Source organism: Pieris rapae, chromosome 14 (genome assembly GCF_905147795.1).
Source record: "Pieris rapae chromosome 14, ilPieRapa1.1, whole genome shotgun sequence".
NCBI classification, from domain to species: domain Eukaryota; kingdom Metazoa; phylum Arthropoda; class Insecta; order Lepidoptera; family Pieridae; genus Pieris; species Pieris rapae.
This window is the reverse complement of record NC_059522.1, coordinates 1,895,635-2,001,594: the sequence shown is the minus strand read 5'-3', so window position 1 is coordinate 2,001,594 and position 105,960 is coordinate 1,895,635. Positions and strand designations below refer to the sequence as shown.

Sequence of the window (105,960 nt, the reverse complement as noted above, 5' to 3'; positions counted from 1 at the left end):
CATAACATATTTCTGTGTCTCTGAGTAAATTAATTGTAACTAAGCTCAGAGTATATTTTTTTAATTACTTAATTTGCAGCACATATAATATAATAGTATTACTTATAATGTAAATTACAATAAGCCGACAAGGAACCAAAATCAAAATTGTGCATTTATATTGGTAAAATAAAACATATATAAGATTAGAAATTGAATCTGGATGATACAACTGTATTTCTTGGAATCACCATGGATTCAAAACTTCAGTGGTCCCCTCATATCAACGGATAGGCGAAGAGACTTAGTTCTGCAGCTTACGCGGTTAAAAAAATTCGCTCACTGACTGATGTCGATACAGCTAGACTTGTTCATTTTAGTTACTTTCACAGCTTAATGAATTATGGCTAATTATAATGGGGTCGCGCTGCTGATGTCGAAGCATGCTGCAGAATTGGGCTATTCGTGCAAAATATAATTTTAGATGCAGTGAATCTTTAAGAGATAAATTCAAGGCAATTATTGTACTTATCTTTCCCTCGCAATATATTTCTGAAAATATTATGTATGTATAAAAAAGTAGTGATAGTTTTACTAGTATAGAACACTCGCACAATTTTAATCCTCGGAACAAATTCAGGCTGCAATTCCCCGTACTAGACTATCTACAGTTAATTTTTAGTTTTTGGGATAAGGAATACTTTTCTGTAATAAAATCCCAGAAGCTCTTTTATCTCCAAATTTTAATAACTTTAAGAAATGTATTAAAGAAAAGCTGTGTAAAAAGGCTTACTATAAATAAAGTTAACGATTATCTAGTTGATAAAAGGGCCTGGGACTAGTGCTAGGCAATCTACCTTTAATTAATTTCCGATATTTGTTTTAAAATAAGTGTTGTTTGATGATTTGCTATTTTTAAAGAGACCGAGCGTTTTTTACGCCGGCTTTTTCTCTCGGCTTACACCCTCTATCTTCTTTATCTACCGATTCAAAATGTATGACGTGGAATAAGTAAGGTATATATTATTTAAAAATCTCTTTGAACATTGGGGCCATAGCTGACATTTAGAAAAAAATACATAAATTTGTTATTAAAATATCACTTTTATAATTAATATGAGCATTTAGTTGATATTGTTCAACGCCGTAGCGCCATCTTTTAAATCTTTAATGAACTTAATAAAATGTCAAAATTCGTGACAAATAACAACTGTATATTATGACATTGACATACGTCCAACATCTCCAAACGAAACTTGAGTCTTGAAATCAGAAATTTATACAGGACAACATTAAACAAGTACTTTAATAAATTTATTAAATTAGTTTTACTATCCAGGTTTTGAGATATTTCAATAATTTATGCTAAAATGGCAGACCGTTTGACTCAATTACAAGACACAATTAATCAGGTAATGGGAGTATAGTGTGTAATACATACATTATTAATGTATTGAGTCTGTTTGGCTTGAGTAAAATCTTAACACTATAAATTATGTTATTACAGCAAGCAGAGTACTTTTGCAACAGTATTGGTGTCTTACAACAGTTCTCCACTCCAAGCAAATTCCCTGGTTTTGACCGTAGCGGTTCACAAACGCCACAGCAACAACAGAGTCAAGAAGACTATGCCGTTCTCTTTGCGACATTGATATCACGTTGTGCTAAAGATATTGACACTCTTATCGAATCACTTCCAAGTGAAGAAAGTTCAACAGAACTTCAGGTTCAAAGTTTGAGGCGTTTGGAGGCTGAGAACAAAGAAGCTGCAGAACAATTAGAAGAGGTAAGTACATTTTTGTTGGTTCTGGTTTACCTTGATAAATTTAAAAACTTTAGTTACTAATCGCCTTTTTTTAGCTCTTACTTATGCTTTAAAATCATTAGCACTCTTACATTTTAGTAAGTTTCAAATCCATTATTTTATTGCAGGTGGTCCGCCAAGGAGAAATATTGTTAGAAAAAATTCAAGGTGCTCTGAGTGACATAGCCCAATGTCAACTGGATATGCAGAATCCAGCACAAATTTTAGAGAAAGACTTGAAACCACAGTTATAGGAGATAAATTATGAAGGGTGGTACTGGTGATAAAAATACCAATTAATGATAAAGGAACTGACACTCAAATTAACAAATACACTTTCTATGTTATATTTTATTATTTTTAAGCATTTATAAATAGTATAAAATGTCTTTATCTATAAGGTTTGTAGGTCTGTTTACAACTAAGCTTATGTAATATTCAGTACCAAGACAAAGAAAAAAATAGAATATAAAGATATTAAAATTAAACTGTTCTCTTTTCCAAAGTTACTGAACTCTCTCAGGTTTAAACATTTTTAAAGAGTTGTTATGTAATATATACAGGGTTAGCTTCTGTTATATGTGTTAGAGTAAAAATTATTTGTATGTGTGGTATGTACCATCATAAAACTGGTATAGTATACAAAAGCATAAGATGGTTATTCGGTATTGTCATTATTAAAGTTAAACAACAACTTGTTTTTTTTACTTATTTAATAAGCAATAGAACTCATTACATAGGTGAGGAAAAATATCACAATTTAATATTTTCTAAATAGATTGATGATTTCTTATAATAAAACAATTCTTAAATATTTAATAGCGCAATAAAAACAGTGGCTTGTGACTAGTTGTATATTATATTCTAAATTTCATTTTTACTATGATAAATTTCATTTTAATATATATGTAAATGAAGGAAATGTAGATACAAAATTAGTATGGTGAAAAATTGTATTTACTACAATAATCAGGAGTTTTTGGGCCTGTACTATTGTATTTAAGTGGTCACTCAAATACCAGAATAGTTTTTAAGCTTGATAATCATGGTAAGCACACAACCCAGACATGCAAGATAAGGCCAACAAGGAACACAAAATGGAAGGTATTACTTAAATGACTAGCTTATATTTAATCTAGCACTGAATTTTTAATTGTAAGAATCCTAACTGAAGAATACATACTGAACTAAATATATTTAATCCATCTTACAAAATTAAGCCCAGTGTAGTCAGATCTAATTATTGCATGACTACACTAAAACATTTTTACCTAACATGAGTTACATAACTCCAGCTTATAAGTTTATGCCTACTTAGCTTTGATGCAATTAACATTAAATACATATAAGTAACAATACTATAAGCCACTTTAAATAATTGAATAAATATATTATTGCATAGTTTGATACAATGCAGCATACTTACCAAATATAGAATTTAAAAATATTACTGGCAAGGTGCAAGCACTGTACACATATGGTATTTGTGCATGTGCATTTTAATATGATGATAAATAAACATGTTTTTTGCATTACTGAAAAAATATGTTAAAATAAAGTTTCATCATAGAAACTAAATTAATAATGCAAACACACATTACCTATTAACACTATAGGAATGATTTAATTTTAGTAGGGATAATATCTCTTTTCTGGGTACAATATTCACTATCCCATTGACATACAGTTTGTTAATTTAAACTATAGTCTATACATTCTGTTTAACAGTCTTTGGAGTATTTGTTTTAGTACTAGAGGACTTATAAGAATCATAACACAATGACTTAAGAAATAAAAATTGTTAACAGTGTATTAAACAAATTTGATAAGTTTAAACTTATTGTAAATATCATTAAATAAATAACTGACTAGAAGGAACTGAATTAGAAATTTTAAACATTACCTAGGCCTACATTCAATATACTTCAACTACTCAAAGGGAACCACAATATGTTTATACTAAGGCTTCAAAAGACACCATTAGAATAATTTTAATGTATGAAAAATATAAAGTATAATATTTACTGTGCCAAAACTCCTAACATTTTTCTTAACTGTGACTCAGCTGGAAGAGCTAAAGCCCATTTACGTAAACCTACTAATAATACTGACGAAAGAACTAATGCAGCTCCACAAACTGAATATTTACTTGGTATTTCATCAAAAAACATAACTTGCCAAAGGAAAGCAAATACAATATCTGCAGATCTTGCAATAGCAACTGGGCCGGCTTGCTCCATTTGCAGAGACATAGTGAGTAGAATTTGTCCTAAATAACTAAATAAAGCTAGGCATACAACTAGAAGTCGTTCTGTACCACAATTTGGCATACACAATGTGCCAAAAACCAAAGAAACAAATAATGTTTGTAATATAGCAATAGCACCAAAATTAGTCATAATAACAGAGAAATGTAAACCTTTAAGTACTCGTAACAAGACATAGGCATTTGCCCCAAATATTGTTGAGACAAATGCTGCAATGGCACCTCGTAAACTATCATAATTTTCATTGCTTTCCACTTTTTCATCACCAAATATAAATGGAGGATGAGTTATAAGTATTACACCAACTAGAGTTAATATTATTGAAATTGTATTCCAAATACCACATGGCTCTTTTAAAAATACTCGAGCAAACAAAGCAACAAACACGGGTACTGAGAAAACTATCACTGAAGCATCCGCCAATGGCATATTCCGAAATGCGTAGAAGCTTAACATTAGTCCTATGGTGCCAACAATAGATCGGAGTATAAGTAATAATCGTTTGCCTTGTGGAAATATTGGTTGTTCAGTGTAAATAACAATGGGCACAGTCGGCAATAAGACACCAATAAAACGAAACATTGCCAGTTGGATTGGATCTATGTTAACTAGGCTTTTCACTATTACCGAACATAATGAAAAGAAAAGCGAAGATAATGTGGCCAGGAGTAAACCAATGTATGGACATCGCTTTATCAAAGGTCGTTTATTCTCGAGTAGGTTTGGCAAGGTTTCATCGCTACCAACTGATAAATCTACAAGATGCTGGAGTTCCAAATGCTCCGGCATAGCTATTTTTCTGAAACAATATAATTTTAGTATTATTAAGTACCACTAATGTACTCGGTTTAAAATTAATCCTACGAAGTACTACAAATGTACCTACGAAGCCGAAAGAAGTTGTCGTTTTAATTTTGAAGGTACTTAATAGGCTTCATATTATCTGAATTGATTCATTACTTATACATATTTCTAATATTGTAGAAATTTTTAAATAATTCACAACACTCCCAAATCCTTTCGACAATAATCACAGTTCACAGATTATATAGTTATATACGGCATGTAAATTGTAATGACGAATAATGATGTCACCACAGACTACGAAGATAACCATAGAAAAGTTTTATTATTACGTTTTTGATCGGTCAATGCTTTGATGGTAACAATTGTTACAATTCTCAATAGTGGTTGATGTTGATTCTTGAAAATTCCGAAATAAAATATAAGTTATGTGTCAGGTTTATTATTTTTATGTTAAGCTATATAATCTGTAATAACAATTTGATCAGTAAAAACCATGACAATATCAAACTATGTATTGAGGATTTAATAATGAATCAGATTTTATATAATACATATTGTACTGAGTAGGTACTAATATTATATTGATATACCCCGTTGTCTAAATAACATCATAAAAATTCCCAGAGCATAAACCAAGAAGTATGTTGTAACTTTTAACTAATGAAAAAATAAAGTATACAAACATATAGTCTTTATTGTATTATCTTATACTATATTTTTTCATAATCAATGATAATATTAAGATTTAATATGTTTATGTACATATTTTGTTTTTAACTAGCTTTTCCCATTGTTTTCTTTTGATGTCTTTGTTTACCATTTTTCGAGTGTAGTTTCCCTACCTTTAACTTGAAACTGGCTTAAAACTATTGCCATAAAAAATTAATGCCATTAATCCAGTCCCCGGGTACCCACTTAAATCTTTAAAAAAGCTGATAATGATCTGTAAGCTAACATATACCAACTTTTTAAAAAACCTCAACCAACTCTTCTATTAAAAATATATTGTATTATAGGTTCTATGGTTCCTGAATGTCACTTGTAAATCCCATTGAACCACGATCCCATTATTTATTCTTCTATGTTAATGATATTTAGAACGCAAGTCGAAAAGATATAATTATTACGTAAGGTATAAAAAGAATAAGACGGATATAGGTCGATAACAGTATACCTATCTTTGTTTCTCTCGCAGGTATCGACTACTAATGCTGTTTTGCTCGTTCAGCTTTTGTCCAATCGCCATTCCCCAACCGTTTCGATTACTTCGAGCATGTGTCTATCCTCTTTGCGAGCGAATACATTTCTAAAGATATTTGTACAAAGTTTATTTCTAATAAAAGTGTAATGTATATTCTTATGTACAATAAATGTATGGTGACAGAGTAGGAATTTATTTGTGTTTTTTGTGAACCTTGAACAATAAGGACAATCCTTAACAATATGGCTGCTACGGAGAAGAAAGTGCAAAAATATAATTTTGATAAAATATGTCGTGCCTGTTTGCAAGTTAAAAAGGATATGAGACCATTATTCGAACAGCTGACGGCGACGATGTTGATGGGGATATCAAAAGTGCAGGTGAGATGACAAATTTAACATTGATAGGCATTTTGGGGCATGTTGTTATCTCTTTCCCACTTACGCAAAGCTCTATCCTACTCGTTCGTACTCCTCGAGTCATCTTTGTTTAGAAATCATGGGATAGCGTCATTTCAAGTTTCTCTTTTGTGCATAATATTCTAGGAATTCGATTGTGAAATATTCATCTGTCCTCTTCTTACTTTCGATTACTCATAAGGGGCGAGTGAGATAAAACATTTTAGTTGTACCTAGATATGTTGAGGTGCAATGATGGGCGTTTTAAAAATAGCAGATTTTTCGATTCCCGGATTACGCTTTCAACACTGTATGATGGAACTTATACCTTATTTTATATATTATAACATAATTGGTTATTATTCTTAGATAGTTATGTACAAGAAATTATGTTTGAATGAATTGCTCTATTATGATAACTTTTTTATTACAAAATAAACGTAGGTTCATAAAAAAACTAAATAGATTCTTTAAAAATATTATTTTATAAATACAGTACATTACATGGTACATGAAATGAGTCCTTAAATTGTGAATGATTAACTTATTACATTAAAAGGTACCAACTGATGATTATTATATAATGAAGTAGGCCAGATTAATTACGTGAAGGGGTTCCATCGAAGGTCCCCCGAGACACCTACATAATCATTATCATCAAATTCACGCGACGTATTTTTAATCCATATTTTCTTTAAGAATAAATAGTCCATCAAATAAATCTTACCTTTCAATATATCGTCGTAAATTTTTTAGCTAACAATATTTCCTCCTAAGTAAATGCTTTTTGAATTGATGAAAACTTACATTTATGGAATTATTAAATATAGATAATAATTATGAAATCAAACTAAAAGCTGAATTTTTTCCCGTATATTCAGTAAGAAAAGAAATGACACAACGGCGAGTTGAGATAAAAAAATACTAAAAAAAATATACAAATCGTAGGTCGCGATCGGCGATGGCTTACCAAAGCAATTGTGTCTTCAATGTGTACATCAGATCTCAAGATGCTACACATTCAAGGAGTTGGTAGAGAAGAATGACGTCATGCTCCGGGAACAGAAGAGGCAAGATGACGAGGAGTTACAAAAGGATCAGGTATTTTAATGACATACGGTGCGAGTACTTTGTCATGTCAGCTTGGTGTTTCTAACTATCCATAATTTTAATACCTATATTCATTCAATATCTGTATTAAGTTCGCAAGATCGCTTCGTTCTTAAACTCGAGTTTAAACAAACGAAACTCGAGAGTTAGATTTCTTAGCACTATTTAGAGTTATGTAGAATAGAGTCAAAATATCATTTATTATTTCAAGTAACACAATATAAATTATGAACATGAATAAAATGCTTCTAAATATACACTTAACGGTACATTACTTGTAGTATTACATTCAAGACATTAGAACTAGTGATAAAGTCTGCATCTCTGTTGAATCCCCAAGTTTTTTTGTGAGATCTTAAAGCAATTATAATTGTAAAAAAACTAACAAACATTTAGCCAATTAGGCTCAGATTAGCAAATTATCCCTAGACCTTATTGGATTATTTGAATCTTATCCGCGGAGTAGTTGTTAGGTAGGTACAATACTGTACTGCCTCCAAAAATAAATATAGTATTGTTCTTGTTAACATACAAGCATGCATGGTATGGTAGGTGGGCTCAATTTCCGCAACTACACTCAAATTTGGTCCGTTTTGCGTAAAGCATGCATATTAATGTCATTATATTATAGTTACAGGCACAGAAATCCCTGTCAATCACATGCTCGGAGACATCACCTTACATACAATTCATCGAAGTGCCTAACTTAAATAATAGTCAAAATATTTTGGACGGATTCTTTGATAACACCGACACAACTGCGGATGTTACACAGGAGATACTGCAGAAAGAGGATTTTGATATAGATAAGGTACATAGTTTTTTTATTATCTTCAGTTTAGGGTTTTGTGGTGAATGGGATGAGTTTTAGTTTGGTTGACGAAGTGTCTGATGAATTAACCTTTTAATTATAAAAATTAATATTAACCACTGTTTTAACTTAAGTTAGCTGGCTTCACTGGGTAAAAACAATTTGATAGATAGGTACACATTAGTAGTTCAACACATAGTTTATTTTAACTTTTTAATAATCGTTAATATAATTTTAAAAGGGTAAAAATGAATAAAGTAAAAAAAAATATTACTAGGCGAGGAATAGAATACATCACATCTATTGAAAAACATATGTCGCAGTAAAATAGTAAAATCAGAGAGTTAATTGAATCTCTAGACAGTTAATTAAAGATTGATATTCAATGAAGTCGCTAAAAATTCGTATTTATGCAATAAGTATATTCATTTTTTATTGTCACTATGTTATTTATGTTACATCAAATATTTATTACATTCTTCCTTACTGTCCTTATTTATTGTTTCTTTGTTATTGAAATATTTACAGCTGCAATCCATCCCAGACCAACCAAAAGAAGATGAAGCCCTTAACTCTGATGAGGAGAACTATCTCCAAATGGTGGTGTTCCAGTCCACCACCACCGCAGCTGGTCGCCACGTGTGCAACCTCTGTCACAAGGAGTTCAAACACGCGAGGTGGCTGAAGCAGCACCTGAAATCACATACTAATTGGATCAAGGCGAACTGCAAGAAACCGCCAATGTGCCCCATTTGTGATAGAACTTTTAAGGTGAATTTTGGTATTAGTAACATAACATATCATTAGTAACATAACATATCATTAGTAACATAACATATCATTAGTAACATAACATATCATTAGTAACATATCATATCATTAGTAACATGGAACTTCATAATGTGGAAATTAAAATAGGAAGAATATATCCCAAGTTTCATTGAGTCACAATTAATATATGTGTCGAAGTAAAGTAGTTAAATCAGAGAGTTAATTGAATCTCTAGACAATTTTACGTTTACGTTTAGGAAACTTGTCAAACGTTTCGTTCAGTCACTTGTCTGCTGGAACTTTAGCGATTAGATAGAATTTCGATAATTAATTAACTGTCTAGAGATTCAATTAACTCTCTGATTTATCTACTTTACTGCCAATGTAAGTAGTAGCTTATTACTTTAGATTCAAACATTACAGGGTCCGGGGATGTTGAAAATGCACATGCGCACACACGAACAGCGCCCACCTAAGCAGCCAACCTGCTCTGTCTGCCAACGGACCTTCCAAACAAAGACATTACTATACAGACACAGACAGACACACTTTGAGCAGAAGACCCATCAGTGTACGGTGTGCGAGAAGCGGTTCTTCAGCGGTTACGCCTTGAGGTCCCACATGGCCCGACATAGGGGGGAAAGGCCATTTATCTGCGCTGTGTGTTCCAAGACGTTTTATAATCCTACTGATTTGAAGGTAAGTCTATGTTTAGCAGTTTGACTCCCGAGGAAAGGACTGAGCAGCAGGGCTCCAAACTTGGTCCCGGTATAATTTATTTATTAGTGGGTATTGTTCACCCAGTCTCTGAATAGCAGATTTTTTGAGTCCCACATACCCCTGCAACTTTTTAGGGCAGGGGGTGCGCAAATGCATTCCCCCAGCGAATATAAAAAAAATAGGGGTCCAAACTTGTTGGATACCGGCAAACATCTTTAACAAATGTCCTTGCCAGCGAAGCGATTTTTAAGTATCACTGGGAGGGTGAGTGACGTGTCGACCGCGTGATTGGTAAATAGGCGAGTCCACACAGAGCGAGCAGCCTCGTGACTCGCGAGGCATTTGCCTCTGTAGAATGATAACCTCGTATGACCAGAGAACTAAACGTTACAGGAAACGAAAATGTCAAAAATCATTTATAGGTATCACAATGTACACTTATGAACATCAAATAAAATACAATAGGCGAGTCCACACAGAGCGAGCAGCCTCGTGACTCGCGAGGCATTTGCCTCTGTAGAATGATAACCTCGTATGACCAGAGAACTAAACGTTACAGGAAACGAAAATGTCAAAAATCATTTATAGGTATCACAATGTACACTTATGAACATCAAATAAAATACAATAGGCGCGTCCACATAGAGCGAGCAGGCTCGTGGCCGCCTCGTAATAAGTTACCTCGCGAGGCTTTTGCCACTGCTCGCTCTGTGTGAACTCGCCTAATCAGTTGACGTTTTTGTCCCGCGCTGCATTACGATGCGCAAACTTTCCCCTCACTCCCTTGTTTAATGCTCAAGAAGTTTTCCGGTATCTGTACAATAGTGGTGTCTGCTTCAAAGAAAAAAAAATCAATGTTTATATACAAAATTTAATCAAAACTGATGCAGTTGTTAAAGTTAATAGAAATCAAAGAAATGATCATAGCTTATAGAAAGATGTCGTTGACAATGTACCACATTTCAATTTAGCAAATTTCTCGTCTTCCTCCTCCCTGACTTTGAAGGCTTCCTCAAATGCCTTCTTCGTACGTTTGGACAAGTAATCCGGGAACACCACTCGAAAACGTATAATCAAATTACCCTTCGCTTTCTGAGGGCATACGGGTATAGGCAAGCCTTCGTCTTCCAATATCTTCTCATACGTCGGTGTTACCACATCAGAGATTTTAACGTGCAAGATTCTGTCATCCAAAGTTCTGATGTCTATCATAAAACCGCACAATGCTTCCTGCAATGATATTGTACGAACCATTAGGAGGTCGCTCAGTCCTGATCTGATAAAGCGCTCGTGAGGTCTATCTTCTGTAATGAAGATGACGTCTGCTGGAATCCTTGTCGGTCCCTGATCGCCTTCCTCCTTAAAACGGACCTCTGTGTTTTGGTAAATCCCTGGTTTTATGGGAATCGATAGGACTTTTTCCCGCAGCTTCAGCTCGGAACACGTCTCGTCTGTGAAAACTAGGCGTTGTATTTTCATCTTCTTCAAGCCGCCTTTGTAGACCTCTTCGAGGGATAAAGCAAGAGGTCGGACTATTGTAGGGTCTTTTTCTTTGTAGCCCTTACCTAGGGGGGAATCAAACATTGGTGGGGGGTCTTCATAGTAGTCTAGAAGGTCTGCGTATGGGTTTGTTGTGCCAAAGAACTCTTCGAATGTCCGTATAGGTTCTCCGTGGTATGAGTAAGGCTGGATGTATTCGTGGGGCCCTGGAATTCCCTTCTTCAGGCCTTCTTCTCCGTACTGGTCGTAAACTGCTCTGTGTTTATGATCTACTAACACCTCGTAAGCTTCGCCGATGAGGGCAAAAATTCGGCGCATGTTCTCGTCATTGTCGTATCTTTCGGGATTGTATTTCAAGGCGAGTCTTCGGTATGCCTTTTTGATCTCCAATTGGCTGCATGATCGCTTCACGCCGAGTATACCATAGTAATCGAATCCCATTTTTTCTTTAAAATTATTAAATCATAAATGATTAGATGTACCTATTTGACGTTGTCATCACAGATGTATATAGATGTCATCTATTGGAAAAATATTTAATGTAAGTACCTAGGTATTTCTTTTTTTACGGTCACTACATAGTAAAAGCGTCGCTGTCATGAATATTAGTATTGCCAGTAAATAAAAATTAACCATTATAACGGGAATAATTTGAAGTCATGCAACTTAATATTTTATTGAAATGTATTAATAAACCAATGTATATCTGCTAGAAAATACATTTCTAGGCTTAAATAAATGATACTCAATCTTAGGAACAACTGATATGATAGGTTTTGTAATTTGTTACCTGTTCTATTAATATATCTTTGCTACGTAAGCAATCAGAACCGTTCGATAATTAAGACTTTGCCATTGTAATTAATAATGCAAGGATTAAACAATTATTGCCATAAATAAAAATAAATAAACACTTTTTTATTAATGTCAGTCTGACAGTAATACTCTCTACGATTTCCAACTTCTCCAGACTATATAGCTCTCTCTTCTCAAGCTAAAGGAGCTAAGCTGCCGTTTGTAATTGATAGTCGACAGTCTTGTGATCTTTGATCTTTGGTTGGCTGAGAAAGAACTTCTTTTTGCAACACATCTCGAATGCCGCTATCGGTCCCCTGTTCGAATTGATGAGAACTCTGATCCGTACATAAGATTATTAAAATTTACAAACATTCATAATCGTCGACTAGAACAATGATCGTCTCTCTTGAAAATAATAATTAATTCAATTAAAATTGACATTGAGGCGTCGCATAAGTCGATTTGATTTGGAAATATTTCCTTCTCCACTTTGTCAATCTAGCAATACCTAGGCCTTCTACTGGGCCGAGATCTTCCTTACAAAAAAGAGTATTGTCTAACTTTTCTCTTATTACAGGTACATTTCCGCCTACACACCGGTGAAAAACCATTAAAGTGTTCAGAATGTAACAAGGCGTTCCGTCGCCATTCAACTTTATGCCAGCACATGAAGAAGCATCGCGGTATAAGGAATCACGTGTGCAATATTTGCAATAAAGCCTTCTATGAAGTGTCGAAGCTTAATGCGCACATGCGCATACACACGGGTAAGTTTATTTTATTTACAAATAATTAACAAAATAAAAAATCTTCTTTTCGTTTGACCGTGTACTGGTTTCCAAAAATTAGATAGGATAGATTAGGTGGTAGAAGTGAAACCTTCAATAACAAAGTTTATGTAATTAATATGTAAATTAGACTTTTTTCACTATTTAAATGTAGGGTTAAACTGTTCTATAAAAATATATATTTTTATGTTTAAATTTAGACTATCAATCTCTAATTTGGTATATAGTTATATATATCACATTTTGTAACCATGGGTTACAACCAAAGTTGCTATTAAATTAAATCCAGAAATTATTTATTTTTGACTTATTCAAGACACTGAACAACAACTGAGATGGTATTTTGGGTGCTGGAACGGAATAATGGTATATCAATAAATTTCTATGAGGAAAATGCAAGGTTACGGAATGAATTTTTTTTTTCAGGGGAAAGACCATTTGAATGTCAATTTTGTGAGCGACGATTTGCCCAACAATCCGCCTTAATATACCACCGTAGGACGCACACGGGCGAAAAGCCTTACAGTTGTAAATTGTGTACTGCGAAGTTTACTACGTCATCCGCGAGAAATAATCACTTGTTGATACATACGGGACATAAAAAGTAAGTTTTACTATTTATTAGTTTAATAAATAAAACTAGTAATTTTCAAGGATTTTTATTAAAAAAAAGTTCTTACCCTAGTCCTTAGCACAGACTAGGGTAAGAACCCAATTCTTGTCTCTGCCTTGTCATTCTGTAAAAATATTAATTATCTACTTATAATAATAATCTAGACTGTCGCACTAATGAAGCAAGTGTTGTCAATATAAAAAAAATTGGTTGTCTGTAGTCGTTTTACGGCTTACGACGTAATTTTATACTTTTATGAATTGAATTATTATCTCCAAATTATCATTATTTTGTCTAATACAAAGGAGTTTTCTAATAATCAACGAATATATTATCGTTAATCCAATACTTAAAATGAAAGAATTATTTACCATTTTTGTAAGTTTGACATGTTTAAGCGATCAAGATTAGTTTGTGACACATACAAATTAGCTTACTAGCTATTATTAAACTTGTTATATAGATTGTTGAGTCGAGGTTGTCGAGACCTCCGTAATGAGGTCACGACAAATCAGCACAAAAATAAGCATAAAAAGTGTGGAACACACAGAACAGAATCTTGAATTACGTAAATCAAACCATTCTTAATCTTTTTTAATTTATTTTGATTTTCTACTATGTATAAAATACAGTATTTTTGATTGTTATATTTACGTCTTAATAAACGGTTATATATTTAAAGCAATATTGGTGTTAAAATATATTAAATTATTATAATAGGATCAGGCGTATCATATATATAATAGCATATCTACATTATCTGTCATTATAAGCGTTATATTTTTAAATTAATTAATCCAACCATGCGAAACTGGACTGGCCGCTAAGACGTGATAAAACCAAAACTCGCCAAAGCCGACGCAACCACAGATAAGCAGTAAAGAATCCATAGAGTAAAGAATTGGCGCGCTTTCTAGTAAAATATCTTTTTGCAGTTAATAAAAGTGCGTAAGAATAATTTGTTGTTGAACTATTCTTAAATATTATTTAAATTGCATTTATTGTTACAGGTTCGTTTGTCCCATCTGTCTCAAAACCTGCAAGTCTCGGACGGAACTTCGATTACACACAAACAAACATGCCGGTGAATTTATTGATTGAATAATGTTATTTTATTTATTTATTACTGTATTACTTATTACTATCTTAAGTGAACAATGCGATCTTAATAGAATATAATCTTTAAAAAGATAAAGAGTGATAGGTATGTGCACTATCAATATTTTCTACTTAATGTAAAAAAAATATATTAAAATACTTAAATTAATAATTAAATTCTTTTCATCGATAAATATTGACTATACCTACACTCCTGGGTCCTGTATTCAAGTCCCGGGGAAACCAAAATTGTTGCATTACAAAGAATTATTAATTTAATATTTTAATTTTATCATACATAGAATCTGGTGCCTTAAAAAAGAATGTGAAAACACAAGAGAGTAAGCAAGAAGAGCCCACCGAAGCAGAGAAGACTGAGGAAAAAGACGAAAAGAAAGAAGAAGAAACAGAGGAGTTGGAAACTCCGTGTCAGAATCAGCAGGTATTTTTACACTAATATATTATATGGGTGTACTAAAATAATGAAATTTAGAGAATTGTTAGTCTATTGCAGTGGTGGGCAAACTTTTTTAATGGCGGGCTTTTTTATAAACAAAAATCAGTTGTCTGTAAAGTCGGCTTACGAGACCACGTCATAAGAAAACACTGATGGAATGGTTTTCAAAAGAAAATTTAAATTTTATTTGTTTGATAGATATTTTGTATGGATATAGTGGAGGTAGGAAATCACAATTGAATCTATCAAGTTACATTTATTTATAATAATAATGAATAAGAGACAGATGTCGAACTCTGCCGAACGCGGAGGCCGATTGTGCCTTTGTTGCTCGTTACGCGTTCTCGCTTGCACTTCAAGCTTAAAATGGAACGCCTCAGAGCGAGGTAACGCCGCATGAGTTATGTTTTTTCGTGCTTGCAGTCTGCTCCGTCGAATTATAAGACGTTGGCTCTCATTAAAAATTCGAACATTTTGAAATTGTAACTGTCAGATGTTTTTTACGCGCCAAAATGCTGACTGACTAGATACTTCCACGGGCAGTACTTTGCCCATGACGAGATTGTAGTGGCTTCCCTGTGGTCGTAGGTTCGATGCTTGGCTGTGCACAAATTGACTTTCTATGTGCGCATTTAACATTCGCTCGAACGGTGAAGGAAAACATCGTGAGGAAACCGATGTCTTATACCCAAAAAGTTGACTGACGTGTGTCAGACACAAGATACTGATTACTTGCCTCATGAAACAGTTGTAGCGCCACTGATTTATTTTTAATTAATTTATATAATATTATTTATTTAAATGTAGGAAATGCAAGTCGTTATACAAACCGAGGGTGGCCAACGGCGCTTTAAGTGCGGCCTATGTGTAAAGAGTTACATGTACTTGCATAGTTTGAAGAAACACTTGCTGAGTCATGTGCAAATGTGTGTCTTCAATCCTGACGGGTCGGAGAAATTGTATGCGTTTCGGGTGAGTTTATATTTTATTGACTCTGTGGTCTTTCCTAAGCCTTAACATAGGTTTGAATATGTTTTATTAGTTATCAAACTCAAACTATCTTTATTCATATAGGTAAACAAGTAATATGATTATGTCAAAAAAAATTAAATTTATTGTATATTTACCATTAACTAAGTACTAGTTCGCAAGTCAAGGCAAGGCGGGCAAGAAGAACTGGCAAAAAACTAACCGCCACTCTTTTTAATCGCTAAGTTTTGAGTTTTATCATAACAATCCAATCAGTATTTACAATTTTTTGACCTACTTAGTAATATTATTGAAAATAAAATTAAAACAAATAAAATATTTAATAATATAAAGTATGAATGTATAATGTGGTAAACTTAAATAAACGAATAAAAATAGGTGCAAGTAATTGAATACCTTTAATTTACGTGAAAATATTTTATTGGCATAGTCTATAAGCATTATGTATGTGTTTCTGTAAAAAAAAAATATTTAACTTTTTTGCAGTATCTAACCGAGATTTCTAGACCCCTTGTTCAAAATTGTTCATCTTAAAAATTTTGTTTATACACAAAAAAGTTATACGTGTTTATGTTTTGTTCGTGCTAATTGTGTTTAATTGAATATCAGCAACAGCAACAAATGGCGCAAGAACAACAGCAGCAACAGCAACAGCAACCGCAGATACAGCAACTGTTGCAAGTGCAGCCGCAGCAGGTACAGCAGCAAGTCGTTCAACAACTCGCCGTCCCGATTCATCAACACATTCAGGTATTTACAAATCACACAAAGCCGTCAAAGTTTAGTGTGCAAATCTCTAAGGTCGAGGGTTCAAATCCTAGTGCGTCAAAAAGTTACAAAAAACAAAGAAAAATTAATGAAAGAAATATGACTGCCTCATGCCCCCATGAAAATTTGCAGTCCCATTTTGGACATTATTTTAAATAAATTAATGAAAAATTAATAAACAAAGCTTTTCGTTATTTACTAATTAGAATTAAAAAACATTTTTATTCAAAGTGAGAACTACTTTAGCATCGATGTTATTTATTATATATATGTACATATAATATAATGTATATATTATATTATATGTCGCTTTATCGTTTCATCGACATTCAAACAATTGTTATATTTTTATCAAAATTAATAATTGATATTATTTAAACATTAAAATTGCATACATCTTGAAGGCTTCATACAATATATTTGTTGCAGAATGTCCAACAGCCTTATCCAGTAATATCGTCCGTCCAATCTCTTCAATTGCAACAAACACACCAACATATCAACACTGTAAGTTTATTAATTTAATATACAGTATATCGCGTTTTTGTATAACGCGGTATTACCCGCATATAACGAGGAGATTTCTTATTGTCTTGTCTGATTTGTAATATCCATATATATGTATATATATATCCATAATAGTTTTGCGTGCCTTGTCACCTATGTTTTTTAATTACGTATTTTTTTATTATAGCAACCCCAGCAGCTTCAGGTACAAACAATACAAATACAACCGCATCAGCAACCCATTCAAATACATGTAAGTTTACTCTGGATTCCCATATTACAAATTAATCTTTATATATATGATTCTTCTGTGAGTGTGTATGTCACTGAACTTCTCTCAAACGACTGGACCGATTTTGATCAAAATTTTTTGTGTGTGTTCAAGGTGATCTGGGAATGGTTTAGATTCACAATTTTGTCCGCTGGACAATGTTTTTTTAATTATTTTTTAATTTATTAGTAGTTGTTGATTTTGGAATGTTTTACATTGGATCCGACAGACGGCGCTACCATCGCACTGTCAAATTTTAAATAATATTCGAATTTTAATTTTAGTCTGTCCCGAAAATTAGCGCTGCGATCAAATTAAAAAAAAAGTTTTGTTATCATTGTGTTATTGTAGACCATGTGCTGGATCGTTAGATATTGTCATAACATTTGAATAATAATTTTCGTCAAAATGGTCCAGAATGTTTTAGCTTATTAAAAAAAGTTTGAAATTTTCAAATTAAAGACGTATAGACAGGACAACGTCCTTATATAATTTGAGATTACGAATCGTTAAGTTGCGAATATTACATCTCGAAATTATTTTGGATTTGTCAATTCGTAATATATACCAACTAGAATTATTAACAAAATTAGTTGCTGTTATAATAATATGATTTTTTTTCTATAAAAGGCGGTTGGAGTGCAACAAGAGCAGTTGCATGTGGCGACATCTTCCTGTCAAACGATGCTACCAAATATATTACAGGTAATTAAAATATAAACTATATAATTAAAAATTTTTCGCAAAATTCCTTAGGCGCAAAACTCAAAGGCTGGATTCGAGTATTTTCTTTTATTCTTTGATCGTTCAGGAAGGTTTTTAGGCAAAATTGTAAAACAAAGAAATATTTAAAAAAATAGGTTTTTATTCCGGAAAAATATACAGTCTTTATGGGGTAGCTTAGCAAAATGTTTCATATTTTTGTATGTAGCTACTAAAAACGTAGGCTAAGTAACAAAAAAATAAGACAAAACCAATAAATAATACGAACAAGTATTTTGCATACGAAGATAGAAAAAAATGCTGGTTTGGTTTGAAAATAGTTATTTTATGTATATTAATTTAAGATATATTTTTCAGTTGCAAAATGGCACGGTAGTATCAGGCTTGTCTGCGCAGGAGTTGAGTGGCGTCGCGCATCGAATTATTTTACAACAACCCCCTCCTCACCCGGCTGTTTACACCATACACCATTAGTGCTAAATAGATTTTATATATTTAAACTACGTTTTATTCATTTCAAGTCACCTAAAGTAAAGGCCCGGATGGGCCGAATACAAAGAATTAAGTCACCATAGATAAAGATGGAAGAGAAGTGTCAAAAAGTCGAAGGTGCTGGCATAATGTTATTGCTATAAAAAAAAAAAAAAGTCGACAGCGTGTTAGTCATAGGCTGATCAACTACTTGCCTATTATATTGATAAATGGTCATGAAACAGGCATCTGATTGATTTATTTTTGATTTCCCAAAACAGTCAATCTAAATAAAGAGCACACTGATACAATTATGGGTTCTGTTTGACAGCTCCTAAGTTTAGCAAATACCCTCAGTATTTATTTATTTACACTTCGTTGCTAAAGAAATACAAATAACACAATATATATAAATTACAAGGGATGCAACGGGCGGCCTTATCGCTACCAAGCCATCTCTTCCAGGCATGATGATGATGGCAGGCATATTTAGATGTATTATTTAGAAGCGCTCTCTCACTCACACCCTCTGGAACATTTGCTATAGTCGACGCATTATGAACTGAGGCTACGGGTCATAATTGACTTACAGGTCTTATGAAAAGATGTAGTGAAGTGCGTAAGAGTTGTAGAAGTGCATAACGATAACGGGATGGAGACGATCGATATACCAAGTGCGCATGGACCCCGGGTGATTAAACTGGTTTGTTTTCCAATAAGGGTGTAAAATTGCTTAATCTATGCTAATCTTATTTTCTATTTTCAGAGGTTAGTGCAATAAAACATCTTTGTAAATATTAAATTATAATTAAAATCATTAATTACTTACAATCATTAAAAAATACAAAAGTCAAAACTAAAATCCTAATCGTCAAATGCTATTAAAAGATATTCGGTAATTAATATTAAGAAGATATATAAACAATTATTTGGGCAAACATTTTCATACGAAATCATAAATTTCCACAATTTTCTCTAAAACATACTATGATATGGCCTTAGTATTTGTTCAAAAACTTTGAGTCTACATGAATTTAAATATAATATTCGCAAAAACAAGATGGCTATATATCTACATTATATCATCAAATTAAACTAAAACTGCAGATAAAGGACTTCTAAATGGAAGATTTAAAAAGGACTTAAAATAAATTATGACATTTATGTCAAAATCCTATTAGTTCTGACATACGGGTCACAAACGCGCTAAAGCACTCTGAATAAGGGACATATAGTCTGTGTGAATGCATTTTAAATGACTTGTAAACACTTGTAAAAAGTAATATTATTCTGGGGTTTTAATAACACAGGACTTTGAAATTCAGAGAAACCAAGTCTTTATAATTAACTTGACTTTATAAAGTCAAACATTAAATCGGAAATGACGGCACTCCCGAAAGTCAGAATAAATATATCTCTCTCATCTACTATATTATAAACAGAGACAGCATCAGTTTCGCACCACCTGGCAGTGAATTGTGGTCCAAGAATTTATAAACTATCAAAGTATGGTACTAGGATGTCCAGCATGTTTTAAATGTAGCTTTTAAATGCATGTCAAATGCTGCCTACAAAGAATTCCATACATTACATACAAAAGCACCAATTTTTTTTCATAACCCATAATTTTTCAATAACAGAGGCTCAGTTGGTGCTACGTTGAACTCAAACTCATACACCATTTTCAAAATTACTAGATTTTGTAGTTACACATTTGACAAATCACATTTATTCGTTAAAAATGTGACACATTAAATCAAATTTTAATAATACATATTATATAACTGGTATTTTAGACTATCTAGGAATTACAGGTGCTAGGTCCCAGATGAAGAAACTCCATATTTTAGCAGATTATGTCATATAAAACCAATGTTAATCGAAACATGCACGAATTTATGCGCAGGAGTTTCTAGCTATTTTGATAAAGTACAAGGTCAAAACGTCCCATTGTCGATCTATAGACTAACACAAACAATTTCAATACGAACCGGCAGTTTCTGAGGTAAAGGAAGAAACAAACACAATTATTAATGTTGTATTTGTATGGTCACCGTTCTTTTAGAATGGGAACAAATCAATGATAAGCCTTTGTTATATAAGACTCAGAAGGACATCAATATTGAAGGAGGAGTTTTATAAAATACTTTGTAATTGCAATTAGTTGATTTTTCTAAAAAAATAAAAAAATCAATTGGAAAAAACCTGGAATTGTATAGAACCCTGCAACTTAATTTCTTTTTCTAGTTATTATACATTATTTGTTTGGAATTTTTATATATTTTGGATACATTACCCATTCCGATAGTATTTTTTTTGGAATCAAGTAATTTGAGTTTGCTAACATCAAATTTGATCTTTTTCATATGGCCGAAGTCTTTTGATGAATCAATTTCTTGTTTGCTAAACCTCTTTGACGTCTTCGTTCTTGATGTAGGCGTTTGTGCGTGTTAATTCCGGGGGCAGTTTGACGTCACGGAAATATCTGTGCTTTTGGGTGTCCTTTGCGGTGATCCTCTTAGCTGGGTCATAAACGAGGAAGCTTTGAAGCAAATCCATGCCTGCCTCATCCAGGTTTTGGACCTAAAAGTTTGATACAATTTAGATGTTGCCAAAACGAGGTCGCTAAACATATCTTTAAAAATTACATTACGTCCAATAGTTATCAAATAATATTATGGTATAAAAAAAATCAATTAAATATTTTTTTATAAAACATGAATGATCTTGCACATGAACACACGTACACAAATTTTTTTTATTACTTGTGAAGTTATATCAGAAGACAGTCGTTAGTATTCGTTTAGAACATTTTTTACAATAATAAGGAAAAAGGAAATAAAAATCAATAAGTAGTATAACAAAAACAAAATATTGAAAACATATCTCTTTGGGGCATGGGACAAAAATATAAATGGCCACTTACATTATTGTGTAGATTGTAAGTAGACCAATTGGGGAATGTGGGCTTATAATCTGGTAGCGATGACACTCCAGGCCAGGTCTCCTCTGTTGGAGTCCGGAGCATTCTGTTAAACAAATTATAATACAATAACAGTGGGAACAGACTACAGACCTAAAGTCTCCCTTCAAGCCGTTGCTATGGAGTTGGATTTTACTATGTGTGCAATTAAGGCATTGTTCACTTAAGGGCCATATTTAATCTAGTTTCGAGAGTCATCAAAAACTTTTCTCTGTAAATAGTTCGAGTTGAGGGCTCAACAAAATTTGATATTATGAGGCGAAGTCTCAGAACAAGGTTTGAAGGGCTTTCTATTTCTTAACATGTTCATATATGCCTTAAAATTTATTAAAAAATCACAAAATTGCCACACATTTGAGTGTTTTTTCTAACAAAAATAAATGCTTATACATTCTATTCCATATATTCTATGGAATACACTCAATGCCAGAGGCCTAGCGAGTATGTTACCACCTATATATATCATAAAATGTGTTTATAACCTGAAGATTCTGAAAAGTTGATCAATCTCTGAGTCTCCTTGGAACAAGGGTTTCTTTGAAGACATCTCAGAGAAGATGCACCCCACAGCCCACATGTCAATAGGACAGGAATATCTGGAATTGCATAATTAATCTCTCTGAGACAATAATAGAAAGTATAATTTTAGTTTAAATTTAAATTAGAAATTACAGTAAAATGTATACTTATAGGTATTAAAATAAATTCATTTTGCTATTAACGGTAATAAAAATATTTTAATAATAATCAAGAAGATATTACCTCTGTGAGCCAAGCAACACCTCAGGGGCTCTGTACCATAGTGTAACAACTTCATGAGTGTATACACGGACTGGTACTCCATAAGCACGGCCCAAACCAAAGTCTGCTACCTGTGATTTAGAAATAAATAAACAGAGTACATATTTAATAGATAACAATTTATAAGCTAAATTAATACCATCTTTTTAAATATCATGAGACACTAAGGTCAAAGCTCCATACATTGCTTATACGGTTTTTAGTTTTTGTTTAAGTTATTGTAAATCAATTGCAGTTTTGCACACTAGGCTTAAGTATTTTTATTCCTAATCGTAGTTGCACTAAAGCAATAAGCAGGTGGCTTGTGCCCTCCTTATTATTTAAGTGTTCACATTATGCTGGTTTAGTATTTTTGTATAATGGCAACATTGTTAGGTAAGCAACTAACTTTAAGCATCAAAATAAAGCAAAACCCATTACAAGGTATACATACTAGTTTGTAAGTACTAAATTAAGCATAATATATACTTTTTGTGTAATCAATACAAAAATATTTACTATATATTGTATTTTGGTATATTCGGTATTGCTGCAACATATAATTTAAAAATTCACAAGAATATATTATCTTACATACCTTAATAATACCTGTCTTGTTAATAAGTAAATTCTGCGGCTTGAGGTCTCTATGTAGAATCCTGCGTTGATGGCAGTATAAAATAGCACTGTTAATCTGATACAGATAACTTTTAACAGTGGCAGGATCCATAAACTGAAACAGTATTCAATTTAAATTATAATATTATTAATTAGCAAGGTGTAACAACTTTGTTGTTTTAGAAAAATAATTATAAAGACCAGACACCCAAACAATCAGAACTTTATAGTTGATTTACGTAATTATAAATAATTACGATGATTCATATGTTGTTTAACATATTTACATGGTATTGGCACCCTGTTGCTATTAGAAACAACAATTTAAAGTACTTGTATCATTTGTACCATTTTAGTTATTGGGACCCAAGGGTCTCAATTATAAAAGTTATTACCTTGCCTGATCCCAAGGAATCCATATATCTCTTCAGATCCATCGACAAAAACTCAAAAATTAAATAAAGTTTATTTTCTTCCATTAGCACATCCTCTAATTTAACAATGTTTGAGTGATTCAATTCCTTCAGCAAAGATATTTCTCTAAAGAAGAAATAAAATTTTATGAAAATATGTCACAGGAGTGGTTCATTGTATTAATAAAACCTTAATTATTAAGTATGTTCAAAATTATAAACAAGCAAATAATTCGAAATCCTCTGAAGAGGTGGAAGAGGCTAAAGTTGCAACATTCATCATTCATGACACCGAGTTCATTAACTCTTGCAGTAACGATTTAACAATAGCCAATAATTTGAGCAAAAAATCTGAGTCTAACTTAATACTGCATAACATTTATAAGTAAAAGATACCATTTATTAACATATACAATTTATCAAAATAAGCTCATTTATAAAGCAAAATAAATTTCCTACCACATTACCTGGCTATAATGGAATAAAGCACTTACCGTATCGCTGTTGAAGGAATGCCTTCATCTTCAGACTCCAATCTGATTTTCTTCATTGCAACATACTCTCCAGTGATTTTGTTTTTACCCTTATACACAACACCGTAAGTCCCTTCCCCAATCTTTTCTATCTTCAAAAAATCTTCCATTTTGTACTGTGGGAGCTTAATTTTGCTACCCTTTTAAAAACTAACTAGTAAAAATTATTTTGCAACGTGCATGCAAAGACCGCAGGCTTTGATGTTTTTTTTAGCAAATGGTAACAATGATAATAGCATCTACGAACGAAATTGGTCAGCTATGGATAAAACAGTACACACTTTGATGAAACGTTTAAAGTAAATAATTAAATAACGTCAAATATTTAAAATTAAAAGTACAAATTCGAGGCAGATGCGTTGTCGTAGGACAAACGTTAAGTTTGAAATTTTTGACATAAACTGTTCACTAATCACTGATCGTATTATACCTAGTTGCCTGGCTAAATATTATAGTATATTATAGTCTGTAGTATACACTGTACGATTCGTATAGTGCATACTACAGACTATAATATACTGACGTCACAGAACATATTAAGTCCAAGGGGAAAGCGGTAGCGCTAGCGGTTGGTTTAGTTATAACGAAAGCCTTCATTAAGCGTTTCTCTCAAAGCTTCCAGCCTACGGGCTTTCCAAGAAATTATGCAACTGGTTCTCCAGCTTTCTGGCTGATCAGAGCTTCAAAGTCGTCATCGACGGAGCATGTGCCGACCTTAAACTCGTGAAAACTGAGGTCCCACATGGCTGTGTCCCCGAATCTGTTTCTTCTCATATCAGTGATATGTTGCAACTGAGAAATATTTATTGCTTTGCAAATTCAAATTCAAATTCAAATTTTATTTATTCATGTAGGTAACAATGTACACTTATGAACGTCAAAAAAAGAAATATTAAATGAATTTAATTTTACATTTACTGCCAGTTCTCAAATCAAGGGCGTAGAACGGAAGAGAAGAACTGGCAATAAACTCTCCGCCACTCTTTTTAATCGCCAAGTTTTTTTATCACCGAAAACACGAATTCAAGTACGACCAGTCACCACAAGTAGCACCCGTTCACGAGTATGACGCATGGCCAGCCATTGGCCCCCTCGCCATATTTTAGGGAGAGAGACAACCCGACACATGGACGCCGCCACAAGCAATGACATTTGAGTGAGCATGACGATCCTTGAAATGTGCACTTGGCTACACAAGAAAATAGTAATAATACTAATTATACTGAAATAATTTGATACCACATGAATCACGGTTTGTTCCCACTTTACATTTAAAAAAAGTCGTAGATGTCGACGATCGCCCCATAGTCTGAAAATGCAGCCGAGAGATTCTGTCGCGTTACCTATTTATACTGAAGCAATTCATATCCAAGCACTATGATCGTTTAAGTATTCATTTATATTATAATAGGCCTTAGCAAGCAGTTTTACTTTAGTGTACGATTTAAATTTATTTATTGACAATATTTGTATCTCACTAGGGATTTTGTTGAAAAAACGTATGCAATTGCCTTGGAAAGAATTACTCGTTTTATGCAGCCTTGTGGTTGGTGCGCTAATTTTGTCTTTATTACGAGTACTATAATTATGGAAGCTACTATTCTTTTTAAAGATATCTATATTTTTCCGCACATACAAAATATTCTCATAAATGTATTGACTTGCCAAAGTTAAAATATTTAATTCCTTAAACTTCGACCCTACATACAGTACTGTTCTCACCTCTGGGCACAAGTTCCCCAGTAACAGCTCCTTCTACTTCACAGTATTCAACGAAGAGTGGTTCGAATCATCGACGACCAAGGGCCTTCATCTATTCTAACCCATTTACCATGGAGTGTTCAGCGGAGTTGTATGTATTAATACCTGCAGCTGACTTTCAATATCGGAATGATGTGGAAGCAGAATACGGAATTCTTAAGCATTTTATAACATTTTATACTATTAAGGCGGAAACTCATTTTGAAAACAGATAGTCCAATCAAACTGTACTATTTTATATGACTACAAAATCATGTGAAACTTTTAATAAACGTTTTAATAATGTATTTCCGCCTTTAAAGTTCATCCGCTACCTATTAGGGAATATTTTATCTCTGTGGTCATCTGTGTCACAACGCACAGATATTATGTGTATGATGAACAATGTACATCAAAGGTGTCAACGTGTCAATCACAATTCACAAATTGAACTTAAGTTTGAAACACCAGACTAAAATAATACCGTCTGGTTCGATATTTTTATTCATTATAATTATTATTGTAAAATAACTTAGTGTTAAGCAAGTGAGAAGTAATAAATAATGCCTGAAATCGAAAAACTATCGCTCGGTATGCACTTTTACATAACCTATATTCAATAACGTACTGCGGTATTCTAGCATATTGATTTTTCAGAAGCGATTTACACATCGGAAAAGAGTGGGAATGACGAAAGTGGCGATGGAACACAAGAGAGTCCATTTAAAACAATTCTGCAGGCAATGCGTCATGCAGGAAAGGAGCCATTTCCGACCATTTACGTGGATTCAAAAGAAGAGGGTAAATTGTTCGACGTAGCGGCGAAATCCCAATTGAAGAAGATTCAAAAGATGTGGGTAAGGGAAAACTATAAAGCTGCTGACAAGGCGAAGGCTGAAGACGAGTCCAATGACAAACGGCAGCAGAACTTAGAAGATGCTAAGAAAGTTGTTATTAAGCAGGATCCTAGCCTTCCTGTTGCAGAATCAGTTAAGTTATTTCAGAGTGAGTATTTAGCATTTTATACTTATTTAAGAAATTTCATACTTAATTTCTTATTTACTAAGATAAATCATAATCTCCTTTAGTTATCTTTTAAATTATGTAAACTCTACTGCACTATTTAATTAGATGTTAAGAATCACATTATTAAGGTATGTTCATACTATGTACTAAGAAAGTCTTTAGTGCATTATGTTAGGATTTGTTTATAAATGATGTAATACTCAGACCTTTTTAGATATTATGTTAACTGTATGCTCTATTCTATTTTTACTACCACAATTGCAATGGGGTTGGATCTTATATTCAATACCTTGATTGTGATTAAACTGAGTGTGTAGGAGTCTCGGGGGACCTTGATTCGAAAACCTCCGTGAGATTTGGAGTAATTTTTGCTGCTTAAGTTGTAGTTTAAAATAAATTAAATATTTAAAAATTTTTTCGAAATTTTGTGCAATATTAGAAATTTGTAAACAATCCGCCATTGTAAACTTTTCTATTTACCTTGAATTTGCTTATTCAGACCCCTAGATAGGGTCTCGGGGGCCTTGATTTGAACACTTCCGTGACATTTGGAGTCATTTATGGTATCTGAGTTGTAATTTACACTAATTAAATATTTAAAAACACTTTTTGATGTTTTGTGCAACAGTACAAATTTGTAAACAATCCGCCATTTTAACTTTCGAACTTTTCTATTGGTTATCCAATTAATACTTTTCTATTGGTTACTAGAGATTTACTAGAGATGTGACATTTTGCATAAAATTAATCGATTGTTTTTAGTATGAAAAATCGATGATAATAAAGAATTGTTTTTTTTTATTCCTACTACAATAAAGCTAATTCTTACTAAAAATCGATGATAATAAAGAATTAATTTTTTATTCCTACAGCTTATAAAGCTAATTTTTACTACAATAAAGTGTTTACTTTATTTTCTAAATTTTATATTCAAAAATCAGAGCACCCCACTATCCACGTGGTCCGGTCTTGTCTGTCGGCTTTTGAACGGCTCCGGCGCGAAGGAAGAGCAGCCCCCACCCGCTACGTGCCAAAGGACAGGCATGAAATGCCTGTTCTTTGGTACAGCGGGTGGGGGCTGCTCTTCCTTCGCGCCGGAGCCGTTCAAAAGCCGAATTATTAATTAGAATTATCAGAGCACCCCACTTTTCACGTGGTCTAGTCTTGTCTGTTGGCTTTTGAACGGCTCCGGCGCGAAGGAAGAGCAGCCCCCACCCGCTACGTGCCAAAGGACAGGCATGAAATGCCTGTTCTTTGGTACAGCGGGTGGGGGCTGCTCTTCCTTCGCGCCGGAGCCGTTCAAAAGCCGAATTATTAATTGGAATTATCAGAGCACCCCACTTTTCACGTGGTCTAGTCTTGTCTGTTGGCTTTTGAACGGCTCCGGCGCGAAGGAAGAGCAGCCCCCACCCGCTACGTGCCAAAGGACAGGCATGAAATGCCTGTTCTTTGGTACAGCGGGTGGGGGCTGCTCTTCCTTCGCGCCGGAGCCGTTCAAAAGCCGAATTGTTATATAGTTCGGCTAGGTTAGGTTGGTATATTAATATTTAATTTAAATAACTGTTCAAAAAACCAATTATTATCTAGTACAATTAAGTTAAGTTAGTATATTAATATTTAATTTAAATAACTGTTCAAAAAATGAATTATTATCTGGTTCAGTTAGGTTAAGTTAGTATATTAATATTTAATTTAAATAATAATGGAAAGTGGAAGATTTTCATCGAATATTTAAATCGCGCTCTAAATTCGACTTTTTAAAAATCGATATTTTTTACATCCCTATTCATTTTTTAAACGCAATCGGCCATTTCGAATTTGGATTTTGCCAGAAGAGTGTGTTAGTGTTACAGTACGGATTAGCCGTTAAAAATCCGCTACTTTTTACATTTCTTTTGTTTTTTTGTGAATGTGCGTTATTTTATTTGCATTTTTTTGAAACTTGGTGAACTATGCTTGGTAAACGACCGGCTTATGTGGATGACTTTGAGGACGATGGGTCCGGTTAATGTTAGGTATATACGTTTTGGTTTTTTTTATTTTTTTATTGAAATAACTGTTTCTGGTGCTTGAAATTGGTTGGGGGTGATAAGTAGACCCTCCACCCTCCCTCTCCCCCCTCTCCCCTCCCCCTCTGACCTCAAAATCGAGGTACTGAATTGTAAATTTTACCCTTGCAATGTTAAATTAAAACAATTTGTTAAGAAGATTTTGTTTCAGTATCTATAAAAATGAAGAAATAAACTTTACCTTAGTGAACTAAATTGTATAAATAAATTATTGATTCAATTAAATGTATCAAATGAAATATCTAAGTTGTTTTATAGTATTATTAATATATAACCTGATTTTTAGCAAAGGATCACAGAGGGAAAAGGATACAAGTATCTGGATGGGTGCACAGGTTAAGGCGTCAGGGAAAATCACTAGCATTTATCACATTGCGTGATGGTACAGGCTACCTACAATGTGTGCTTCATGGTGAACTTTGTCAGACTTATGATGCCCTGGTGTTATCAACCGAATCATCTGTGGTCCTTTATGGGAACTTGGAAGCGGTTCCAGAAGGAAAAACTGTAAGTTACTATTGTCTTATTAGATTTCTATTGAGTTGAACTGTATTTTACCTCTTTCCACTTCTATTAAATAAAATAATTTTTTTAAAGTGTCACATGTTAAGTTTTTTTAAATAAACTCATGGACCAATGATTTTATTTCATGTGTCCAAAGTATTATTGGCATGAGGCTACACATAAAATTAATACTGTTACTATCGCAGGCACCAGGAGGCCATGAATTGACGGTAGACTACTGGGAACTAATTGGTTTGGCCCCACCTGGAGGTGCTGATGCTATACTGAATGAGGAAGCACATCCAGATGTCCAACTCGATAACAGGTTTGTTTAGGTATTCTATTCATTCTTATAGCTAATTCTATTGTTTAGATAACATATCAAAAAATTCACCCCCACACTACTGGCAGTATGATAAAAATAGTTTCTTGTCCTTAGAAACGAGAAACTAAATATACTACCAATTTTAAATTTTTATGTGTAAAGAAACAGAAGTTGCAAGTGTTAAAACCTTTGTTGAGTATGATAAAATAAAAAAAAGAATACCTAGAAAATACAACAATGTTCTTCCATCACTACACATTCATTTTAAGAGTAAAGTGGTTCTGATTTTGTCTTACTTTCTCAAATATGTGTCATGTATCTGTATCTATAAATGTTAAAATGCACCCAGTATTTTATATTATATTTTTTTAATTTAATATTTGTTCAGATGTTAAAGTTTTACACATGTTTCAATATTACGAAATGTATCACACAAATTGTGTTTGTTGCTGAACTATTTCTTACTGTGATGTTAACATGGGTTATGTAACTACTAAATCTCTTAAGAAATTATTAGATAATTACCATAAGTCCTTAGATAGTTTAATGACAAATATACTGTTTAATTTGTGTTTGTGCCAGGAGTTCTTGTCATCAACAAATTAAATCCAAATGAGTTTATTAATATTGGTATTATTAACACATTAACGTCATAACAAAAAAAAATCTAAAATATATAGTAAGAGAGTAGAGGACAAACCTGGCAAGAAACTGCCACTCTTGTTAATGGCCATGTTTTTTTGATAATACGGAAATTTTAAAGAACTGCAACCAATGATAATAGACAATAGACACATAGTGAAGCAAATTGTCATATTAATACATTACATTTGTAAATATATTGGTATTATTTACACATTAACATAAAAAAATCTAAAATATATAGTAAGAGAGTAGAGGACGAACCTGGCAAGAAACTTCCACTCTTAATTGCCATGTTTTTTTGATTATACGAAAATTTTAAAGAACTGCAACCAATCAATGAGATAGTGAAGCAAATTATCATATTAATACATACATTATATATATAATACATTTTTACAATAGTTAATGCTCATATTTATTTTATTCAGGCACATAATGATTCGTGGCGAGAACACGTCGAAAGTACTACGCGCTCGTGCGGCCGTGACGCGAGCTTTCCGCGAACATTTTAACGCCCGCAGCTACACAGAGGTGACTCCTCCCACACTCGTTCAGACTCAGTGTGAGGGTGGCAGTACTCTGTTCAAATTTAGCTATTTCGGGTAAGTTCTTTAGCCGTACTTCGGGTGAGTTCTTTAGCCGTACTTCAGGTAAGTTCTTTAGCCGTACTTCGGGTAAGTTCTTTAGCCGTACTTCGGATAAGTTCTTTAGCCGTACTGCGGGGAAGGTCTTTAGCCGTAGACACTGTTGTTGAAATTATTATGTATGCGAGAGGCGCGCCATATAAACGATTATCTATATTCTATATTATCCCCTGGACTTATGTTTACGTTACAAAATCAGAGAATTACATTCAGTTAGAAAATTTAGAGTAGGTTAGTGCATTGTGTTATGAAGTTATTTATAAGCTTTATAAAATAAAAATATTACTTGCCATCAATATGTAAATATTTTTTTTACAAAAATGCAGTTCGCATCGAAGTTACAACAGGCATTATAAGTGATTACTATTCAAGCTATATATATATGAATTATCTTAATTTTTATTTATAAGATTAAATGTTTTTATTTATACATTCACTCTATATAAATATAAATGAATCGCAAAATATTTGGCTAAAGCAAAATTCTAATTCTAAAGATGTAATTTTGAAAAATTTAATTTCTCTCAACATTATATGGAAAATATATAGGTAAAAAAATTTAGTGTTGGGATTTTATTCTGAAAAAGTGAACAATCTCTATGGGGTAGCATAGAAAAAAAGGTTGGTTAGCTATTTAGTAGCTAAAAAAACAAAATGTTGTTAATGTCAGTGTAAAATAAGTGTTATATTTCAGAGAGCAAGCGTACCTTACACAGAGTTCACAGTTGTATCTCGAGACTTGTCTTGCAACGTTGGGTGATGTGTATTGTATAGCGCAGTCGTACCGCGCCGAACAGTCGCGAACTAGGAGACATCTCGCTGAGTAAGTCACAACTATCTTAATATATATAAATTATGTGTCACGTTGTTTGTCCGCGATGGACATATCAATCAAATTTGCACACCGTGTGAACTTAAAAGATAGGATAGCTTGCTTACATTTCAATTTATACCCGCATTATTATTTTATTGTTTGATACAATTCTGACAGATGTAGCTGTGTTAAAAGTACCAACGTTTCACATAAGCTATCTACATTTCACATAAGTTCTACCGTTTCCGTTTGAATAGTTTACTACTATGTAATATAGCAAAAACCTTAGCCACAGCAACGCTTGGCCGAATCTGCTAGTAGGAATATTTATTTATTTATTATATAAATACATACAATATATCATATAAATATATAACTCGTGAACAGCTGATTTTCACTATTGGATTGTATTTTCCTCTGTCCCAAATTAAAAACAAAATTTAAATAGGTTTATTAACTGTCAAACATTTAATTTTCATCCCGTCGATACGGTAAACTCTGTTCATATTAAAGAATAAATACAGAATAATTGAATAGCTAATTCAACTAGTTATATCCACAATATTCTGATACTGACGTATTTTGGATTAAATTTACATAAAAATATAAAATAAAGTCATTAATGAAAAGGATTGACGTATATATTAGAGGTCAAACATAACAACAAACTTATTTTGTGTAAATTATGGAAAATATATCAAGCTACTTAAATATGCGACAATTTTTATGTGTGTGTTGTATTTGTATTATTTTCATAAAAATCGTAATTAATTTATCAGCTAATCTGCAACACGACATTAAATGTAAGGCGGAACGGAGTTCGCCGGATCAACTAGTAAATTAATAAATCAATCAAAAATTGTACATATTAAGAAATTGTTTTTATTAAATACCCGCTAAATGACATATAAACATTTTAAAAGGCCGACAACGCACTATTATTTAACATCAGATGAGCCTCCCGCCTGTTATATGTACACAGCGCGCTATTTTTAACGAATTTTTAGTATCTATATGTATTTGTTGTTTTTATTATAAGTAGTTGTTGTAGTCAAAAAATGACCAAACGGAAAATCTCCTAGATGTATTAAAATAATTTCCACATATCATGGTCTCAAGCGTGTGCCTGATACAAACAAACATCCACCCACCCAATTACTCACCCACATACACACACACACCCATACAACCTTGCTTGTTGAGTGATATAGTTGTTTTAATTTGTTCCTTTTTTTAGAAACTTAGAAGCCTGTCACCTAATTGTAATCGTAAATAAGTTTAAAAAAATCAAAAATAATTTATTAATGTAGGTAACTTAATGTACACTTATGAACGTCGAAAAAAAAATACATTAAATGCTTCTAATTTTGCATTTACTGCTCAGTATTCAAATCAAGGGCGTAGAACGGAAGAGAAGAACTGGCAATAAACTCTCCGCCACTATTTTTAATCGCCAAGATTTTTCTTTTACACAACGTTTGTATAGAGCTGTAACCATTACACCATATTCCATATGACATCTTGAGTCGTAAAGAATAATAAAATAAATTAAAAACATAGATTCCTCCTATAGAGGAGATAAGAGAGGCTGATAGCAGCAGGAGGCATGGTGAAATAGGAGCACGCACTTACATATCTGTCTAAAGTTTAATTCGGTATTAGAATAGTTTCTAAAGTATAATTGTATTAACAGGTACAGCCACGTAGAAGCGGAGATCCCCTTCATCACGTTTGAGCAATTGCTGGACAGGATCGAGGATCTGGTGGTGGATGTGGTCGATCGGGTGCTGGCTTCGCCCGAAGGGCAGTTGGTTTATGAACTGAACCCAGACTTTAAGGTATTTCGATAACGTTAAAGATGTAGTATATGGCTTAGTGCACCGTGAACCAAAATTTTCTTTGATGAAGGCATCGGAAAGAAATCTTCTGTAATTAGCGTTGAGTATCGAATCTTATTTTTCTTAGACCCAAGAGACTGACAGTTTTAAAAACTATACAAATTATTAAGAAGTGACTGAAGAAGCTATACGTTATTATTAATATTGCTAAGTTTGAGGTTTTAATAATTAAATGAAATATTGATTATTTAAACATGTCAAAACGCTTGTCTAGGCAAGATGGCGTCGGACCAGTGTCAAGATGTACCATCACAGTAAACTCGTAGACATATTTCAAGTATTTTACATGTTAATTCAAGTATAATATAACACAATAATATATGTTTACACACACATATATTTCGATAGAGAACATTCTCCGTCGAAAATTTATTTATAAATATTTCGCGAATAAATTTGCATGCTTCGTGATCGTTGAATAATCTTTGACCGTGTCATGTGACTGCTGTATGAAACTCTATAATATGAATTATGATTTCTTTCATATATATATATATATAAATATCTACACTAATATTATAAAGAGGAAAACTTTGTTTGTTTGATTGTAATGAATAGGCTCATAAACTACTGGACCAATTTTAAAAATTCTTTCACCATTCGAAAGCTACATTATCCACGAGTAATATAGGCTATATTTAATTTTGGACAAAAATAGGGTTCCGTAAGATAATAGGGTTTTTCGGACACAAGGTGTAAAAAATCAACCAAAAAAGTTACTTATTTTGCGTACCCTGCCTAAACTATTCAAGATTGAACCATAAAATGTTCTAAGTAATTGTAGATCTTATAAATATCTACAAAAAAGTCCGCAACACACTATACCTATCTATGTCGAGTGAGGTACAATAACCATAAATGATTTACATGGCAAAACGACGTTTGCCAGGTCAGCTAGTATTTAATAATCACAATAACTATTTTAACCTAATTTTTATATCGTTGAATCAATTAATTACTCTTTCAGAAACCTACACGGCCATTCAAGCGAATGGCGTACACGGAGGCTTTGGAATATCTAAAAGAAAACAATATCACAAAAGACGATGGATCCTTCTATGAGTTCGGCGATGTATGTATACCTGCGTCTGCGCACAATAGTGATAAGCCTTTCAAAATATCATTTAGACCGTTAATTAAGTGGCGGTATTAAGTGGAATATTAGAACACATCCTGTAGTCGATTGAGAATTCTCGTCAAGAACAGGTTTCTTGCATCGGCTATGTATGAAGCGGCGGTGTTTCGATTGCTTTAGTGCGTTGTTTGTGCAATTTTTGAGGGTAAAGGTGTTTTGTTGTATATTATGTCACTTTATTAAGTTAATTATAATTTAACTAAATATTTTCGACGTCCTGGTGAACAGAAAAACTGTGTCCAGTTTATGTTTCCACCATACAAACTTCTACTATTAAGATTATTTATACAATAAATAAATAAATAAATAAAATATTTAGTAAAGATGCTAGACAGTTGATTGAAAATCTAGTAAGGCTGAAATTCTCTTCGAACCCTTTCCAGATTTTTCTAATGTTTTTTTTTTTGATTTTTTTTTTATTATTTTAGGACATACCGGAGATGCCCGAACGTAAAATGACAGATGCAATCGGGGTGCCGATACTTCTATGCAAGTTTCCAGCTGAAATAAAGTCCTTCTATATGCCCCGATGTGAAGATGACAAACGCTTGACTGAGTCTGTGGATGTGCTGATGCCGGGAGTTGGTGAGATTGTCGGTGGTTCTATGAGGATATGGGACTATGAACAATTGATGGAAGGTAAGATTCTGATGTACATTGGGTATATGATGTAAAAAATAAGGGAGAAAACTTCGCAAATGTAACCTTGTGTCTGAAAAAATAAATATTATATATTATTGACAATAGAGCAAAGTGATAATCTACAGTTTATTATCAACAAAAAAGTTTATTACGCATTAAATTGTGTTAATTTCCAGTCGTGCGACTGAAAGAACATATAATAAAATCTATTTATGCTGATTTTGAAAAAGTATAAGATGATTTCCTAAATTTTTGTATAACGCCTGTATTTTATCATATGTATATATATATATATATCATATACATTTAGGGAGGAGTGGCAGAGAGTTTATCGCCAGTTCTTCTCTTCCGTTCTACGCCAATGATTTGAAAACTCACATTTAATGTAAAATTAGAAGTATTTCATATACATTTCTGTTTTTACGTTCATAAGTGTACATTGTGTTACCTATATGAATAAATGATTTTGAATTTGACGTGATGTATTTTAAGTATTAAAAAAAACTAGATTTGAAAGCTACAATGTTCAAGTTTTAATCATCAGCTGTCATCATAATCTACCGATTATTACCTACTGTACCGTTAATGTATTCACGAACAACACAGCCACGCCTAATTTTGATCGTAATTTTGTCCGCAGGTTACAAACGGGAAGGCATCGACCCAACACCATACTACTGGTACACTGACCAACGTAAATTCGGATCGGTACCACACGGTGGGTATGGGCTGGGGCTAGAACGATTCCTGTGCTGGCTGTTAGCCCGGCACCACATCCGCGATGTCTGTCTTTACCCCCGTTTCCTTGAGCGGTGCACGCCCTAAGTATATAACACCATTATTTAAGCTTTTTTCGGCCCCCTCAGTGTTATTGCAATTTACTCAATTTAATAAAAAAGTTATTTTTTTATCTAACATAAGCTCATGATTTTTTAAGTTTTAATTTTAATAGATTAAAAGGTATCTTTGTCATTGATTTACAGTTTTAATTATTCGATTCGAGCTCATTAAATATATTTCTGTGCAGTTTGTGTAAAGCGAAAAAAAAGTAAGTACTGTCCTTGCAAGATTTGTTTCATATTATATAAAAAAAATCAGAACAAAAAACTTTGAAGTTACAGAAATAATAAACGCATTTAATCTTATCTTCAAAATATAATCTTCAATTAGCTAGAGTTTCCATCTGTCATATGGAAAAGATATCAGACAGCATAGTAGTAGAGGCAAATACTTCATAATATACTATATAACTAATATATATGCTTTGAAGTTGGATGATATTTGTTGGAACTGTATGCTGTATTGTGCATTGATTTTTGTATTGAGCATTTAGGAATCTTGCATTTGGCATTTTTTAAGTTACGATGTGTTTAATTATAAACTTAAAAAGGGTAAAATTCAGAGGGTCTAGTCTCTAGAATGTCATAATTCAATAAATTTTAATCATCATATTACCCTTGGTTTTCTCCTCAGTGAGATGTTTCATACATTTATTTATGTCAGACATGTCTTATGTTACAGTTAAAATGATAAAATACTGATTTAAGTTGTACTTATGGTAGTTATTTTTTATCTGTTACGAAATTTTACTTTAACGCCATGCGATACAAATTGTTATACGCATTACAGATAAAATTATTGAAATTGTTGAAAAAAAAAAGTTAAAAAACTAAGTGTTTTGTGTTTATTTATGTACAGCAGGTGTAAAATAAAGGCTTTGTTTATAATATTTGTTTTATTAATATATCCTTAATTGATGAATTATCCAATCCAAAAAAATAGATTAGGGCATTCAACCAAAGTTACGCCCCGGCTTGATTGCCTACGGGTGCAATGCTGCAATCACAAATGTATTTAATTGGATAAAGATTATTGCTGTATGGTTAAAATCGCTTCAAAAATGAGCAATGGTTCGCCATACAGTTCTGATGTGACGCCCAGGCATTTCATTTAATAATTATATATATAAATTTCCCAAGAACTAATGATAAAATTCGAGGTATTCGCTTTAAGAGTACTGAAGATGCGGCAAAATGTCATAGAAGAGAAGGAAGCCATGTAAGAAAAATTGGCCCACTGCTTTTCTCAGTGGTTCCATCGAATGCGACGATGTGTGGAGAGTAACAGAGATTTCTTCATAAAAACAAACTTTCTACATTAAGCCGTTTTTCATTTTCTAAATATTTTTAGTGTTACGTAGGTAATAACCTCCAAAGGTGACTTAGAAAAACGTCTTATTATTAACTTATTAAAATAATTTCGGTAAATTTATACGTCAGTCACGACTCACGTGTCACAAATGATAAAACTGTCTCAGATCAGTCGAACTGATTGTCTTTTAAATAAGAACATATTACTATAATGACTGTTTTTGATCGAAATATAATATATTTACGTAATTTCAGAATCAAAATTAACATTAATTAACTTGACGTTTGTTTACGTGTTTACGTATTGTACGTCATTGGCCTCGCGACGCCATTTTGCCTTTGCCGTTTTGGCGGGATCTTGAATTTGTGAATGTTTCAAAATTTTAAGCCATTACATAATTAAAAAAAAACAGTTTGTGTATTTTATTCACAAATAAATAATTTGAAATGGTTTTTAAAACCTAGTCAAATAGCCTATTATTCAATATTATATCAAATGCAAAATTACTTAACAATTTATTTAATTCAATTTTAAAAATTAGCTTTCAATGAAGTAACGTATTTGACCATGAACTTGTTGTATACAGAGTGTCCTGTTAAGATAGGTTATATAGTAGGGTCTACAATTTACAGGCGGTTTTTCGGTTGCAGTGCAATATTAAAATATGTTCTGCCTCAATAATTGTACTATTGACTATGTTATCTTTTGTTTCGTGTACTTTCATATTGGAAAAAAAATAGATTTAAAAAAAATGTCTATTGCCGAAAACTTGTATAAATGTATAAACAACAAATGTAAAAAAAAGTAAAAACCAATTTGGTCCTGTCATTCGGAAATTATGCGTATGTATTCGGCTTTAATAGTTTTATTGACAACACGTAAAAAATAAAGTAATTTTGCAATTTTTAAAAATTTTTAAAAATGCATTTTTTTAAACAATTTTCTAAAACTTTCTTTCATATAAAATTATACAAGATGCGTTCAAGAGCGATACAGCGATTATAGTGGTCATACAATTTATATAGTACGATTTATGTTTAGCCTCAAAAGAGGCGATTACCACTTCATCACAGTAAAGTTTCTGTCCACCGAGCATTCTCTTGAGGTCAGAAAAAAGAAAAAAGTTGCTAGGTCCGAAAGCAATTCGAAGCAAAAGTCTACTCAAATCATCACTTGCTTCTTTTCTGCGTTGAGAAACGTATCTTAAAATGGAGCCATTTTACCGCGGTTTTTCCTTCATTATTCATTCATTCATCATACACGTGAATGAATCAAATCAAATTAAATCGCTTTAGTAATTCTAGAGATAATTATGAAGTGAGTTACTATTTACTACGTTAATACCTAGTACCTATTACGATTTACGATTATGACAATCGTTACCCTGTATATAAAAAAACAATCGTGCGCACCTTTTGACATTAATTAATTATAATTTTAAAACGAATTGAATATCGTATAATTAAATAATTAAATGTTTATATAAGTTGTGCTTGGTAATTTTCCATTAGTCAGGTTAGTGTTCTAGTGCCCTATAGTCATCAAATTTGCAAGGTAAGTGTCTGAAACCTTTCCCCCTGGTAAAGGACTTGGGAAACATTTCTATACAATTTTGGTTTCGAATAGTTTCTAGAACTGTCTTGGAAGGAATGTGAACTCCATAAGCGAGAGTTTTTAATTCTTAGGGTTTGATAAGGATTTATATTAAGAGTATATATACTTTTTATGATACATCGGTTTTAAGTGGAAAAAAATACTAATTAATATCAGACAATGGCATAAATTGTTATTAATAAATTTTGGTATTCTTTGTCTGATGAAATGTCTGTTACATACAAAATTTACAGATATAGAAACGTCACCAAAATTCTGTAGTTCTAAAAGTTTTAATATTTTTAATAGTTGATCGACGACACACAAAAAAAAATAATCAAAATCAATACAGCCCTTTAGGAGTTTAATTGCGAATACATGCACATTATATTTATACATATATATATATACCAGCTGTTGTTGCTGTATAGATACATAACCAAGATACCAACTGCAGCATCATCTGCCAGTATGATTTGTGAATCTAAAGTCTAAACCAATCCGAACGCCACTCAAACGCAAACAAAAAAAAATCTTTCAAATCGGGCCAGACGCTTTAGAGGAGTTCAGTCACATACACAAGTACAGTAGAATTATATATATAAAGATAAATCATTACAGATGGCGCCAAAACCTCAAGAATTTGCTGGTACTAAGAAGGATGACAGTGGGGTCTGTTCACCTGGTGAAGAGATCGTCATCTCTGGGATGTCTGGTCTCTATCCTGAATGCAATAATGTGAAGGAACTCTCAAATGTACTTTATAATAAGGTAAGAAATATTGATGTTTGAATTTAGAACATCCATAGCGAATGTGGTTACATGCTTTTGTTAATTAAGGCAAGTCCAGTTACGGAATATTTTTCTTTTCTGGTACATTGTGCATACCCTTCTTCTTCCTCAAGTGCCTCTCCATTACTGGAGGTTGGCCGTCAGTTTCCTGAAACGCGTCTCGTCCTGCGCCAGATGCAGCAACTCTTCCGCATTTGCAATACCCATCCATTCCCTGACGTTGCGAAGCCATGACTTCTTCCTTCGACCAACACGCCGTTTTCCCTGGATTTTACCCATTATTATTAGTTGAAGGAGGTGGTAGCGGTAGCCCAGGTACGCAACTTTATCGCATACCCTACCGCGGCGCAACTGCGTTGTAAGGGAGGGCTACGTGGGACTCGATTGTGTATACCCACTAAAACCCCAAGGTGCCAGCAACAATCGCCTTAGGCAGGATGCGATAACAGCAGAGACTTATCCGCATCTTGACGTGCGATAAGGTGGTTTCGTCCGTGTCTCCATGCCCATTGTTGGTTTGTGAAGATACTTGACACAGCAAGTATTCTTTACAGGGCCATTCAGAAATAGCAAGAGGAGATCGGGTCCAGTACATGCAGGGATGGATTACTATCTCTTCTTTAGAACGCATGGACCCCTGGGCCCCGCTTGGGCAAGTTTTAGGTGGCGAGGATTAATTAGTGAATACGTGACCGCGCTTGCGGTTGACACTCTAACAAACTTCCTTCAAAATCCTTCCTACAAAGTACTCTCTTTGCAATGTATCTGTGATATAAAATCTGTAAATTTCTTACATTAGATTAATCCAGTTAACAACAAGGATCTCCGTTGGAAAGTCAATCACCCAGAAGTAACTGACTGCACGGGCAAAGTACGCGGTCTGGAATACTTTGACGCTCAATTCTTCAGGGTGCACTACCGTCTGGCAAACTGCATGGATCCCATGTCCAGGAAGATTTTGGAACAATCATACCAGGCTATTTATGATGCAGGTAATATTTCAATAGAAAGTAACACTACTTTGTGACTCCTAGCGATTTTGACTTCAATAATAAATGTATTAAGATTGCGGCATTGTATTTAGGACTAATTATTATAGGTTGGCTTTCGATCTTACTAGAATTTTTTTTAATATCTTTGCTTGCCGTCATCTCTATTTGGCCTCATGATACGGTCAGTAGCTTTAAAAATATTTTTTTTGACCTACAAGTCTTTAAAGTAAGAGTGTACTTCAACCTCAATGGCCGGTAATCTATCCACTTAAATGGACTCGTTTGTCGCCCTATTCTATAAAAAAAGTTAGTAAAGTAGTTTTGGTGAACAAAATATGTTTGTTTATAAATCGGTGCGTTAAACTGATTTTTATTTTTATAAGGGGGCAAACGGGCAGGAGGCTCATCTGATGTTAGTGATACTAAAACAATACCATGGACACTCTCAATGCCATTACAATTTAATTTAATTTTTACGAAACGATAATTTATTAGTTATCGTTTCGTAAAAATTTTAGTGTTATATTTACTACCGTTATTTAGTACAGTAGTAAAATTGTCGGTTTGTAATATTTAGTCTACTTCATACATATTACGAAATCTACTGACTATAATTATAGAATCTTCTATCTAAAATGAATGACAATTTACGTAAATATAAGTTTTGCAAAAAATAAAAAATAAAAACATATACAAGATAAAACAAACACACAATAAAAAAAAAATACCAAGAATATTGGTACTTAAAGCAGAAAATAGAAAAAAAAATCATCAGCAAAACAACGAATTAGGTTCGAGTAGTTTTTACTTTTACATAAGTTACGAATTAATTTGTGAACTTGTATATTTCGTATGTAAAATTATAGCTGGAGCGAGGCGTTATTCATAAATAAATATTTTTAAATGAGACTCCCCGGTGTTGTTGGGATATCCGTTCTATCAAAGTACGAAATCATGTCTAATACTAATTTTCATAAACAGAACATATTCTTCAATTTCTTTCAATCTTCAGTAGGCTCATACAATAATTATTGCAGGTATAAGCTGTGAATACCTTTCTGGTAAGAAAGTGGGGGTGTACCTTGGAAACTGTTTCTCGGAGACTGAGAAAACTTGTTTTTATGTCAACACTATTAACGGCGGTTTTGGTATCGCAGGGTATGTTTTGCACATTTTTCTTACACTTAACTAATTGTTCATTTCCTGTCGAGCGGATCAATAATTTTGTCCACACTCGAGAGATTCTACAATCCTAATGGCATCAGAATATGTTTCCTCATATTTTATAAATAAATATAAATTTGTGCATGATACACACCTGTATCTTTCCATATCTTATATCCCACTATCAGAGAGTGATAAATGTGTTGACATGAACTGTCAATTATACATTTACCAACACAACAGTATGATAATTCCAAATTCAAATTTTGATTTCGAATTTCGACTACACTGTACAAAGGGATTTATCCTGGCAGAGTAAGATTTTTTACACACCTCATTTCGCTTGACTGCCTTTTTTGCTTCTTGTGTATGGGGTAATTTTAATTAATATTTAATTTTGCAGATGTAGTAAAGCTATGTTTGCGAACCGTATCTCCTATTGGTTGAACTCCAAGGGTCCATCAATGGTTGTGGACCAGGCCTGCTGCAGTTCCTCTGTGGCTCTAGAACTTGCCTACCAAGCAATCAAACGTGGCGATTGTGAGGCCGCTCTTGTAGGAGGTTCAGCTCTATGTCTTCATCCACATTCTTTTATCCATTATGGAAGGTAAGAACATTTAAAATCTATACGTTTTCGTAAGAAATATAAATTGTTATGGTCATTTGTATTAAATGTCTGCATTGTATGTAAATTCGTTTACGGAATTTAAATTTGTGACGATTGTAAATGTATTAATTTTATACTAATGAATTATATGAATTGCAAAACGCTTTTGTCAACGCGTGCAAAAATTAATTTATTCTGATATCGTTTATTTTAATACGATAAACGGAATTCTATTAAAATCTATAGCATTTATAATTTAATAAATCGTTAAGTTAAATAAATATAAACACATTCACGACAACTCATGAACATTCCTAAAAGGCCGCGATGCGAGCTTTTTTCAATTGTGAGTGTTCATTGGCGGCATATCACTTAACATCGGGTGTGCCTACTGCATTTTCTTCCTATTACTTTAAAAAAAAAACAGTAAGTAGTAAAATAATGTGTTTATAAATGGACCCCACATGGATAAAAGTCAACTCCAAGCCATGCCACATTTTTCTATGCGAAGCTGGCTTCAGTATTTAAATATTAAAACCCAGCCCACTAAGAATTCAATACACAGCAAATAAAAATAAAACAAGGTTGTCCTTAACCTTTAAACGATGTTTGTAGAATCATGAGTTTGAGTATGGACGGAAAGACAAGGTCCTTTGATCAGAACGGATGTGGCTGCGCCAAATCTGATGCGATCAACGTGCTCCTCCTACAAAAATCCAAGGATGCTATACGGTAAGAGTTCCATGTCTATTTACATATCGCCGAAATTTTATTTGATTTTGGCATTTATATATTATTTAAAGAACATAAATCAGACATACAATGACGCCTAAGCCTTCAAACTGGCCAGGCATCGCGTGCGATTTTGACAACAGAACCGACCGAATGGTGGTTCATTTACTTGTTGACTGTGAATTTTACCGATCTGGAGCTCGTGACTGGCATTAGGTTATCCTGGGATGTTGCTTGAGCACAGATCGTAGCTGGTAAAATTCTGCGGCAAGATTGTCAAACAGGTCACTAACAAAAATAGCTCGAGAGGTAACGCGGTAACGCCGGGCAGCGCCCCAAATCGTCCCTCTCTCTCTCTCTCTCGATCTTTCTCGCTTGCTTGCTCCTTACTCTCGCTTCTTGGCTATTTCCTTTATGCTTTCGCCCTTTCTCACTCTCTCTCAATCGCTCTTTCGCTTTTCTTCGACAAAAACGCTGCACATCTTCGTGACTAGTACATAAAGTAGACTTATATGTATAAATATAGACACATGACGATAACTATGTATAATGAGACATGTGGAGCTAGTATGTATATAGGCACATTTTCATATTTACAACATCCTGCTGTAAATGAAAATGCTTGACAACAGAAGAATACAAATATTTAAAGACGAAAGTGTACCCTAACAGTCTCTAAACCATTAAAATATTCATAATGTTTTAGATTGCATATTGACGCGTGTGTCAACAATGTTCTCACTTTTTAAATCCATACAATAATTGTCTCTTAGTAACATTAATAATTATGAAACGCGATTATATAAAAATAAAAAAAAATGTTTATTCATTTTAAGACGGTACATTTTCATTCCTAGGTGTAAGATTTGGAAACCCTTTTAAGTAAAAAGTTCCTGTGTCAGGGTTCCCAGCTCATCCATAAACGAACTTAATTACTTAAAATAATTAAATTATTTAACCTTATTTTATTTAACTTTTTTCAATCGCCTTTTGTTTTTCGTTATCAACACGCCTAAGTGCATGAGTAAGTGTGTGAGTGCAAATGTGTGAGCGAGTGAATGAGTAAAGTGTGTAATAAATGTTATCTTAATCAAAGACAATTTTACAGCGTGTACGCAGAACTGGTGCATGTAAAATCCGAATTCATGTCCTTATTGGAGGGAGAAGAAGGACCGAGATATGGTTTCTATCGTAACCCAACAGATGTCGCTAACTTTTTGAAAAAGTTTTACGACGAAGCTAACATTCCGCCTAAGGATATTGAATATGTTGAAGCGTTTGGTTCAGGTATGTAATAATAAAAAATAAAAAAAAAGAATAAAAAAAGATATATTTTATTATTCTTTATTACTTAAGTGTCATATGGAACATGGTGTAATGGTCACAGCTCTATACAAACGTGTATAAAAAAAGAAAAGTACACGCATTAGAACGTATACTTTTCTGGCGTATGGAATAAAAAATAACTAAAATGTAGTAGTGATTAACGATAAATATTAAAATTAATCAAAAGGATTTTATTTAAATAAATAAATTATTAGTAAATAATATAACTGTCGTATATGAAATTGATTTAAAACACCAAAATAATTTTTGTTTATTCACACTGTTTAATTGTTACGAAACACGTGTATGAAAATACATAAAAAAAAAACTAGAATATACATAGACAACTTGTCACAAAAAAAATTATAAAATTTTTCCTGGTCAGAATTTTCCGGAACAGTTAGCTATAAGATTCGTCACCTATTTTTATTCGGAAGCTTAGTAAATTTTGCCTCTTTCTCGATTATGGGGTTATAAATAATATGGGTGGGTTTATATAATATTGCGATTTGACTTTTTTTATAGGTGTGGTGGAAGCTGATGAATGTGAACTTAAAGCGATTGATGAAGTGTTCTGCAGGGATCGATCAAACCCACTACCTATTGGGAGTGTTATGTCCAATATTGGTTATGGTGAAGCTGCTTCTGGGGTATCTTCTATTACTAAGGTCAGTTGTGAAACGTATAAGTAATTTTGGAATTCTTCCTTCAAATACCTTTCAAAATTATTCAGCTACATACAAAATATCATTCTCTCCGTAAATGCGATGCCCTCAAAACAACTAAATCGATTTTGATGAAAGTTAAACTGATCCCCATTTAGGAGTATATTCTGTTCTTCTTTCCCTGGTGTTGTGTAGAGATTTGGGGTCTCTCTTCATCTCTATTGCATTTACCATTGTAAGTATTCTGAAGAGTTGTTCTGCCTGCAGCTGAGTTTCATTATCGACCTTCAAGGCAAAATACAAAATACCTCGACATCCATTCACAGCTGAGCGTTTTCTAAGGCCACGCACCACCACGATGTGGAACCAGCTGCCCACTACAGTATTTCCAAACCAATTTAACTTAGGTCCTTAAAGAACAGAGCGTATCAATTATTAAAAGGCCGGCGATGCACTTGCGAGCCTTCTCGCAATGTGAGTGTCCAGTGGTCCTCCAGCCCGTTTGCCTCCTACTACAATAAAAACCCAACGGGTGTGGCAGTTTGGAGCTCTATGTATCTGTATTATCGAAAACAATTATGCGATAATCAACTACACCAATCGCACAACGAAGTTATGTCATCTACGTATATTTCGGCGTTAACGCCTGAAATAACAAATCCAGATTCCATTAAATTATTGAAGATAATGACGTCAGTAATACTGGTGTCATAGATTAGTTTGTTGGCATCTGCGATTTAATTTTGACATTAGAGTCTACATTTTAAAGGCTTCTGCTTGGTTCGACCGCCCAATCGAACCGAGCGCCGCACCAATCAGTTCATGTATTTATAACTACCAGAATTTGTAATAAACAAGTTTCGTAGCATTTCGGGTACTCGTTCCACGACCGAACCCGAATAGACCACAGAGTCAAACGGCAGTCATAAGAACGAGTGTCAAAGATTACTTTAATATTTATTGTAAGGCTCTAATATTTAAAATTATGATAAATAACTTTTTATAATAATATGACTATGGAGTCATAGTTATTATCGACCATTAAATTGTCGTTAATTATAGGATCTAGCAACATTGAAAACTAGTCATATTAACGGTTTCAAACTAATTTGACTTTGATGTCATTAGATGAATATGACAGTGGCAGCCGACACTAACACCATTGCTGTAACATAAATAATAAAGACTATAAAATTACTACAGACTATCATATGAAATATGAATCTTAAAGATTATTAATATTTTTGTAACAATATATAAATTTGCGCCGATATATACGTCTCAGGTGTTACTGGGTTTCGAAAGAGGTGAATTTGCTGGAAACATTAACCTCGACACGCCACGGAACGATGTGGCAGCCATCCGGGACGGTCGCATCAAGGTGATCACGGATCATTTGCCGACAAACCACGGATATGTTGCAGTCAACACATTCTCAGTTACGGGCTCAAACGCCCACGTACTTCTCAAAGGACGTTACAAGCCAAAGGTAAGCCATTATAACTATAATTAGATTTCCATTTCTGTGCAATAATTAATGTTGTCGTTATTGTGAAATTGTAGAATATATATTTGGAAACTTTTATAAAACGATGTAATGGATGTGAACGAAAATTTATTTAAAAAAATCTATTTTGAATATAAAAATATACTTACACAATTTGACTGCATAATTTTGTTAAGTTAATAATTATTAAATGCTACGTCAATGTGCATGGTCAATAATTTGCAGGGCCACGGGCTGTGGCGTTAGGTATCACCTGCATTAACAGACAAAGTTAAAAGGGTGGCGGAGAGTTTAGGGCGGGAGTTTGCCAGTTCTTCTCTCCGTTCTACGACTTTGATTTCGTTACTGGCAGTTAATGTAAAATTTAGAAGTATTTAATATGTATTTTTGACGTTCATAAGTGTACACTGTGTTACCTTTACAATTTTATTTATTTATTTCGTATCCTACAGCTAACATAAATTATACATCAAACATAAACACTGAAAATAGAAGAGATAGAATACGTAATACATTTAACTACAAAAAGGTTTATAAATTAACAAAAGGAAACAAACAAACAAAAAATATTCAATACATGTAAGAAAGACTTTGATGTGATTTGCTTAGTCTTCTATATATTATATCTTCATACGTATCTCTAGTCTAGTTAATCCTTTCTTTGCCAGTCTCAACTTCAACCACACAGTGGTTATATTGGATATGATTCAGTCGGCGATATCAAGCATCATATAGAATCTAAAGTAACACCCGTTTTAAACAGTTTTTTTTTCAATAAATCAATATTCCTGAATCTCTAGGATCTTACCCGTTACAAGAGTAGCATCCCTCGCCTGGTGACGATATCAGCAAGACAGGATTCAGCCCTGCTCAAGATCTTCGCAGACCTGAAGAGCCGTACTGTGGACCCCGAGGAACTGGCACTTTTCCATAACATTCATCAGACCCCTGTCGCTGGACATTTGGGGCGTGGTTATTTGATTCTGGGTAAGAATCGTTTATTTTTTTATAGAATAGGGAGCCTTATATTATTATTATGCGCTTTTCCGTCGTCACCTTGACTTATTTGGATTTATGGCTTTATACAATTTAATTCCTTGATTTCGACAGACACAAACGAAGCGAACGAGACAGTGGCTCTAAGTGAAAAGTGCGAGTACTTTGACAACGCGGTCCGTCCACTTTGGTTTGTCTACAGTGGTATGGGCTCTCAATGGGTCGGTATGGGAACTCAACTCATGCGTATACCAGTTTTTGCTGCGGCTATTGAGAAGTACGTATTTTTAGAGTTTAACAAAATTATACAAAATAAGGGGATTTGAATTCATTATTAAAGTGAAACTTTCATGACATTGTCTCAAACTTTTTGGTCTGTGTGGCGCATGTCGTGTGACGGTCGGCCGCGGAGTAGGGGTAAAGGGAAAGGCGCTCGACATAGCAGCCAAGGCCAATATGGCGGCGCACATAGTTCGCAGCAGCTGACCGTGTAGTGTAAAGACAGTTTCATGACAAATTCATTTGCGCCAGTGCTCCACGCTATTAAAATATGTGTATATAATCTAAATAATTGTTAAGTATTATGTATGTCCTACTCTCTAAGACACAGAATTCAATAAAATATTAGTTGGAGACTTAGTCTACTTTTATTAGTCCCATTATAATTCCAATTTTCCAAGTGTAAAATTAAGATTTTATACCCCTTAATGGAATATTATTACAAAAAATTTTAGTTACATGTCTGTTATGTGAAAAAAAGTGAAACATTTTTTTTATTACAGATGTCGCCGCGTGCTAGAGCCCAAAGGCGTGGATATTGTGAGCATTATCACGTCACCAGATAAAACTACCTTCGATAACATCCTGCATTCCTTCGTCGGTATTGCCGCTGTACAAATTGGTCTCACAGATGTACTATCCTCTATAGGAATCTTCCCAGATAAAATTATTGGTATGTATAAGCAGCGGTATGAAAGGATTAAGAATATATAGGATGAATAAAATAATGTTTAAAATTTTAAAAAATCAACGCTGTATACTATCTTTTTGTTGAAATGAAACGGACTTTATTATTATTATAACCTGAACGCCAATAGATCTCTCTACGTGCCCAATAAAATACACTTTAGCCCGTTTGGAAGCAAGGTAATTAATGTTGCTAGGAACTCAAAAAACTTAGGGGATGCCAAATTATAAAGTCTGTTTGTATATGAATGAAAAATAAATGATCTGAAAATTATGTCGTACCCAGGTCACAGTGTAGGCGAGTTGGGGTGCGCTTACGCCGATGGCTGCTTCACTGCGGAAGAGATGATCCTGTCTGCATACAGCCGTGGTCTTGTGTCCGTTCAAACGCCTTTTATTCGAGGCTCCATGGCTGCTGTTGGTTTAGGATTCACTGAGGTACAGAAATAAATTTACTAACGTATTTATTGTGTCATCGAATGGCTCTAGGGGCCACATGTATACACCGTCAAAAAAAAATCCACCATTTATCATATTTCAATACTACCGCTGCAGCGAGTAGGTGACCGCTCGGCAGGTCACTGATCATGATCAGATTAAGTCCACCGTAGGAGAAACACTGAATCAGTGCAGCAGGATGACCTCCAATAGGCAGCGGTGGCGGAGCGTCGTGAAGCGCATCACATCTGCGCCTTCTTCTTCTACTACATAGCGATCACGACCGCTCTGGCAAGAGCGTACCGAATGAGAAGAAGAAGAATCATATTTTGATACTACATAACCTAAATATTAAGGCTGCATTAAAAAACAAATTCCACGTGTTTGAAATTTCAAATGAGTCAGTCGGTAAGGTGACGGATTTGATAGAAACATGTGATTAAAAAAAAACTAATTTAATTGTCATTATTTTTATGCTGTTTCAATTATCATAATTAAAGTATATGAATTTAAAAAGTTATACCAAAAAAATTTACATTATTTTTAAAATGTCCGCCCTGTAAAGTTTACTATTTGTCAGATCCGTGACTATTCTACGACTATGACGAAACACGTGTGTCTGTTTCATTGATTTTTTTAATATAAGTGCTCCAGCTGTTTTTCTACTAAGTTTAATTGCACGTGGTTTGTAATTAGACATTTTTAATATACTTTATTCTTAATAGAAACTAAGCAAGTAATAGCCATTAAGATAAGTTAAAAGCAACCTGCTTTGTTGATTATCCAACCTTTTAACAAAATTTAATTTTCGTTTATCGTCTAAATACACCAGGCATCCCATCATTCCATTTGTCCAACGTTTCCGGAGAACGGTTTTTGGCCAAAACTCACCTATGACCAGATTTAGCATTCTGATAAACCAACGGGGTCTGGATATCCATAGTTGCTCCCCTCACACTTTAAAATCGAGTTTAGAGAGAGTTTTAATAATTATATTGTTTTATTATATGAAAGTTTGCCTATAAGTGCTTATCATAAAAAATGTACCAATGTAACAGCGTGACGAGCGTTGGCAAGCTTTGAAAAAATAAATAAAAAAAAGTGACGTCACAAAAAATGACTTGTTCAACACCTTCCTAATCCAATTCATATGTGCTTCGTCTTCGTTATGGTCAAGTGCAAACGTTCTACAGAAAAAACAGCGCTTGAAGTATTAAAGTTCATTCTAGTATACAGACTTCCCAGACGATTAAGAATTAAAAATAATAAATACCTTCTCAGATCTCGAAATTGTGCCCACCTGAAGTCGAAGTGGCGTGCCACAATGCATCAGAATCCAGTACAATCTCAGGTCCAGCTGAAGTCATGAAAGAATTCGTTGAGGCTTTAACAGCTAAGAACATCTTCGCTAAAGAGGTTCCCTGCTCTAATATCGCGTATCACTCACGTTATATCGCAGAAGCAGGTAATTTAATTATCTTTTTAAAATCTTTTGATTTAAAAAAATAATTTTCTTTCAAAATATTTTTTATAATAAGTTCAATCTCTCTTCATCATAGCGTAAATACAATTTTATAGTAAGAGACCAATTATACGTTAAAAGAGCATACTTGGCCTGATAATGACTTAAGGTGTAAGATGAGGAAATTGTATTCGTTTTTACAACAAACTCCCAAGCGAAATTATAGAACTATCACTAGATAAATTCAAAGCCCTTGTTAAAAGTAAATTAATTAATAAAGCCTTTTATAAATGTGACGAATATTTAAATGATCCTAATCCTTGGGATTCATTTGCTCCAGTTCAAACAATTTGTATTAAAAACTTGGCGATTGAAAAGAGTGGCGGAAAGTTTCTTGCCAGTTCTTCTTACCCGCTCTACGCCCTTGACTTGCGAACTGGTTGTAAATGTAAATTTACAATTAATTTAATTTGTTTTTCTCGACGTTTATAAGTGTACATGTTTACCTATATGAATAAAGATATTTCGATTTGATTTGATTTGATGAATGCGATCGCTTACCACGCTGAGTGTGGTTATTTGGCAAATGCAGCCCAAGTCTCTCCAACATTTTGCATTATATATTTTACCTCCAAGGACGTTAAAAAAATGTGATAATAAAGACCCTCCTTACGTCTAACTTGTTTGTATCCCACCATACCCAAGACAAAAAAATGTGCACTCTTCCTCCGAACTATAAGAGAAGATCCTCGACAAAACTAACCACTGACTGGCACGAAATCTCCAGGCGAGTAGGTAGTCTTATTTGCAGAGGTTTTACATAATCTTTCTTGGCTTCCAGGTCCAGCATTACGCCAGTACTTGAGTGAAGTTATCAAAGATCCGAAGCCACGCAGTGAACGTTGGCTCTCAACCTCGGTTCCAGAAAGCAGATGGGGAGAGGATCTAGCTAAATACTCGTCTGCCGAATACCACACGAACAATCTGCTGGTAATTTATTTTTTATTAATTGTAATCAAATTTACAGTATCCTTTAACTTTACAAAATTTAATATCTAATATATTGTTATGGGTTTTTAACTACAAAATAACACAAAATAAACACATTTTAAAATATTTATAACAAACCTTAAGCTAAGTAAATACTAACATGCATTAACTAATTAACTAAACTTATAAACTAAAATTAACCTTAACTAATAGGTTGTGGGCGCCAGGAGGATTTTTATATTTGGGTCATCCTACCAAAACCCGCGGTATTATACAGTAGTGTTCACAACACAATGACACTTTCTTCATCCAAACATTCGTTTTATGAATATTAAATTTGAGGGCATTTCATAAAGCTAAAAAACAAACCAAAAAAAAAATACATTTCAAATACGAAAACAAAATTAAGCCACAAGATAATAATAAAAAAAAACATACCCCTCAACACAGTAATAACACTGGAACCAGAATTTTATATAACACCAAAATGTTAATATTAAATGTGTCACCGACACGTCCAATTATCGGCAAACATCGACCGTGTCTGTCCTCTCGTTCCTACCCTCTTACTATCACAATATGTAATTCTCTTAGCAAACTCGTCAAAATTTTTTTTGTTCGTGAAATTTTGTGTGCATATTGGTTTGATCGGACAACAAATAGATTCTATTTTTCATCGATGTTAAGTGTGGTCGAACGAAAATTTTATTTTTTATACATACAACCCATAATTTTCAACCCTATTTTCTATTTGGTGAATTTTGGCAGAACCAATTCTAGCAATTTATATAGAATTATTCTTGAAACTCTGAGGAGGCTTTTGTGGAGAGAAAAAGAAGCTCAAGTATAAAAATTTTATTATGGCGAAACGATGTTCGCGGGGACACCTGGTTTACAATCTAGCAAAAATAATTGCTAGATTGACTTAAGGTCACCGAAACTTCCACAATAACTTCTGATAAAAATAAAAATAGATTTTAATAATGTAACGTAAATATTAAAACAAATCTTCTACTGCCATTACCCAAACCAAAAGCGTAGCGTAAATTACTAACAAATGTTAAAACAGTATTGCAGTAATATTACGTAAGGTAGAAATATGTGCTTTTAACTATATTTTGCATCAGTATAACCTATTCATCAAGCATCTATTTAGGTCATACCAGGGACTGATGTCTCGGGTTTTCCCGGGATTACTTGAATAGATTATCACTATTATCAATAGATCTTTTTCAACAGAATCCAGTTCTTTTCGAAGAGACATCTCGACATATTCCTGCTGATGCTGTACTTATTGAAATAGCCCCCCACGGTCTACTCCAAGCTATTCTCAAGAGATCCTTACCCGAAACCTGCAAGAACATTCCTCTTACACGCCGAGGGCACGTTGACAATGCAAGATTCGTGTTGGAAGCTATTGGACAGTGAGTATATTATAACATACCATTTATGTTATATATGACACTTCTTTAATTATAATACTACTGATTACTATACTCTAATACAATACTACTAACAATAGAATGGTTAGTAGTATTAACTACTTATTATGCTATACCCAATTTTTAATTTAATATTAATCGGATCCAAATCTAAAGCTTTTTTGAAGAAGATTGGTTACAACGGTATTATATATTCAAAAAATATCTTCATACAACTTTATTTGGCTGCTTAAATTTTAGAACTACTCTTTCGTGTCTTTCTGTCAAATTGTTTACCAAAGTGTGATAAGTGACAAGTAAGTACTTTATTTCAGTGATTTAAATGTATGAATTTTTTGGGAGTAGGTCAGAATTCTGAATTTAGTGGTTGTACGGTTCTTGGGTCATCAGGTGCTTTAAATAATAGACGATCGTCTTTCTTTACATTCACTACTCCCGTATAACAATAGGATATGAGCGAATTAATAGAATGATAATTGCCATACAATTTAACAGTAACAACATAAAAAGAGAGTGCCTACGTTTGGCTATGCTCTCGGGGTGTAACTCCCAGGATTTAGGAAATCGTCTTGCTTATAAGTGATCCAAGTCAGGGCACGCACATACAGATTAAATCATCCCGTTTGTATATGAGCAAAATGTACGAGTCTTGGCACGTATAGGGAATCATCATGCTTACAAAACTTTGAAAGCCTGAGTGAGCGGAATATACAGCCTTAACTCGTACAGTGTACACATCGTAGAACACATCAACAAATGGGCAGTAGGCTCATCTGATAGTATGTGATACCGCCGCTTATGGAGACTCTTAATGCCTGCGAGTCTTTTAAGAATTGGTACGCTCTTTTCTTGAAGGATCCTAAATCGAATACATCCGCAAATACTACAGTAGACTGCTGGTTCCACATAGAGGTGGTGGTAAAATGGCCTTTAAATATGCTCAATTGTGGAAGGCTGCCCTCGAGATGACACGTGTGGAATTTCGTGTTTTGCCTCGACATCATTACGACGATGAAATTCAGCATGGTATTCAAACAACTCCTATGAAACTTCTCCATGGTAAATGCGATAGAAGTGAGTCTATCTCTAAGCGTCACGGGATCAAGCCACTCGGAAACTGAAGGGTCGTCGACGATTCGAACCGCTCCAAATCGAACCCTCCCTTGGCTAATCTAGCCTTTCCCTCCAATCGCGAAACTGAACGTCGTTGAATATGTCAAAGGCAAGTATTCTGATGCTGACTATGAGAAGAGTGACTTTGGCAAAGGGAGTAGCGATGAAGTGTCTATTTTGTGAAATCACACATTTGAGGGTTTGTCTTTTTCCGATTAAATTGGACTACATTTAGACCACGTTAGTCCAAAGAGTGACACGAGACTCTGAGACTCCACGAAGCGGAGTTTTGACTTCGAACACAAGTTAGTTCCTGCCAAGCCAAGCAAATATCTGCCGGCCTGTCTATATTATTTTAGATAGAATAAAAATAATATTATTACTACTACTATCTTGATGTATATAATACAAGGTTAATATATTTTTAAATGATTTAATGGATCATTGCGATTCACAGATTGTTCATGGAGGGCTATAACCCTAAGATCCACGCGTTGTACCCTAAAGTCGAATTTCCGGTGTCTACTGGTACCCCAATGTTGGCCCATCATGTTGAATGGGCCCATACAGAGTCTTGGTAAGTTTACCCATGCATTGATGCAGCTTTTTTACAAGAGTAAGACATAAATATCAAATCGAATATGTCTTTTATATTCGAGATTCATTTTAGGGCGATATCTCGACTGAAATAATTGTTTTATTACATCTACATTTTAAGACCTTTAGAAATTATTATTATTAGGGATTAAATGATGTTTATATGAACAAAGAGATCCGTATCACATTGTACCAAAAAGATAATGCCGGAACCAAATTCCTTGTGCGGACTAAATAATAACTAAAACATTCTTTCCTTTGCGATTATCGGTTCACATTCGCCCTTTCTAGTTTCATTCTGGTTTTAAAAACACTTTTGCAATCTAAAACGCCTCAAAACCCCTACCCGTCCTGCCCGAAAGCACTATGGATAAGATCGAGAATTTAAGAAGATAATACAAACATCCTTAGTGATTCATAACGTCATCAGTCTATCTTCTTAATAATATATATAAATCTCCTGTCACGATGTTTGTCCGCGATGGACTCCTAAACTACTTAACCGATTTTAAATTAAATTGGCACACCGTGAGCAGTCTGGTCAAACTTAAGAGATAGGATAGCTTAGATCTTTAATTCTAGTCGCAACTTTATTTTATTGAAAATTATTTATTTATTATTTAATACAATTCTAACAGATGGCGCTGTGTTAAAAGTACCAACATTTCACAGACACAGACAGCTATCTACTTTTCATATAAGTTCGCCTCCCGTTTCCCTTGAATAGTTTACTACTTTACTATGTAATAACAATAACCTTAGCCACAGCAACGCTTGGCCGAGTCTGCTAGTATATTATAAAAAGGTTATATGTTTCAGGACACTTCCTCTATTCAAAACGGATGATCTTAAGAATGCCGCCGCATGTAAATTCATTATATCTGTGCACGATGACGAACATAAATATCTTCAAGGACATGTTGTCAAAGGTATTGATAGTATCTTGTATATTAAGCAAAAAATTTAAGTAGAATTGACTGAAAAATATCTTCATCGAAAGCTATTTTCATATTTGTAAATAAGTAATGACTATTAATTAAAATTACTATGCTGAGCTTACATGACGAATGCATTTTTAATCAAACAGTTATTTATTTGCCAAAAATAAACAGTTAATAACGGACTCGTTTGTTGAAAAAACTTGTATTTAGTTCGTTTTGCATTCACCTGTTTATAGTTGTATGGTAGACGAGCCAATCCTCGGTTATAGTGAGGTTAACACAACACGTGTAAAGATGGTTTAGTAATAATCCAGTCCAGGTGCTGCAACCCTATAACGTCTTGGCCTCAGATTGCGATCGTTATAAGACAAGTACAGTGGCGTAGCAAGAGGGGGGGGGGGTCTGTGACCTTTCTACAACAATCTACAAACAAAAAAAGGCCCGCATAAAAATTTCTTTTCAGTGATTCCATTAGCACTAGCTCAGCTCTATGTACATTTCGCGGATTCCCGCAAAAGAGCCTGACGCTGTCGTGGAGGATTCCCCGTCCCATACTCGCGATCTTTTAATGTATGATGTCTTTTATCATATACGATTTATTGCTTTTTTTTCGATCAACCACCACTTCCGCACCGGGGGCCACCCAAGATAGCTACGCCATTAGACAACGAGTTGATAACATAGTTTCCTGACAATGTTTGCTTTTACTGTAGGACAGTTTATTTATTTATTTGGATATCAAAATAGATACATGTTTACAATAAAAATAAAGTTAAAAATAAAACATAAAATAAACACATTGGATGTATCCACAATCGGTTTCACCAATATAACCATATGATACAAACAAAACAACACATATATATGGAAGAGTTAGGACATTAATAGATGTTTTTTTTTTGTTAATTGCACATAGAAAGAAAATGTATGTCCTACGTTTAAGCCACTGTGCCAATGCTGTTTCTGAAAATTGTTTATTTCAATTGTTTATTCCAACCAGCCTCCATAAGATAAACCACTCCTTATATGGAAATTTTATTCGTTTTTACAACGAACTCCCAAGCGAAATTAGAGAACTGTCACTAAATAAATTCAAAGGCCAAAGCCCTTGTTAAAAGTAAATTTATCAATAAAGCCTTTTATAAATATGACGAATACTTAAATGATCCTAATCCTTGGGATTGATTTGCTCCAGTTCAAACAAACAATTTGTATTAAAAACTTGGCGATTGAAAAGCGTGGCGGAAAGTTTCTTGCCAGCTCTTCTTACCCGCTCTACGCCCTTGACTTGCGAACTGGTGGTAAATGTAAATTTACGATTAATTAGTTTTTCTTGACGTTCATAAGTGTACATGTTTATCTAAATCAATAAAGATATTTTGATTTGATTTGAATATATGTAATTTAAATTTCCAGGCGTGAATGCCTACCCATTTGCGGGTGCACTCACATGTGTATGGGATACGTTTAGTATGGTGTATGGAGTGGGTCGTCGCAGCCAGTCAGTACGTTTTCGTGACATGCGCTTTACTGTGCAACCTCTGATCTGCGCCCAACAAGTTCTATCCCTAAATGTCACCATACATCGTGGCACAGGCAGGTTTGAGGTAACGTTAATAATTATAATAAATTAAATTTTTTATTGTTTTTTTTTTAATTTTTTTTATTGTTTCTCAAATTTTTAAATCAATAAATGAGTATGAGATAACCCCCGTAAGTAGCCAAGAGACACTTGTGTTGGGGGCTGGGGCTGACTCGCTACTTCCCTTATCTATACCAATTCTAAAATGAATAGCTATAAACTTAATCTATGCATGCGTGTTTGTGTGTGTAGATGTGCATGTGTGTGTGCTGTGTGTGTTTGTGTGTGAGCGAGTGTGTGCACGCTGTCAAGTATACAATTAGGCCTGTCTCAAACTAGCGAATTTGCACTAAAATGTGCTCAGTTTCCTCATATGTTAGAGTTCTCAGCCAACCTACTACAACCTTCTTACAATCATACAAAACTCTATGATGAAGTCGGAGTTTAGAGTCCATTTGGTTGTAAACATATGCAGACTGACTCACGTACTGACGGCTTGCAAAAATTGAGTGAATCATTGCGGAGCTACTCCGTCTTCTATCCCGGATTCTATCTATAATAGCTTGGTTGAGACACAATACTTTTTTTATCAAATTAGGTTATTTCAGGTGTCTACTAAAAACTCAGAAATCGTAACCGGTTACATTACCTGGAATAGCGAATGTGAAACCGACATCACCAACCCAGATGACCAAGAATTATCTCTGACATCTGACGATGTCTACAAGCTGCTAAAGACCAAAGAGTACAATTATAGGTAAGAAACAAATATTTAAATAAAATATAAAAAACCAGTCACAACACTTTTAGTTGTAGTTGTATATACATCAGATTTCTGTATCTGTTTCATGATCATTTGTCAATCTAGTCGGCAAGTAAGTTATCAGCCTCCTGTGCCTGACACACTCTGTCGACCTGTGGGGTCTTAGGCAAGCCGGTCTCCTCACAATGTTTTCCTTCAAGTTAATGTTAAATCAGTGCATAAGAGAAACTCATATGATACAAAGCCGGGGCTGGAATCTACGACCTTAGGGATGAGAGTCGCTCGCTGATGACATCAGCCACACACCAACACATCTCAAACAGTTTTTAAGAGTAATTATTATTTGGGTATCAAAATCCGTTTCAGCTATAAATATTGAAATCCATGAAGGCGTGCCCCGCTATTCCTCCTAACCGTTTATTGTATATGTGTGCAAGCTTCCATCAATGTTCAGTGTTATCGGTATACACGCACACTACAATCGCTCGGATCAAACTTTGGTTGGTTTGCCCCCAACAAAAAGTTGGTGGGGCGCGTCTTCGTGAATGGCACTATATCCAGTCAAATAATATCTGTTTTTTAGTGGAGACTTCCGGAGCATTAGTAAAGCGTCAACGTCGCTCAGTCAAGCAAAAATTGTATGGAATAAGAATTGGGTGACGCTGATAGATGGTTTGATTCAACTTAACATGTTGAAGAAAAGCGTCGGAGTTTCGGAGTTGGAATTTATTCGCCAAATCGATCTTAATGTTGATAAGATACCCAAAGATGATAGTGATGACAGTACTCTTGTAGATGCTTGTGTCTCAGAAGTTTTGGAGGTTTCAAGGTGAGATTGAACAACAACAGAGTTAACGAATAGGAATAATGGATGCTTGCATATAATTCATTCAAAAACTACTGGACCGATTAAAGAAAATCTCACTATTCGTACTGATGCGATAGAGCTACACAATTATACCTACACCGATAATTCTACGATTAAAAAACATTTAAATAATATACTTATTTAAATGTTTTTTAATCGGAGTCGGAATAGGCCCAGAAGTAAATGAGATCCAGTAATATATCAGATATCAATAATTTAACCAATTTTTAATAATTATGATATCTATTTCTCAGCCAGTGTACAAACAAATAGGTCTATCTCGATAGAAATTCTATTTATTACATGTATAACATACTTCCACCATTTACTGAGAAGATCAGCTTTAACTGACTCTAGACTCGAATCCGAAGTCTAGGTTTGGATTTGTTTATTAAAATGAGAAATATGGATTTTCAAATAATAAAGAATATATAAATTTGTTAGTTCAAATAGTATTTTGATAGAAAATATTTCCAGATGCTCTGGTGTGACCTTCCATAACGTGAGGTTCCGTTCTCGGCCAGCGAGCAACGACAAAGTTTCTGTAAAGGCCTATAAATTTGTACCCCATTTCCCAAAGGGGCTGAGTAACGTATGTATTTTCAACATTCACTATACGTTATTCGACAAGACGACGATTAAGGAACGACAGTTTCTTTGTTTAAATCAAATCAAATCAAAAGCATTCTTTTAGGTACCACAATATACTATATGAAAGTGAAAAAAATTATACATTAAATGCTTCTAATTTTACATTTACCGTCAGTTCTAAAATCTAGACTCTAGAGCATAGAGCGCAAGTGAAGATCTGGCAATAAACTCTCCGTTACTTTCCGATTCATATTGCATGTAGATTCTTAAAGCAGAAACTGAATACATATGTATTTACCAAAAAATTATTACAGGAATCGTCAGCTCTTGCAGTGTTCTTCCAAATAGTTGCTGAAAATGTTAACAAAAGCACAATAAATGTAGTAGTTGTTAACGAATCTGAGTCTAAATATAGCGGATTGAAATCTGTCGTTGAACAAATCCCTGATGTCAAAGTGAACCTTGCATGTATTGATAAGAGAGATCTTCTCAAACTGACCAATATTGATAATCAAGTTGATGTCTTACTCCTCAATGACTTATCGTCTGATGAATCTGTAAGTATAATTTTAACTAAAGAAATCAACATCTTTCTAACCTTTATCTTATGACACAATTTTTTCCAGCTTACGGAAGCCCTACACAACATCCTTCCACGCGATTTCTTCATCATTAACAAAGAACTTTCAGAGCCAAGGCAGAGACCGGCTTCTCTCTTCATCCCTGTGTCCTCTCACAAAGTACCCAATGCCCAAATTCAACTTGTAAGTTGGCGACCAAATCAATCCCGTTCCATTTCCAGCGCAGTTACAGTCCATTCTACTGAAGACCTTGCGTTATTAAAATCTAGTCTTTCCCTACTTCCTCCCGGACAGAACCTCTTGATTGTGTCCACATACCCGAAAGTCCCAGGTTTGTCAGACCTAGTGAAGCAATGGAGCAAAGCCAGCATTGGGTCTAACAAGAAGATATACATGATTGAAATAAACAACAAGGTGTCCAACGAGCAGTGTTTGAACGAATTGCCACCTCTGAATTTGACCTTCAATGTATTAGATCACGTAAGTATTTAGGTCAGTGAATATTATACAAGGTTGTTCGTACCGTAAACGATGTTTTGCATTTAATTTCGCTGGTCAATATTGCTGGGTCAAAAACAATTGTATAATTTTTTAGCAAAAAAAAATTTGTAAAATTCTCTAATTGACATAAATCTTATTTATCTGGATGTGTCGATGACTCTATAATTATTTAACCAGGGTATTTGGGGAGGCAAGTACTATCTTCCCTTGGAACGTCAGCTGGAAAGCAAGGGTAATGCGATACTCCAGATTTCACACGTTGGAGACATCGATTCATTGACCTGGGTCGAATCGTCTGAGCCGACTGGACCAGGGATTAACGTGAAGGTTTGTAACACAGTTGACTAATTAACTATTGTGCTATGAGAAATCCCGTCCTTTGAAAGATATGATATAGGTAATATTGCTGCATCTGTCGTCATCCGTGATCATAAATGTCAAGAGGAATTAATACAGGATTTTGTTTGTAGGTACACTATTCTACCCTCAATAGCCTCGACACGAAGAGAAGTATGGGAGCAATACCCATCGATTTTGATACGGATTTAACTTTTGGAATGGACTTCAGTGGTGTAACGGAAAGGTGTGTATTTCTTGACCTGCGCTATAAAACACAGTAACTATTTTCGATAGAACTCCGGAACAAATCTTTTTAACCAAGCTAAAAGTAAAACGTAGTCTGGAAGTTGTAGCTCGTGGGAAAGACAACACCTCTTATGAGCTTGTAGCCAGTAACTATAGGAATTTTGTACTTGTAACTATTGAAATTGTCTCTAGGTCTCTTTAGGTCCTCTGTTCTATGGTCATTTTTAAATCTATTAGGCAAGTAGGTGATCCTCCAGTGCCTAACACACGTCCTCGACTTTTTTGTCCTAAGACAAGTTGGTTTCTTCACGATGTTTTCCTTCACCGTTCGAGCGAATGTTAAATGTACACATAGAAAGAGTCCATAGGTGCACAGCCGGGAATTGAACCTAAGATCTCAGATATGAGAGTCGCACGATGAAGCCACTACGCCAACACTGCTCTATTAAAATTGTTTACTATAAGGGTTACGAGGCAGAAAGGGCTTTTTGGGTAACAGCCCAGGGTCCCGAGAAAACAAATTACCCAGTATAGGCGGTAGGCGAAAAAAATCCAATCAAACAGTTGGAATTTCAGAGATCCATCAAACGATCGCGTCTATCAAACGGAACAGGGAATTACCCATCGCTTGCTTTCGATCGGATCGTGTGCGTCTTTTACCGGGAACTTACCCATAATAGCCGTGCCAATTATAGTCTTAATATAATCTAACACATAATATATACATTTTTTAGTGGTGTCCGTGTTATGGGTCTTGTTAAATCGGGTTCCGTGAGTACAATGGTGCGAGCCAAGAGTGAGCAATTGTGGCCTGTGCCAGCCCACTGGACCCTTGAGGATGCCGCTACCGTGCCATTGGCCTACTGTTTAGCCTTCTACTGCTTGGTAAATGCTTTGGTGTAGTATTTTTATTGTGCTCTTTGTTACTAAAGATTTTAAAGGCGATTCTAAATCTTAAACGTTTAGGTTGCTGTAATTTTACCGAATTTGGGATGCATTTAAGATGATGAAACTCGGATGTAGCATATCTGAAATATCGTTTACTATAATTGATGTTGTCTCTTGAACCTCATAAAATTAATTTATAATCGCAATAATACATCGAGTTGACTAATATTTTTATAATAATTTCTTTATACTTTTAGAGCACTAAAAGCCGTCTTTTACCTGGTATGAGCATCTTGGTACACGGTGGAACAGGTGCATTGGCGCAAGCTGCAATCTCCATTGCCCTGGCATTTGACTGCGAAGTCTTTACCACCGTCAGTGATTTGAAGAAGAAGCAGTTCGTTAAGAAGCTCTTCCCTCAGTTGCAAGGTATGGTTCACCTGTCTACGATCAACCCCATTTTTTTTGAACTAAAAAAATGTTTCCTAGAAATATTATAAATGGTAAGCTAGTAATATAACATTCTCGTTCCCCACAAAGTACAATAGGTCGTAATCACTTACATTCTTTATAGGGAATAGATATGTTAGATTTAAAAACCCATAAATAAGCCAATTACAGGTTTCTGTTAGTCAAGCGTCGTAACCCCGTTAAACCTTATGTTTTGAACGATTAAATAATGTTGACACTTAGCTTTGACAAAAGAGTTAACTTAACTACTGCCTTAACTATTTTTTTAAAGCAAAACCGTATTATACAAATCAGGCATTTGAAGAAAAAAAAAAATATAACTCTTTCATGTTTCTATGATTTTTTCTGAACAGACGACCACATCGGTAACTCTCGCAACCACAGTTTCGCTGACATGGTGAGGTCTGCTACGAATGGAAGAGGTGTCGACATCATCATCAGCTGCGCGAATAAGGAGTTCAAGAATGTAATTATTCATTTAAAAGAAAAAACATTCGATCTAAAACAATTTCGATAACTATTGAGCTGAATTCCTTTGTTTTCTACTTTTTACTTTAACAAAAAGAACCTAAACTAAACTAAACCGATAGATAGTTTTTTATGCTTAGACCTTAATATCAATTATCTTTTGAGAGTCAAATCATTATGTCTAATGATAAAAAACGTAAATTAATTTTCGGAATTCGGAAGAATTCATCATCTTTGGATACAGTATAGTAAAAGATCAATTCCGTAGTTTTGGAATTAAATACGTCACGTATACGTCAAACCTATTCGCAATTATTTGAAGTCGATTTAATTTTTCAAAATTATTTCATATATTTTCAGATCTCCATAGGATGTCTCGCCGAGTACGGCGTGTACTACGATGCCAGTTTGCTGATTGAGCGAGAAAACTTTACCCTCGGAATGAACAACTTCACTAAATGTCGCTCCTACGTCACAGTCGATATTCGCAGCATATTCCAGACTGAACACGATATGAAGGTAAATTTTGTTATTAAGCATCTTCGTCATCATTTTCCTTTCAAGCGTTGGTGTACGATCTTTTCTTAAAGGACTCTTAGTCGAATTGGTTCTGAATCAGTGGGCAGCTGGTATTTTGTATTCCCGTATTGACGTCCAATGTATTAAATTCAAGCTTTGAAAATTCTAAATAACTAAGTTTTTAGGGTTTTAGATTTCTGTATGTGTATGTATGAGACACGTCGTCGTCTTAGGTCTAAGGCATTTATTCATTTGGAAACTAAACAGATATATACAAGAAAAGTTAAAAATTAAACACAAAACAAACACATTGGATGTATCCACAAAAGGTTTCACTAATTAAAAAATATGATACGGGCAAAAGCAAAACAAAACAAAACATGACAACACAAACTTTATAAAAACAAATAAACATGTAGCTGTAATAGAAAAGAGATACAATAATTAGGACATTAACAGTTGTTTTAAATTATTAAATGATGCAGAAGAGGAGTGCGAAAAAGGGTCGATGTTTTAACAGAATCTAAATAGAACACACCCTGTAAATAGGCTCGCGGAGGCTGTAAGGATAATGTGTGTATTTCTGTAATAAATAAATAAATAAAATAAATACTTATTAGGAAATTGTAAGAAAGGAGAAATTACAAGAATGTTTATACTTATTAAAGCCCATCTCGCATGTACAATTTATATTCAAGCAGTTACTACGACTCATTAGTCAACAATATTATACATTCGACTTGTATACTTAGAGTTCGATTCTGAATATTATCCTAAACGTATAATTCACCAGTATTTAAATAGGAAAATCTGATAAAGCACCATATTCCAGCGCCTGCAAGTGCTGGTAAGCGAAGGAATAGCGCGTGGCTACGTTCGTCCTCTGTCCCGGGTATCCTTCCCGCCCAATGAAGTCACTCGTGCCTTCCGCCTCTTGGCTGCAAGTAGACATCGCGGCCGAGTGCTTCTTGACATGCAGCAGCCCATTCCTGATATAAAACCTAGGTAACAATAAAAACTATATATCTAATTCTTTTTATTTTTATTTATACTTTTTATTAAGATATTTATTATCTTATTTTCAGACTTCAAATATCACCCGATTCATCCAATGTGATCATATCAGACGACGATGTATTGGCGATACAGCTGGCCGATAGACTTGTCGCACAAGGTGCTAAGCAACTGTATATTCAGGCGCCTTACAGTAATGCCTTCGTTGTCAAACAGAGGTAAGAAATTTAATCTAGGCTCTAAACTTCTCTAAGTATGTTACTGCCATCTGAAACATCTTACAGCGAAATTTTTGAAACTTTTTTTAAATATTAAAAACAAAGTAGAACTAAAATAGATTAACAATATTGATAAAGTTTTTATTATTATACTTATAAATAAATACTTATAAGAAAATAAATTGAACATATTTTTGTATATTATTAATAAATAAATTTTAATAATTTTAATTAATATCCAACAATTCCAAATAATAAATATATGCCTTGAGAGGCCTAATATTGAAATATATAATAAATATTGGTGGGTATGTACAACTTTATATATTCTGTTATATGTCCATATGTCAAAATGAGATTGTTCTGTTTACATAGGTCCTGGCAAGATGCTGGTATACACGTTGTCATTGACAGACAAGAACTCTGGAACAATAAGTATATAGACTTCCTACTTAACAAGAGTAGTGTTCTCGGGAAAATCCAGATTATCTACATGATTGTCAGCAAAGCACAGAAGTACAATGACGTCACATATTTGGATGCATTGGATTCAGCCTCTAGAAAATTAACACCAGCTGTCGAGTAAGTTTTATATTTCCTATATCCTTACGCCAACATGTGTTAAAATTTAAAAGAAAGCAGAAGAATTTAATAATAAATCTCTAAGATGACAGTGCCGTAAAAACTAATGCAAAGTAATCATCATGAATTTTCTTATTTTGTTACTGTCCTGTGCTGATTATTCAGAATGCATTTATTTGTTTTTTTTTTGTGAATTATTTAATAACTTTAACATGCTCTAGCACTATGAAATCTTCTCAACCTGTCGAAATTAGTAGTAGAAAGTAGTAGTAGTAGGGCTTGGGACTAGTTCTGGGCAGGCTACTTCTAATTACTTTGCTTTATTGATTTTTATTGATTTAAAATAAGTACTGTTTGATGATTTGCTTTTTAAAATAGAGAGGTGTACGCCGGCTTTTCTTTCGGCCTACACCCTCTGTCTTCTTTGTCGATGAGTAGGGATGCCAACAGGTTCGAATTTAATGACGTGTAATAAGTGATACCTTGAGTTTATTTTTTACAACAAAAACAAGAAATCCTGGAATCCTACCGACTGTTACTTGTAACATCAATTTGAGGTGTAATTTTTCATACTCGTATTTTTGTTTACAAGCTTGTACCTAAATAACACATATGTAAAGACATTCTTTTTATATTTCAGACATCTTGCTGTTATCGATATTGGTAACCACATAGACGTGTGTCCCTCTAAAAATAATTTAACTATCATCAAGTCGCCTGAACTTGAATCGGTAAGTATTTTTTTTATGTTGAAACAACAGTTCGAATAATGTACCCTGGCATACGCTGAAACGTGCTTAAAAATTTCTCGACTTTGGATATTGAGGAAAATCGGCCTTTCAGGGTAGGACCGCATAAGACGGAGAATAGTACAACTAACGACGCGACATTATTTGATTTTGATTAACCACTGTAGAACTGTCTACTGTAATATTGTTAGTAGGTCACCAATTTCTAAACGTGATTGATCTAATAAATATTAATAGTCACCTTTTTATAAAGATTTTCTTTAATACATTTATTGTTCTTACGTTTTCGTATGAAATAGAACGTGATACGTCGCGCGCGCGTTTTCATTGTAACAATATTTTAAAGTACTGTGGCGTGGATTTTAAAAAAAGATCCGAATTTTATTCTATCTACATTGATGGCTTAAAATCTAATACAATCAAATCAATGATTATGCATGTACAAAGCTTTTCTTAATTTTAATTTTGCCAGTTTCAAACTTTATTTTGTCTTGTTGACTCAGGTGCAAAGCTTGCTGTCATTTAGGTCGGTACTGAATGTCTTGGAAGAAGGATTGAACTCCAAGGAGCCTGTGATTGTAGTGCACCCAGTTCCTAAAAAGAAGTCTTTGTTGGAAGACATCGCTGCTATTGCCAGTATGTCATTTAAAACAATGTTTTTTAAATATAACTGAATATAATTTTATTGAAAAAAACCATTACAGTAACTACGCAGTAATCTACGTTTACTATAGAAGCATCAAAGTACCTATTGGGTACATCCGAAAAGTCGGCACTTTTTCTTGTCTAAACGCTTTCTTTTCTCTTTTTGTGTTCTGAACTCTTTTCGTTTATTAACTTTGTTTCTTCGGTAGAAACTTTAATGTACCTAAAGAAGTTTCCTTTGTTTCCTTACTGCCAAGCCTAGAAACTATTATTGTATGGTGCCCGCCTCACGCGCACCTATAACTTAGCCTTTTCTTTACGATTTTTTTATCCAGTCTACAAGTGAGTGTACATAGACAGAAAATCCATTGGTGCACAGCTGGGCATCGAACCTATGACCTCTGGGATGACATTTGCACGTGAAAGCGACTAGGACAACACTGCTATATTTTAAATCATATTTTTTAAATTCCAGAAATCGATCTACCGAAAACACTAGAAGATACACTCACGCTTCAGGAATTATGCAAGGATACTACCTTACTATTCCCATTGAGAGAATACTTGCGGGACCAATATCGCATCCTACTATCGCAAGAAGCTATTCTAGATCTCTCTATAAGCAAGTGAGTTGTATTTTTTTGATTATTTCTGATCCATTTTCACGTGAATGAATTATTGTTACAAAATTGTTGACATGCATTTTATATCATACATTCTTATTCTTTACACTGGCGTAAGACTAGTACAATCTAAAAAAAAATCCTAATTTGCGTCACAAATCGTGTATAATTTATTTTTAGGATTAAAAATATAGAGGAGAACATGTTGGACGCAACATTCAAGGACGTGAAAGGGTTTGGGCAGTTTTACTCGTACGTAGATGTAGATGAACTTCGAAGTACCACAGAAATGGTTTTCTTGCCGTCGTTAGTGCAATCGGCTGCTGTGGTAAGTTTACATTTATAAACAAAAAGTGGTTAAAATTCGAACATACTTGTCATTTTGAAGTTTATACTTCTTTAGGCGCGTTGTGAAAAATTGATGAGAGTGAAATTTTACGATGCGCGCGCACCGTGACACAAAATTAACAGAATGAAGTTAGTGGCGCATGTTGGCACGCACGCAGCCTTTGTTCACTGTGTATTTATATTTATAATATTTATCCACATGCTTTGAGTTTCTACATTTAAAACACGTGTTTTCATTATACAAGTCTGAATTATAGTCAGAAATGATTTAAATTAAATATTAAAATCAATACTAATTAAGATATGATAAGGTTAGGAAATGTTTATATAGAAGAGTTTTAAAAGAAGGAGCCAATCGTATAGAGTCGGACAGCCTATTCCACAGCTTAATGGCAGAAATTCTGAATGAATTGCCTATGAAGGATGGACTGTGGGATGGAATTTAATCTATGGAAGAGCGTAGCGTTTAGTTAGACCTAAGATTTAAAAATGATTTTTGAGAAAATAAGGGGTATTGGGATTGAAAAGAATTGAATATAGAAGTAATTATTTTTCATACGCTAAAGAAGTATAACTTCTAACGCGTGTACATAAGTACACACACTCTTTTTTTGATCATTGAAATTGTTATTATAATAAATAGCATAGTTTTCAATCACTCTTTGCACTAAAAACGTTGGTGCACTACTAATATATTACGTATGAAACCGCGAATTTAACCACTAAAGTGAGTAATGTTTTTGCGTTTCATTTACATTTTTATATTTTTTTGACAGATGGATGACGAGTTTGACGCGAACCAGAATTTCATGTGTCTCATACCAGGTTTGGAAGGTCACAATGGAAGATTCGAAGTCTTGGCTGAAAGACTCAAGTTGTTCGCTTTAGTACTGCAACCGGGTCTTGCGCATCCTGAAGAAACGCCTCAGGAAATGGCAGCTAGATTTGCAAAGGTTACATTTTTAGTTATTTTCATAATCTATTCTTTTCTTATAGTGAAAAAAAAACACCGCAAGCAAGCTGAAGTTCGCTTCTGACAGAATCGATTGCTCGCATAACATTACATGTAATAGTTAAGATCATTTGAGCACTATTTCAAACTGTTCCGGTTATATTAGAATATTGTTTTTTACAGACTTTAATTAAAAGAACCGCGATCAAGGGTCACTTCTACCTGTTGGGGTATGAGACAGGTGTCATAGTGGCGCTTGAGATGGCCAAAATTCTGGAGGAACAAGGTAAATTTCATTTGGATTTATTTTAACAAACTTAAACCGAATAAGAAAACACTTTTTACTGGATTAAAGTATAAACTTATAATTTTTTAACATAATTTCCGACGTTTCCGTGGTTTACAGCGTGCGTGGTCACGGTGACTGAAGAAAAAAGGTGTTGAATGTCAAAAATTCAACTCCAGGGAAATAAATACAGATAATGTAACTTTTTCTACAGCTATGATACTTTTTGTAAAGCACGTGAAACGTCGGAAAAATTTGAAATTATGTTGAGTCTGACTTGAAATTATTGTTATTGATATGATTATTCAGCATTCGAACATAATTTCGTGGCTCTGTTAGGCGCACAGGGATTGGATACTGTAACCTCTTTCGGAACATTAATATTGTCTGTCCTCCTTCATTCATTCACAAGTTTTAAAATCAGATTAATTTACCAAATTCCGACCTAGAGAAACCAATCTTCAGGCAGTTCGAATACTTCGCGAATATACCACATGAAAACTACCTATCCAGTTTGACATGCGGTAGTCAGCTAATAAATTACAAAAAAACACATAGTTAAATCTCATACCAATTGGAAGTGTAATACTTTTGCTGTAATTTTACTATATGTATATGTAATTTTTATTTAAATTTAAAAAAAATTGTTGTTCATATAATTTAAAAAAGATAGCCTGTTACACAACGTCGGGCCCACGCCCCACAGGGGGAAATTTGATTGTTAAGAGGGGCAATTCTAAAATGGACTCCTAGTAATTTCATCCTTTAATCTGTCATTTAAGTCTGTTTATGAACAATTTAATTTTTAATATGGAGGCATAAAAAGGATTTGGCAACACTGCAATGTAACTAACATATACTGTAGCTATCAGTGGCGTAAATACCTTGGGTGGCACCTGGTGCAGATGTCGGTGGTGTCACCCCATCGAAAGTAAAAAGCAATAAATTTCATAACATAAAGGACATGGATCAGATCGCGAGTATGGGACGGGGAATCCCCCAAGATAGCGTCAGGCTCTTTTGTGGGAATCCCCGAATTCTACATAGAGCTGAGCTAGTGCTAGTGGAGGAATCCCTGAAAATGAAATTTTTATGCTAGCATTTTTTTGTACGTAAATTGTTCTTAAAGTTGAGAGACCGGGTGGGTGTCACCCCAAAAAAGGTGAAACCCGGTGTGGCCTAACCGCGCCGCACCCCTTTTGCTACGCCACTAGTAGTTATTACATATGACGTGGTCTTTAATAAATAAAATAAATTACGATGGTAAATAGAAATACGTAAATTTACTAGATAATAAGAAAGTCAGCCGTGTTTCATGTTTTCAACTCGCAAAGTTGCGTGAAGCTTGCTCTTCTGATACTCTTAAGATGTTGTCTGAGAGTTGAGTAATAGAAAGACCACTTAAGACGTACACTCATATCTTCTATAATAAGTACAAAGAGTTTGTAGGATACACACAAATTTGTTCATGTGTTCTCATTTAATATTAAAATAATTGTTATTTTTCAGATTTAACGGGTACTGTATTCTGCTTGGGTGGAACTCCTGAAGAAATGATATCAGAAGTCAACCTTGTTCTCAACCAATACAAGTCCCAAGAAGACCTACAAGACGACCTTATAAGACACATGCTGCGAATGAACTTAAGCGATAAAACTGTTCAGATAGATTTGAAGGGCACCTGGGAGGAGAAAGTGTCCTCATACGTCCACAACCTTATTGGAAAAGTGCCTTTGTCCTCACAATACAATCAAGACTACATAAAATGTGCGTACACACGGATGAAGCAAATCCAAAAGTATAAAGTCCAACTTACTCCCCTTAAATCTCAAGTGATATTCCTCAAGGCGAAGTTGGCAGTACAATCAAGTGATTCGCTACAGAAATATTCAGAGAAACCCGTTCTTGTCTATAATTTGGAGACTTCATTGGCCAATGTGTATAGAGATTTGCGGTGCACGGCAATCGTTAATCGGCACTTGGAGCCGAAGGTTTTGCAAGACTTTGACGAATCCAACCTTTGTATCACCTACAGTTTGAAGTCCAAAGATATTTGATTTTGTTGTTTAAGTAAGAAGTGGTGTATTAACGGATTAAAGATTTGTTGCATTTGATGATTTGTTTCAATTTTGATATTTTAATTAATATAAAAGTATTTAACTCCCTATATTATTAAATATTTATTTATTACCTAAACAGTTGCTACTAATTCGATAGAATGTCAAAATAATACTTACACTAATTATCTACATAAAAAACAATTATATTTATATGCCTAACACTTATAACTAACAATAAAGCAAGCAACTCTTGTGAACTCCGTGAGGTAGACCTCAGTAGAAATTTTGTTAATCAGTCTCCCCATTATATCCATATTATGAACCCGACCCATATGAATCTTAAATAGATACACTGCCACAGCTAGTTCTCTTCTGAGACGTAGCTGGTAACCCACCATATCCCAGAATAAACAGGGTCGGGTAAATACGCAGATCAAGGGAAACACTTCATACAGTCTAGTAGGGTCAGCTGGAGTTATATTAGTATTTTTAAAATATGTATATAAATATATATTTAAAGAAATACTAATATTATAAGAAAGTATGAAAGTATTTTGCGAATAAAATTTGAAAAAGACTTATTGAAACTGTATTATAGGCGAGTTCCATTTTAGAGACATAAAAAACCCTTGAGTTCTTGCTTCAGTGAAAAGCTCTTGGATTATCATGATTTTCTTATTGAAGACATGTTAAGACTCAACTCTAATAATTATTGTAAATTATAATTAACGTAACAAAATTAACACCGATTTGATAAATTATAGTAAGGAATGAAAAGTGCCTTTATTATCATTTAGTTTAAGTTATTTTTAGATTTTCAGGCTTGCATTAATCATTTACTATGGACAATCTAACCTAATCAAACAGGGCCGACTGTTGACGTATAACTTTTGTAACCTGCTTTTTTTTATTTTTGTTGTGTATGTTTTTCAGGAAGGTAATAAAGTATAAATAAATAATATATTTATACAATGTATGAAAATGTATTTTGTAGTATTTTTTTTTTTATAGAACAGGGGGCAAACGGGCAGGAGGCTCACCTGATGTTAAGTGATACCGCCGCCCATGGACACCCTCAATGCCAGAGGGCTCGCGAGTGCGTTGCCGGCCTTTTATTTTATTTTTATTTTATTTTATTTAGCTTTTATTGCGTAAAGGCTTATGTCTTAATTATTACGCGTCTGTCGTGCCGAATCTTCACCGTTGACACAGTTAAATGTTAAGATTATATTATATCAAGGATTATTAGTGGCGCCATACCACAAAATTTATAGTTTATTTTTATTACCATTACTGGTATATTACTTTGTCTTTCATTCACTGGCTAAGCCAGGGGTTTTCCGAAAAATTTATTCTTTAGGATTGCAGAGTATTAAATAAAAATATAAAGCCTTTTAATGCTAGATAAAATTAAACTAATCGTAGTAGAATTTTTAAAAGATAGTAAATTAGACTAGCTTTTTAACAATCTAAGGTTATCTGTACTAAACAAAAATATATATTTTCTTATTAGCTGCAAGGACAAGCTGCATCAAGCTCAATCCAGCCATTTACATCATGCGGCCATCTTGTGAGCGGTCTTCTTCTGTATCGTTTTAAATTATTTCTTCCCCTATTCCTGTATGTACAAAATGACGTTCAGTTTTCTCACAGAAAACGCAAATAGATTTAGAATTGTTAGCCTGTGTTATATGTATCTAGTTTTACGAATTTCAGTTGACAACAGTAAACGTCGTGGACGCTGAGAAGAAAGCGTTTTTTTTGATAGAATAACAAGTAGGATCGTCATGAAACAAGCACTGACGCTGATTGTTCAACAAAAATACTTTTATTATTTTATATATATCTTTAATAAGGAATAAACTTATTAATAAGGCATACACATTATGCACAGTCAGGTGTCTCTAAATCCTTAAGATTTCCTAGCTTTGAATTGATAATGACCTAGTACAGATCAACCATGAATCAACTACTAAACTAAAGATACAATGAAGGTATCACCGAGGAAGTTAAGCCAATCCTTCCTTTTTATCATTCTGTGAAACGTGTAGTTCATAAGCTCATCCAAAACACAAACGCCACTTAGAATCAAAGGAAAAAAATTACTACGCTACACACAGTTTTAATTTCAAACTTAAAAATCGTGGATAGAAGTTGGTGTGTTTGTTGCCATGGTTACGATATTTATATAAAAATAATGTTAACTGTGTTAATAAATAACGTAATTATTTATTTACCTCAATAATGAGATGGTTGGTTTCTGTTTTGAAAGTGATATTCAGTATCGTGTATTTTATCGTCTTTATTATTTATAAAAAAATAATATAAATTGATTATAACAATAATAATAAATACATTATAATTCCAATTCTACATTAATTTTCTTTCCTTGGTTAATTATCTTATATATAAAACAATTTTAAATTCTTCAAACCAACTGATTGTAACAATGTGTTATTATTTCTACTTTAGATTAATAATCTTCACCAGAATTGGCCTTGCAACAGTATGTAAAGCACAGATTAGTTTTTTTAAAAGCTTGCAGAATTTCCTGCTCCAAATGCCTATTGACGATTGCCGTGCACTGCAGATCTTTAGTAACATTTGCCAACGGAGTATTCAGTTCATAAACAATCACAGGTTGTTCAGAATACTCCTGGAAGGAATCACAGGATTCAACTGACACTCTGGATTTGAGGAATATGACCTGAGATTTTAGGGTTGTAACTTGGACTTTGCACCGTCGGATTTGCTTTATTCGGCCATATGCGTATGAGACGTAGTCTCGGCTGTATTGCAAAGATGAAGTCACTTTTCCCGTAAGATATTTGATATATGAAGATACTTTTTCCTCCCACGTGCCGTTTAGCTCAATCTTATGAGTATCATTGCCTAAGTTCATTCGCAGCATGTGTTGTATTAATTCATTTTGTAGTTCTTCTTCGCTCTTATATTGATTAAGAATATGATTCACTTCTGCCAGCACATCTTTAGGAGCTCCACCCAAACAGAAAACAGTTCCCTTGAGACCTAATAAAAAAAAAATCTTAAGAGGCTTTTAATATAATAAGTAAATATCTTGTCTGATGTAAAGCTTTTGCAGGATCAAATACTGCAAGAATTGTTTTACACTTGTACACATATTTAAAGAAAAACACTTTTTTAACGGATTATAGATATGTATTATTATATTACAATTACAATAAATACAGATAACACAACATTTTCTGCAGCTGTAATACTTTTTGACATTTAACACCTTTGTCTTCAGTCACCGTGACCACGCACGCTGTAAAGCACGCGAAACGTCGGTTTAAATTTAAAATTATGTACAAATAATTATAAGTTTAAATATAATAATACATATCTATAATCCGTTAAAAAAGTGTTTTTCTTTAAATGTGTAAAAGTTATGTAAATAAAAGACAATACTACTTGTACACATATTTGCAATGTAAATACCGAAATAAAATAAGTGCTTACCATGATCCTCGAGAATTTTAGCCATTTCTAACGCCACGATGACACCAGTCTCATACCCCAAAAGATAAAAGTGACCAAAAGTACCAGTTCTTTCCAATAAAACCTTAAAATAGAATAGTAGTGAGTAAATAACAGGTGTCTCAAAAAGTTTTATATTTATTTATAAATTTATTTATTTAGCGTAATGTAAAACTGTTAGAAGACTTCAAAGGTGACATAAATTGGCCTCCACGCAGTCCTGATTTTAACTCCTATGTGTTTTTTCTTATGGAGTTATCTTAAATCTAAAGTCTACGTCAAAAAATCCACTTCTCTGGCGCATTTGAAAGAAAATATACGCCACTAAATGGGAGCCATCACTGATTTCACCCGCTGAGCCGTCCTAGTAAATATATATAGATAGTCCGGTAAATATATACATTTTAAATAAAAAAATCTACAAGGATGGTCTTTATAGTTTTTTCTTAATAGTAACCATTCATGAGATTGAGAGACCACTATTTTTATCTAAATCAACCGGACTATAAGTAATTTTATTGTTCGATTAAATGAGAGCCGCGAACGCAAGGGTCTACATTTTGACGGTACTATTTTCACTAATAAATTCCTAAAACGTATACATTAATAATAAATAAAGACTTTTTTGATACCTGATTTACTTTTTTTTAAGTCGATCAACTAAATATGAACTTTCTTTTGAGACAGCCAGTATTTTATAATATTCTTAATATGCGGGATTCTTTAAATTAAATTAATTATCCTGCTAATAAAACAATACTATATAATAGATACTGACCTTAGCAAATCTAGCTGCTAGCTCCTGAAGTGTTTCATCTGGTTCCGTCAAGCCAGGTTGGAGTACTAATGCTAATAACTTGAGTCTCTCACATAAAAGTGTAAATCTTCCATTGTGTCCTTCCAGACCTGGTACCACGCATAAGAACTTTTGGTTTACGTCAAATTCGTCATACTCCTGTGTTGTTAAAAATACTTACATATTAATTCATTCTATGTCTACCGTGACTTAAAGAATTTATAATTTTGTCATGAAACAGTCTGCTAATGCTGATCATATCGCTCAATCATCTGTATTTAACGATATATGTGTAAAATCCAATATAAAGTTGTCATACATGTCTTTTAACGTTATTAGCAATTAATGACTTACCATATCAGTCGATTTCATTAATGTGGGAAGAAAGACCATTTCCGTAGTACCATTAAGTTCATCGACATCTGTGGGTGAATAAAAACTTGCAAAACCTTCGACGTCCGTATACGTCGAATCTAAAAGACTTTCTTCAAGTTTTTTGATCCTGGAACACAACTGTATTTAATGTTTCTAAAAGAGACAGGAATTATAATAATGGAACAGAACATACTGGCTTATGGTTAGATCTGGTATCTCCTCTTCAGCCAGAATGATGTGATACTTATCGCGCAAGTAAGCTGTCACTGGAATGAGTGTGGTCGAATCCTTGCAGAGCTCCTTAAGAGTTATCGTATTCATAAGATTGTGTGGTAGATATAATTCTAAAAAAAAAAATTATTATGTGTACCGAAGAAATAGTTTTTAAAAGTTTTCGCAACCCACATCAAAAACAGATCATAATTCTTCGATTATCTACATGGTACTGACTAGGTGACTGAGGCTGTCATGGCTTCGTTAGATTTATCAAAACTATTAATACTTATAAACTAACATCTTTAGTTCTGAAAGAACTGCTCACAACATTTATTTAAAATCTTAAGATCCTTATAAAATATTGTTTAAGTCAAATCTTTTTTACCGATATTGGGTGCAGCGTTTGGTCATTGGTATATGCGAATGATTAACAGCACTTAATGAAGCAAATGACTTACTAGCAATATTAGCGATTTCTTCTAACAAAGATTTCTCCTTAGTATGCTCACACACAATAACCACAGGTTCTTTGGAATTCAAACCTTGTTCCAATACTTTTAACATTGGCTTTATTGATAATGCACCTTGTACCTAGAAAATATGTCCAAAACCGTAAATACAATTTAGAATATGATTTAAAGTACGAGTATAATCATAAAAACACAAATGAAACAAATCTTATGTTGTTCATTCGAAAATTCTGATTTCTTAATTTCATAAGTGAGTTTATTTATTTCTTATAGTATTGCGAGTTTCCATTTAAGAGCAGTGTTGGTTTAATTATTTCAGCATGTGACTCTCATCCCTGAGTTTGTAGGTTCGATCCCCGGCTGTGCATCAATATGCTTTCTTTCTGTGCGCATTCGCTCGAACGGTGATCAAAGTGATGAATCCGCCTCAGACCCAAAAAGTTGACGGCGTGTGTAGGGCACAGAAGGATGATCACACTTTTGCCTATTTAATTGACAAGTTATTTTTAGATTATAAAACATATACAGAAATCTGTGGCTCTATACACAAAAAAATTTACCCACTTTTTACTAGTTTCACTTCGAAAGTTGTAGCAACACTGATTAATTTACTTATTATTATTGCGAGTTTCACAAACTTACCGTTTGAAGTTGTGATTTGATAATTGTCATCTTTCGATAATCATCAATTAGTGATCTTACTTCGTCATCACTGATACGATTACCCACATCGATAACGGCTAGGTGCCTGAGTTCAATAAAAAAAATCATTTCATCATCATAGATTGATTATATTTCTTTTGTTTTACTTACATTTGTTTTGAAAATAAGAACATGAGAGAAGAGAAAATAAATCGAAATGAAAATCGATAGAAATGAAAAAGAAATCTATATAGACAGTAACGGGGACTGTCTATATAGATTAACATATAATGCCTACGATAGTGTTTAAATTGGTAATTCGAATAGAAGTAAACAAAAGCAAGGGCAAAGGCAACGCCTTCTACTGAGAACCCATTAAAAATGGTAGACATACAAATTTGCAGGTTTATTAAAAGTGCCTATCACCGTTGCGTCCATGTGCATCGTATACTCTGCATCGTAGGTAAAGTCACCTCTGCCTGAACAATTCACTTACTTGAGACTTGGGACTAAGTTTTCGACGACAGATACTAAATTGTTTAAATACGTAGTAACATCAGGGTTCTTCTGTTCTTTACAGATAATCGTGTATATATCCTCGATTGTCCCCAAAACTCTAGCTTTTTTAATCAGAATATCACAATAATTCTTGTTCCAGAGTCCTTGCCTGTCGATTACCGAGTGCACTCCAGCCCTTTGCCACGACCTGGAAACAAATGTTTTTGCCAATATAAAAATATACCAGCTGAATTTTATAACTCCCAGTGGTGAGGTTTTTTTATAAGTCGAAAATAAATGTATACAAGATTCAAGTTAGATTTTGGAATTTCTTTTTGGTATGTTTAACAAAGTCTTCACCTCTGTTTGACGAGAAAGGCGTTACTATAAGGTGCCTGAATGTACAGTTGCTTAGCACCTCGTGCGACCAGTCCATCAGCCAGCTGTATCGCCAATACATCGTCGTCTGATATGATCACATTGGATGATTCGGGTGATATTTGAAGCCTGAAAATTCAAGCAAATAAATAATCTTAATAAAAAGCATAAATAAAAATAAAAAGCATAAGATATATAGTTTTTATTGTTACCTAGGTTTTATATCAGGAATGGGCTGCTGCATGTCAAGAAGCACTCGCCCGCGATGTCTACTTGCAGCCAAGAGGCGGAAGGCACGAGTGACTTCATTGGGCGGGAAGGATACCCGGGACAGAGGACGAACGTAGCCACGCGCTATTCCTTCGCTTACCAGCACTTGCAGGCGCTGGAAATATTATGTCGTAGTAGTTGATATTAAACTAACCTTTCCACGAGTATTGAATTAAGTCTAGGCGGAGGTCTCGTATAAAACTGAATACATTTCTTATAAGGAAAAAAACTCATGACACGTTGTCAAGTGATATCGCCGCGAATGACCTCTCACACCGCCTACAATTTCGCGAATCGTCAAATGCTCGATTCTGTTATAATTACATTTTTACTCTCAAAATTCCTTCAGTATAAAAATAGTAAAAATAAAAAAAATAGTTACATTATTACATTCAAATTCTAAAACATGATCTAAAGTTCTAAGTTACTTTATTATAGCACAGTCATTATCAGTAAGTGCGATTTTAAAATTAAATTGTTATTATGCTAATAATTTGTTATTATTTACCTTCATATCATTTTCATTGTCAAAAATACCGTGAAGATCAATAGTGGCATAAGATCGGCATTTGGTAAAGTGATTCATTCCCAAGTAAAAGTTTTCATGTTCGTGTAATACACTGGCATCGTAATATACTCCGCATGCACTTAGACATCTAATTGACACCTGGAAATATGCGAATTTTCGTCGGACTCTAATTTGAATAAGGTCTGGTTATGTGCAAAGATGCATTAGCCAAGTAATATCGAGAACAAATCAAGTTTTTTTTTTTATAATATGTACCTATTTTGGCACATAAGATATTTAATATAATGGGACTCTTATTTGGGACTTAACCATGGTAATATTAAGAGGTTGACTGTGAATGATTCAAAACGCACATTCATTAACTCCTTATTTGCGCAGCTGATGATGATTTCGCAACCCCTACCCTTTGTGGCTGACATCACCATGTCTCCAAAGGTGTGGTCACGGGAGTAACCAATATGGTCCTCTGGAAAACAAAATTGGACAAATAAATTAAAGCTTGGATGTATACGTAATTACTGTTCCTTACTCTTGTAGTTTTGGGTTAATATGTACTTTGTAAATTACCTTTCAACTGAGGGAAGAGTTTCCTAATGAATTGCTTCTTTGCCTGGTTGCTGACCGTGGTAAAGACTTCACAGTCAAAGCTAGTGCAATGGAGATTGCGGCTTGCCCTAATGCCCCAGTTCCACCATGCACAAGAATTCTCATACGGGGAACTAATTGACTTCTGCTGGTCTGTTAAAAATTGTTTTAGCTACATTTCATATGGTTTTAATATAGGCAAAACACATTTAACGGCTCTAAAGCACCAAAAAAAAATAATAGTATCTACTAGGAATTTTTGAGATTTTTTCTAAAATTTGTTTATACGCGCCGAAGCATACATAAGTTGCTGGACTAAACATAATGACCCTTCATAATTTATGTGAAATTTTTGGATCAATAACACATTCAAACACAAATCACTAAGAAAATGAAGAGGTTGTAAACAAAATGCTAATTAATGATAAGAGAGATAGGTATATTTGATTTATCCCAGTCATCGTATTTCTTAATAAGTAATAGAATTAAATTAGACTGTACAGTAAACCCAAGCACCTACCAAACAGTAGAAGGCTAAACAGTAAGCCAATGGCACGGTAGCAGCATCCTCAAGGGTCCAGTGGGTTGGCACAGGCCACAATAGCTCACTCTTGGCTCGCACCATTGTACTCACGGAACCCGATTTAACGAGACCCATCACGCGGACTCCACTGAAACCGTTATATCTATTATAGAAGATAAGAAAGGTGAAGATCTCTTAGGACATAACAAATCTTCGAATAGAAAATTGCTACATAAAGGTTGCTACATACAAGGTTTTTTGTAAACGGATTTCGTTTAAGGTCTGATTACTCCTCAGAATTGTAACGAAGCTACAGAGTGGAAAACGAAAGAAAGGTAGCCAGATAAGAAGATGGGAGGATGATATTAACAAGGCAGCGGGTCCAATGAATGGACCGCTGGAGAAATTGACAAATTTAGAATGACTAAGAGAAATAATACTTATATATAAATCAATGTATCAAAATATCATACGTTTTAGTCACACCACTGAAGTCCATTCCAAACGTAAGGTCCGAATTAAAATCAACAGGTATCGCTCTTATACTTCGTTTCACATCAAGGCTATTCAACGTTGAATAATGTACCTATTAAAAATAATTAAGATTATTTTTTTAAATTACTGAGCTTTTGGGACAAATCTGTCATGTAAAATATTAATTTTTTATATCGAAATACATATCCGAGCAGAGATTTTGTACGATTAAAGGCAGTGGAGTTTGATTTAGGAAATACACACCTTTACATCAATCCCTGATACTGAAACATCAGGGGCTTCAACCCAGGTCAATGAATCGATGTCTCCAATGTTGGAGGTCTGGAGTATTGCATTTCTCTTGCAATGCACTTGAGATTCTACCGGCAGGTAGTATTTGCCTCCCAAGACGCCCTAGAAGATCAAATCAAATTAGATAGAGATTGTAGTAATATTATAGTTACAGTGGTTTAAATACCAATATGACAGTAGATCCAATAGAATAGAGAATCACATAGAGGTGACTTTTGAGATTGTCAAGAGAATGTTAATAGTAATTGTGATGATAATGATACTTATCATTCAGACGACCAAGGGTCTGACAACTGAATAAAAATTTAATAAGAAATAACAATAATAGTAAATCAATAATAACTTACGTGATCCATTGCATTGAAAGTTAAATTTAGAGATGGTAAATTTCTCAAACATTCTTCATTCAAAATTTGGTTTAGTTCAATCATGTATATATTTTTATCGTTTCCTACCATCATTTTCCTTTGTTGTTGTACTAACTGCTTCAATTCTGAGATATAGGGATATGTGGATACTATAACAAGGTTATGTTTAGGAGGTAGTTGGAAACACCTGGTGTTTAACAAGGCAATGTCCTTAGTAGACTGAACAGCAATTGTGCTAGAAATGGAACTGGATAGAGTTGGACGCCAACGTAGCAGTTGCACTTTAGCATTAGAAATGTTGTGCGTTGACAATGGGCTATAGAGAGAAGCCAGTCTTTGCTTTGGTTCAGAAAATTCCTTGTTTATGATAAAGAAATCACGTGGAACGATGTTATGTAGGGTTTCTGTAAGCTAAAAATAAAACGCATCTGAATTATTTGAAGTGAAAATTCTTAGTCGGTGTTAAAAAAAACCGTATTTTACATTCATTGTCACATTTTTCCGTAAAGCGCCATATTTATCGCGCTACCACGGTTGATTAAAATAGATTCAAAGCCATTAATAACAAAAATATATAATAACGATAACAATGAAATTTTGCAATGAATTTGGTAGTTATAAGCTAAAATGAAATAATTGTATTAATGAATTCATGTTAAATTTTATCTAATTTCACTTAATAAACAAAATTCTGAAAATTTACATAGGTATAGTATGAAATTAATTCAAATCGGTCAGTAGATATTTGTGTTAGATTTTATTATAAGTTATAAATAACTTTAAAGTTATAAACATAAATGTTTCACTTAGGTTTAGTTACAGTTATTTTTATTAACTTAAATTTCTTACGACTTATTACTTAAAATACTTACAGATTCCTGGATCGATAGGTCACATAAAAGCAATACATGAAATTGATTTTCGATATTGGTGAGTTTGTTAAGAGCACTCTTTTCTACATATGTTAGGTTTACTTTGACCCCCGGAATCTCTCGAGTAACGACTTTCAATTGGCCAAATTTAGATCCGGTCTCGTTAACAACCAATGCATGTACTGTGCTTTTGCTCAAATTATCAGCTATTATTTGGAAGAACACCGAAAGTGCGGATGCTTCCTGAAATAATTGTGTATTTTAATGTTCCTATAAAAATGACCACTTTTTTGCTTAAATACCTATCCAATCAAATCAAATCAAAAAATCATTTATTCATATAGGTAACACAATATATACTTATGTACGTCAAAAAAATACAATAAATAATTCTAATTTTACATTTACTGCCAGTTCTCAAATCGGTGTAGAACGGAAGAGAACTGCCAAGAAACTCTCCGCTACTCTTTTTAATCGCCAAGGATTTTTTACAAAATGTTTGTAAGGAGCTGCAACATTACACCATGTTCCATCTATCCGAATATCAATATCATCCACGTAGAATGATATTGATATTCGGTTTCATTTTGTTTACAAAATATATTATCTATAGGTCCATACATTTTGTAATCAATTTATCTCAACTAATTTAATTTCTTCACATTTGTTCACGTCATCCAAAAAAGGGAAGCGCATGTAGAATAGTCCCCTCCTTCCATACTTGAATATAGCAAAAGAGACAGAGTGCTGTTTAAGGAATGGGTGCGGTAAGGACAAAAAATGAGTACGGAGAGGACTATAGGTAATTGGATGGTGTGAACAACATTTAATTAATAGTATACAAAACTTACATTACTTAGTCCCTCAGGGTAATAAGGCACAAATTTGTGTACGTTTAAATAAACATTCCCGTTGTTCGCTGGTAGAGAACGGAATCTGACATGATGAAGTGATACTCCAGGACACCTGGAAAATTATCATTGTTTATATTCTCTAACAGTAATGTTCTATTATTAATTTTCTCTTCACACGTCACATTTGTACTTTGGATTTATTGATAAGCAAGTTAGTTTAGGCGTAGTTTTTTATGGGTTCAACAATTATTGATTGGCCCAGAAACCAAATTTGGGCAACCTTGCATTACTTTTTTTTAGAACAGGGGCCAAATGGGACTTATGATGATATGTGATGGCTCATGGACTCTCAAAATACCGGAAGACTCGTGCGTTGCTGTTTTAAGATTTAGTTTGGACTCTTTTCTTGAATTACCAGTGATTCAGTACTATTAGCCGGGGGTGACAGTAATAAAGGAAACCTATACAATTCTTACCAGGAAACGTCTAGGGTATCCGAAACATAACCATCGACAAGAACTGCATTGTTTTGATCAATTTTATTCATCTCAATATTGAATAGATCTTTTACATTCAGGTCAATTTGACGGATGTAATCCAACTCTGAAACGCCCTCCCTTTGTTGTAGCATAGTTAATTGAAGTAAACCATCAATCAGCGTCACCCAATTCTTGTTCCAGAGTATTTTAGCTTGATTCAAAGATGTGGCCGCATTTTTGATACTTAAAAATTCTCCGCTGAAGGTAAGATATCATGAAATATTAAATATGCCTAAATTTTTAGAACAAGTATGTGATTATTATGATTATATATTATGTTCTTATTTATGTAACCCTAAAATTGTTTATGTTTAACCTTTGTCTCATTCAAAATTAATAAATTAGTTATTTCTTACGATAAATTATATTCCTTCGTCTTCAATAGTTTAGAGACATCCTCCAATGATAAAATTAATTCCTCATCAATTTCTGTCGGGACTTTTGCCATCCCTCTTTCATAATTCCGAATTATATACCCAGACATAATTTCTGTAATTTCTGTAGTTACCTAAAGAGTAAAAAAATTATATGCTAAAGCCGGCCTCGTGCAATGATTGTTACCAATTCCTTCAGTTAATTATGATAGATAAAGTATTCGTAGAAGGAATTAACCATGGCTTCGCAACGCTAGGGAGTGGACAAGTATTGCGATTGCTGAAGTATTGCTGTATCGTGCATGATGATGATGAGAGTGACAGCCAAGCTCCAGCAATGAAGAGGCATTAAAAGAAGACAGGTAACAAAAATCATCAAAACTGTACGTACCTCAAACCATCCAGTACCACGATGCAAATTGACGTTCAGGCGTAACTGACGCTGCTCGTGCAGCAAAGGTTGCACTTTGAAGTGGACATCCTGGAATCTCACTGACATATGCTCTCGCTCCATGCCATATACCATACATAGCGTGTCCCACACGCACATTAGCGCTCCCGCATATGGATACACATTGACACCTAGAAAATCAACTGCGGCTGTTCAGATGTTACGAACATGGAACAATGCAATTTAGATAACTGGTGAACGAAGATGGCAGCCATATGTTGTTCTAGAAAGTGGTCGGCGGAAACTGTTCACGGCTGTTAGTTAGGTTTAGTTTGAAGTTATTTGTATACTTGGGAGTTGGGAGTTAGATTTACGCAGCCGTGCCGGACGGACGTTAGTCATATGATTGCTTCGCCTTGGAATTGTGTTTGAACATCACTAACGTTCGACCAATAAACGGAAGAATTATAACTCCACTTCGAGTTTCGCACTATTAGCCATATAAAAATATGCAATAAAAGTATGCAAATGTCATATTAATTATCATAATTGCAAAATAATCAGTACAGTAAAGTTATTTACAGCTCACCCACGCTGAAAAGCAAAAAAACCTACACAAACCTACACCTACCGTTCACAACATGGCCTCGCATGTATTTATGTTCGTCGTCATGTATGGAAATGACAAAACGGCACGCGGCTGCGTTCTTACGATTTTTCATTTTGAATAGGGGTAGTGGCCTGGAACAGTTGTTTTTCTAATATATCATTTATATAATATAATAAAAAAATAAAATTCTATTTAATTAACACTTCGTTGTATTAACATAATATAAACGAACATAAATCAATGAAGGAGGGCTTTCCAAGCAACCACTGTGAAAAAAATACATATTATAGTTATTAAGACAAAACTAAAATAAAAAAAGAATGACAAATGAATTAAAATTTTACCCATTAAATATTTATATTTCCATAACTGAACAATGAACATGGCTCACGAATGAATCTTACGCTTAATATTAAACTATAACTTCTAGTTTTAAATAGACTAACCAAGACTCAGATTGTGCCCACTCAACATGGTGTGCGAGCATTGGGGTGCCAGTGGATACAGGAAACACTATTTTGGGATATAATTCTTGAATCTTAGGGTGGTAGCCTTCCATATAAATCCTGTTAAAATATGCACAAATAATGTATAAATTAAAAATAATTAACATTTACTTCCCCTGTTTTGGTGTTTGATTTAAAAAGAAATTTGCAGGTATTTATAATATATTTCAATTAATTATAATACATAATTTTTCTGTTACTTTTATATATTTTAACATTTTAACTGTTTATTTTGACACTCAATGCCTGATGGCTTGCGAGTGCGTTGCCGGCCTTTTAAGAATTTCTACGCTCTTTTCTTGAAGGACCCGAAGTCGAATTGGTTCGGAAATACTTCAGTGGGTAAATTTAACATTAAAAGTTTGTCTCATTACAAATTTTAACTAGGCATTGAACTGGAAACTGTTTTCATTGCACATAAGTGGGAAAGTAATTAAAAATATAGTAAAAAGAAAATCAAAACAAATTTAATCAGTTTGATCCCTGTGGCATCTTTAATCCTGGCAGCATTTCCTTCGTTGAAATTACAGATTACATTTAAATATTTTTTTTACTAAACGCATAATTATAATACAAGTCATACTCACTGGCCAATAGCTTCTAATAAGAACCTTGCATTGTCGGGGTGTCTTCGGCGTGTAAGGGAAATATTCTGGCAAGTTTCAGGTAAAGATCTCTTGAGAATGGCTTGAAGTAAGCCGTGAGGAGCTATTTCTATGAGCACAGCGTTAGCGGGAATATGGCGAGATGTCTCTTCGAAGAGGACCGGATTCTGTAGAAAAAAGACATGATTTACGCCAGCAGAGAAAAGTCAAAGATATGATATTATCATGATATTTTTTAGATCTGGACCTCAGATTTCTGTATATGTTTCACGATCGTGTGTCAATGTAATAAGGATGATCAGGATATGTGCCTGACACACACCGTCGATTTTTTGGGTCTAAGACAAGTCGGTTTCCTCACGATGTTTTCCTTCACCGTTCGACCAAATGTTATATGTACATATATATGGTAAGAGAGTACATTGGTGGACAGCCGGGGTTCGAACCTACGGTCTTTAGGGATGAGCACGCTGAAGGCGAATACGATACAATAATGTTTTGGTGGTACAATCTAATGTGCACATATTCTTATACACATACAATGACGTGCAAAATTTGTCTTAAATTGAATTTTGCATAGATAATTCATATTATGAGTCATAATATAGTCAATCCTTACAATATTTTATCACTTCATCATAAATTATTGAAATATATGATTACGTTATCAAAATAATATTAATTTTAATAATTCACGACAAGTCAATTTTTAAAAGTAAATTAATTAATAAAGCCTTTTTAACATAGAAATTAAATAATGTAAAATATGTAATAATAGAGACATAAATCAAGTAACACATAATTAATACTTAAGCAGTGTTTAAATTGTTTTAAACTATGATTCATTTCTTTACTATGCTATCTAAAAAAAAAACAAGTATTTCCGTATTTAATTAAGACAATATATCTTGATAAAGTTAATAAGTAAAACAGTATGATGGCGATATAGACCTAATACGAAGTAGCAACATGGTATTTACCAATAGGTTATTAGTGTGATACTCTGGAGAAGAGTACTTGGCTGTTTCCTCGTCCCATCTGTTTTCTGGAACTGAAGTGGAGAGCCAACGTTCACTCCGCGGCTTTGGGTTTGTAATGATTTCACTTAAGTACTTCTGTAAGCCGGGACCTTAAAACGAAATTTGAATCAAGCCTTCATCCAAACTATGAAGTTATTTTTTTTTTATTTTCACTGTTGCATTACCTGCTTCCGCAATATAACGAGAATGATACGCAATGTTGGAACATGGCACCTCTTTAGCGAAAATGTTCTGAGCTGTTAACTTCGCAACAAATTCTTTCATAACATCAACTGGGCCTGATATGGTGCAAGACTCGGAACTATTGTGGCAAGCCACTTGTATTTCTGGTGGACATAATTTAGAAATCTGTTGAAGATAATATTCAGAATGAGATCGTTATTTATTTAATTATTTTCTTCTTTCGCTCTATCAGAGTATACATATTATTACCTGAGTATGGCCCAAACCAACAGCAGCCATAGAGCCTTTAATGAACGGTGTTTCTTTGGAAACAAGTCCACGGTAGTATGCAGAGAGGACCATTTCTTCGGCTGTAAAACAACCATCTGCGTATGCGCATCCCAACTCTCCTACACTATGACCTGAAAACGTCAAACTTATTGTTCGCGCACCTAAAGCACGGGGGTTTTTGAATACCACCAACTTCCAAGGGTCTTGCACTTATTTATATCACTGAAGATGCGGGATGTTCGGGGTATTTGTTGTGTTTCCCCGAGGGAGTCGGTACGGATTAGATGGAACTAAATATTATGACATTATACGGTCAATATATTCTTGAAGCCTTGTTGTATGTACAAAAAAACTTATGACACAAATTATGACTTTCACCAGTATAATACGCGTAATAGAACTTATTTGAGTGTGCGACCAACCAGGCTCCTGAAGATAAACCACTCCTTATATGGAAATTTGAAGAACTGTCACTAAATAAATTTAAAGCCCAATTTACTTTTAAATTAATTAATAAAGCCTTTTATAAATGTAACGAATATTTAAATGATTCTAATCCTTGCGATTGATTTGCTCCAGATCAAACAATTTGTTTTAAAAACTTGGCGATTGAAAAGAGTGGCGAAAAGTTTCTTGCCAGTTCTTCTTACTCGCTCTACGCCCTTGACTTGCGAACTGGTTGTAAATGTAAATTTACAATTAATTTAATTTGTTTTTCTTGACGTTCATAAGTGTACATGTTAACCTATATGAATAAAGATATTTTGATTTGATCTGATTTGATGGTATCAGAAACTCGGGAATTAAGTCTCTTGTAGATTGTTGTAAGATCTCTTTAGGTATCTTGTGCTGTCGAACAAACTAACAATAAGGTGGCAGTTATGTCGGTTTAAAATTTTTCTTTCTTCGTTATAAATTTATCGAATGGTCTTTGATTAATCTCAATTGTAAATATGATAACTATCCTTAGGTACTTTTTTGTGAATTATTTTTTTTATAATTTACATACCGATAATTTTATCCGGAAAGATTCCTATAGAGTTCAGTACATCTGTGAGACCAATTTGTACAGCTGCAATACCGACGAAGGAATGCAGGATGTTATCAAAGATTATTTCATCTTTTGACGTGATTATGTCCACAATATCTATGCCTTTTGGCTTCAGAACAAGGTGACACCTGTAAATATTATCTTATTTTATATCTTTAAACGAGCAATTCTTGTATATATATATAATTGGAATCTCGGAATCGGCTCCAATGATTTTCATGAAATTTAGTATTCGGGGCGTTTCGGGGGCGATAAATCGATCTAGCTAGGAATCATTCAATCATTCTAGAAAATGTCATTTTATTCGTGTTTTATTTTTTATTATTCTGTCGGTAAGATCGAAAAATATTATTTATATTTCATAATTTTACTAGTATGTAATTCCTACTTAAATATAATTTCCAAAAAAAAACACAATTTATAAAATAAAAAAAATACCGAGCAAAGCTAAAAAAATAATAATAATGTAGAGAAAATTAACCAAGCTGGTCTGTAATAAATGATAATAAAGTCTTCTTAGATTTCTGTACATTTATAGGTCTATTATATAAAAACATTCTGAGGTAAAAATGCAAGGATTATTCCGACATATAGGTTTTAGTCATATTGTATTGTGAAAAAATCTAATTCTAAAAAAATTATATTAAACAAACTTCTGAATTGCAGCTGCAAAAACTGGAATGCGCATGAGTTGAGTACCCATGCCGGTCCATTGCGATCCCATACCACTATAGACGAACCAGAGAGGACGAACGGCGTTATCGAAGTAATCGCATTTCTCACAAAGGGTCACCGTTTCGTTATTTTCATTTGTGTCTGAAAATTGTTAGTAAAAGCTAAAATTATTTTCTAGCTGAATTCACAAGTATTGTATTATTTATAATTAGTTATAAAAAGGTTAAGCTTTTTGTTTTGATTACATTATGTTTTAAGTTTAATGTTTATAATAATAAGCTTTGTATTAAGTTAATGTAAAAATAGGAATTCATTAAATTTTTTATATTATATTGCTTTTAGATTTGAGTTATTATTACAAACATAAGTGTATCAAAGTGGCCACAGTTCCGAAAATAAGATCAAATTAGGCCGCCAATAAGTTATAGTAAAGTAGTTTAAGTAAAAAAAAACTTCATGGCTGTTCATTCAAGAAGAAAATATTACCAAGCAGCAAAAATCCACGTCCCAAATGTCCGGCGATGGGGGCCTTATGAATGTTACGGAAGAGAGCTAGTTCCTCAGGATCCACTGGCCGACTCTTTAGATCGTTGAAAATCTTTTTCACAGAAGAGTCCTGTCTCCCAGTAATCATTACTAGGTGTGGAATGCTGCTTTTGTATCGGGATAAGTCCTGTAGGATAGATTAATATTAATAATAGCCAAACGACCACCTGTCGACGGCTCCCTTAGGAGCTGGTAAAGATTGTGAGTACACAAAGTCGTAATTTTAATTAAACAAATGTTTGATGTTTTGATGAATTACCAAACTAGCTTTGTTTTTACTGTTAACCATCGTTATTAGTAGCGGCACGAAACTCTAGCGCTGACCGTTATTGCGCAGAAGTAAGAAATAAGATACCTGAGGAGGGCTAGCGGAATGAAGAGCGTCGATTGGCTCTCCAGTCGCATTCCGGCCCCCGCACCGCAGTACACATGCGCAGCAATCCCCTTCACGTATCGGCCAGCGCTAGACTTACGTGCCTATAGTAATACTCAAGGTCGTTATCCTTGGGAGGCACGAGGTGCAAAGAGTTTCACAGTCTGTTGTTAAAAAATCAATACAAACTTCATATAGGTACAAAAGATTCGTCTATTAAAGTAATGAAGAATTGTAGTCTAGTGTAATTTGATAATTTGAAAACCACATTATTTAATATCAAACCTTTGGTTTGTATCGTCCTTTGAGAAGTACGTGAGCGTTGCAGCCCGTAACTGAGAAAGTGTTGACTGCAACATAGCCATGATTTGTTGGACAGTGATCCGTAATCACTTTAATTCGACCATCACGGATAGCTGCTACGTCATCTCGCGGCATTTCGAGGTTGATGTTCGCTGCGAATTCACCTCTTTCAAAACCCAGTAGGACCTGAAAAGACGGAATATAGAAAGAGTCACTCCAGATATTTCAATTATTAAAGTGTCCAAAGTTCAGTAATTGGATAAGAATAGTGTTTGGACGGATAGATACTCTTCTAACCTTCGTTATAGAAGATATCGTACAAGCTGCCTCGCTATAACCAATATTGGACATAACACTGCCGATGGGCAGTGTGTCTGTGCGGCCTTTGCAGAAAACTTCATCAATAGCCTCCAGTTCTGCTTCATCGGCTTCCACCATCCCTTAAATCGTCAATTAAACAGGTGATATAATGTTAGGTATCGTTATTATGATAGATGGGTCAGAAAGACCGTTACTTGGAATGACCTTGTAGAAAGAAAAAAGAGAGGGCGCCAAAAAGAAACCTGGGAAGATAGATATCGGGGATAATAGTAGCGAAGAGAATCCGGAGGTCTTCATTCCGTCGAAGGTCGTGGATATTAAATATAATGACATAAATTTAATGTGTCTAATGCTTATTATAGACCTATAATATTATATTTATTTATAATATATCTCGAATACTATAGGTGTTTCTAATAAACTAAACTAATATTCAGATATTTATAAGAAAACTAGCGGATCCGATAGACGTTGTCCTGTCTACACGTCTTTAATTTCAAAATTTCAATTTTTAATAAGCCATTTTGATGAAAATTATTATTCAAATGTTATGACAATATCTAACGATCCAGAACATGGTCACACACGATATAACACAATGATAACAAAACTTTTTTTAAATTTCGGGACAGACTACAATTAAAATTCGAATATTATTTAAAATTTGACACTGCGATGATAGCGCCGTCTGTCGGATCCAATGTAAAACATTCCAAAATCAACAACTAATAAATTGAAAATTAATTAAAAAATATTGTCCAGCGGACAAAATTGTGAATCTAAACCATTCCCAGATCCCCTTGAACACACACAAAAAATTTCGTCTAAATCGGTCCAGTCGTTAGAAAGGACTTGAAGGACATGGTGACCGACGAGGTTAGCCGAGCTGTTGAGTTGGTAAAGGCTGACTTCACGACGACAACGGATTTTATCATCTTAGAACAAAATGATTTGAAGTCAAATATTGCAGACAAAGACAATCGAATCAGGGTACTCGAGACTGAACTTACGAAATCTCAAAACACGTTATCAAAACTCCAGAGTCGTTTATTTACAGTTGAAAAGATTTCACGTGACTTAAACCTCGAGATTCACGAGGTACCCGAAAGCAAGACTGAGAATCTGATGGAGTTATTCAAAAAACTCTGTGAGTGTTTAAATGTTGTGGTATCTGAGAGTGATGTTAAAGCATGTCGTCGTGTAGCTAAGATGGACTCAAACTCCAAAAGGCCGCGAAACATACTAGTTACCCTCTCAACGCAGCGTCAGCGTGATACACTCTTGTCTGCGTTGACTCGCTTCAATAAGTCCCACCCTGACACCAAACTATCTACTACCGATATTGGTATTGGCGGCTCGTCGTCGAGCAGGATATACTTGTCTGAACATTTGTCTCCTGAAGCTAAAGAGTTACACCGTGCGGCACGTAAATTTTCTACTGACAAGAACTACAGGTTTGTTTGGGTGCGATATGGCCAAATTTATGCTCGTAAGGATGAATCAAGCCCGGCCATTCTAATTAAAAGTCATGATTCCTTCACTAAATTGTCTTAATTGTTATTACTACTACTAATTTGTTTGTTTATCATTGCTTAGTAAGTTACTTGATCAATTTTTGTTTTTATATACTGAATCACACGTTATTTCCACAATGATTAATATATTTTATCAAAATGTAAACAGAATTCGTAGCAAGTTAACTCAATTTTCTTTAAATCTGTTAAATTCTAACTTCGATATTATATGCTTGACGGAAACGAACTTAAATATGAGTGTTTTCGATGGCGAAGTTGTTGACGCCCGTTACAATCTCTTCAGACGAGATCGTGCGGATTCCTCCTGTGCTAAAACCGAGGGAGGTGGAGTTTTACTCGCCGTCCATAAAAAATACCAGGTCATCCGTCAAGCATCGTGGGATAGTGATATGGAGGATGTCTGGGTTACTCTTATTCCTGAAGCACGTGACACTTCTCGCATAAATTTATGTGTTTGCTATTTGCCTCCTGATATTAGAATTAACAAGCTTGAACTCTTTTATAGCCATTGCCAAAATTTACTTCTTAATCGTTTCCCTTTGGATAATTTCTTATTAATTGGTGATTTTAACACACCTGATTACTCTGATTCGATTAATCCCTCTCTGTCAATTTCCCCTAACCCGAGTAAGAAGCTCCTTCTACTAAATGAATTAATGTCACTGTGTAATCTAAAACAGCATAACTTTATCACAAATGCAAACGCTCGCTTGTTGGATTTGGTGCTTTCTAATATAGATTGTATAAGTGTCAATGAAACACTTGCATTAAGTTTGTTAGATAAAAATCATCCCGCAATTTTGATTACTCTTTCTCCGATTCAGATTTCTAAAGGGCTTCAACGCGCTAACATTAAACGGCTTAATTTTGCTAAATGTAATTTTGAAAACATTAAATCTGAACTCCAGTCTGTGAACTGGTCCGAAATCTTATCGTCCCCTTGTATTGATGAGTGCACCGAAGCTTTTTATGAGCTTTTATTTGAAATAATATCAAGAAATACACCAAGTTGTTGTAGCAAATTCTCATCTTATCCAGTCTGGTACAGCAAATCCTTAATTAAATGTAATAAAGAAAAAAACTTATATCATAAACGGTTTAAGAGGTTTGGGAATCCCCGCGATTACGACGTTTTCTCTTTGCTGAGGGAGAGATGCAAATTTCTTACCAAGATTTGTTACGACAAGTATATCGCATCCATCGAGGACTCGTTGGCCAAGGACATAAAATCATTTTGGAGATTTGTGAATAATCGTAAAGGCCATATTTCAGTGCCTCACACCATGACACTTGAAAATACTTCTGAGACAGACGGTCAGGGGATATGTGACCTTTTTTCGCGATACTTTGGTTCAGTTTTTGACGATAAAACTAATAAAACTATATACACTGACCAATCTGGTGCTGTAAATAACACGTATTTTAATATATTATCTGGCTTTTCTATTACGGTAACAGATATCAAACGTAAAATAGATAGTTTGGATATTAACAAAGGGGCGGGTCCTGACCTTCTGCCTCCTATTTTCATAAAAAGTTGCGGAAAGGAGTTGTCCATTCCATTATGTGTTCTCTTTAATAAATCGTTAACTAGTGGTGTGTTTCCTAAGCGCTGGAAAACTGCCCACATAATACCTATTTATAAAAGTGGTGATAAGTCCAATTGTAAAAACTATAGACCGATAAGTATTTTATCTTGCGCTGCTAAATTATTTGAGTCAGTGATGTATACTCATCTGTTCAGTCATTTTAAGCCTGTTCTTTCAGACAAGCAACATGGTTTTGTTAGAAACAGGTCTACGGTCACTAACCTTCTGGAATACAAAAACTATCTCTGTCAAGTGTTTGCCACAGGTGGCCAAGTTGACTCTGTTTACACTGACTTCTCTAAGGCTTTTGACAAAGTAAATCACCATCTGCTCTGTCATAAGTTAGCGTCACATGGTATCCACGGCAGTTTATATAGATGGATCTGCTCATACCTAGACTCTAGAACTCAGTTGGTTGCGTTAAAGGGCTTCATCTCTGCACCTATCGCAGTTACATCGGGAGTACCTCAGGGTTCCCACTTAGGGCCATTATTCTTCGTAGTTTTTATTAATGACCTTATTCAACAACTGTCCTGCAATTGTCTCTTATATGCAGATGACTTAAAAATATTTACTTCTATTACTAATTTAGATGACTGCTTAACATTACAGCGTGATATCAATACCGTATCACTATGGTGCAAGACGAACTACATGTATTTAAATATAGACAAGTGTTTTGTCATATCGTTTACTAATAAACGAAACAAAATCGTATGGAACTACGTCATAGATGGTCAATTAGTTAACAGATCAGATGTTGCAAAAGACCTAGGTATCCTGTTCGATGACAAGCTTTCATTCCGTGCCCACTATAGTCACATCACGTCTAAAGCAAACCATCTACTGGGTTTTATTCTTAGATCCACAAAAGGTTTTAAAAATCCTCGTAGCACCTTGTACTTATACTTCAGCCTCGTAAGAAGTATATTAGAATACGGTAGTCCAATATGGTCGCCGAATTATAAGGTGCACATTGACGATATTGAACGAATTCAGAGGAAATTTCTCAGAATTTTATGTTATCGTATAAAACCTGGCCGGTCTAACTTAAATTATTGCGATAGACTCCTGAAATTTAAAGTTCAACCATTAGAATCCAGACGCATAGTCTTCGACTTAGTTTACCTTTACAAAATCACCCACTCCATTATAGACTCTCCCGAACTACTAGCTCACATTAGCCTTAACATTAGATTTAGTGCCCGTAGAGCTAACGAAGTCAATTTATTTTCCCTTCAAACTTATAAGAATAACATCTCTTTTTACAACCCTTTGACCAGGATGGCTCGTCAATATAACGAGATGGCAAAGAGCAACCACTTACTTGTGGACATATTCTGTCGCAACATCAATAAATTCATTAGTGTCGTTAAAGACATCCTCCATCGTAGGTTAAGTGCTGACCCTTGTGGTCCTGGTTAACGTTACGTTAAATTGGTGTCGAGGAACTTATTATTATTATTATTATTGTTTTTTTTTTTTACTATGTTACCTTTGTTAGTTATGAGCCTTTTATTGATGTAACATTAATTTTGCAGTGTGCACATGGTTTTACATTAGAATCCTGTTCATAACTATTAGTTTTAAGTTTATTTTTGTAAAGATTATAATGTGTTTTGTGCACCAAATAAATAAAAAAAAAATAAAAAAAAAATAAAAGTCGTTTAGGAGGAGTTCAGTCACATACACACGCACACAAGAAATATATATATTAAGATAATATATAAAGAGATTGTTATTTTCTCGTATAAATATTTAAATCTATCGGGCTATTGGCTAGTAAGATGTATTCGTATCACGACTTTATTTTTTTATTATTTCTTGAAGGAAAACATGCGGAATCCGGATAACATATTCCCAAAAATCACCAACCAGTGGTATCACAAGAAAACTCACCAAGTGTAATCCAAGACTAAGGCTAACCTAACGTTTTAGACAGCACATCTTGGCACACTTTGCCAAGATATTCATCTCATTTTAGTATTACTCCCATATATTCTATAAGATAGATTTTATATATACCAGAACCAAATGCTTCCACATATTCGATTTCTTTCGGCGAAACTTTGGCATCGTCGTAAAACTTCTTCATGAAGTTAACAACATCTTTTGGGTTACGGTAGTAACCATATCTTGGACCTTCTTCGCCTTCTACAAATGATGTGAATTCTGATCGTACATGCACCACTTCTGCGTATACTCTGTTGAATTTAGTTCATGTTCAATATGGATATTTCATTTATATCCAGTTTCATAAATATAACTTATATATTTTACCTTAAAGCATCTTTTGCTTTTTGTAAGAAGATTACGTTAATCGCATCAGATTTAGCGTAGCCACATCCATTCTGATCAAATGATCTTGTTTTTCCATCCTTGCTCAAAGGCACGATTCTGTAAATAAGACACAAATCAGTCAAAATACTTTTTGTGACTGCCGATACTTTTCACGTTGTAACATCAGAACCGAGCAATAATTTCACAGTAGCCTCATATATATAGCTGAATACAGAACTTGATTGCTGCAATTCTTGTAGCTTTTCTATTATCTTTCTTATTCCTACAATTAGAATAATTTTGTCATCATTACTATTGTAACCAGTATTACTAGGTCTTAAGATGATGCTGTTAATTTTGTAGATTATCAGGAATGGATCCGTCTATGAGCGCAATTGGATGTTGCCCGTACGGTAAAAATTGACGATGTACGTTAGAAACAAAAGGCTGATCAACTTCTTATCTATAAAAATAAATCAACAAAGAAATACATGGAATCTGAGGCAAAACCCATACGAGTAGCCTTTATCATAAAAATCGGGAAGAAAGCGTAAATTTCTAAGACATACCTAATACGAAACAGTAGCAATACAATTAATGTACAAGTTTACAATTTAAAAATAATTAATTGTTGCTGATACATCGTAAGCATACATGTATATATAAACTTATTTGTATATATGTAATAATAATAAAAACTAATTTGTAACAGTATTTGCACACAAAAGACAATTGATAATGCAGTTTTTAAATTAAAATAATTAATTTGCGATTTGACCTAATTTTTGAAAGTCTAAAAGGTATTCAGAGCCGAAATTAGCGCTTATGTTTGCCGTATGTCAAAAACGTCTTGGATTTTTACTTGATTGAATAATAATAATAATAATCTTTATTTCTTCTCTCACATATACATACAAGGTTACAATGATTAAAACTAAGATGATAACATTTGAAAGTGTATGTGAGAGACTGGTCTCTGTAACAGGAGACCTGAGTGACAGATAGCCAGCCTCTCCACCATCAGACCGGAACACGTATAATAGGTCATTGTATATATACAATAGAAGAAAAAAATAAACGCTAAAAGAAAAACACTGCACTGAATAATTCAGTCTAAATCTTGCCTAATCATGAACTAAGTTTGTACAGCATCTGAGTTGTCTCACAGCGCAAGGATGTAGGAGGTACGAAGAAAGAAATGCATAGAAGTCCTTCAAATTAAGTCAATAAAATTATTTATATGTAGTTGTCTGAAATATCTAAAACAGTATTTTCTGTCTTTAACAGTGTTGCCCTAGCGTGCTACTCTCATCCCTGAGGTCATAGCTTGGTTCGCCAGCCAATGGACCTTCTTTCTAAGTGCAATTATCTTTCGCTCAAACGATGAAGGAAAACATCGTGAAGAAACCGACATGACTTAGACTCAAGAAATCAACGGCGTGTGTCTCATCATCTAAAAAATGATCATGAAACAGATTTAGAAATCTGAGGCCCACATCTAAACTAACTATACTAACTTTCTAGAACAATCGCGTTTGACCTAAGCTACCTTTCAGCTAATGCTTTCAAAAGATATTAAAACTTACCTTCCATAATTTATAATAGAATGTGGAAGAAGACATAGAACAGAGCCTCCTACAAGAGCGACCTCACAATCCCCATGTTTGATTGCTTGGTAGGCGAGTTCTAGAGCTACAGAAGAACTGCAGCAGGCCTGATCCACAGCCATTGATGGTCCCCTGGCCTTCAACCAATAGGAGATTCGATTCGCGAACATAGCTTTATTGCATCTGCAAGATTATAAAATCATAGAACAGGTGATTAATAATAATATATAATTTGTCCGATCAGTTTATGAATGGTGTTGCGTTACATTGCATAGAGAATAGCATAGAAATAGATTTTGATCATTGTTCATAAGCAATCATTATCTTAGACATTAGTTGATTATGAATGTGAAAGCTACGCTACGAAAAACAGGCACAACAAAGAAAAAGATGTAAGAGGAGAAATCGGTGGTAATAATATTTCAGTAACCTTCGATCTTTGCTTTAGGGACATGCCTCTTAAGATTCTAAACAGCTGTTTTTTTGTTTTTTTACAGTGTTCCATGTCAATCCATTCAAATTTAATTTGGTCAATCAAGAGGCTGCGCCCCTTTCAGTGCACTGGTAAGAGTCACAAGTAAATCTACGCCGTCTAAATGTTTGATTAGTACTATAAGCTCTGTAATTTTACACCAACCTTCTATATCCGCGTCTGCGTTTTCCGGTTAAACTCTACCAGTGGTACAAATAAAGGTGGAATAAAATTTTATACCAAGAATAACCTAAGAATAAGCAAAATGTCTACTAATAAACCTGGAATAACCTAAACCTGGTATAACGTCGACATAACTGTTCATACTAGCGTTATTCCAGCCGCCAACCTAGTATAAGTCTGACATAACCTTAACCATTATTCACGGATTTTTAATAAACAGCTGTTTAAATAATATTTTGATAGGGAATAGGTTCATGGTAGATTCCATGTCGTTGTTGTTATTAAAACCTTTTAAGTTTTATAGTTCATTAACAAATAAAACATTTTCAACACATTGTTCTATTTATTTTTAAACATTTTATTACATCATTCTATTTATTTTAAAGTGACTAATAAAGTCTTCACTAGAATGTCTGTCTTTTATTTTCAATTTATCTTTACATAGCTGTGTATCTGGGCCATATGGACAGAAATACGGTTATCATAAACAAGTTTCTGTTTTTGTTTAAATTTATCAATGAATTGCGACGTTGCCGTCTCGTCTATGGCATAATAGAGGAATAGTTATACCAACGAAGTAACGAGTTTATAAGTAAGAAATTACGTTCTTCTTATTCTTAGCTTATTCTAAGCATAATTATTCCTAGTTCACACAACTACCTTTTAGAAGTGGCAACTAGAGTAATATTTTTAATTTGTAAGTTTTACTTCCAAAAGTGCCTAATTGAATTAATGATTTGACTTTGTTTTCTTATGTCTTCGTCCGCCTGCTTGCTTTCTGCTGAGCTTCCAGATCCTCTCGATCCCGTTGTGGCAGATAACGCACTGCTTTCATCTTTTACCAGTTCCAGTTAGACACATGGCGTCAGATTATATGATTTTGTCGATTGAGTCCTTTCTTCTCTTACCCTCCATTTTTTCGATTCTAATTAACTCTCTGTAGTCAGGTATTAGTAAATAGAGAATAATATTATGTACATACCCAGTAACGCCTAAGCCGCTATTACTGCTGCTGACATAAACACACGACTTCTCAGTCTCCGAAAAAGAGTTCCCGATGAAGACGCCCACTTTTTTGCCAGAAAGGTACTTACAGTTTACACCTGTAATATATATATAATAATTATATTGAGATTCATAATTAAGCGTTGGATCGTCAAATAGAGGCATAAATAGTATTTGAAAAGCTTTAAAATTCATCAATCATTAAATCATAAATGTTAACATTATGCCAGATAGAACAGACGAGAAGAGCTGGCAATAAACTCTTCCCTTTAAAATAGGAACTTTGTTCTTTTTAAAATCAGATAGGATGTGGATTAGATATAAGCAAGTGTTGGTTCGATCTGCGGTTGTACACCAATGGAGTTTTAATGGGCGCATTTGGCATTTGCAAACGAAGGAAAACATTGTGAGGACTCCGCCAAGGCTTAGATGAGTCGACAGCCTGTGTAAAGAGCCTGATCACCTAGGTAGTTATAAAAATATTGCCTTGGGAAATCTCATCTCTCCGGATCATAAAAGGTTTAAGTGCCATTAGCCTTTTTATTTAAATTGTAATAATAAACTAGAACTTGTTGGAAGGAGAAGTATTGTATTTAAATACTACCTGCATCATAAATAGCCTGGTACGCCTGTTCCAAAATTTTTCTAGACATGGAATCCATGCTCAAGGCTTGGCGATAATGCACCTTGAAGAACTGAGCATCAAAGTGTTCTATGTCGGGTGCTTGGCCAACATAGTCAATGACTTCGGGATGGTTGAAATCCCAACGTGGATTTTCAGCAGATATAGGGTTGACCTGGAACAAAAAAGTATATTTGATACACGAAGACGTCCCCCACAGGTCCTGTACTTTGAGTATAATATAAGTATTAAGCAGTTTGTAACCGGGCCATTGTGGTAAGACTGACAATCTTAAGTAACATCTACTACACCGATTTTATGCTCCGACCGAAACAATACTTCCTGTGCAATAGTAGTAAAATTAAATGTAGAATTGCTCCTTCCGCTTGACCATTTTCAACAACGAAGAGCTATTCGAATCGCTTTGCCGAGCGGCTTGATCTTACGTATCTTCGCATTTACCATGGAGAGTATTCTGTTTTGACGTTCGACGATGAAACTCTGCTGCAAGTATATAGCTGCTAAAGAGGAGTTGTTTGGAGTTATTTCATTTTACTTATTGATAAAACGCAGCTACAGGTAATAATCCGAACATCTCCTCTGAACATTCTCGACGGTAAATGCGGTAGAAGATTTATTATATTTGTATATTTCGAGAATGGAGTGTAACAATTAGTCTGGTATTCTAATGAAATTTTTAAAACATTTTTATTTAAATATAAGCTAGAATTTTTTCATGTCTCAGGAGGCAAACGCAGGCAGTTTTATAAATATAATAAAATAAACACCTTATTATATAGCAGATCCGAGAGCTCCTTTACACTGTGACAGGCAGGGTAGAGTCCTGACATACCAGAGATGACAACCGCATCGTCAAGAGAGACACTCTCATCTTTCTTTGAACCGACGAAATCTTGAGGTTTTGGCGCCATCTATGCATCAGAAACCGCCACAATTACATTAAAATCATAAAAAAAAATATATAATTCAAAATACAATTAAAAATAAAACAGTTTTAAATGTGTCATACTAATTGTATGCAAAATTTCATTGTAAACTTAAAAACGCAGGTCATTCGACTATGTAATTGATTAAGTACTTGGTTATATGTTGAAATACACTGCGTGTATCAGGCACACACAGATCCCTCAAAAGAAATATTATAAAAAACATATTTTTTTTTATAGAACCGGGGGCAAACGGGCAGGAGGCTCACCTGATGTTAAGTGATACCGCCGCCCATGGACACTCTCAATGATGCGTTGCCGACCTTTTAAGAATTGGTACGCTCTTTTCTTGAAGGACCCTAAGTCGAATTGGTTCGGAAATACTTCAGTCGGCAGAATATAAAAATATAATAATACAAAAATCGGGCTCCAAAATAGGGGAGTATATATTATATTATAGGGGCTATAGTTAGACACGATTTATAAAAAAATACTTTGGCGTTTACACGATAATAGTAAATCACTTACTGTTACAAAAGTCAAATTGCTGACAATTATTTTGCTTACGAGCACAACAAGCACTCACTCAAGAAAGTAAATTGAGTCACTTATATTAACTATTAATTATAATAAAAGTCAATAGGTTCGTGAATTTGAATTTTAATCGGGACTGATTTATTTTTAAATAATACAGGATGATTAAATATAATATCTATATATATCAGTGTTTGCAGGAAGAGCTTGCAACCAAGCTTAGGCAGATGGCTGCCGAAGACAAGACACACTGTCTCACACACACAATGTGCTAGACCAGAGTTCCTCAAACTTTTTTGTGTCGTAGACCCCTTGCCATGTTTTTCCGCGTTGGGTAGACTTTGGTTTGGTAGGTACCTGACATTGATTTCCTGTAAATTTATAACTGTAGTGATGTTTAGTGTTAAAAACTTAAAGTAAAAACACATGTTAATTTATACATTTATTAATTGGATTGATTTTTTTTTTGTTTGTACAAGTTCAAAATGTATTGCGGCTACAAAGCGACTACCAACATTCTACAACTTACACAATTTTATAATTTTTTATAAACATTTATAATTTAAACATTTATAATTTTTTTTACTTCATAGGTACTTTTATAAATAATGTATATGGTTTGATATTATAAAATAGTATTAGTAGTAAATAGGCACTATCAGTGTATGTGTTCACTATCGTGGCCCCCATTTTCATTTCATGGACCGCCAAATTTTTTTTTTCGCTGACGTAGTTTTCCCTTGCAGGTTGTCATAGACAACTAGGGGTCGATATAGACCACTTTGGGAATCACTGGGCTAGACAGAATCATGTACGAAGGCGCAAATTGTAATTGGCGCAAAAAACAATAACTTTTTTAATTTATTTTACGTCCTTAACTATAGCACCTATGACCTATGTAAATAAAACAGCATTCAATATATGTTTCAATAAAAGAAGCACTAGCAGCTTGTCCAGCCTGATTGCCTTGGTTCTTCTGGAGCATACTCAGTAACATCCAGGTCTTCCTTCATATCCATAGCAATATTGTGGACGATTGCTAGTGCTACTGTATATAAATTGGCATTTGACTAATGACGCTGAGAATCCAAAAAGAAGACACCTAAATCGTTGCTTCAAACACCAAAACATCGTTCTATTGTAATACTTGTTCGTATATGAGAATTACCTCTTGTGGTATGATTAAAAATTGGTGCATAGCCTGAAATGCCAAGAAGCCGTTGAAGCTCTCCACTCTCCATTCTTAGTGTGAGTTTCTCTGATCCATTGTACTAATCTACCTACAAACAAAACACATTAGAATAGCCGTATTTATCAGACTTGCCTATTCAGGAATTATAAGTTACATTTTTCACTCACAATTTACTAATATTTCTTGAAAAAGACTACATATTTAAATTTACAATTTAAATATGTACGACATTATGTAAATTTGAATAAGCACTGGTAGTCTGTGACTTTCAATTTTGATACCCATTCCGACATGTTTGTACGATAATTTTTAAGTTCTCTCAATATCCGTAGCGCTGGTGAAGCAATGGTTTTCAAAATTTGGTATCAAGCCATATAAAAATTCATTAGAATTTGCAAAATAGTTGTAAGTGAAAAAAAAATAAAACACAAGAACGGAGTGTCTACCATTAATTATTAGAGAGTGTAAATAGAGTTATTAGACACATTCTTATAAATATACTTATTAGTAATTTGGTTAGAATTTTATTAGTTATTTTATTGCTGATGATATTTTTTTCTGCCTTACCTTAAACTTCTGGTAATTTCATTTTTATTTATTTTGTAACACTTATGTTTCAATTGTCATACATTTTAGATCGAATATTTTTTTTATATACCGTAGATGTAGTTCTATGTATGATGCGGTAAGCTTTAATAATAAATAAGAAAAGACACATGTATTAAAAATAAAACAATGTCTTAAAATCTGTATTGGAAGTTACGAAATGGTGCGTTGCTAGCATTTGTGGCCATAAATGTGTATTTCTTACATCTAACACTACATTTATCTCTTTTTACAACCTCACAATCTGTAGACTTAACATACAATGGTTAAAAAATCTAACAAAAAATTTATATTTATTAGAAGAACACTTTGCAACATCCACTAACAATAGTACCTATTTCTACAGTTGCAAAACAATTTAGCAATACGTATGATGTTAAAAAAGTTCATTAGCCCGCATTAAAATTTCACTTCAACGTCATAATGGGCCGGCTAAAACCAAAGTTACAAAGTAAATCGCATTTACTTGCTATGTTAATTTAAACGCAAAGAAAGTGTAGAACATAAAGTTCAACAAGTTAGTATACAATCGAATAGCTATTCAAAGGGGGAACGCTGCTAGCTTCGGAACCTTGCCTATAGTCCCTTTTAATAATATTTTTTAGTTATATTTTCAGAATAGTTATTGTTATGTTATATAAATGGAAAGTAAAAGTCGATGAGTGAAAAGGCAAGGTATTTTATCCATATGCCAAATATTTTATCATGTTTATTTAAATTGTTTAGATTTGTAGTATAAATTAAATATTGTTTAGAATTCACACGTTTATAAGTTTTAAAATAATTTCATTCCATTTTTAAATATATATAATAGTCATAATAACATCCACTGTAAGTAATTAAAATTATTTAGAATTTAATTGTGAATTAGAACTAATAAAAATTGTTTTATAGTAATATATGGAAGTGGTCACACTGTCTATACTACTACTGTGTGTGTCTACTGTGTATCACTTGATACCCTTTTTGTGTAGACAGTGTGACCAAAGACATTCGTTGAATTTGGTGGGACTGGAAGGAGATCATTATTATGAACAATTGTTTCCATATACAAACACTAAATTTGCATTTCTATTCTGTCTGTCAAGTACCGTTTCAAACCAGGCTGACCAGAAATTCACAAACTCCGGGAGGTTCATTGGCTTTGAAAATTGAGAAAGGCGTTGAAAATCGATTATTAGTTTTCTGCCAGTAAGACTTTTAAGCTATATAAAATCTACCTTTGCAATGATAAAAAATTATTGAAGTAAGCTATATATAATTTACCCAAACATGTGGGCATGTTTTATTAATTATATATTTTGATTTAGTATATTTTTAATACTTAGTTATATTAAGTTTTTCTTACGATAACTTTTTTTCTTACAAAATTAAATCAAACTTTATCCTATTAGAATCTTTAAAACAGTAAATTAAAGAATTTTTTTACTAATTGTTTTCTGTACTTAATAAATAATATCTATTTTCTACTAAGTTTGCTAGGGCAAGCTCCATTAAGCTCAAGCCAGCCGTTTATACCATCCGGCCATCTTGTGAGCGGTCTTCATCTGTATCGTTTACCAATTATTTCTTCCCCTATTCCTATGTACAAAATGTCAAATCAAATCAAATCACATCAAAATTTATTTAATCAATTTAGGGGGCCAGTGCACTCTACTTTCTAGAAACATTCAATGTATATTGTGTCTAATAAGTTCTTTCTTTCTTTCTTTCAGATGCGACTTAAGGTATGCTTATGAATGTCCAAAACGTTTACAAAGTTCGCGAAAGAGCAAAACTACGCCATACGCTTCATTCGTTTGCTTCGACGTTCGATCTTTTGGAAGTGAAACTTCTTTATTGGCGTTGGAAAAAATTAACCGTCATCTGTTTCTTGTCCCTATCATGGTTGATTCGAAGCCATTAATAACAAAAATATATAATAACGATAACAATAATAGTAATAATTTTATTACAATTAATGAAATTCTGTTATAATCATAGTAGTAATAAGGTAAAATGAAATAATTGTAATATTTGCATTCAAGTCTATGATAATAAAAGCCTTTCGTTTAACTTTGTATAATTTAACTTTATTTAACCAATATCAGTCAAGTTGCAAATAGTAGATCATTTTTCAAAGAATAAGGTACACGCACACTTTTTATTTAGTTTTCTCATCCAGAAAATGCAAATAGATTTCATATGTAAAGATTTAAAAGTGTTTGCTTGAGATATATATCTAGGTTTACGAAATTCAGTCGATAGCTGTAAACGTCGTAGACGCCGCGCTGAGAAGAAAGTATGAATTGATAAAAAGTAGGATCGTAAAGAAACGAGCATTGATGCTGATAAACAAAAATACTTTATTTTCAATAAGGAATAAACTTATTAATAACACATACACATTATGCCCAGTCAGGTGACTTTGAATTGATAACATGACCATGTATAGATCAACAGCTATGAATCAAAACTATTAAGCTAAAGATACAAGGGACAATGAAGATATCACCGAGGAAGTTAGGTCAATTCTTCCTTTCGTCTTTATCCTACTGTGTAATTAGCTT

At 34.0% G+C, this 105,960-nt stretch overlaps 7 protein-coding genes, 1 long non-coding RNA gene and 1 pseudogene across 9 annotated transcripts; 4 read left to right on the top strand and 5 right to left on the bottom strand.

The window, feature by feature from the left end:
* The first annotated feature begins 1,219 nt into the window (after window positions 1–1,219).
* Window positions 1,220–2,477, top strand: LOC110999411 (mediator of RNA polymerase II transcription subunit 21). The gene is made up of 3 exons (XM_022268445.2): window positions 1,220–1,391; window positions 1,487–1,765; window positions 1,912–2,477. The coding sequence occupies exons 1-3, from the start codon at window positions 1,350–1,352 to the stop codon at window positions 2,035–2,037; spliced, it is 447 nt and encodes a 148-aa protein (XP_022124137.1). The 5' UTR covers window positions 1,220–1,349; the 3' UTR covers window positions 2,038–2,477.
* Window positions 2,478–2,494: 17 nt separating this feature from the next.
* Window positions 2,495–5,091, bottom strand: LOC110999410 (solute carrier family 35 member G1). Of its 2 annotated transcripts, none has more exons than XM_022268443.2 (2): window positions 4,933–5,091; window positions 2,495–4,849 (listed from the first exon to the last, which is right to left on the bottom strand). In XM_022268443.2, exon 2 carries the CDS (start codon window positions 4,837–4,839, stop codon window positions 3,805–3,807), a length of 1,035 nt encoding a protein of 344 aa, XP_022124135.1. In that variant the 5' UTR covers window positions 4,840–4,849; window positions 4,933–5,091; the 3' UTR covers window positions 2,495–3,804. The 2 variants fall into 2 exon arrangements, with proteins under 2 accessions (XP_022124135.1, XP_022124136.1); XM_022268444.2 differs by having other exon boundaries at window positions 4,937–5,091.
* A 986-nt stretch (window positions 5,092–6,077) lies between these two features.
* On the top strand, window positions 6,078–18,881 carry LOC110999407 (zinc finger protein 596). The gene is made up of 15 exons (XM_022268439.2): window positions 6,078–6,438; window positions 7,405–7,557; window positions 8,198–8,377; window positions 8,906–9,148; window positions 9,572–9,847; window positions 12,744–12,933; window positions 13,381–13,558; window positions 14,578–14,651; window positions 14,968–15,107; window positions 15,930–16,094; window positions 16,722–16,862; window positions 17,310–17,387; window positions 17,575–17,640; window positions 18,289–18,363; window positions 18,739–18,881. The coding sequence occupies exons 1-15, from the start codon at window positions 6,301–6,303 to the stop codon at window positions 18,853–18,855; spliced, it is 2,214 nt and encodes a 737-aa protein (XP_022124131.2). The 5' UTR covers window positions 6,078–6,300; the 3' UTR covers window positions 18,856–18,881.
* Window positions 10,726–11,859, bottom strand: LOC110999408 (dnaJ homolog subfamily B member 13-like). Its single transcript, XM_022268441.2, has one exon. It carries the CDS (start codon window positions 11,807–11,809, stop codon window positions 10,790–10,792), a length of 1,020 nt encoding a protein of 339 aa, XP_022124133.2. The 5' UTR covers window positions 11,810–11,859; the 3' UTR covers window positions 10,726–10,789.
* Window positions 18,882–20,756: 1,875 nt separating the features above from the next.
* Window positions 20,757–24,579, bottom strand: LOC110999409 (cyclin-dependent kinase 1). The gene is made up of 7 exons (XM_022268442.2): window positions 24,141–24,579; window positions 23,629–23,773; window positions 23,214–23,348; window positions 22,598–22,707; window positions 22,318–22,431; window positions 21,779–21,881; window positions 20,757–21,435 (listed from the first exon to the last, which is right to left on the bottom strand). Exons 1-7 carry the CDS (start codon window positions 24,287–24,289, stop codon window positions 21,256–21,258), a joined length of 936 nt encoding a protein of 311 aa, XP_022124134.1. The 5' UTR covers window positions 24,290–24,579; the 3' UTR covers window positions 20,757–21,255.
* Window positions 24,580–26,346: 1,767 nt separating this feature from the next.
* On the top strand, window positions 26,347–37,342 carry LOC110999402 (asparagine--tRNA ligase, cytoplasmic). The gene is made up of 10 exons (XM_022268433.2): window positions 26,347–26,510; window positions 26,577–26,924; window positions 29,301–29,521; window positions 29,725–29,843; window positions 30,917–31,090; window positions 31,827–31,955; window positions 33,640–33,784; window positions 34,812–34,916; window positions 35,408–35,618; window positions 36,262–37,342. Exons 1-10 carry the CDS (start codon window positions 26,483–26,485, stop codon window positions 36,444–36,446), a joined length of 1,665 nt encoding a protein of 554 aa, XP_022124125.2. The 5' UTR covers window positions 26,347–26,482; the 3' UTR covers window positions 36,447–37,342.
* Window positions 27,212–28,027, bottom strand: LOC123689719. The gene is made up of 2 exons (XR_006750631.1): window positions 27,426–28,027; window positions 27,212–27,316 (listed from the first exon to the last, which is right to left on the bottom strand). It is a non-coding gene; the product is annotated as an uncharacterized LOC123689719 (long non-coding RNA).
* A 1,919-nt stretch (window positions 37,343–39,261) lies between the features above and the next one.
* Window positions 39,262–71,443, top strand: LOC110999413 (fatty acid synthase). The gene is made up of 40 exons (XM_022268447.2): window positions 39,262–39,326; window positions 39,987–40,136; window positions 40,957–41,149; window positions 42,187–42,307; window positions 42,717–42,920; window positions 43,536–43,652; window positions 44,761–44,939; window positions 45,504–45,646; window positions 46,929–47,132; window positions 47,951–48,137; window positions 48,261–48,423; window positions 48,929–49,098; window positions 49,399–49,550; window positions 50,832–51,015; window positions 51,854–52,002; window positions 53,242–53,426; window positions 55,015–55,134; window positions 55,974–56,083; window positions 57,512–57,702; window positions 58,286–58,434; window positions 59,024–59,269; window positions 59,786–59,900; window positions 60,214–60,456; window positions 60,526–60,960; window positions 61,159–61,308; window positions 61,452–61,564; window positions 62,301–62,451; window positions 62,712–62,883; window positions 63,279–63,391; window positions 63,754–63,912; window positions 64,745–64,917; window positions 64,998–65,144; window positions 65,520–65,726; window positions 66,367–66,457; window positions 66,979–67,111; window positions 67,596–67,746; window positions 67,924–68,071; window positions 68,868–69,044; window positions 69,227–69,329; window positions 70,839–71,443. The coding sequence occupies exons 2-40, from the start codon at window positions 39,987–39,989 to the stop codon at window positions 71,384–71,386; spliced, it is 6,846 nt and encodes a 2,281-aa protein (XP_022124139.2). The 5' UTR covers window positions 39,262–39,326; the 3' UTR covers window positions 71,387–71,443.
* A 2,307-nt stretch (window positions 71,444–73,750) lies between these two features.
* LOC123689704 lies at window positions 73,751–101,641 on the bottom strand (annotated as a pseudogene).
* Window positions 101,642–105,960: the final 4,319 nt, after the last annotated feature.

Coding starts and splice junctions, on each gene's coding strand:
- LOC110999411 (XM_022268445.2), top strand. CDS start 1,350: ATGGCAGACCGTTTGACTCAATTACAAGACACAATTAATCAG. Junction 1,392..1,486: donor TACAAGACACAATTAATCAG/GTAATGGGAGTA, acceptor ATGTTATTACAG/CAAGCAGAGTACTTTTGCAA. Junction 1,766..1,911: donor CTGCAGAACAATTAGAAGAG/GTAAGTACATTT, acceptor ATTTTATTGCAG/GTGGTCCGCCAAGGAGAAAT.
- LOC110999410 (XM_022268443.2), bottom strand. CDS start 4,839: ATGCCGGAGCATTTGGAACTCCAGCATCTTGTAGATTTATCAGTTGGT.
- LOC110999407 (XM_022268439.2), top strand. CDS start 6,301: ATGGCTGCTACGGAGAAGAAAGTGCAAAAATATAATTTTGATAAAATA. Junction 12,934..13,380: donor GCACATGCGCATACACACGG/GTAAGTTTATTT, acceptor TTTTTTTTTCAG/GGGAAAGACCATTTGAATGT. Junction 16,095..16,721: donor AGAAATTGTATGCGTTTCGG/GTGAGTTTATAT, acceptor ATTGAATATCAG/CAACAGCAACAAATGGCGCA.
- LOC110999408 (XM_022268441.2), bottom strand. CDS start 11,809: ATGGGATTCGATTACTATGGTATACTCGGCGTGAAGCGATCATGCAGC.
- LOC110999409 (XM_022268442.2), bottom strand. CDS start 24,289: ATGGAAGATTTTTTGAAGATAGAAAAGATTGGGGAAGGGACTTACGGT. Junction 23,349..23,628: donor ATTCCTTGGGATCAGGCAAG/GTAATAACTTTT, acceptor ATACTGTTTCAG/TTTATGGATCCTGCCACTGT. Junction 21,436..21,778: donor CTTACAATCTACACAATAAT/GTAAGTGGCCAT, acceptor TCAAACTTTTAG/GTCCAAAACCTGGATGAGGC.
- LOC110999402 (XM_022268433.2), top strand. CDS start 26,483: ATGCCTGAAATCGAAAAACTATCGCTCG. Junction 26,511..26,576: donor AATCGAAAAACTATCGCTCG/GTATGCACTTTT, acceptor TTGATTTTTCAG/AAGCGATTTACACATCGGAA. Junction 35,619..36,261: donor CTATGAACAATTGATGGAAG/GTAAGATTCTGA, acceptor TTTTGTCCGCAG/GTTACAAACGGGAAGGCATC.
- LOC110999413 (XM_022268447.2), top strand. CDS start 39,987: ATGGCGCCAAAACCTCAAGAATTTGCTGGTACTAAGAAGGATGACAGT. Junction 49,099..49,398: donor CTTCCCAGATAAAATTATTG/GTATGTATAAGC, acceptor TGTCGTACCCAG/GTCACAGTGTAGGCGAGTTG. Junction 66,458..66,978: donor AGTCGCCTGAACTTGAATCG/GTAAGTATTTTT, acceptor TTGTTGACTCAG/GTGCAAAGCTTGCTGTCATT.